Raw genomic sequence first — 144,179 nt, 5'->3', positions numbered from 1 at the left:
GAGGAGACGGGAATGGAGCGTTCAAATGTGACAAGAGCCCCAAGGAGATGTACTACAGCTATGAAGGAGCTTTCAGGTGACACACATTCATACTCACACACAGAGAAGTTACTGTCGATGTTCTGTCCTTTCCTTGGTTGCATCCTTTATTCTCAATGTCTTCTCTTTTGGTTCGGCCTCTGTAGATGTCTCGCTGATGGTGCAGGAGAGGTGGCCTTCATCAAACACACAACAGTGGAGGAGAACACTGATGGTAACATCTATGAAGGAGGAAACACCAGAAATAGAAACATCTTGTTATGATGAAATTAATTAAATAATGTTGAAATCCAATCTTACCACAAAAATGAACACTAACAAACATCAGATATAAGAACCCATGTCCCATTCCTAAACATGGAGCAGGTGGGGTTTATGACCTGTATTGCAGCCAGCCACCAGGGGGTGGTCAAGGCACTTTGGCGTCATCCTTCATCATGTCGTCCATCTTTATTTACACTCTATGCGTCTGTTCACTCATCAGTTGTTGTCTCACCAGGTCTTGGCCCAGAATGGGCAAAACTACTGAAGTCAGCAGACTATGAGCTGTTGTGTCGCGACGGCACCAGACTTCCCGTCTCTCAGTGGAAAACGTGTCATCTGGTCCGCATCCCATTCCGAGGCATCGTGGTCGGCAGTGATGTCACTCCCTCCGTGGTGTTCAACATGCTGAACGAGGGTCTGGTACGTCTTCACTCACAAACACCGTCACAGTAACCAGCCATGAAACTAGACCTCTGCTCGTTCATTAGGCCGGTCACGTGATTGGACATTTTCTAAAAAAGAAACTTGGGTACAAAAGTTCCATCTAAACCTTTAAATCTTAAAGCAAATATGCAACTTTCTAATCTTAAATATTAGCTTAAAAATGTGTTTGTCGGTTCGCTGACTGTGAACATGGAGAATGTTTCCTCTTTTATTCCCACTCCTCACCCTAATCGTCTGTTGAGAGTCGCAGCTTCACTCGTCAGACTCAGGTCCAGCAAGTTGACCTGAACTGGAGATCAGCTACAAAGATTTAGAAGTTATTAAAAACCAACGTTTATCTACAAAACTTAGCAGGAAACTTTTCAAATATGAAGAATTCTGAGCAGAGTTTGGTGGATTTGTTACAGAGGCAGCTCCCCTGGTTCAGGAAGCTGTGGATTATGGGTAATATCCATGTGGTGGAAAGAGATCGTAAAGCCAGCGTTGTCTTTAAAGGTCCAATGTGAACGATTTAGGTGAAGAAGTGCCTCGTGTTTTATGAATGCATGTTTTATAGTGGGTGGGAGTGAAATCAGGCCAAGGTCGACCAGTGAGAGGAAAGAGAGGTGAGATTACAGGGAGGTCGCTCTGTCCTCTCTGCAAACAGATAAGAAAATATTTGTGAGCTGAAACATTTGGTGATTATCAGACTTCAGGAGCAGGAGGTTCAGCTCTGTCACGATCCACCACTGTGTTTCAGTTCAGTGATGACAAGTCTTACTGATATGAATTTGCTTCTGTGTGGAGCGCTCAGCCGACCCACCGTTCTCAGTCATATCTCTCTAGTGCTAAAAGAGGGCGTCCATATGATGGCGTGTTACTTCTTGTTTCTAGGAAAAGTCGGACTTCAAAATGTTTTCATCTGCGGAGTACGGAGGAGGAACGGTGCTGTTCTCCGAGTCAACCGTCACATTACAGGAGGTGGCGTCAGACGACCCAAAGAGTTGGATGGGCCGGTACTATAACAACGCTCTCAGAGCCATGGACTGTAAACCAGAAGGTGAATCTATCTATCTATCCATCTATTTATCTATCTATCTATCTATCTATCTATCTATCTATCTATCTATCTATCTATCTATCTATCTATCTATCTATCATTTGAAGCAGTAAGTTTGAAACAAATCCACATTTGAGGGAATTGAAGGTGTTTGTTTAAAGATTATTAATATTTCATTCTCTGTATCTTTACTGTCACACAACATTCATGCATTCACACGTCACACAGTAAATATTTAATAGAGGCTTAGAGAAGTTATTGATTAAGTCATCGATGAAGAAAGAAAGATGTTGCTTTCTTTGTGCAGCAGCTATATTGATGTATTATTCTCTATGATTTATTTCTTTCTAAATATTCCCTTCTTTGCTGCTCACTCGTTTATTTATCTGTAATTATTCCAGATGTTCTGCGGTGGTGTGTGTTGACCAGCGCCGAACAGCAGAAGTGTGCTGACATGGCCAAAGCCTTCAGAGTTAAAGGTCTGACTCCAGACATCCAGTGCGTCTATGGAGACTCTGTGACAGACTGCATGAGCAGAATCAAGGTGACACACGTTTCCTGCTTTCCTTAAGAACAACTGCAGTGATATCCACTTCAAAATAAAAGATCTAGAGCCTGAAGAGTGTTGAGAGTGAGATACTGATGTTATCATTCAAGAGCTAATCCAAAAGAATCTGAAACTTGTTATATGAGCTGATATTTGTTGTTTAACATGAACACGTAAACCTCATTTGAATAAGTTTAGTGATGCACTGACCGCCAAACCTAGAATCACAAATCTTATTATCACATTCACATGTTTAGGAATGATATTTATCAGGGTCAGCATCTTGATTTAGCTTGTTAGCAGGTTTAATTACCACTAAAGTTTACGTGAGGCTAGTGTCATTTGTTTTAGCGTTTAGCTTTTGGATGTCTTGGCTTCACTTATGGGAGCTGTCATGTCGTCCATCTTTACAAATCGGTCTTTGGTTTGGACGCTAGAGCAATTGACCAACCATCCGCACGCATGTTAGCATGACTGAGGAAAACACTTCTGCTGTTTCAAACTCTTTTTATATTTCATCTTGGCGTACAGAACAAGGAGGCTGATGCCGTCACTCTGGATGGAGGTTACATTTACACAGCAGGCAAAGACTACGGCCTTGTCCCTGCTACTGGCGAGAGCTACACAGGTTAAAAACCCCGACACACAAACAAGACCACAGCAACACGTCCTGGATTCAAACACAGCTCATTAGAACACGTTGTTTTTCTCTCTCTGCAGAGGAAAGCGACGGCTCCATATACTACGCTGTTGCCGTGGTGAAAAAGAGCAGCCTTGGCATCCGTAGCCTTGACGACCTGCGCGGCCTTCGCTCCTGTCACACCGGATACGGTCGCTCGGCCGGCTGGAACATTCCCGTAGCAGCGCTGATGGAGAGAGGCCTGATCGCCCCTCAGCACTGTGAGATACCCCAAGGTCAGTGAGATGTGTGAGAGTTAACGAGTGTGGCAGAGGTGAGAGCTGGAGCGAGAGAAAAGCGTATAAAATATTAAAAAGTCCCATCATGCCCCTCTCTACTTATATTTGCTGTATATCTTTACAAACCCAGTGACTGTTGTAAATTCATTGTTAAAAGCTTCACAGTTATGTTTTCGAGGTGTATTTTGAAATGACTTCTCGTACTGCAGGTGTAAAACATGTTTGGTTAGTGTTTGACTTTTCTGTTTCCCGTCTCTCCCATGATGCTCAGCGGTGGGAGCTTTCTTCAAACAGAGCTGTGTACCAGGTGCCAATCAGCCTGGTTTCCCCAGCAACCTGTGTGGTTCGTGTGTGGGAGACGCCTCAGGACAGAACAAGTGTGAGAAGGGCAAAGACCTGTATGATGGATACAACGGTGCATTCAGGTACACGACACTGGAACATCACAAAACACCGACCCACTTCAAGTTTCCTCATTCTTAATTCCCCGTTTTTATTATATGATATCCTCAATATTAGTTTACATAGAAACTTGTGTCTTTCCAGTATAACAAGTGATCCTATGTGTTTATTTTATGACCAGCAGTTCTGATTATTTCACATTTGTTGCTGGCAAATCTGTTTTGTTTATCAGTTTTGCATGATGCACGGTTGGTAATACTACAATGCCCATGATCCTAGTTCCTGTTGCAGTGGGAAAGAGGCCAGCAGCACATTCACAACACTTACTTATTGAATTTGGGGGGAAACAAACATCGGCTTTCTCACATTCATCCAAGAAACCAAAAGTAAATCTCCAGATTTCATCATAACTTCAATCTTTCACCTGTTGCTTGAGACATGAATCAGGAATTTTAAGCTCAGCGATTGGATGTTTTCTTATTGTACAATTCCCTGCATCTTTATTTAAAAAAAACAAAAGAGCAATATGTAGAGGACTGGTTATTTGAACTCATGCCCCAAACTACACGTGTCTGTCTGTCTTCTTTCAGGTGTCTGGCAGACGGAAAAGGAGACGTGGCGTTCGTCAAGCATTCTACCGTCTTCCAAAACACAGATGGTGAGACAAGTGACTTCAAGATACAAAATGTTCCTCTCAGGTTTATGAGGAACACAAAGTGAACCACCTGCCTCTGTGTGTTTATTCAGGTAACTCTGGAGAATCGTGGGCAGCGGACCTCCACTCCGGAGATTTCCAGCTGCTCTGTGCTCATGGCACTAAAGCCGATGTCTTGCAGTACAAACACTGTAACCTGGCTAGAGTCCCCGCCCACGCCGTGATGGTACGGCCAGACACCAACATCCACGCCGTCTATGGACTCCTGGACCGCGGACAGGTAGGAGTGTTGGTTCTGTGGATAGAAGGGAGTGACACGTAACGCTTCAGAGTAAAGGACTTTAGTCTTTGTAAAAGTTGTGTCATCATCATAAAGTCATGAAGCTCCAGGATTTCTAAATAATTCTTCTCTAAATTAATCCTATTAATCATTTTTCATTGAAAGAATGAATAGCTGGCTGCCAGTGATATAGACTTTGCTGTTAGACAATCAAATCCAAAAGAGAGAGAAAAGCAATCACCTCATGTTGGTAAACAAAAGTGACGATAAAAATACAAATAAAATATAATATATAGTACGTAAATTAATAATAACAGGAGAATAATCAACTCATTTTACAATGCATGTATTATTTTAATTTGACAGTGAGATGAATGGTCATGAAGTCATAACTGATTCGTAGGAGACACATTCTGTTGGTCAGCTCCTGTGATTTCTCATCTGTCTTTGTCTCCCTCTCTCTCTCTCTCTCTCTCTTTCTCTGTAGACATTTTACAGCACAGACACAGGTGATAGTTTCAGGATGTTTGACTCGCAGGCCTATAAAGGCACAGATCTCATCTTCAAAGACTCCACTGTTCGCCTCATGGGTGTCGGTGACAGGAAGACCTACCAGGAGTGGCTGGGACAGGCCTACATGGACTCACTGGTTATGATGGAGTGTAATTCATCAGGTGCAGGTAAATAAAGATCACATTTCTCATCTTCTGACAAAGTGCAGATGCAATCAATAGATAAATAAAATTTCCTGTTTGTCACTTTGTTTTGACAAGTGAATAAAGATCTCGGTCTCTACTGCAATAAGACCTGGTATTAAAAAGGTGGCATGCTCCTTCTTAATGAAAATCCAGGCAGGACTGTCTAAGATATCACAGATGATATAATTTACCAAATATTGATGAGCAATAAGCGTCCTAAGAGGGGAGATGAAAAATTCTCATTCCGTTGCATATGAGACATGTAGTCTTGTGGATGGATGGAAGATAAATGGACAGAAGGATGAAGGAATACAGGAATAAAGAATAATGCTGCTTTCAGACACTGAACTATGTAATGAGTTTTTCCGACCAGCCAAGTTTTATGTTTGAAAACAACTTCAGATGTAGTTTAGGGAAACTGATACGAATTTCATTGCACAAAATAACCACAATCTCTCGAATTGTTTACAATATTATTAATATTTCCCAATTTCTCCTCCTCTCACAGTGATGTCGTCCATGTGGCTGCTGCTGATGACCCTGCTCAGCCTCCTCATGACCCACCTCTAGATATAAACACACAGAATGACACTCTGCCTCTAATCCCTTCCTCTTTTTATTCTTCCTCTTTTTCTCTTCATCTCTCTCTTCCTCACCCACCACAGTATATCTCAGCCCCTTGTGCTTTTCAGGAGGCACTCTCCCTCTCTCCTTCTATCCCTGAATGTGTTTTTAAATCGTGAAATAGCAGAACCTCGACCCGATTGTGTGATATTTTAATCTACGAGATGGGAGGCATGTTGGAGCTGCCTTTGGATTTAAATAGTTCTTTCAGCCGGTGTCAATCAGGCATCGCTGCCATGTTGTTTACGGAGGGTGAGCTGCCATATCAGTGTGTATGCTGCCACCTGTTACATTGCATTAGTGGGTACTAGTGCCTGTCTGTCCAAAGCTTGTTTTACAAAGTTCAGCCAGTTTGACCATTTGCAAAGGTTTTCATGTGGACGTAGAAATCAGATTGTTGCTGTTGGTTGTTCTGCTGCCACTTGATATGTCAGTACTGGAAAAGCCTTTTCTTAGTTCAGGCTGTGTTTCTCATAGAAGCTAATGCCATATCAGTGAATATGCACTAGTGTTGCCTCCACACAGAGCTGTGGTCGGGACGTTGTTATGATGTATTCTCCTCGAAAGCTTAAAAGTTAAAGATATAAATGATTAAATTCATCCAGTTTTATTCATAATGATAATAATAATCTTTATTTCATTTCCGTTGCACTTTTCTTATTGCTTTGCAAAAGGATTAAACAAGAAATGTTAATACAAATAATGAATTAATTAATAAATAAAAGGAAACATTCATTTGCTGCTTGCAGATGCTTTTGCTTTTGCTGCTTGAGCCATTTTCTTATTCTGTCACTCCGACCATTTCCCCCTCTAAAAGATTAGTTTACACATTGAGACACAAATGGACACAAACTCAGTGGTTTGGGGAGAACATGAAGAAAACATCTTGTACTTGGATGGTTTAAAAGTTCGATGTGTGGGATTTAGTGACATCTAGCAGTGAAGGTGCAGATTTCTAAGAGTGGCCAAAATGTCAGTTTAAGAAAAACAGGTTTTGGATACTGGTTTTACTCAAATTTCCTTGTGCAAAGGTTTTTAAATAAAGTTGTAGAACAAAATAAATCACATTTGAAAAGCAATAATCGCTACAAGACTTTTCTGATATCTAAAATGCTTCCTGCTGCTCGGTACTGTTTGTTTTATAATTGATGATTGGATGTGTATTTTCCTATATGTTGAGATTTCTATTTTTATATGAAGTTCAGGTGCCATATCAGTGTATATGTACTGACTCATGCTGTCAGCAACCATCGTCTCCTTTTCCCCTTGATATGGAATTATTTCTCTGTGAAATGATGTCACATGTGACTAATATTTAGTTGCCAGACCAGTGCGTCTGCATAAGTATTAATGCATAAAGATTTTTTCTCTGCTATCTACAAATGAAATAAAGTTTATGCTGCAAAATTCACTCTGTTGAACTTTTCTTTGTTTAATATTTATGGTGTAATGTCCCACTGTTTTAAGACTCAGATCATGATTTATGAGGATTTTCATCATGGTGCAGTTATTTGTCAGACGTTAAACTCATCCAACAGATGTAAAGAAAAATAAAATAGTTGTTTGACAAGAAATTTACTCATATTTTGATTTATTGATTTAGGAATGTGGCTTTATATTTTAGCTTTCTCTTTTTTTTAATGTGACACTTACCACTGCCTCTTTCAGTAAGAGTAAAGTATCTGGGTCTACAAACAACAACCAGCTGAATCTGCTGGTGCACAGTTATCTCTACTCATATACATGTTGTAACATACTATTGTCCTGTAAGAGTTGCTAAAGCAAAGGAACTGTGAGTTACATCTCGAGGGAGAGGAACTGTGTAGAGTGATGTGAATATTAGACCATGAATAGCTTCAAACTCAAAACGCTGCTCCAGAAAACACAGAAATCAACAGTTGTGGAAATAGGTCTTAGGGTCAAATCCTGCACGTCATTCTGCAAAATTAAGGTAAGATCCCAAAACACATTTTTGAGTGGAGGAGGACTTTAAAGTCTTGTCTTACAGATTCATCAGAACGACTTGGGAGATTCTGAAAACATACGATACCAACAGATACAAACAGCAGTCAAAGTGCTTCGTTATAAATAATCATCTTTATTTATACAACCAGAACTAAATGATGACTTCATTGTCAATGATAATTATATCCCTCTGAATACACATATACAGCTGATAAAAGATTCCCACTGACAACCCAATGTCAAATGAAGGAAATGAAGGTCCCGGGGAGGATTGGTGTCACAGATGATCGAGTGCTCGGCACATCGGTTAATGACTAAACTGTCACCAGGACGTTACTATGGGGTTATTCAGACAGTGCAGCTCCAGAGGTCTGGTCTATATGTTGAAATAACTTCCTGCACATAACTTTCTGAGTCAGCTCCTAGGTTCCCCACAGGATGTCTAAAACACCCAGTGCACGCAGCAGACGTCCGTGTGTTTTCAGAGGTGAATACAGTGAATGCCATAAACTGTTTGGACACAGATTTCATGTGACTGATCATTAGATTCACAGGTAGATTCTGGATTTCTCCAGCAGGGAGTTTCTCAGGAACACACTCAGGTTAAAGAAGTGACGTTTGCAGTCATTAAGTCTGTCACTTCCTCACCCAGGGTGTCCTCTTTACTTCTTGACCTGCCTGGAGCCGTCCTTCCATCCCTCCTTCACCTCGTTCACGAACGTCTCCCGGACCCTCCTCAGGCGGCTGCCCACCTCGCCCAGGTCCCCGGGGACCCTGCCGGCCTCCTCCCGGACCTGCCGCAGCGTCTGCGACCGCATGGCCCGCTCCGAGGCGTCCCGGCCGGCCATCTGAGCCTTGGTGATGGCGTAGGCGGTGATCTGCGCCGCCCTGCGGATCGGCCGAGACTCCGCCAACTTCTCCACGACGCGGAGGTTGTTGATGAGGGAGAACAACAAGCGGGACAGCATGGCGGCGGGCGTTAGCTTGGCTAGCTAAGCGTTAGCAGCCCGCGTCCACACTGCGGGGTTCTCGGCTCTGCGGGGAAAAAACGACGTGAACAGTCAGAGACACGCACATCGACCTGTGATGGTTGATTCTGTCGCGTGAGCTGCGGGAGAAGTTTGAAGACAGAGAGAAGTTGACTCACAAGCAGCTGATGAGGTCACAGCTGGAGATCTGTGAGGTCATCGCGCACTGACGGCAGCGTCACGTCCCAGTTCACGCGAGAGGACGGCAGATGTCACGTGACGTGAAATGAGCTCGTTCATTGGTTCACTCATTTGTCATGTTTCTGGATTTTTATTATATATTTATATATATATATATATATATATATAAAAATGTACAGTTTTACAAACATTATTTAATCATGAGGTGTTCTCAGAGGAACAGTTTCTTTATTTGTTCACTTCATATTTATTGTTTCTTATCTTCCTCTCTATTTTCTATAAATAACAATGCAAATCTGTTATTAGTTGATTTTGGGAATGTAGGTATAATTATAATTATATATGTGTATGTATATACACATATATAATTATTAACTAATGATTTATGGAGAAGGGCTGAGATTATATAAATGTGTACTCCTCACTCCTTTTTGAGATTAAATCATTAACTGTATTTTTTTTCTCCACTTGTCTTTATATTTCTCTTTTTTTCATTAAACTCCTGCGCTCTTATATTTTTTATCACTTTCCTTCTTTTCTGTTTTAACATTATATTTACTTTTAAGCATTTCTAGTATGACAGGTGCCGTACAAATAAAGAGCATTATTATTATTATTATAATTATTATCATCCATAAAATTCTTGAGTGTTAATTTAAATACAATCAAAATGTTGGTTTCTGGTGGGAACAAATCTCAAACGAGGTTCCCATTTTCCGGACGTTCTTATCCGGTAACACCAAATGTACTTCCGCTTCCGGCCTCAGATCTCCCTGTCACTTCCGCTCCTGCAGGTTTTCTTCCTCTCGCCGAGCTTCAGAGTTTAAAGAGACCCGGAGACTCGAGCGAAGAACCGGGCACAGCTTCGAGCGTCAGAGTGTCGAGTGACCCGGAGACCTTAGGGACGAACCGGGCTGCAGCCATGCGGGTGTTGGTGCTGTTCGCGGTGACGCTGCTCTCTCTGAGCCCGGCGGCGGTGAGCGGAGCCGAGAAGAAGAAGCTGCAGATCGGCATCAAGAAGCGGGTCGACCATTGCCCCATCAAGTCCCGCAAGGGAGACGTGCTCAACATGCACTACACCGGGAAGCTGGAGGACGGCACCGAGTTCGACAGCAGCATCCCCCGCGACAGACCCTTCACCTTCACCCTGGGCACCGGGCAGGTGATCAAGGGCTGGGACCAGGGGCTGCTGGGCATGTGCGAGGGCGAGAAGAGGAAGCTGGTCATCCCCTCGGAGCTCGGCTACGGAGACCGGGGAGCCCCGCCGAAGATCCCCGGGGGAGCGACGCTCATCTTCGAGGTGGAGCTGCTGAACATCGAGAGGAGATCCGACCTGTGATGAAGAGGAGGGAGAGGAAGAGGAGGAAGCTTCGACACGTACGTAAACACACGTTGGCGAGAGTAACCAAGTACTTTTACTCGAGTACTTTTACGTAACCACAAGTTGTAGAAATTAACTCAGTACTTTTAAGTACACGTACTTTACCACAAGTGATTGAGGATGCAGTACAGATTCCCTCAGCTCACACACTTCAGACAAATCTCCAACCAACGATTAAGTTAAATATCTGCTGTTTAAGAAAACATGGAACTTTGTTTACGAGAACAACTCAGTTATTTACCTTTTCCTCATTATTAGTATTAGTTTATATTCATGTTAAAATATGCAACAGTTCATGGCTCCAGGTATTTTTAATAAAATTTTGATGTTGGTTGAGCAGACGCTTTATTAAAGTGTCGCACACACAGACACAGTCTTTTTTCAGGATCTGAGCTCCGTCGATTCAGAAGTTTTGGTTGTGTCTTTCTGAGCATGTTATTGAAACACACTGTTCCCTGTCGAATCAAGAAACATCAGCGATAGACGAAGAGCTGCAGGTGACAGGATGTGAAGTTTACCAAATTAATATTAGTATTACTCTAAAAATACAAATGTATTCAGATGAGATACTCTGTGTGCTGTTGAATAAATAAATGTTATTTTCTTCCAGGTTCCAGGAGGTGCTGCAACATAAAGTGAAGATCATCCGACCACTGATGAAGACGACACGTCAAATCTGAGAGAAGAGTCGACACCTTTCAGTGGCTTTACTAATTATGCTCTGATTTATTGGTATGAAGTTATTAAATAGCAGAACAACCGCCTGTTCTTGGAAAACGTGTGTGGAACTGTCAGGTAGCAGCTCAGCCCAGTATTAGGCCGGAGGCGAATGTTAACGCCATGCCCTGCTGTTTCATCCTTTTTGTAGTTGCTAATTTTATGTTACTAATGAATGGATTCATTCACATCCAAGTGTTAGTTTTACAAAATTGTTTAGGTGGTAGATTTCGTCAGACGTCAGGCCGGGGAAAAATCAGGATAACAAGTTTTTGTTCTCAGTATTTGAATTCTAATAATAAAATGTTGACCTTTCGGGAATCTACTGTCTGAAGTGTGTTTATGTTTTTTTAAACAAGAAAACAAGTTTTTAAGTTTTCATTGATCTCATTAATATTATGTGTATGTTATATTTATGGGTATTTTTTTGGATCACAGCCCTTTGGATGGGAAATGTAGTTTTATAAATCATAAACATCAACTTCGATTTATACACTGAAATATTCTTAAATATACTGTGTTTGTTTATAGATATAACATTGAAAATGTGAAGTCAATCAGATGCAGTACTCCAAAACAAAACACAAATTTTGCTAAATAAATAAAAAATGGTGGGTCTCCTGTCAGGTTTAAGGTAAGCCCGATAGATCTGTCCCCGGAAGTTCCTGCAGGGCAACGTTACAGCAGGGGCCGGAATTTGTATTTAGTTTTTAATTGTTGGGGGGGTGTACGATGAAAGATGAAAATTAACCTGTGTCTAAAATTCTGTGGGTTTTTGATCATGTGGAGGCCGTCGAACAAGTAAGATGGAGAAAGGTAAATATATGACACATGCTTTTTACATAACACGTAACAAATGTGTATTTATCAGCTAATTATCTTTTATTTCTGTTTATTTGACCTCCTCAATCTTGATCTTGTTTTCCTTCACCGACCTTGGTTTGTTTGTTGACCTGTGCTTTTTGACTCGTGCCACATTAGAAGCTGTTTGTGTGAATGTGAACGGGGTGACTCGCGAGTAAATTCTCCTCCTTGGGATCAGTAAAATTGTCCGAATCTGAATGTGAACGTCACAGTTCAACTTACAAACAAATCTAAAGAGAAGCTCGACTCGGCTCTATTCTGGAAAGTCGAAGGGAAACAACAAATTCTACAACATCTTAATATTTATGTATACAAATGTTTATTTGAAAACTCTGAAGTGCTGTTGTTTTTCCATCAAAGGTTGTTAAATGTCACATGTTCATATAAAACGTAGCCAAAGAATTAGACATTAACAAATCTGCCACTTTATAAATAACTTCCATCACAAACTGATGAGAGTAGAACTCTTAAATAGGGCTGTTGTTATGATGCATGTGAAGAAAGTTGTTTAAATCATGTATTTGTATTTGACGTGTATGTTCTGTGTAGTATTTTATACTCGATGTACTTTGAGCCACAGTCAGGAACATAAAGTGGCACCTACAGGGGACGCTATTGTCTCCTGGTCAAATATTTCCTACCGGAGTTCTTTACGGGACGGACAAACGAACCGGAAACCTGTCCTCGTCCACATTCCGCTCAGCTAGCATCGGATTATCCGCAGATCGTGAAACAACAACAACAACTTCATCATGTCTGCGATTCTGAACGCGTTGAACAGCGACTCTTACATCGACGTCAGTCAATACAGGGACCAGCACTTCAAGGTAAAATCACCCAGCGAGGCTTCCAGCGGCGCATCACGCTAGCTAACAGTTAGCAACCGTTAGCAAACACGGGTCCAACGTGTGAGGTCGTCGCTCATTAGCTCGACTTCTTGTCTCTGTGAAACAATATTAATGTAGTTTAATGTCCCGGGTTGGATCCATTCAACAGACAAGTTTAAAAACGTCAACTAAAGCAGAAAAGTTTCATCCGGAGCTTCGGTGTTTGTAGAAATCTGTCCCCCGCACCGACTCTTATTGTCGGTTCAGGATCCCTCGTTTCCGCTCGTAACCATTTGCAGCCAGATTATAATTAAATAATCTATAAAGAATAAGATGCAGCGTTTAAATAAGAAGTTTTATTTGTTAATTACGCTGATAAACGTTCAGAGGTCGCAGTTTACTGATGATGAAATGAAGCTGAAACTGGCAGATGATTCTTTTCTTTGTCCTTCACCTCTTTTATGTTTGACATGAGATCATCATGAGAACATCTAGGGTTTCATTTCTATCATCTTGGTTTTAATGGATTTAATCAAGTTATCAATTATTTATCAATAAAAGTGTTTGAGCATTCAAATAAAGTACTTATAATTTCCCCTCCAGTCGGTTTTAATCGTGTGGTTGTGTTTCAAAATGATTGTATTCCTTTAAAATGTAATAAATTGCACAAACACTTCTTCTCAAATGATTATCGGGTATTTTTCCTAAAACGAGACAGAGAAATATCTGACTCTACTTTTGTTGAGTCAGACTCTAACCTGTTTTAACATAATAAACTCAGAACTCTAATAATAGCTTCTGTAATAATAGAGATAAGCCATCTGTTGTTTTCTGCTTGGTTCTGTTCTGTTTTTGACAGGATATTATTTTGGGTTTTTTCAGGGTAATCGTTATGACCAGGAGAAGCTGCTGAAGCAGAGCCACACTTTGTATGTGGGGAACCTCTCCTTCTACACCACAGAGGAGCAGGTACGACAGGCGACCATTTTTACTGAGTTCATCAGCTTCTTTGTTGTTAAAATACCTGATGTTTGCTAGTTTGGCACATTACATTACACACGTGCATTTAAATGTGGTTAAATTAATATTCTGTATTTAACAACAGACCTTGCTCCAATGTTGCAGGTACATGAGTTGTTTTCTAAAAGTGGAGACGTGAAGCGGATCATCATCGGCCTGGATAAAGTCAAGAAGACGGCCTGCGGATTCTGTTTTGTCGAGTATCCTTTGAAATGGAACACCCAATTAAACAATGGTGTGTTTGAAAATAGAAGACCTTGTATTCACAGACACAAAAATAACACACACGCATCTCCATCAAACGCCTGTGACAGACCTTAACCCTCCGGCTGCACCAGATACTACACACGTGCAGACGCAGAACACGCCATGCGCTTCATTAATGGCACACGACTCGACGACCGCATCATCAGGACAGACTGGGACGCCGGCTTCAAAGAGGGACGACAGCACGGCCGCGGCAAATCTGGAGGACAGGTGAGGATTCCAGACACTTGTATGAACATGTTAACATCACAGCGTGGATGCTGACATGTTTTTATATTCAGAAGTGAACATGCAAAGCACTGATTCGTTAGTTTTTTTAATAAAATATAATTCCAACAGCCTGTATGTCAGCACCCTCAGTCCCAAAACACTGTAGTTTATATTAAATACAACACAGAGCAGTTCACGTTGTAGAGAATGAAATACAGACTTATTCCCAGCATAGATCCATGATAAGATTCTCCTCCATAGTGGGGAACAGCTGATTGGAGTTTCACTGTCTCACCCCGAGCTGCCCATAGGGGAAAAGTTTGGACTTGTCTTTTTTTTTTTGCAGTGCAGCAGTTTGAAAAACAATGAAAAACACAGAATAATATGACATTTGAAAAATGACACATACTGAAATTGCATTGAAAAAAAACCTCATGACATTTTAATACATCAGTATGATATTTAGAAAGTGGTATAACTTTCAAAATGAATTATGCATGATTAACTGTGGCCTTTGAAGAGATAACTTCACTGTAGTATGGCATTTGAAAAATGAATGTGTTTATTATACTGTTAACGAATACAACATATATAAACACGTCCAGTTGTCGTGTAGTTGTATTCAACAAGATTTCTGCTCGTGTTAATAAGAAAACACAAACATTTTCTCTGCTTTTAAGAATACCCCGAGGATATCATAGGATAGGAACCTCCCTATAAAACTATAATTAATAACTGTAAATATAAAGAAAATAGTTTTTCACTTTCTAATAATGTGAATGTCTAAAGAAATGAGCATCATTATCACTTTTGGAGTCACAAAAGTCAATAGTTAGGGTTAAATCTGAATTTAATTAATCACGTGGGAATGTTAACGGGGTGGGAAAATATTTATAACCATCAAATGCATCACTCGTGGAAAATGGTGCATTTGATTGCTCTTGTAACGGTTGTTTGGTGATGGAACATTCTGTCATATATCTGTGTCTTCTGATTGTGTTTCTCCTGCAGGTGAGAGATGAGTACCGGCAGGACTACGACCCAGCCAGAGGCGGCTATGGTAAACTGGCTCAGCAGCATCCGGCCACAGAGCAGCGCAACACGTTTTAGACTGAACCCTCCTGGTCCACACAGAGCTCCAGCGTCAGCGCTGGGCCGGATTCATCCCCTAACGATGCCAACACAGATTGTTTGTTCCAGTGTTGCCATGAGACACTCGACAGCAGGTCAGCATGAACCAGTGGACTCTGGAAATCAGCAGCTGTTATTTATTTCTTCTGCAGACTTGTTTCCTCTTCTAATTGGCTTCCATACCTGTTATCAGTCTGTATTGGCCCCAAAGTTAAACTGTGATATTTAGTGATCTTTTCATTATCCTGCAAACAGAAACACGTTGTACGTTCCAACAACCTGGACGACTGACAGGATGCAGCGACTGGGTTAACAAATATATCAAATGGACAAAATGATCTTCATGTCAGGAATTAATCGTAGTCTGCTGAAGTACTGATTTCTATGAATGAAACTTTCTGTCCCAAACAGTGTTTACTTTTTTTAAATAAAGATATTTTTTGGTTCATTTGAGTGAAATTTCTGTCCTGATCAAAATCTGGAGTCAGGTGTAGTTGTTGGTGTTTTTAGAAAATCAAAGGCAAACTTAGCTCCTTTTTTCATTATGTCACTAATAACATATTATACTATAACTCATATTTAATATTATTTAAAAACATCCTTGAGATGTGACACAGATATTTCACCTCACTGTTCATGGTGACTCCCGCTGTCTGCGTGTCAGGGTTCAGAGGATTTTACTGAATAAATCTTTAAAAGATTTTCATCACGGCACTCATAAACGCTTATGTGAAATATTATAGAATAAAATCCTTGAGAGGTGACAGATATTTCACATCACTCTTGTCGTGGTGACCTTCACTGTCTGCGCGTCAAGTTTTATTTAAGTTTATTGTAGAATGTCTGAGAAAATTAAAAGCAAAGTTGGTTAACTCTTCATTATGGCACATTCTAACCCACACATATAATTTCTTTTAACAATGTGGCTCTAATACTCCTTTATACTTCATAATAACTTTATTCGTATAGCACTTGTGAAACAATTTGACAAAGTGCTCCACACAAAAGAATCCATGGCAACACGAAGAATGAATTATGATAAAAGGTTTTCAGTTCAATTCTAATTTCTGAATCATAACATAATAAGATCAAGACCTTAAATGTAAAGAGACTCAACAGTTTCCATGATGAGACTTTGGAGATGATGATGTCAGACAGACGAACTACACGTTCAATTCACGCCCCGCCCCCACACCTGGTTATCTTCAACCAATCAGATTGTGCCTGAGGAGCGAACAACAAGGACGCAAGTATTTTACATAAAGCATAATATCACTGTGATGCACCAACTTCTCTGGATTTAGACCTTAAAGATTCGTTTTTATGAAATGGAGTAAGACAGGAATTCACTTTTGGAGGGAAACTGCAAAAGCCTAACCTGTAAGCCTGTGTAAAGAACATTTCAAGTTGTGTATTCGTTAGATCATATTAACCTGAATGAACAAGTCAGTGTTCATTCAGGCTGATATGATGATAATCTAATGTTTACTAAGTGATGAATAGGACACCTTGTCACCCTGTTCTCATTCTGCAGGAGTCTGACTCCAGAGCTGTGCGATCCAGAGCCAGATCTTCAGCTCTGCCACTCTTTTATTATTCATTCATATTGTCGTGACTTTGTAGGATTGAACCTCGGCAAGAAGTCGGAGTGACTGGTTGTTACTCGCTCCTTGGTGAAAATGCAGCGGAGCAGAGATCAGGCCTTTTTGAGCTGTAAACTTTATATGGTTGTTGAATACTAAACAGTGGAAACCGGCCCAGACGCACATTTTAATTGTGTTACCAACACTTATCCACTATTACACTTTACTCCTAATCACATCCTCTCAAAGCAGATTTTGAAAATGAACACAAGATGGCAGGAGAGGCGGTTAAGTTCCTCAGAATAATTGGGGACAGGCGGATGTGGTAGTAACGTTAATGTGAGAGAATAGCACCTACTTCAATTTTACTACTAAGACCTGCGTCAACAATCATTTCCCTGGACCATCAATCATTTATCAATCTTTCTGATCCGATCGAATGGTAAATGGTTTAGTTTCTGCCACGTCAAGTTGTGAAGGCCGACATGAAAACTCATCCAAACTGCTGTAAAATCGACATTTATTCATATAAAAATATTCCGATATTTTTTAAATTTAGTATTATTTAGCATCCTCTGTCAAATTCATTCAAAATGAACCAATTTGACAGGCTGGGTCAATAAAGGAATATATATGAGGTGTTGCATTTACAGACTGAGCTGGATATCACCACTGTTTCATCTCTGTTTATTTTAAGATGCAGTGAGAATTTCATCTTGTCCTAAATATTGCAAAGAATCTGTTTTTGATCCATAACACCTGCGTCTGGGGGATTCATCCATTTCTGTTTGCTGCAGCAAAAGAAGTGAAGCTCACCGATGCCCTGAATGTGTCCCACACGATAAGGTCCCTGGAGATTTACAGCATTAGCCGTTATCATAGTCGGGTTCAAACGGGGTCAAGAGACAATCAGACGGCACCGAGACCAGACCCTGAATTAATGAGACATTATGCTAACGAGAGGGCTGTTTGGAAATACCTCGCTAAAGAAACTCATTGGCCGGTTGTAGATGATGGAGTCAGATAATGATCCACCATTACAATGAAGAACAACGAGCGCTCAACACCAGCGCAAAGCGCGGGAGATACGCCCCGGCTTGCTCGTTAGTTCATGATAAGAGGTTCGTCATGGATCAGCCGACGAACACACCAGCATGTCAAGTTGTTCAATCTCCTCTCACTCGTATCTACACTCAGGCAGTTTGGTTTCATTTCATTCAAATCTTAATGCTGACAAAAGTATTTTAGAGAATAAGATAAAGAAACATTCTTTATTTTGTTTGTTTGGTTTAGATGAACTTTTGAGACCTTTTTAACACCACTTGAAATTAAATGTAAGACCAAACGTCCAGCTGTAATACACACAGAAGTGAAAATATACCTGTTCCACATTTATGTCCGTTAGAATCCAGTGTCCTGAGCCTCATTTTGAGCGACTTTCAACACTGGAATTCTCGCTTTGTCCACTTATCTTCTATTAAATCTGAATAGAAGTAAATGCAATACTTTTTAAGGCCTTTTATTTTTTTATATTTCAAAGCCTGTGATTATGCAGAGCCCTGAACTCAACCCCAATCCAACACATTCCTGAAGAACTGGATGGCTGAATGTGAGCCGGGTCTTATCAGCCAATGCCTGACCTCAGCAATGTGCTTGTGGCTGAGATCTCATCTCTGCATCCAGGTTTTTTAAATCTTGTGCAAAGCCCTCACAGAGGTGCAGTTGTAACAGCATCTGCACATCTGTGATTAGGTCAAACATCACAAATTGGTGTAATGTTTTTGGGACTGTGCAGTGTTTGTAGTGATTCAATAAAGCTTATTTAAAGCCCTGGATTAAATGAAAGTGTCTACATTTCTAAGTTGAATGTCGTTTAACAATAAAGAAAGAACTTAGTCCATCATACATTTCATCCGAGCGTCACTCCAAGGCAAATACTTCCATCACCATTTTGCAGTGTCAGGAGAAACATTAACCTCCTACATATTTTATTTGCTGCAGGAGAATATCAGCTGCAGGCATTTCAAATGGTCCAGAGAGTAAACATGTAGATTTCCGGTTATTGAGGGGGATCTCATTACAGCAGAGTAATTCACTCCTCCATGGCTAGTTTGGAAACACATCTACCCTGATGAGCTGCAGGAAGCCCATAAAGAAGCTAAATTAGCAAATGTTAGCTTGACATTTTGCGGCCCGAGGGGAAGAATTTGTGGGGAAAAGTGTTTTTTATCTCGTGGCGTGCTTTCAATTCAGCCTGAACGTGAGTACACTGTAAGTGTCGAGATTGAGAGTGAGTAGTGGGGTGTGATGCGGCTAAAGAGGAAGCACTGAAAAGGATTTGACAGGTAGGAGCTCACCAGACTGGAAAAGCCCTTTGTCTGTCCACCCTGACTCTGTTAATCATCTGTTCTCTGATACTCTGTGAATGGATGATGCAGGAAACACAAAGAACACAACTTTCATATTACTCAGAGAGCACATATCTCCACCAAGAGTCCACTAGTTGCACCAAATTTCACACACTCTTAAAAATTAAAGTAAAAAAAACAATTATTGAATCCACCCACTGATTCGGAGCTGCACCATAATACATTGGGTTCCTCCCTGACCCATATGTCATCGTTCCACCCAGTTTCGTGAATGTTTGTTGGTGACGTTGGTCATGGGTGAGAATTTACGCCATTTTGTGAAAACTTGAGCAAAAGCAGCAGCAGCAGCTGCGCAGAGCTTTGTGAATACCTTCAAATCAAAGATTTAACGATGACATGCCATCATTTCTTTTTCTGTAGCAAATAGGATGGAAATTGGGGCATTGCAGTCACACAAAAGGAGCAGTTTGTGAACGGCGCGGCCATCGTCCTGGTGGAAAAGAGGTTTAAACTGTAGCAGACAATTGCTGTGTGAAGAAAATGGGGCAGTGAGTAAGAGGAGAAAGGGCAGCCATGGAAAAATAAAGTTTACGAGGGTAACGTTGACTTTATTTAACGCATTAGGAGCAAGCTGTTCTGTCATTATTTATTAGTTAATGACGCTTCTAACACGCCACAAATGCGCAAATGAAAAGCAATATCTTCGGTGCAACACATGTAGAACCCACCGACAAAGCTGTCAAGAGAGTTTGTGCTGATCAGAGCTGACGATGTGTTGTAAACAACATCGCATGATCGCTGCTGAGTTAAAACGTCACTTCCTGTCTCCGCCTGCTGCTCCACCCCTCACCTGAATGATGCAGAGGATTTGTTGCTGTTGCGAAAGCGTCTGAGCAGAGAACTTTCCACAGGTCACGTTTGAAAACAGCTTTAGTGACTTTGTGCTGTTGCTGTCTGTCAAGTTTTCTGTGCCTGCACGTGTGCAGTTTACAGTGATTGTTGGATTTGATGATTTTGACCTTTTACCCATAGCAGGGACAAAAAGCTGGAAAGTCACCGACAGTTCGGATCCATTTTCAACTTGAGTCTGTTTCTATATATCAAGGTTCATTAGTGCCCTCACGAGAGGACACCTGCACATTGTCTAACGTCTAAAAGACCCAAAGGAGGCAGATAAAACCTGGTTGGAGGTGGATGTTAAACTGAGCCATATGTTAAATATGAGTGTCTGTTCAGGCAGAAGCTTTAACTCACCTCTGCTCATTCCCTGGTGTTGTTCCAGCTCAGGGGTCTTGTCTGTCATAGTCACTGGTCTGATGGTGCCTCTCAGTGGGAAGCTTTGGCCTTAATATCACGCTCCACAACACTCTCAATACCCCGCAGCTTTCCAGAGAGCTTCTCCTCTTCCTCAGTGCTCAAACACTACTGCAATACATATGTTCCTCTCACGCACTCACTAAAGATCAATGTCAGCTGAGTGAAACACCTACCGGGTGAAATCCGAACAGGTTCATACCCCTCAAGCTTTAAGCAACTACACGTCCAAGTTTTTGCTCTGACGGACTCAAGGTTGAAGATTTCTGTCCCGACGTTCCTCCTCTGATAGTGATGTTCTCAGACTAATCTGCAGGAACGACTGTCCCACTTTAGCTCTTCTTGCCTGAACTACAAATAACCTTTCAGCAATCATGTTAAGGCCAATTGAGCACAGTGATAATTACAGGAGAACTTTTCAGTCTGTTTTAATTTAGCACAGTCCATTTCCCACCCCGGATTGATTCGCTTTCTTCCTCCTGACAGTGCTGATGATTGTCTTGCATAGACAGTAGCTTTCAGTTAAATAAAAAAAAAAAAACAGGTTTCACGACCCCACACCGTCTCTCTCTCTCTCTGTCTCTGTCTCTCACTCTCTCTTTCTGTCCTCTGGGTAAACACCAGAAAACCATCTATCACCTCAACTGAGAGATCTCCTGGAATAGAGAGATCTTTTCTTTTGGCAGAAATTGTATTTTACAGTATATCTCAACTGGAATCCAGGAGAGGGGAGAGGATGGTGTGGTAATATAAAGTAGCACATTGAAATCTGATTGGATTGGGGACAAAAAAAAAAGTATATTTAATGAAAATTATTCACAGCTACATTATGAAACAAACCTGATTAAACCCCTTGTGCAATATCACTAAAATGTTTAATGATCTAAAATTACATCATCTCACAAACTGTGATACAACATGGCTCCACATGTCTGGAAAAGTAATAAACTAGACCATGACACTTACAAGAGCAGGTTAGGAGGCTCTGAAGTCAATAATGGAAGCACAGTTGCTGTCTCCAAAAAAATGATGCCTCATGATTCACTCTTTGTGTAACCTTGATTTGAAAAGCGGATGGGTAATTGCTTCAGACTTGGCACAAGGACTGTCTGGTTATCAGTGACGGATCAGACATCGCATGGCATCAAACTCTGTGGTCGAAGAAACGGCAAAAAAGTGCATGATTACTTTTCAACAACAAACAGGAAAAGAGGCCTGATGAATCTTGGAAGCTCATTCTTTTGTCAGAAGGAATCAAATAAAATTAGTTTGGATCCTGCACGCTCGATGTTGAGCTGGTCAGGACTGCTATGGTGACTGCACCTGTCGTGATACATGGAGGTGAGGGGGAGCTGATACGAGGCTGCAGGAGAGATTGATGGCACAATGAATGCAAATTTGCATTCCCACACACTGTGAAAATGTGGCTCTCAGGTTCAAGAAGCTTGTTACGCAGGAGAGGAATTTTCCAACATTAGAACGATCCCAAACACACTGAAGGAAAGAGTTTGTCAAAAGACAACAACAACTCTGACCTGGCCAAGTCTCCTGAATCCATTAGAAGGTAAAACAGTAAAACCCCTCCAGCAAAGATCCATTTGTAATTTAAAAAATATATATTTTAGCTATACTTCCTTTAACTTAATTAATTTATTACAAACCTCCCTTCCTTAACGTTGTACTTTCAGCTCAAGGGTCCCTGAGTATCTCTGGTGTCATACAGACCTTGAATAAAGCTTTAACTCGAGGAGATAGCAGATTATTTAAATAGTCTATAAAAGACGGCTATTGCACTAGCTCTATAAAATCCTTTTTCCAGATATTCGAAGTAACCACACATATATATATATATTTTTTTTTGTTTATCCAAATTAAATTCAGGTTCTGGGCATTTTCAGTGCTGGGAAGCTTTTGTGGTACACAGGAGGTGGCAAATTGAAAGTAAACACTCCATTCAGAGAAAATATAGCTTGCCACCAAAAACAGGACCTCTTCATCACCTCCGCCTGGAAACACATTTATTTGTTCAGTCTTCTGCTCGTCTGTGTGGACGATTAGATAAGACAGTAGCTGTTGGTGGGATGCTAACCATGCAGCTGTAGCCGCCGCTCTGCAGGCTGGCGTCCTCCTGATGGTGAACTCAGGTGAGCTGCTGATGTCCAGGCCAGGCTGCAGCTGACAAATGAGCAGAATCCTGCAGAGCTGATGTCATGTACGGGTTCATGTCAAAACCTGTCAGCCTCCATCTGCTCGGGATGTGGGAACTATTTTTATCATCAGCGACATGTCTGAGAGGGCAGCTGTCTCTCTCTCAGTTTGTATATAAAAAATGTTTGTAATGAGATTTAAGAGCCAATTAGCAAATTCTAGCATTATAAAAACCTCACAGACAGAAGAGCACGATGTTGCACATTTGTTTTAACTAAATGAATCAATCCTAATAACTCCAGTGTTTGATTTAGAAATTAAGTTTACAAGACCAAATCTGGGGGCTTGATATAAGAAGTAATAAAGATGCATCCTTGATACACAGCCTATTGTATTTTAAAATTATGGTTCATTCAATATTGAGGTTTTATTTGCATGTGTTCAAAGATTGTGACAGAAATGGTTGTGAGGGAGTTGAAGAGAGACACGGTTAAATTAGACATCTGTAATAACAGCTGGACAGAGAGGAATGAATGGATGTTTTTATACAATAGAAATTGAGTTTAAAAAAAAATACATTAAAGAGTTAATTTGTGATATGAATTTCAATCTGTGGCGTTTTCATTTCTACAACAGCTGCTTTTGTTGATTTGTCGTTTTTAATTTAGTTCAGTGCTCATCAAGCTGACTCTTACTCAGTCTGACACTAATGTGTTGCTTTTTACACATCGTCCTCCTGTGGACTCTTTATATTTGAGCTTACGCTAACGTAATGTCATGTTTTTCCTATGTACAGTATAATCCCTATGTATGTGTAACATGTAGAATTTCCTCCATTTTGACCAGAGCAGAGCTGTAACTTTCCAGCTACATGCTGAATTCTTTTCAACAATCTTTTAATTTAGTAAGTGAAATTAAATTCTATATTGTTCTTTCTGTTCTTTTTAATTAACTCAAGTTAAATCAGGAAACTGTGCCTGGTGGAGGAGTAAAAGATTCAGATTTAACCATCCAGCTGATTCACAGCTTCATTCACTTCACATCAAAGTCGATCAAAGAGCTGCAGTACTGCGTGTTATCTGGGATTTCTGACAAGCAGATGTTTTGGGGAGCGTTTGTGATGATATTACTCAGACACGATGATGTCCGGCATGCAGAGTCGTACCGACACCCTGCGAATCTCAACAATGCTCCTGTCAGTCAGCTGCAGGAGGCTTGTTGCCTGATTCAAAACTGTGACTTTTACTTTAAAGTAATTAATCCAAAATAAATAATTCATTAATCAATAATAAATGCAGAAGAGGTGAAGTGCGGGACGAAGCGAGTGTCTTCCTGGACATTGAAAAATGGAGTTAAGAAAAAGTGTTGTTTGTGAACCGACCCAAGGATGAGCCAAAGGAAAACATGAATACTGATATCACTTTTCAGACTGTTGTTTTCTCTTCCCTTGTCTGACCTTGCCGTGTAAATCTAGTCTCATAAGTAACACCTTGGGGCTGTGTTTGTTTTCATTACAAGGGTGACTGGGCACAGACGTGAAGCTGCTCTCCAGCCGATACTGACAAAACCTTCACAGGCCAGAATATTTTACAATTGCCCAGCGCCGACTTACAGGAAGATTACTGAACATCAATAAAAACAATAATAATACCTGATTTCCCAAAGGTTTGGAACTAAACTGTCAGATTCATCCCTGATTCAACCCTCCGGTCAGCTGGTGGAGGAATTTGATCTCGGAGCTTGGGCCCCATGTTCAACTCAATGATTGTGTATAAAGATAGACGACGCGTCTCCGCTCTCTCTCATTGTAAATGAAGACAAAATATTTTGGATATGGGAGCTGCCATCTAGTGCTTTTTTTAATGCCACTTGGATCAAGAGTCGACAGACGCACTTGACCGATTACGTCAGTCTCATTTGTCAATCACGATGGTAAGCCACTATTTTTATTCTGCCTAAAATAACCAATTCAAAACAAATGTATTAGAAAAATGGAACAGCCATACCTGAAATGAAGAAAAACATCTTTAATTTATTTGATGTGTACTTTGACTTTTTAATTTGGCCCATGTCCCATCTGCCAACATGGAGGAGGCCCTCTAGAGGCAGCCAGTGATTGGGGGGCGATCCAGATGATATGGCTTCAATAAATTACAATAATGATTTGAGTACTTTTACAGCTAATTGAAGACAACAGCAAGCAGACAACTGTCAAAGAACAATTAATGTTATAACAAGTTTGTTGCACCATCTCCATAATGTTTATATCTGCTTCCCCCTGAGAGAGGTCATAACGGTGCATTGCTCCCTCTGGTGTTAAAATGTGTCAGATGCATCCTATTTTTTTAAATCTTGCAAAGATTGGCACGTTTGAGATGAGAGAAAAAAGCATCTTTGAAGTTTCTACTTATGTCGCAACCTGATTTAAAATCGGTTTTAAAACTTCAGTAGTCTGAGTCTGGCTTGAGCCTCAGCGTTCGAATGGTCACCAGCTGTTTACCTTCTCCTTTCACCCGGTGTCTGCTGGGACTGGCCTCCTGACTCCATGTGACCCCGAGCAGGAAAATGAATGAATAATGCAACTAAGGCATTTTGAGGTTCTTCAGGGAGATCACGGCAATGGAGCTGGAGTTTTTCTATTTTTTTTTTAACCAAATGACCTGCCAAAAGTGCAGCAGATGTTGTGAATAAAAAGCTAGAAGAAGAGTGTAGTGATAACTTGGCCGACTCCGTTTGGTTTGCAGAATAAATGGGAGCATGTGGAAAACATGACCACAGTAGATTGGAGAGTGGAACAGCTGCAAAGCAAAAATGATCCATTTTGTTTAGCAGCAAATGAAAGCATCATATTTGGATAAGTGGCTTGATAGGCTGCACTGTCCAGTAAACCTCGAATTACTCCCTTATCAACTGGAGCTGCCAAATCATTTACTGGTGGAATATGAGCCGAGTGGGAAAAATGTAAAAATTATTTGATATTATCTTCACATTAAGATAATTTAATTTCTGCAGTCAAGCTGTGACCGCACAGGCTTTTTAGCAGTAGAGTCACATGTACTTATACCAGGGAGCAGTCCAGCTCAACCACACTTTCACTATTTCATGAGCAAGTCCAATACAATCATTGGTTCGGACGAGTTCCAGTATGAAATTTCATCATCTCATATCAGCTGAGCTCAACCGTTAAGGACGCTGAGGTGAAATAACCTTTTTCTACCAATATTCAGTCAGTGAATGAGCTGACACACGAGTGCCGAGAACTCCTGCGTTAAATGTACTGTGCTCAAATGTTCAGCCATGAATAATCCATTCTCTCTAATTCCATATCAGGAAATGCTCCAACATTCACAGAGTGTAAAGACCTGTGTGAAATGTAAATGAGGCAGCTGAAGCCATTCACACTCTCAAACTGGAGATAAGAGCGATCATTGAAGTTGATGGGAACTGTGCAAGGAACTGTGTGCATCAGCGATAAGTTTTGGGCGTATCAGGACTCTGAGAACCAAACTTACACGATTGTGATGTCTCCCACCCCAAACCCACCCATCCTGAACTTTTTATAATGCTTAGGAAACTTTCCTTCCTCTATTTTCCACCATATGTACTACTGTAGTCCCATCTGCTCGAGCTCAGTCTGTCTCAGACATGACAGTTGCTCCCTTTTCAGTTCTGGAAAACCAATCATTGCCGGTTGATGCCTCTCTACAAGGCAACAATACAGGCATCAGCATTGTGTATCGTTGTTTGGCTGGAATGTAACAGACTCCAGTTTTAAATTTGATGGCCGACGTAGTGATCGTATATTTTTCCATATATAAACAACATTTTTAATTATTAAGTTGGTGTGTAAGTTTGCAATAAATCAATCAACAACAATTGGAGTGAAACAATAGTTGTATTGCAGCTTATGCGACTCTGAATAGGATTTTCCTGTTTTAACCATTTATTCATATATTTTTAAACCATTGATACATTTAAATTTAAAACCATATATTTTCTAATCCAACATTTGAACAACATGACAGCTCAGTAGAGTGAAGCCAAAGCATCTTGAGCTTCAACAATTTTACTTATTTTTAGCTTAATCTGTTTCAGCCATTTAAACATTACTAGAAGATAGCTCTGTCAGTTATTAATTCATTGTATTTCAAACATTTATCCATTAATTTTCTATTATTAGGCTCCTTTGACTATCGATCTATTTATCTTTAACACTTTATTGACAATTTCTAGCTTGTTAAATCAGCCCATTTCTTGTAGCTATCCATTTCAACCATGGATCTCTTAGACAATTTCACACGCTTTTTTCCCCAAATGAGTTGAGGTACATGTTGCCGCCGGCAACTGTGGAAGTACCCCTTGGTGTACAAGTATCGGTGGTTGGGAACAAGCCATGCACAGATATGTCGAGCTGAAATACATTCCAGAGCCATTAAAAATCCACCTCTTGTTGCTCATCTTCACTAGAAGAGCCTCTCTCCATCTCATCGTTTGAAAGGATGTTGCCAGGGAAGGTGAAGAAATGTGAAAATAATGTGAAGTAGCACAAATGAAGAGCTGCATGCCCAGAGGCGAGCTGACATTACTGGATTCACTGGTCTGAAACTGAACGCTGGCTTTTCACGGGATTATTCCTGAGAAGCAAAAAAGAGAAAGACGTATTGTTGAGGGAGGAATTCTGTGTGTGTGTGTGTGTGCATGTTTACATATTAATGTGCAAAACTATTTCAATATCAAAGTGACGTGGAAGTCTGGATAAATGAGGCAATTATTTTCTCAGGCTCGCGAGACTCATTAGCACAATATGCTAAGTAGGGTTGACAGCAGGTAAGAAAGGAATGAAAACCAACAGTTGATGCTTTCTGACACAGCAGCTTCATGATCTGCCCAAAATAGATTTGAGGTGGAAAATTATATTCAATCTTTGTCAGGATTTTCTCTTGGAATTGATATTATTCCTATAGAGAAATCAAAGCTTTATGATGTTATATTATTTTTATATCAGTAGGGGGTCAAATGGTCGTTCTGTATGTTATGTATATATTTCTCCTGGAGCTGTGATCACATAATTTACTCTAACTTGATTCCCTGCTTTAATTTAGCATCGTTCAGCTCGTTTTTGTTTTTATGGCCGGTTCACTCTCATCAGCGCCATCTTCAGGTGCAACTTTTAACTTTATTTATTCGCAGTAAACACACTGTGGACGTCCTGAAAGTTGATGATGAAGTTAATGTGTGTAAATAAGTGGTTCGTGTTTCCACTGGTTGTGCTGCCGCCAAGTGACAGAAACAATAAGTTAAAGTATTTTTAAGAACAAAAGTTCCCTTGAAATAAGATTCACAAAATATTTTACTTTCAAATTTTCCCATTGTGTGTTTTCCTCTTCTTGTGACATTGACACTTTCATCTTGTTTTATGATTTCATTGTTTTCCTGCTCTGGTGTTTTCTTTCCTACAGAGCAATGTGTAACTTTGTGATGAGAAGTGATTCATGAATACAGTTTTATTTATTATTTATTACCAAGTTCAGAATAATGCTTGTTCTTGAATCTCTTTTCAGTTCCTACGTCTCCGTGGCCGGCCTCTTTGTAGAAGCAGAGAGTTGCTTCCTTCACAGTCAGTTACTGAAAACTAATTATAAAACCTTTTTTGTAATTAAAAGCTTCAAATGAAATCTAATCGAGATCACTTCAAAATCAACCATCAGAATTAATAATAATTACCATTAGAAAAAAAGGACATAGCCATCAAATTCTGAATTTCACAATTGTTAACAAGATTTTAATTTGTAATTTGATGCATTTTGTATATTCTGCAATTCTACATTCGTTAATGATCCAGCACCACACACACACACACACACACACACACACACACACACACACACACACACACACACAGATTTCCAAAATAAACTGGGCTGATTGTTGGGGCAGATGTGGATCAGAAGAGGCAGAGAGGGTCGTCCACTATCCTGAAGATCCATAGTTCGATCCCTGGCTCCTCTAGATTGCATTACAAAGTGTCCTTGAGCAAGACACTGAACCTCTACAAAAGTGTGTGTGTGTGTGTGTGAATATGACTTGTGCTGTAAGGCCAGAAGTTGTAATATAAATACAGTTCATTTAACATATTGTCTCTTATTTTTGTAATCTCTTACATGATATTAGCAGCTACCTCTCCTCTTCTTTACATTTCTACTGGGGCTCATTACGAAGCCGTGGATTCTCTTCACCTCTTTGTCTTTCTTCGTTGAGGATTAGCTCTCCTTCTGAGGCAGCTGAGTGTTGGCCTAACTAAAGCTAGAATCTGCAGAACAGAAACCCGAACAAATGAGCAGATGTAGACAGACAGATCTGATATGAAGTCAGCATTAGCCTCCTGGCTGTCTCTGCACCTTCAGATCAAACAGCAGCTTCCTCCCGTCACTGGGACTAAGCTCCGCACTCGTTCTATAAGAGAAGGAAATCAAGCATCTCAACAAGTCAGCCTGTCGATGGATTTTCACAATGTGGGAGAAATGACTTTCCTCGCACCTCCGCTGCAGAAGAGTTCCTGTCTGATTGTAAAGGCCATTTCTTCACATCTCTCACATACGGAAACAAATAATCAAGAGGACAAATAGCATCAATCCAATTTTCAATTTGGCTTTTCACAGGAGGAGAGGTTGGTTATGGCGGCATTATGTTCCCAATCTACGCCACTGTCATGTCGAGAGAGGGAGTGTGTTTTACACAAAGGGAAGGGGGAACATCAAGGACGACTTAGCTTTGAATGTCCAGGTTTTTTTTCTATAAAGGATTTATTGTTTAAAAGTCTTCTTAACATATAGTCTTGTCCAGGTTTCCATCTTTTATTATCTCATTAATATGCTGCAGTGCCAATCTCTATTATGTGGTGGTTGATGATATGTTAATGGAAACAAGGAAGATAAATATAAAGTTTCTGAGTCACTCTCCTCCTAACTCTACTTTTTTAATGTACATAATGAGTCAAATAATAATTTTTGGGAGCCATTAAATTCAGTTTGTGTGGCGTATGTCTGCTGTGGATGTGCACACCTCTCTCCTTTTCTGGATATTAGACAGCAGATACCATTACACAGTCCACTGACTCCTGCTGTGTGTGTGTGTGTGTGTGTGTGTGTGTAATCCCCTGTCACTCCCACTCTCAGTCCCACTGGCATGATATTACCTGCTGTCTCTTACCGCAGTGCTTCCTCTCGTGTATCACTCCACAGTCATTGTTCTTCTCCGTCCCTCCTTCGTCGCGTATGAACATGTGCCTCCTTTCATTTCTGCTGCCAGCTTTCATTCCTTACCGTGCATGCTTTGTTGGATATGATCGTGCAGCGGCTTCATCAGTGTTGGCAGTGCACTGTATCAGTGGGGAAATGAACCGGGTGCTGTGCAGCTCACTCCGAGCTGAGGTCTTGTAAATGTTTCAGAGGTACAGTAGAGCAGTGAAATCTCAGCTAAATAAGTTTCTTTGCACCAGAACAATAATGCAGCATTTTAATTAAATTTCTTTGACCTCATTAAATATACAGTCAGTTGTTCAAATGTTTGCAGTCAAAGATCAACGTTTACACATTTTCCCAGATATCTCTACAAATAATGGGATGAGAGAGAAAAAGATGAAGATTATATTCATTGGAAAATTATTGCCCGTCACTGATATAGGTAAAATCGAGTCAAAATGTCTACATGACCATAGACACAATGTAAATCTTCAGATCATATGTTAGAAATGAAAGTTCAGACCAAGGGGTTCATGTCTTCTGATATTCTGACTCAAAATGTCCGACTTCCTAGCGTTCCAATGCACAGTGACAAAGATGGCTGAGCGTGAGAAGCTGATGTTTATTAGACTTGTCATGAGACAATTCAGCTGTGACCAGTGCAGCCTCCGTTCACACAGAAACAAAGCAGAGCAGGGACAACGACGCACGTTTTGGAAACACACTCCAGTTCATAAGAGGTGTGACGTCAGACAACTGCTCGTCTGTGAAGAGTACATTCAAGTCAGACCTCTGACTTTGATTTTCCAGGGATGTCGGAGGATTTGACATCCGAGTTGTCTGGAACGCGGCAACTGTCCCATTGTTTCCATTTGATCCAGTTAGTTTTGTTTCCACATTGCAACTGTGTCTGTGAATACTTGACCTTGATTGGTTTGTAGTCAGGTGTTCGTCTGACGTTAGCGAGTTGTTTTTGAATAAAGTAGTATTTCTGTTTGTATGGGCAAAATGAAAGAAGCAATCCCCTTGTTAATTGTCTTGCCTCTGACATATCATTATGATTTTAGCACCAGAAAAATGAATGTCCTCGCTATTCAAACACCAGAGGAAAAGACTCCAAGCACCCTGTGAGCCGCTTCCGCTTCTTTTTCTTCATCTGTTTAAAGCTTTCCCTACTACTTTTTGAAAAGTTCAGTTCAGTTTGATCTGGAACCCGTTGTTTCGGGTCTGAGGCTCCTCTCACACTTGTTATATTTTCTTTGGGCTTGAGCAGTGAACCACGTGGAATTGGAATCGTTTACTGCTCCACACACCACATCTCAATCCTCACATAAAGTGGAAGGCGAATCTCTTTTGTAAGCTGCCCTCCACCGAGGAGACCTTCATCAGAGAGGGACTGTTGCAGCAGCCGGCGACACACGACCTTGATACCAAACAGCGTGCGGCTGAGAGCGGGGATCAAAGGTTGCGTGGGTGCACACCAGCGAGGCTAAGCTACTGCTGATCCCATTCATGACCTTCACAGGCAACAACAGAAGCTCCACTGCTGTTTCCTCCTGGTTTGAAGGTCAGTTTTATATTTGGCGTTGTGTTTCCGGAGATATTTGTGGATGACTGACATTTGTGGGCGTTTGTCTAACGTGTAAAATGTCTTTATGCAGGCCTACGATCAATGTAGATGTGGTTGATTGAGTGATGGACATCATATTTTGAAATCCAAGTGTCCTCTTGATGAATATACAGTAGAGTAGAAAACAATCAAATATTTATGTAGGTAGGTTCAACCCTCCTCGTCGGCATTTCACCTCTGTCCTGAGCATCAAAATGACTGATGAGGTGTGTCAGAGTGGAACAGTCATTAAACTCTGCCTGAATATTCAGATGCTGTGTTGTGCACTTTAAAGGTGACAGTTTTCCTCAGCTAGCAAAAGGTGTCTTTACTTGGCTGAGGTGCCGCTGGGAGGTCGCTGAGTCAAATCCAGCATTCGCTCTCTGTGTCCTCCACTCCCACTTTCTCTCCTCACTTCACTCAGAGTTTGTCTGGAAATGAGTTAATGAGTAATAATATTTAAAGGAGCAATTCCCAGAAGATGACAACGTCCCTATGGGATTTATCTGGATGAATATATCTACTTGCAGATTTTGGGGCATGCAGGAAAGATCCAGGTCAGAGCTGAAGCTGCGAGGACTCAAGCCTCCACATGGGGCGTCCAGATTTTGAACATTGTCGATTTAATTCAGTTAATGTATTTTGTTGAATTAACATATTTGGAAAGTTACTAAAGTGTGATTATGAACATTATCAGTAAAATGTTCAGACATTCTGTTTTGTTTGGCAGTAAATATCCATTTGCAGTAGCTGGAGTATAATTATACTTTAAAATGTGGTGTTTAAACTCTCACAGCGCTCGGTTAAAGTCAGGTGGTCTAGAAATGAACTTTTCACTCCGGTCACGTCTTGGTCCACTGCCGTTGATAAACGTAGGGTTTTTTCATTTAAAAAACAATACGATACAAATATAATTGAATGTTGTCCTGCAGTGATGTTGCCACCACAGTGAAGAAAAGCACTTTAGTTATATATAAATGTAATTTTAGGAGACAGGGCTGGAAAGTGAGGACACTTAAACGTGTCCTTATTATTATTATTAAAACTGCCTCTCAAACAGTGATGAAGTGATAAATCTAAAGCTCCGGCCACGTTAAAATGTGAACTGTTGTTACTTCACTTGATATTTGTCCTTCACTGTCAAAGTCCCGTGGACATGAGTATGTGACGTCACAAGTGAGTTAACAGAAACAGTTATGGAGTATCTACTGAGCAAACACAATGGGAAGAAGATGTGGACAGTATCTGATCCTTTGCTGATCCATGTCATGTCACAGAATCATGTTACTTGTGAAGATAGACTAGTGGGTTAATGGGTTACTAAATGAACGGAGCAGGTTCCGGTGGTCAGGGGGCTTCACCTGCAAAATGTTATCCCAGATGCAAAACGACTAAAAATAACACACAAAGAGTTAAAAAATAATACAAAGACATAAAACCAACTGAAGTAGACAATAAAGGGACAGAAGTGACTGCCATTGTTTCCATCTGGTAGCTATGGGTTCTGTAGGAGACCTTCTGCAAAGCTTTTTGTCTCAGAATCCGTTTATCCTCTGTAGCTCTGTCCCTGGACGCGTGCACAGAAATGTGACAAGTACTTTGAGAAGACTGAGACGTGAAGTGTGCAGCTGCATTAAGTGAACACACGCTGTCAGTGCTGTGAGACCAGAGGTGGGACTCCCTCCAGGAACTCTGCGCGCTCTGTGGACGCATGACTCGGACCTGCGACACTAACTCTCATCGAAAGCCCCCCCCTCCTCTCTCTCCTAGTCTTCCTCCCATCGCTTCACAGAGGGCTGGTGCTGTGGCAGCATCCTCCTCATCCTCCTCTGGGTACCGGCCCCACCACCAGCACACCGTGCCAGCGGGGCGACTGACTGCAGCGCAGCGCAGCGCAGCCGGAGCGGAGCTGGAGGAGAGCAGAGGGAAAAAGAGAGCAGCAGCAGAAGAGGAGCAGAGAAAAGGAGGAGGAAGGACTGTCTCTCCCTCAACAGGCGGGATTATACTGTGCGGTATCCCGTCGCTTCACCATGCCTGTGGGGAGTAAAGGAGTCGCTGGGATTACTGCGTTTATAGGCTCCTTGCTGCTGCTGCTGCTCGGCTCCTGTGGGACAGGTGCGCAAGGTGAGCGGCTCCGTGCGCGTCCTGGAGAGAGTGTGTGGTTTCATTAAGTGGGACCCCCACGGTTTATTATTACTCTGTGAGGGTATGGACTAATACCTGGGGGCTGTGTGTGGCACAGGGCTGCTGCTGCTGCTGCTGCTGACTTTTTACTGTCCACAAATTAAAAGAGGAAAAATAGACTTTAAAATTAAACTTTACCTTCCGTATTTTATAATAAAAAAAGATGTAAAACACATTAGGAACTTTATTTCACTACTAGAATACATTTAAAACAAGTGGGAAATACGTTTAAATGTCTAAGACTCAAATATTCTATATATATTGAGAGCTGCAATAATAGATATTTTCACTATGAATACATTTGCTGATTATTTTATAAGTTGAATAATAACAATAGACACAAAGATAATGATCAATTTTCTCAAATATGTAATAAAAACCAAATATATTTAGTTTACTATGATTTCAACTAGAGAAACCTAACAAATCTGCAACTTTGGTAGTTTTGCATAAAAAGATACTTCAATATCTTTAATTTTCTTGAACTTAATATAATAATGATAAGCTGAAGTCTTCAAAAGATCATGAGCTTAATTTTTTTCATTATTTGTTTGTTATTTGTTGTCTATAAGACAGGATCTGCATCTTGACTTGTTTCTCCATTTTTGGGGAAACGGTGCCGCAGCTCATTCAGTTTATTCTGTGAATCTGGTGAATGAAACAGGCTGCATGTGGCTGCACTGACCCGTCCACCATGGGGTCTCGTTGCTAAAAGGGGGGCACACGTCCTCTTGGGGGTATTTTCTGCCGTCAAGTTATTTCTGAGATAGCGAATCCCACAAGTTGCTCGTTCCCATTTTGGCTTTTCCAGCATTTGATGTTTCCTCATGAGAGAAGAGAGGAGAGACTGTGGTCTGTCTGTGAAAAATGTGGGCAAAGCCGCACAGGATGCTGCTGCAGCTCCTTCCTCAGCTCCAGGATTATCTTCAGAAAATATCCTAAAAAAGTGGGTCCTTGTGCAAGAGGGAGATTCAGGGAGAAATCACAAAAATGCTTCTTTGATTGCTGCGCGAGAGAAAATAGATAATTTACCCTGCAACAAGTGGGATAGATCGATAGATAGATGCCCCTGTTTGCAGATGAGGCATTCTCCTCCAGGGAGGCTTCAACAAATAGTTCCAGTAGCTGCACAACTGTATGTGTCTCAGTAAAATGTGGTTCTTCCCCCATTGTAATTACTGCGCTCCCTCGGACTGATGCTGTAAATAAGAGCCGTCTATCACGTGACATCCCTGTGGGCAGATCGACTAAAGAAACACAAAAAAATCAGTACTGGTCCTAATGGATCAGACGTTTTCACACACATTGTTAATCAGCTATAAAAGAAAGTTGTACAATCCAAGACTGAATGGATGAACGGCTCCTGGTGGACAGAGAATAAGGACGAATGCATTATGGACATTGTTGGTTCCCAGTTGTGTTGATGGATTGTAAAGACAACATTTGCTTAATAAAATGGGACATATTGGTAATTTTGAACCAAAATTGACCGATACCCAGATAAAGTCGTCGGTGCCTCGGTGGGTTGAGCCAAAGACAAAATCTTTGCTGTGTTTCCCATAGTGTGTTTTGCTCTGCAGCATATACTGTATATTATGTGTATACCGTATATACTGCATCTGTATCTGTCTTTCATACAGATTTTAATTCTTGAGCAGTGAAACGGGATCAGGTCAGTGTAAACATTATCAAACTGCTCCTGTATTATACCAAACAGGACCACTAGATGTCACACCTTAACGAGAGCGAGCGAGCAAAGAGCGAGAGAGCACCCATGAATGAGAGAGTAGCGACTCCAGTCCACTTGATGGCGGTAATGCACCTCTAAGCTGGTTTTCACAATCGCCAATAAACATGTGAAGAAACAGAGAGTAAAGCGGCACCATGATGACACAGTGACACACTTTTAATTTTTTAAATCCTCACGTTCAGCTGCCTCGTCTTCTCTCAAGAAAAAGCCGATAAACGTTCTAGACTAAACGTGCACACCCATCAAGATCTTCGTCAGTCTTTGTTTGTAGCGGCTCAGTTTTTTTGAACAACATCACATTATGTTAATCACATCATGTCGTTTATTACTAACACAATAGGCTACGAGTTGCTGTCGGCAGAGGTTTCTGATGAAGGTCGCTTTCCAAATTGCCAGAACCCATTGGCTGGTTTCAGATCAGGCACTGGACCAGACCCGGGCCAAACTGGAAATCGACCGAATCTAGAATGAGAAGGCTTCAGCTCAGTAAACAACTGACACGTCGTTCATCAAGAGTTGTTCAGGGAGGGCAGGAGCTTTCTGCATTGTCACAGTCATCTTACGTTACGGTTCACCACAAATGGGCGGCTGAACATCTGGAAGCAGATGTCTGATAATCATTCTCTTGTTTAAACTGAGAATCCAACTTTCACTTCATCCAGTAACAGGGCTGAGGTGAGAGACTACATGCAGAGTTTGAACTTCCTCTCATTAAGCTCTTCATCCTCACCGACACACGGACAAACTCAGGCCCAACAACTCATATCAAAACAAGGGCAAATGATGGAATTTCAGTGTTTAGCTAAAGTTTTTAGTGTTAGGGGAAAAAATAAAGCAACAGAGCTACGAAGACTTTATACATAAATGTCATATTCAGCAGTCTGTCTAAAACACTAAACATTCAAGTTTCGATGTGAGGTTAAGTTTGAGCAACTAAAACTCACCAGCGACCTGTCCAGGATGTTCCCCGCCTCCAGCTCACCCCAGCACCCTCATATAAGCATAAGTAAGACAGATAATGGATGCATGGCCTTGATTCAAATAAATGAATGTTTGTTGGAGGTCAGCCTCTGGTGTTGAAGTCTCTACACGACCTCTGACCTCTTGTTCATCAAACTGTTGCTGTGATTGATCACGAGGCTACTTGTCAGGTTTAAGAATCTAAACAAATGATTTAATTGTGTCTCCTGCTCTTCCCTCTCTCTCAGACCTCTGAGACTGTGAGCTGGTTAGAAGTGTTTGATTGTTGAACCAGCTCAGACTGATGGGGGGTGGGTGTCTATGTGGTGCCATTATTTTCTCCAAACGCTGGAAATTCATCTCCTCCAGTTCAGAGGCAGACAGAAAGCATTTGGTAAAAAATATATATTCAGGGAGAGAAGTTGATTTGAATTTACGCCGAGCCCCCTGGTTCATATGCAAGCTCTTGTCTCATCAGAATTTATTACTTTTCTATGAGCTGGTGGTTTGCACTGAGAGTACATAAACCTCTGAATAAAATCAATTTAGTGTGAATGTGTGAGGCATTTTTTTTTTGCTGCAAAGCCTGCTGTCCTTTATGCTTCGCGAGACGATGGAGTCTTTGAGAACCAGCATGAGAAAAAGAGCAAAGTAGTTGAGGATAAATCAGCCATACTTTTCTTTTTTTTACAGTCATTTATGAAAAGGCGTTAAGTGGAAGTGGAGTCATGAAGAGGTTGCGATTAAGTCAAGGTTACATAAAGGTGGCACCGGCTGCTTCTGTGCGCCTGGAGCTGCCAGTCTTGACTCTAGATTTATTAATCCAGGGGCGAGTAGTTAAGCGATAAAAGTGACAGAGAACTGCAGTCAATCCATCTGCCTTTGTGACCTGTGGGATTTTGTGTTTGCCCAAGGCTGATTCCCCAGTGGATGTGTGCCTCCCTAAAAACAGACCCATTCATCAAATGGCCCTGTCATTATATCAGCGGACTTGTTATCGGTCCAAGAATCGGCCACGTTGTGCTGAGGTCACTGTTCACTGTCACTCTCTGATGCAGCAGGACAGTGGAAACTGTGGACGTCAGCTACTAACACGGCGTCGATTGATGTGCAATGATGACTTTATATTTTGTGAATAATATCCCCCTGACTACTCAGTGCCTCAGTCTGTAGAGCACATTTGTCTAGTACATTTAGAGATGGAGTACGTGGGTAGTGCAGAAGCGCTGATGACCTTGAGGACCTGAAATGGACCTTGATGTGATATTGTCTCGACCTCTCAAAGAACAATGTCAAAAAGGAACTTCCATTAACTCATTATCTTACGCTTATTTGGGCTTGGGTTGTGGAGGTAGTGCATTCCAGACGTCCCTATCCCTGGCCATGCTTTCCAGGGATGATGGAACGTGAGTTGGACAGGCGGGTCAGTGCAGTGACTGTGAGACATCCACAGGGAGCTTGGAGTAGAGTCCCTGCTCCTTCATGTTGACTGGGGACAGTCTCAGTGTTTTGGGCGTCTAGTTAGGATGTCTCCTGGGAGCCTTCCTCTTGAGGTTTACTGGGCACACCCAAAAATGCAATTATAATAATAATACACTAGATTTGTGTGAGTGACATTACATGTGAAAGAAAAGAATAGAGTAGGTAGAGGAGACACAGAGCTGTGTACAGAACACAAGAGTGGAGGTGTGTACTGCGGTGCTCTGTGTGGACATTCATTCTGGTTGTCCACCATCTTTAAGTCAAGCTGTGTCCCTCCCAGCTCCTTCTCTCCTCTCATTTCACCCATCGCTGGGTTTTCTTTTGTGTGTGTCTGCGCTTCTGTGCATGTGTCTGTGCATTTTTTTTGTTCTTGTCTTTGGGGCATTTTCCAGTACAAACACCAACCTTGCTGGGACTAGTCGCCCTTATGAGGACCAAAGCTTGGTCCCAATGAGGCAAAACGTCATTTCAGAGCTCTCGGTTTGGGTCAGGGGTGAGGTGCAGAGGCTCGCTAAACGTTTAGGCGTGAAAACAAGGCAGTGTCCTGATAAAATAGATGCAAATCTAGGGGAAAAAAGGCATTAGAGCTTTCTTTTGAAGTTATAGATATCGCCTTTCTCTGTGAGCAAAACTAAATTCACATGAAATGTGTCAGATCAATGTCAGGTGTGTCATACTACTGCAAATATTTTTTACTCAGATTAAAGTATAAAACAAGTAATGTAAAATGCACTAGACATTATTGTGCTTTTAATGTTATGTGGTCATTAATAAATTATTAAACTATTGATTTAAAGCCTGTCTTTAGGCGACCACTGGTATTGGCATTTTAACATCTATATGCCACGAGGTGAAAGGTGAGAACTTCACAGAAAACAACCGATAAATTCCACTCAGGCACTTTATAGCCTGCGCATACTACTGATAATCGATGATTGATAATTACAAGTCTTTATTGAGCCACACAAATCAAACAGCCAGCCTAAATATCACTCAATGAGTCTTGTGCACCGTTAAGTCCTCCACAATAATCTGTAAATCCGACTTCACTGCTCTTCATTCTCGATGTAAAATATAAGCAGCCCACTCAGCCGCTCTGGGCTCGCTGCCCAGTTTCCAAACCCTGAGGTGGAGGAGCTCCACAGTCGGAGATGATCACAAACTGTAGAAAGGTGGAGCTCACCTCACTGACAATAGAAGTGATCCTTTATTCAGGTGTGTTTGATCAAGGACACTTACAGTTGTCGCCAGCTGGTGCATTCAATCAGCAGCCTGTTGCGTTCTCAAGTGGTAATTTATAACTTCATCATCAGGCGCAATTCCTGACGACTTCGATGTTACGTACCTACGCCAAGAAGGTTATGTTTTCACGTGTCTGTGTTTGTAAGCAAGATTGCTCAAGAATTATCAGATGGATTGCCAGGAAACTTGGTGGAAAGATGCATTGCGGGTCGAGAAAACCCAGAAAATGTTGGTGTGGGTGTGAATCAGGGGGAGGATTCACCACGAGGATTCGAGGAATTTTTATTTTTAAGCATTGTGAGATTTGTGCATGTTTTGACACTTTCATGGATCCTGATGAAAAACAAATCTGGCACATTTAGAGGACTAATCATTCTTGTTACATAAAATAGCATTGTACTCAAAATGTCAATAGTTTAATCCTTGTGAATATTTTTACTCTTTTTGACATTTTGCAAAATACAATATTGTGGCTTCACTCTGTGTTGAAATGGAGGCTAAACAAGCACAACATGAAAATCAAACTGGAGGACCAATGTTTACTCGTTTAGTTTTTGGGATCGAAAACCCATTACAGAAGAAGATTTGGTGTCTTTGTTACAGCACAAGTCAAGACACCTAATTCTCTGTGGTTATACTTCACCATTCAGAAGTCATGAAGTGGAGTGAGCTATGTGGTGCAGTCTAAAACGTTTGAAGCACAAAGTTGCTATACTTACTGCTAACAAAGTTATCTAAAATAACACCCTTTTGTCCTCTGCTTAAGAAACTCCTAAGCTTCCTCCCTATTTATAACAGTTTTTCACTTGAGCTCTTTTAAAGATGCTTCAACTATGAGTAAACTTTATAAATATGCCCCTGGATCTTTTCTATAACATGGGCCAAAACACTGCTTGTTTCCCTTTTACTACCGGCAGTCAAACATCAGTTTATTCCTTTTAGGACCCTGATCATTATTGTGTCATTCTTTTAATTGTACTTTTGTCACTTAATTTAGAGCACCATTTGTCTTGCAACTCTTAAACTCCATCGTCCTGAACAAAGCTTTGGTCATTTTCACTTCTTCTCCACCCTTTGGGGAAGCCAACCCTAAAAATGATCCAGGCAAAACATAAAGAAGGAAGAACATTATATTTTCATACACAGTATGACTTAATATCCTCCCAGTGTGTCTGCAATGAAAAGTGTCTTTCAATCTCTTGTCCCTATTTTGAATTGCTAATATGAACCTTTAACGATGTGCTTATCAGACTCCACATGTTCCCTCATGGGTCCATTAGTAGAAGTGATGTAACATGCAGCAATTGTCACACATCTGTGTAAGAGTGACATATAACACTGTGAAAGATTTTTCTTTTCATCACTGATGTTTGTATTCTTTTATCATTTTTACTGTTGCTTGTTTGATTAAGCTCTCAGTGTGTGTGCTGACATCACAAGGGTTAAACCTCACACAATTCAGATAAACGCTGCACTTGCTGCTTTGTTGCATTGCGTTTTTTTTTGTGTTAATTTTGTTAATCAGGTGCATTAAGCTTAGGTACTGCAGTTATTTCAGTGGAATCTAGAGCATTATACTCTCAGAGAAAATGTAGCTGATTATGTTGCAGAAAACAGTTTATGTACCACGGTGCTCTAAACGTTGGTGAGAGTCAGCAGAATTACTGGCCTGCCTGGTGCGTCACCAACACACAGATGAGAACAAACAACCAGCAGCGGATGAATTATCTCAATGACTTTGGGGATTGCAGACAGACATTTGCTTTGGTGGCACCATAACATTGATCTTTGCAGATTTAGGGAAAATAGTTTTCATAGAATTGCTAAGAAATTACACATTTCAGGAGGAAGAGTTATGTCTTTGTTGATTCTCTGACTTTTGATCAGACACCAAAATAAGGTCACCACTTTTTGTAATTTATGCGATACCTTAATATTTCACCAACGCACTTTTGTATGTTTGTACAAAGGCAAACTGATTTACCATAGTACAACCCTACAGAGCTGCTAGTATAATTATGTACAAAACATAATACTATGCCAGAGGCTGGTGTCTTAGGAAAGCTAAATCAGAACAGTTTATCATGTTGTGTGTCAAGAGATGTGTCGTAGTAATTGTACGAAGCAGCCAGGTCAACCTGTTGGAACATTGGCTGGAGAGATTCAAGAAGTGAAAAATGAATAACTATTTTTGATTACATAAAATCTGCCCTGAATATATGATGAGAATAATGAATTGTGAAAACAATAAAATCTCAGGGTTTACCGAAGCTATTCCAACAACCTTTTCAGCCAAGTAGTTATTCCTCTTGTTGCCTCTGGACTCCTTTACATTGACATTGAACCTCATCTCACTTGACACTGTGACTGTACCAGCTGACGTCTTCAGGGTTCACAAGTCAAGATCTCAAGGTGTTAAATGGTTTCTTGTAATGTGATAATATTGACTTACCACCCAGAATGAATTATAATACGATTTACATATAGCTCTCGGTGCTGTGTTGAGCGCTTGTGCTTGTACCACATCAAATAACACTATAGTTCACCCATCCAGAAACGTTAGATTTAAAAGAGGTAACACAGAAAGGTGTCAGAAGAGGTTTTTGCCGCTATGTCAATGCCACTTGGTTTTTAGTTCCCTTCTGCTGCCGATCTCATGAGCTGTCACAGATTTACCAAAGGATTTGTGGATTCTTTGTAGCTTTGTTTAAAAACTGCCTTGTAGTTCCACGTCTGCCCCGGTCAGTACAGCAACCTTTAACCTTCACTTTCCTCTAAGATTTCTGTGCTTGTGCTTCACCTCTTTGTCACAGTCACATTTTAAACATCCAAGGAAAACTCAACCTCACCTGTTCAAATACCTGCTTCTTCTATCGAGCTTTATTTGCCAAGGTCGTGCTCTTATAACACATTATCCTCTGAGATGTTATCCTCTCTAATCTAATTCAACTCCCTTTTTCCAGATGTTATCCACCTCTTGCTCTGTGTCTCTGGCAGCCTCAGGCCTCCATGGCTGGATGGAGATGAAGAAACAGCAGCATTATGAATTCCATTAGCATCAACTTACATCTTCACAGGTTGCTCTAGGTGCAGTGGTAAATGTTCAGATTTGACGCATTCTTGTATTTTATGCTCTGAGATCCCAAATAGCTCATTAAAAGAAGTCACACTGAAGTAGCTTGTTGGACAAAATGTCATCCTGTAAGAATAGAAGACATCTGAGCAGCCATAGATTGGCACAGCACACCTCTCCACGTCTTCAAATGATGTGAATGGAGCTTTTCTGACAGATATTTTACATTTAAAGGGTTTAAAAGTTGATTTATTTTTAGCTGCTCCAAAAGCAAAGACATAAAAGCAAAAGTAAAAAGAATGGATTGAACATTGTCGATCTGCTCCCAAGATTAGTTTGCTGGTGACGCAAAATAAGATACACAACTGTTATGTTACTTCAAAAAATACTTTTGAAAATGGTTAAATCAGTGCATGGATGTGAAAAGCAAAGAGTTACCGTCTGATTCAGTTTGAAGATGCAGTATAATAAACTGAGTTTGAATAGAAATACACAAACTCTGAGGTGTCTGCAGAGAGGAGAGACTGGGTTAGCTCGAGGTGGATATGACAGCCTATTCAATACTGTGACAGACTGCGGTTTATAGTCTCAGGTAATGAAAATCCCTCTGTGCTGGGAATGAAGTACAATAATGTTGACAAAGTAATCTCAGTTGAAGCCTTGTCAGAGCAGAAGACAGGACTGGGAACCTCTGAATGAGCTGAGAATAATCTGAACTGGCTCCAGAAGAAAAACAACATCCATTATGAAAGAGGTTTTATTCAACACTTACAGAGTCAGGAAACATTTGCAATGAGTTAACAACGATGATTTATTACAATAAAACCACTGCCCCATATATGCATGAGCTGCATTTAAATAGAGTTTGTCCAGTACTGTTTACCATTTAAAGCACTTTATGTGAATTCAGGTAAAGCCTTAAATTTCAAGATTGAACAAATCATCTTATAAATTGTACAAAATCAACAAATTATCAAAGCATTATATCACAATTACGACCTTGTACTGCTTTTATAAATACAAACCACAACCATTCCTTAACCTGTTGATTTTGTGGCTAAACAAAATTATGCCTTTATCATCACATTGTCAAGTGTTATTTATATTATTAGACTTAATCACCGACTGTATATGGTATTGTAGTTTAGAGGGTTTGTCGATACTAGCAGTAAATATATGATCCAATGCTGTATGACATTTTCACATGTTTTTAATAGTTTTGAGATAAACAAATATCTGGTATATCTGGTAAAACGTAACTGAAAAATTGCCAAAAAGTATGATAAAGTAATTCACGAGTCGCTAGTCCACATTTCATGAAAAGGTCTCTGCTGACGTGTCTGTTTCCTTTTCCTCTTCTGGAACAAAATCAACTGCTCTGGTCACCTGCCTCTATCTGCATTCACCTCAAGACAGCTTCAAGTTTAACATTTTGTTCGGAGGAAAACATCTGGATGGTTACCAACATTGCAGCAGGATACTATGACAGGTTTCGTAAGATTCTTAACCTCGATCGTTGTCTTTTCTCCTTTGTGACTGGTCAACAGAAGCATGTGACGGCCCACTGGTGTCCAGTTTGCCTCCATCGTCCTTCAGAAGCTCCTCCCAGTTGTCCAGCAGCCATGGACCAGTGTTTGCTAAAGTCAACAGGAGAGAAGGTGAGAAGCGATCATTGCTTTTGTCCATTGTCCAACTTAAATATTTTACTCCTTCCAGTGCTGACACATTTCAAGTAAGATTCATTCCCACATAGTCATGAATAATCTGCTCATTTACTTGACACAGCAGTTTGCACACAGGGACACCCGAGTGTTTTAACTTTATGATTTGCCTGACTTTATTACCCAGGATTCATTGCCCAGACTGCAATCAAACATTAGTCATAAAATCCTTTCACATAATTTCTTCTTGGCCTGAGGTGGAGGTGGAGGCAGTGATGCAATCCAGTCATGCTTGATGAGTCCAGGTTTTCAAAAGGCTCACTCAATGCAGTTTGAATTATTTTGTTTGGATGACCACAGGGCAGTTTACCCGCGATATATTCATATGGATAAACACAACAACTTTAGCATGTTAATTTACAGGGATGAGACACATCAATGTTTTCAGATTCTTAGAGTTTTATTACACGCGACAGCCAGTAGCTGGAGGCATTTTGCTTTCGGGTTGTCCATCCGTCCCATTCTTGATGTCTCAAGAACACTTTGAGGAACTTTCTTCAAATTTGGTAGAAACTTTCCGTTATACTCAAGATGAGCTGATTGGATTTTGCTGGTCAAGGGTCAATGTCACTGTGACTTCACAAAGCAAATTTTATTCCTTGTGAACAAAACATCTTTCAAACACTTTCCAAATGGAACTTCATCAGCTCAAGCGCTGTATTAGTGATCAGTAGCAGTTTGTCTGTGAAGATTCTCAGTCATCCAGGTCACAGGATTTATGATATTCAATTCCTTGGATGCCTACGTACAGTTGTAGGTCGAGACATAAATCTGGCTAATCTCTATTAACAGCTACCTGCTCATTAAGGCAGATAAATTAAAAAGCTGATGCATTCCTATCCATGTATTCTACCTGGTTTTACTTGTCTCCCGTCCATACAGTATCCCCTCTGTCTTTACTCAGACTCTTCTCTTCTGTTCTATGGGCTGCAGTGGTGCTTTTTCTTCTTATGGTGCAGGAGCAAGTCTTTGGCTCTCTAAAGGAAACTGAGAACAACAAAATCAAAGACAAACCTCAGCTGACTTCACACAGTCTGAGAGATTCCTCTGTGGTCACCGGAGATAAGAGAAAGAGAGAGACATCGCTGAAGACAAAAAAAAAAGATAGGTAGGAGGATTGATACATAGGACAGCAGCTGGGGCCAACTCTCTATTTTATATAGAAATGCACTGGAATCATATTAGACTACTATATCATAAACTCCACAGGGCCACTTCTCCTCAGTTGGGGTATAAATCTGAGTTGTGATTCACTAACCACAATAACTATTCAGGAGGGAGCTCCCTACTGGAAGCTGATGCAGGGCTTTATGAGGGGCTATCACGGCATGTTTCGGAGGTTTGCAGATTTCTCCATTTTACAGAGCTCAGTTGCTGACTGTGGTGCCAGAGTGGAGAATCATCAGGGCGTCTGGGATTTCATTCTCTTTTACTCCCACTGTTAGAATAAATTGACCAACTGAGGCAAATTGAAGATAAGCCAGTGCTGTGTTGTTTTCTGAGTGAGTTTGATTGTGAGTTTCTTTCTCCTCTTAACACTTTCCACCACATTGTAGTGAATTAATATGATGGTGAAATTGTTCCTTATTTCTTGTCTCTGTAATTGGTGCTGATATAAAGCCAATCACCAGCTGGACCAGTTTCTGCAGAACACAGTGTAGTCTCAGCATATAACATGTTTAATTAATTCAGTCAATAGACTATATTATATATATATGTTTGTATAAAGATGGACAAAGGGCCACTACTTTCTCCCTCTTTAGATAATGTAAATTAATCTAAAAATCCTAAATACAGGTGCTGCCTTCTTACGCATTCAATGTTATTTTGAACCAAAGTCGAGTTATTGTAGAGTCTCAGTATCGAGGTCACACGCTTGGCCAATAGCAAGTTAGTCTCAGCTGTCAATAATGACGTTTCACATGTTTATAGCCTCAAATATCTAATTTAAACCAAACTTACCAGAAAAATTAACACAGTGATAAGAACCACCTAAATGTCCCATTCATTAACATGGAGGAGGTAGCATTTGTGGAGCCAGCCAGCAGGGGGCGATCACGATTATTTGTCATTACTTTTGGGGAGCTATCGTCCATCTTTTTGTACAGCCTGATGATTCAGGTTCAGGGTCCATCTTAAATTTTCTTTGGAAACCAGAAACCTGTGCAAGCTGAAGTATCAAAAGATTCTTCTGTTCAGAGGCCAAGGTGCCAGCAGAGATCACAAGGTTATATAACTCCCATGCGCCTCCTCGGACCTGGCTACTGCCTGTTGGTCCCATCTTGGTTAGCCAGCCCATATGGTTCCCACATGGTGGGATCATATTTAGCCATCAAGTCGCTGCCTGCTCTTTGAATTGTGCCTTTATACGCTACTGCATGACTGTACACTGAATGGGGCCAACACCAGCAGGAAGGAGCAGTGGCCCTGTAGATGTGCAGAGTGGACAATTAATTAAATCAGGAAATACCTTGGCACTGAGAGTTGGTCCTGTCTTCACCGTTTTGAAAATTGATCAGGGACCAGCCAGACACAGGGGCCTTGACTCTGGAGTGAGCAGGGGCCTCCGGTAAAATCTCACGTTCTATTTGGAAGTAGAACAACAAACCTGTCATTCGACCCTCTGAGCAGATAAATAAGCTTTGGTGCGGAAAAAGTTAATTTACGTAAAGGAGTGTTTGGACGGCTCTGTCTCGTTATCGTCATTGTTTAAATCATTTTATCAAGAATTGTCAATATTACATTAAAGCTGACCTGTTATGCTTTGTCCTTATTTTCTGTCATATACTCACACACAGGTAAAATTTACTTACGTCCATGATGAGCTGAAATCGACTTGTCATGGATTTTGTAAAATTCTAAAATCTTTCTTTCATTGAAATAAAATTACTGCAATTTCATTGAACTGCTATGCACTCTGTCTGGCACATGAGAATTAGATATGAAAGTCTCTGAGCACAGATGCTACAATTTACCTCTGTAGTTTGCCCTTCACCAATAACCTGGCCTTGGGTAAGGAGAGAAGGGATTATGTGTCCATGAGATGGGCTCTGTTCTCATAATGGTTTAACAAATAGCAAATGTGCTGTATTTGGATTCTCAAAAGTTCCTTCACTGAAATGACGTACAAGTAAATGTAGAGATCGTAAAATGAAATCTGGTGCGAACGGACGAACGTACAACTGTTGATACCAGGTCTGAGCAGCACCTGGTGGCAGGTAGTTAACGCCGAAGCGTTAAGTTTCGTCATTGTACTCATCAGTTCGCCTTATATCTCATATGTCCAAAACCTTTTAACGTTCTTTTCTTAACATTTGCTCTCTTTTCCCCTGAGAGTGACCTTTACTCTTTCCTTCTCATCATTAATCACCTCTTGGTCGTACCCCGCTGCCTCTCTCGCACTTCATGTAACAGCGCGGTCTATTGTAATAGTGAATTTTACTCGGCCCGTTTTTTGACCTGCAAAGGAAACATGGAGATTAATTAACTCCATCCATATAGCTAAATGTTAATGAGAGTATTTAACATTTATAGCCAAATGTTAATGGAAGTCTTTAACGTCTAAACGGTCTGTGTTTTTCAGTGGGCCACACTGATAATCGCTCATTAGAAGCACTGTAATTATGCTGAAATAGGCTTGGAACACTTCATCAGTTCCAAGTAATCATTTTCTGGGAGTAGTAATTTAGACATTAGCAAGGGCTGTAGGTTGAAATGAACTATGGTGGGGGGACAAAATCAGGTATTGATCATTGTGTGATGTTTATGTGCCACCCCTGCGTCTCCACGAGCACATTTACTGCTCTTAAACTCTTTATCTGGCTCAATTCCACCAATCCACCACTCAAATCCATTTAATCTGAGGAAAACACTCCCTCCATAAATCTAATTATATGGGTAAATATCGTCTGATTCCTGGACTAAATGCAGCTAAAAGCTTCTCATCTCAGCTTTCGTTCTATATTGCTTCTACATCCCTCACCCCGTTCACTGAAAAAAGCTGGAGTCGTTAATCCGTGACAGCTCCTTAGAAAGACTTTTACGCGGTGACTAAACTGTCTGTGCTCCAGATATTGACTTTAACTATATGTTCAGTCCTGTTAATGAAATATATGGTTAGAACTTTTAAATGGTACTTTTTAAGTACAAACAAGGAGGTAAAAGTAAAATAACAGAAAGAGCAGAAGATGTTTTAAAGTTTTAAAGTGAATTAGGGAAGTTGAAAGAATAAAATCTAATAAGTGAACAGATGAATAAGTGGAGATATCTCTGAACCACATGAAAAAGTAAGAACACTGCAAACAAAATGTATTGTTTAGCATTATATATCTTCATTGTTAGGATTTGTATTCCCTTTTATACCATTGTAAGTATTGGTTGTGTTTTATTTGCTTGATTTTATCAAGTTATTTTGTTTTTATCGTTTCAAAGTTGCGGAGCACTTTGTTACTTTGTTTTGAAAAGTGCTACACAAAAAAAAGTTTATTGTTATTATTATATTGTCATTATAATATATTTAGGGATTGTTCAGACATTCGTTCATTCAGCAAAATAAAAACAGAAAATTATTGTTCTATCAGTGTTTTGTGTCATGTGAATACAATACGCTTCCATGATAACATGAATGTGAACAAGGAAGACACAGCACCGTACTGATAAAGCTTGTCGGTGTCTGTGATTGATTTAAATTTTTCTGTTCCATTTAACTTAATGGAAACTCTCAGTGCAGCTTTCAAATCGGCTCCTTCGTCCATGTAACATTTGAGCCAGAAACCGACGAGTTCTTATTTGTGTCTAATTTACCAGCAGCTGTAACAAGGAATCTTACAATGTTGCTTCACATCTTCAAGTTTTAACACAGTTTTCTCCTGCGTTGTTGTCAAACTGTGACTTGTGGCTTCAGTTCTCCGTCATTAAGTCCCTGATATTCTATTTTCATTAATTAGCAATCATTGACAAAAATTCTAAATGTCACGTTATTATTATTATAGTTCGAAGCCTGATTTTTGCTCCTGAGTGAATGTTGTTCTTTTAAACTTAATACACAGCTAAAATAATTCATGAACAGAATATGGATACATACTTGACCTTGTGATATTGCTGTTAATGAAAATTATATTGCAATAATGTTGGTCATCATTGTCTTATTGCTCAGCCCTAAGTTATCATGTTACCTCATCCACCACATTTGTTTCCTGTTTGGATTTGTTTCCTCCCATTGAGAATGAAGCTGTTGGTTTGCTTTGTCGCTGAGTCATTTTTTTAAAGCTATATATTATTTCACAGGTTTTTATTAAAGCACCGTAGAACTCCACCTCAAATAAACTGCGACTTTATTACTCTCCAGCTCAAATACACTTACAGTCCCTGTTGACGTGGTGATACCGTCTGCGTCTTGCTGCCACTCTCACTTCCTCACTTTTACTCTTGCAGTGGCTTTTGTCCTTTCCACTTCTGCCCTGTTTTTGTCTCCTTCTCCCCTTTTTATTTTCACCTGGCTCTGGTTGCAACATTACAGCGTCACTGCTAACCAAACTTTGCATTTATTTGTGGCCTCACAGGCGCTGGCCGACAACTTTAAATGTCATTGTTGTCCAGCCTGTTTTTTCTAACAGCCTAATGTTTATAGAGGACTCCAGGATTTAAATGCTGCATCTATTTGTGTGTAAAGTCCCGTCTAAGTTGTAAGTAACTACAGTTCCAAACCAGGGATTTAATAAAAGCTGTTGCACCATTAAACTGTGAGAAACATCTGAGCTAGTAAAGTTTTTATAGCAATGTTGTTGGGAAATTTATTGCCCTCCAACTAAAAGCAATCTGCTTTGTAAACAGAAAGTCACTGCAGTGTAATCCAAAGTGTAATATAACTTACAATATAAAAGTTTTTTGGGGCGTAAATCATATATTAAACTTAACTGCCATCCGTTGTAAATGTAAGTATGACTTGAGAAATCTGGTGCATCTGTAAGAGAGAGATCTTTGAAGAGGAGGAGGTGACAAAAATAAAATTCTCCCAAAGAAAACATCGCAAAATACAGTAAAAGTAGTTTTTCATGTCTCTAGTCGAGGGTTGAGGGCAGAGGATGTAGCATCTTGTTAAATCCAAGGAGGAAAATTGTGATTTGTGTATATTGGCTATATAAATTGGAGGGTATATCAAAATGTAATGAATTGTCCACTCTGCACAAGTACAGGGCCTCTGCTTCCTCCCGTGTGCCTGTCTATAAATATATATAAATATATATAGACAGGCACAACTCAAAGTGGAGGCAGCACCTTGATGGCTAAATGGGATTAATTGGGAACCATATGCCACAGGCCAACCAAGATGAGACCAACTGGCAGTAGCGAAGTCTGAGGAGGCGCATGGGAGTTTTATAACCTCGAGATTCCAGCTGGCACCTTAACCTCTGATAAAAAGATATTTTGGAGACTTCAATTATCACTGTTCTTCAGTTTCTTCACTTTTATATTTTCTTTCATGTTTCAACCAGACAAACTTTCCCAGGACATGTTAGATCGATTAAAAGGGTCCAAATAGGACTCAACAAAAACCTTCTCTCCTTCAAACTAATCTCAGGGGCGTTTGAGGATGTGTCCCAGTTGGCTCCAGCAGGTTCTTTTATTGATTTGAAATGCTGTTAGGCTCTAAGATGCTATTCTTGTTCAGAGTGAATCAGGGACACATGTAAAAAAATGTTTTCTGTTGTGCGTGAACTGGGATCTGATCTGAGTTTCTGTTCTTACACCCCTGCCACCATCCAAAAACAAAGTCAGAATCTAGCCTTGACACCACACGTCCCTGGCCTGTGTTCGAGCACTGAGCCTGGAGGAAGCATCCAGATAATTTTATTTATTTAATATAGCACTTATCTAAATGAGGCTACAAATAAAATTTCCTCTGATGCTTCCACACTAACCCAAATAAATCCCAGGATGATCAACAACACACAGTCTTCTGGGAGATTTGCTGGAAAACTGCAGTAAAGGATCTCATGGACACTGAACTTGTTTGTATCCATTGTAGGTCAGCACTGATTTATTAATTTTTTTTAGCAGAAGGGAAATAGTTTGCTTCTCCCTCAGCACTAGACTTCAGGCCCCTGGTAAGTAGAAAGCTTAAAGTGATGGCAAACTGAGCAAACTTCCTCATTGTCAATCTTAATTCTGTCTGAGCTGAAGGTTTTGCTTCATAATCTGAAATGGTCAGACCGGTTTTATTGTAAATTTGTGAATATTCCATGTTGAGTATTTAACGAGAAACTCCGCGCAGTTCTTCTGGAGCTTGTGTGTTCACAGCTTGGTGGAGGGAGGAGCCCTGGCCCTGGGAACAACCCATTCAATTCTGAGGTGGTTGACTTCAAAAGTCACGGTCTCCTGATCAGTTGATTTGAAAGTCTGGTCTGTCAATGCTCCCGATGGACAGGCTCTAGACTCAGTTACCCTCCTGAGTGGACAGGCAGAGCTTCAGTGTCCGTACAGACAGTCAGGGAGAGAAATACTGGATCACAACTGACACCCATGTCAAGTAATCCATGACTAGCATGTTGGATTTAGTGTATATACGTTTTTGTAGAGATTGTTTAAACTTTCATCTTCTCTACTTACTTCTGTCCTTCTTCATGGACAATCAACCTCTCTCATCTCTCTCTCTCTCCGTTCCTCTCCTTCTCCCTCTCTTTCTAATTCCTCCTCCGCTGTACAGGAGGTGTCAGCTTATCAAACTCTCTCCGTCACTCTCCTCCCTCTCTCCTTTGTCTGCGTTCATCACTTCTCTCCTCCACAGTCCTGCCATAATGAGTAAAGGTCAGCGTGTCTGCTCGCTGCTGTTGTGCTGTCGGTGTTCATGTCTGTTACTGCTGAACCTGCGAGTGCTGGCCTTTAGCTGCCGCCCTAATGAGCAGGAGGTGCGACGCTGCAACAGCTGGAGGAGGAAGAACACCGGAGCAGGAGGGAAGAAGATTCAGTTAATTTAACCCAAGGGAAGCAGCATCTATTTTACAATCATAAATATCATTTTAATAGGGAGAAAGAAAATCATGTTGGATTTGGAATATTTACATATGTTGTTTACAACACAAAACTTTAGGTAGATAGATAGAATTGGAGAATATGCTCCATTTTTAATTAATCAATAATGAAGACGGTTGCGATCGAGTCCCTGTTACTGGGACACGTGATGATACGGAGTCACATTGACTAACGATTCCAACTTCCGTGCTTCACCGCTACATCTGTCCACAGCTACTTTCAAACATGAACTTAAATGTCCAATTGCTCCGGAACGTTTCTTGCCGGCCCCCTAATAAAATGTCAGTGAGCTGAAAATATCCGGAAAACACGATTTAAACATGCGACAGACGCAGAACTGAGGCGCCACACATAAGACAATTCAATTCAAGATCTTCCGGCGATGAGATCCAGTCCAGTCGATGTGCTGTGAACAAAAACATGTGATTTCTGCTGCAAAATGTTTTGTTAATTCCACTTGAAACAGTGTAGACAGGGAGGATCGCTGTCGTTCATCCTGCTATAACAACATTCTTTAAATTAGTCGTGATGAGGAAACGTGGCAAATTTGACTCAGTGTGTTTAAAGGGTTGTAACAGCATGACGTCTCCTTGGCAACGCAACCAAAAGTGCTTAGGCTGGTGTGTGTGTGGGTGCACGCACACGTGTGTGTGTGTGTGTGTGTGTGTGTGTGTGTGTGTGTGTGTGTGTGTGTGTGCTCTGTTGGGTAGAAATCCCATCTGCTGTTGAGGCACCATGGATTTGCTTTGGCCTGACTCAGCACTTTATCTTAACCACAAGAACACACACACACACACACACACACACTGCTCAGTATTCAAAGTGTCATTATCTCGTCACAGCCTTTTCCATCACCCCTAATATTTTTTCATAATCATGCTCTGTCATAGCTCTCCCTGCTCTCTCTCTTTCTCTTTCTCTCTCTCTCTCTCACACACACACACACACACACACACACACACATATGCCAGCAGCATCCAACGAAGAAGTGAAATTGCAGCTGTATGAGTCTTGCTTGTGTCTTTGCAGATGTTATTGTCTGTCAGTCTCTCCTTCCCTCTGTTCTTTCTCCTCCTGTTCAATGACGCAAACACAGTCGTCTTTTCTTGATCTTCACTTCCGTAAAAAACAGTAAAACCAAATGTTAGGAGACACAAACACCCATCAATAAAACATTTGTCACACGAGAATAGTTCAAAGTAAAGTTGAAATAAAATAGCCATAATAATTGGGATTGTAAATTCACATTCACTGTTATTTATCTACTTTCTGACTTTCATACGTGATAGCCCCACTGACAAATACTGTCCTTGATCATGAGTTTTTTCAGTTTTAATCAGGAGCTGTACAGTTAAATCTGTCGCCCTGAAGTGTTTTAACCCGAGTGTAACTCACTTAACATCTCTGATAATGAGGCTTTTATTATTTATCATCTTGAAACCCGGGGAAGTGCTTGACATTTTGCGGGGTTTTAAATCTTGGAGCATAAAAATGGACTTAAATCAAATCCAGAAAGTGGATAAACTACATTTATATTTACTCTGTATTTCGTAACATTACAACTTGAAGCTGTGTTTCCTCTCAATGTGCTGACTTCTCCCCCCCCCCCCAACCACCACCACCGATCAATCTGGGCACATCACTCAAACATATGAACAAGCACTTCGTGTATCTAGCTCAGTTTTCATTGGACGGCACAGACTTGAAATTCACAGGCTCATTTCAGGAAGATTGAAATGAAATGAATCACATTTCACTCCTGTGATTTTTCTCTTGATCCTCGCTCGCTCTTCAGTCACCTCTGCCAGCCTCTGCATTCCCCCTCCTCTCACACTCTCAGACACACACATTATTGCATTAAAGATATATATGCAGTTTTTTTGGTGTCTGTCCTCCCTGCAGGAGCCGGAGGTTGGTCTCCTCTCGTCTCCGACAGATACCAGTGGCTGGAGGTGGACTTGGAGAGGCGGACCCAAATCACAGCTGTCGCCACGCAGGGTCGGTACGGCAGCTCTGATTGGCTGACGGCATACCTGTTGATGTTCAGCGACACGGGACACAACTGGAGACAACACCGACAGGAAGACAGCTTAGGGGTGACTGTCCTGCAATGATCAGTAACAAAACCGATAATTCAAAATGTGATGTATGAAGGAATATGATTTCATATAAACCAGATTACAAACCAGAACTTTTGATTCAATCTAATGAAACTACAGTCGGGGTTTTAAATTCTGCTTTAGGCATTAGAAGGCAGAATTTAATAGAGGACCACATAAGTGAAAACCTATAGGAATTAGGCAGGTTTGTTAGTTTGACACAGTAAATGTCCTCACTATGGTTCGACGATCAGCTTTAGTTTTTCCTTTTCTATTTTCATGTTGGTTAGATAATTCTTGGATAATTGTGCTGCAGTTGCACCATATCAGCTATCAGAGAGTCTTTGAATGCAACACAAGAGCCGAATGCGAACGCGAAGCAGATATCGTGCGTCAGCGTTCACCGAAGCTGAACCCCACGTGAAGCCACACTGATGTTTGCTTTGCCACAAGAAACATGTGTTCTATTCAGCTCCTCTCTCGCACAGATTGGAGGAGAACGGGAGGTTAAGGTTTGTCACTGATGAGTTCAAGTATGTGTGACCGGGGCCTCGAGGACAGTTTTCAAAATGGTCCCATTGAATGAAATTTGGTACAAAATACAAACTAAAGTGACACAGAAATAAAGCTCAAGCTGCACAGAGCTGTTTGGATGTGTTCTAAAATGACACAATAAAAATATGAAATATTTGCAGGTTAGTTTTTCATGTTCTTTCATCTCACTGCGTTTTAATGCCCTTGTACATTAGAAAACCTCCAGTTATACAACATGTATCACTAATGGGATGAAGACACGCTCCTGAACATCAGTGTCAAACAACATTGAATATATTTAAAGCTATGAATAGCTTAAAGCTTCGGGTGGAGTGCAGCTCAATACTGAGGTTCATTGAAGTTAAAACATTTGGCCTCACTGTCATAGATATAATTTACATTATCTGCGGGGACCGTTCTGCCTGCTCACCAGGAGCCTTTCACTCTTTATTAAAAATGGATGGAACAATGAAAGGAACCTGGGCCGGGCTGTGTCGACTGCATGGAGCTGCTGTCAAACAATTTAACCTCTGCTGACAGGAGGCTGGTGCTGTTGCTGCACAGACTGCCTGCTGTACAAAAAGAATCACAGCTTTGATTCCTGCGGCGTCGAAGGTGTCCATCAACCGTCTCCGAGCAAGTGGCTCGTTCGCTGTGAGCCAGTCTCGATTAGTGTCAGCTCAGTGCCTAAAATGTAAATGTGAAGGAGGAACCTGCGAGACGTGCATACGGTGATTTAAATATTCTGTTGAGCAGAAGTCCTCAAAACGGGAACTTGGGAGAAACTCTCCACTGAGGCTGTATCCTCATTATTTTCCAGCATTTTACATGATTTCTTTAAAACAATTGCATGTCTCATTTTCCTGTGAAGGAGAAGAATGACTGATCACCAGCTGGCAAACGACTGCATGTCAGACTGACAGGACGCCACACAGGCCTCCGCAGATTGAACAACATTAGACATGATCCAGAAGCAGTCGAGCATCTCCTCCCTCCGTCATGGAAGACAGTGCACTCCTCTTGTTACAGGATCAGCCTGGAGAGCAGCGTGTGATTCAGATTTGACAGGATACGATTTTCTCTCAGCGAAGGGTGCGAACGCTGCCGAGCCGAGCCCGCCAGTCATCACAAAAAAAGAGAAAGCAGCCTCAAAACTTGTTGATTTTACTCTCAGCATGAAAGGTGATAAACCCAGATCAGCTCCCAAAGTGTTTTTAAAGCTCCATATATTAGTCAGGCCGGCTTAGTGTGTCTGTTAGGGAGGAGATTTGCAAAAATAGCTGTATCACACACACACACAGCCTGTCACTGACTCCTGAGCTTACATGCTCCGTCTTACTCCTTCTGCTGTCTAGTGGTGGAAAGTAACTGAGTACATTTACTATACAGTGAGATTTGAAGGTATTTTAGCTGAGTAATTCAGTACAGTACAGTTCAGTGCAGTCCAAAGACAAATATAAATGTTATGTATTTATTAGATAACTATAGTTCACAGTTAAATACCTCACTTATAAAATATTGGAGTATTATTTTATATTTTTGCATTACTGCTTCCATGACTTCTACTCCAATACATTGTACTTTTTACGAAAAGGCAGATTGTAAAAATGTGTTCAAGACTCATGCTTTTGGAAATTGTGGAAATTAAAGACCCACTTACTTCCACCTGTGAGGAGTCACCATGTTGCTCGTGCCCTCGTCCTCCTCTCTACCCTCCTCAGTTCAGCTCCTTTCAATTCCCTGTGCTTTATTGGCATGAATGTCAGGTGAGCAATATTGCCAAAACGTCAAGGATAATACTGTTCAATAATGAGATGAGGGGAGAAAAAAAAGAAAAGAAAAGCTTGTCAGAGGCTACTCATATTTCAAAAGATGCTCAGGCGAGTAAATGAGATGCCGCTCTCCTCAACCTCCTTGGCAGGAAACAGCCATTTGTTGAGCTGAACGCTCCGCTGCCCCGCCAGCTCAGCCCTTCACAGCTCTGAAGACGCAGCTAAGATCCCAATCATGCAGCACCAGGAGAGACAAGTTCAGCTGCACAGCCACATCAGTACACATTCTGCAGACACACACATAAACACGTTCACGACTTCTCCACGACATCTCCACGACTCCAGAGGACGTAACTGACTTTCATTCACCTCCAAGAGACTTAACTCTTATCTGTTACTTTGACTTTAAAATGTAATGATTTACATGGACACACACACAAACACCTCTGCGTCTCCACGACTTCAGAGGATATGTGTTAATAGAGATCAGCCAAAAAGTCATCTGGCCCTAAAACACAGACAAAAGGTATCACTGGTTGTGTTTGTGTCAGAGAACGAAGAGCACGGAGAACGGACACAGAGTCTGGGCCTGGACATCCGCTGTCTTCACATTGGCCCTTACCCCAAGAGGTTAATTCCTCATCAGACAATAACCAATGGGCTCTTAGCTCCTCTGCCAACCTTAACTTAACCATACCTCAACCCTTAAAACATGTCTTTGCCTTCAAATGTAATGATGCACATATGCTGAGCTGCAGATTTTAAGTGTTGCTCTTGGTGTGAAAATTTCCCATCAACCAAACAAAATCCTGCTGGATTCCCACGAGCAGCTGATTGGGAAAATAGGAGCCATTAGTCTTTTAAGAGAGGCTGTGTACGGAGACTGAATAGGTCGCAGAGTTATTGATCAATGAGGAGAGGGAGGGAGAGAGAGAGAGGAGGAGAGAGAGGGAGAGAGAGGGAGGGAGAGACAGTATTTGCAGGATCAATGGCCTCTGGGAGCTCGATGTCTGAAAAATGCAAAAAGACTCTCTCAGGATCACAGAATTTTTTTCTCCACTCGTCTGCAGTAAATTTCAACATGAGCTCTCACTTCTAATGGATCTAATGGTTTATCCACCTGATGAACTGTTTACGAAGCAAAAAGAAAACTTTAGTTTCTTGGAACATCAGAAGAGAAAGAGAAATAAAAAAGACCAATGACAGAAGTCGACGAGTTAATCATGTGTGATTATCAGTTACAACAAGCAGACCTGTTCTCTGCAGCAGGAACCAGTCAAATGTTTTGATGTAAAAATTCTGCAAATGAACTTATAGTTCTGTTGTTCCAGGCTTTCCCTGGTAACAGCAATGCAGACACGGTGGTTCAGTACAAACTGGATCAGCCCGTCATCGCTCGATACCTCCGCCTGGTGCCACTTGACTGGAACCCCACCGGACGAATTGGACTCAGACTGGAAACATATGGATGTCGATATAGTAAGTCCCAGTATATGTCTTAGTCTAGTATTCTTTTGTCAGGTTTGGCTCATGGGATTTCTCTGGACAAACATTTCTGTCCATTATATTATTAGTGTTCAAATATACGTTCAAATATCTCAAATGTAAATGGATAAAAAGATCTTCCTCCTGCTGCTGCGTGTCGTCCTGCAGCTTCTGATGTGGCAAACTTCGACGGCAGCAGCAGTCTGGTCTTCAGGCTGAGTGTTCGGCCGAGCCGGACGGCGACGGAGACGATCTCTCTGAAGTTTAAAACCATGAGGAATTCTGGGACGCTGCTCCACGCTGAGGGTCAGAGAGATCACAGCCTCACTCTGGTGTTGGATAAAGGACGACTGCTGCTTTATCACCAACAAGGTACGACATGAATCTTTCATTATGTTGCCACAGTAAAACCTGCTGAATTCATGTGTTCCAGTAGAACCAGGACCCACTGTGGTTTTATTCAGGTGTGATTGTGTCAAGACATTCCTGACATTTTCTGTTTGCAGGATATTAAAGTCAATCTGACCTCACAAAACCTTTTTGGCCTTGTGAACGTGTTGTCTTGGGAGGATAACTTTCAAATGTTCCATAAATGTTCATACAAAAAACGCAAGTAGTCTACTTCCTGAACTTAGTTTGTTTCTTTTTTTAATCATTCAATATATTTTTGACGTTCTCTCTGAGGACTTTGCTGGCCAGCTCTTACATTCATTGTGCATTTACTGTTCATTACTGTGAGCAAATGTCAGCTAAAGGCCTAAACTCAACTGTGCAGTGTAATTATGCGCTCATTCAGGCTCCAGTGCCTCCACCGCTCTAAACAGGGATTTTAATATTCAGTACATCTTCATCCCCACAATGAAACAGGTGGATCTTCAGGCCGGTTTTGTCCATCTGCTAGTTTACTTATACATGTTTTTCAGAAGTGATTTTGACATTATGCTTCTTGATGAGCTCACCATGATGTTTTCTTGTTTATGCAAATGACTCAAACAATAAATCTTGGATAAAAAAAGATGCATTTCACCATTGCAGCGCTGCAGATGCAGGCCTCTACATGTTGAGTGATTGTGAATGAGGATGGTATCATTTGTTGGGGGACAGATGTTTTCTCCTTTCATTTTTTTCACAGACTCCTTTTCCCCACTTTCCTTCAATCAACTGGATCTCCCTCTCTTTCTCCCTCTGGTTCTCTCGCAGCTTGACTTCCTCTCTCATATTCTCTCTCTTTTAATCTGTGATGGATGTGAGCAACATGTGTTAACAATGAACTCTGCGGAGCACGTGGGATCAGCACAGCACAACATGATCAATGGCCTGCACAGAATGGAGCAGTGTGGAGGCATTGGGAAACGTGTGTGTGTGTGTGTGTGTGTGTTTAAACCTGAGTTGTTGTTGGGCTGCAGGCGGTCGTAGTAGCGCCATATGGCAAACCTCTCATCGGTGGTGCCATCTGGCTGCTGAAGTACTCTGCTCAATAACCGTCCCTTCATTTAGAGCTGAGGGCTTTTCTATAATTTTAAAATCATTCGACATCTAAATATTTTCTCAGGGATTTATTCTCTAAATGAAGTTATATCTCAAATGTGGATGAACTGTTGATAATAATTCATCCTAAAAGTTCATTCTGCAGTCATGTAGGAATATTTGTGCTAAATCAACAATTCCTACTAAAACTTTTTTCAGAACATCCTTTTATTATAATTTTGAGACTCCAGGAGGTAGAACGGGATGTCCATTACAGTAACAAGAGGGTTTATGGTTTGATCCCCAGCTCCTCTAGACTCTGACACTGAACCTCAGATTACCTTTGATGGCTCTTCTGTCAGACACAGACACTGAATGAATGTGGCTTAGACTGGATAAGCTGTTTTTAAATGCTGTACATTTACCTGTGGGTGGAAGTTTCTATTTATCAGCTATTTGCATTAGAGTCGTACAACTAGATAAACATTGGCTGCGGCAGAAACATCTTTCTTTCAGCACATATTGCAGTCATGGACTTGTGACCACACAGGTGCACACAGACACACGATTGCAAACATTAGTGCTGGACTGTGAGAATGCTCACTCAGTTCTTGGCACATTTCATTATGTGGAAATGTGGAGAGGTGAGAGTGTGCGACCATCATTACGGAGCTGACCTGAGTTATAATCGTGTGCAGTGGCAGGGAATGGAAATCTGCCACATGCAGACGTGTTGGCATTTTGTTTAGGTCGTTTGAGGAACGAGAGTATTACATTGTTTTTTGGACAGTTGTAATATTGCAGCTGTATATTCACATATCATGTTGAACGCACTGATGTGGAGATGAAGGTCTGAGTGAGACTCTTATTAAAAAAGTCTGAACCGCTCCCTTTTATAGATGCACACTTATTGTCAGAAATATTATGCCACATAATTTAAATGTATGCCAGTATTTTTTATTATTCTATTGCAGCAGCATTGTTGATCCATTTGACTGTGTCGTTGTTTAAATCTGTCAGATTCTGGTTCAAGATTTATGACTTTAGTCTATAATACTATACTATACTATTCTATTAGACATTTAAAAGTTTTTGGGAAATTAAGCAGATTCTAAACCCTACGCTTTCTCTCTCTGCTGTCTTCCATCCTTCACACTTGTCGTGACCTCCCTCTGTCACTCCCCCACTACAAATAAAAACAGAATAATGTCCCTTATATTCCCCTTACTTTGGGAAACGGTGGAGGAATATTAATTCCCTGGTGGTATTGTCTAGTGTCTGGCAGCCACAGAGCAGTGGCATCTGCAGGAGCAGTCAGTCTGACATCAGCTCCCTGAGTGACGCCTGTCACGTCTCCCCACCAGACCCGAGCTGATAGTCAACAAAGAGCTCGAGAAACTCTGGGTAGCAAAAGTAAACAGGCCTAATGGAGCAGAGACGAGGCTGAGCAGTGATGATCCAGCAATACGGCCGGTACTGATGCTGTGCCTCGATCACACTGCTGTCACTGCACACGTCTGTCTGTGGCTCACTTTCTCTGGCTGCCCTCTATCTTTCCATTCCTGCCTTTTCTATTTTCTCCTCTTTCCATTGTTATTTATCACAGCCTCTCCCAAATGTCGCCCCAATTCTGGCCCTGCTACTTTTCCTTTTTTGCTGGGGCGATTATTTGCCTTTTTCAATTGCACGCTCTTTATCTTTCTCTCTTCTCTCTCTCCCTGTTTTTGCACACAGCCTCTTTACTCTCCCAGGAGCTCGCAGTCTGTAGACAGGGTAATTTAGATCAATAGCTCAGAGCATCCAGCCTGAGCCACAGCATGCTCCTCCACAGTCAGAGGAGAGGAGAGGACACGAGAGGGCAGGAAACAAAAGGAGAGGAGGAGAAGAAGAGAGGGCACAAGAGGACAGGAAAGGAGTAGAGAGAAGAAGAGGAGAGGACACGAGAGGAAAGGAAATGAGTAGAGAGAAGAGCAAAGGAGGAGTAGAGAGGAAGAAGTGGACAGAAGAGGAGAGGAAACAAGTAGAGAGGAAACGAGAGGAGAAGAGATGCAAGGAAACTAAAGGAGAGGAGAGGAAGAGGTAGCAAGTGGAGAGGAAACGAGTGGAGAGGAAATGAGTGGAGAGGAGAGGACAGAAGGGATTAAAAAGCTGTAGATGTATTATCTCCATCGCAGAGTGTGAGAGACGCTCTGAGACGCTTCATAATTATCTCTCAGCCTGATCCTGTCACAGTACAACACGTTTCCTTGTGAGGCGTACACTTAATGAAGGTTAACACTGAGCATCAGGGACATGTGTAACTTAAACATAATGATTTCAAACAGCAAATGTGTTTTAAGTTGGCGAGTAACGCTCATTAGCATAATAATAAATGGCTGAATGAAAGCAGAGAGACAGAAGGACAAATTCAACAGTGAGATCGTCTCTATCCATCTGTGTCCAAGCTGAAGTAAATTGGCTGGTTCATTAAGATTTATGTCCACTGTCCAAAACCGTCTCATTTCCTTTCTGCTTTACATTTATCAAAACGTCAGTTTTCTGTAACGAAGCCCACTGCTTCATAATTCAGCTCAGAGGCTGCAGCACGCAGCAGTAAATACACAGAGGGCTGCTGCTCTGGACGAATGGCGTTAAGAGTTGCCGACTAAATTAGGATGGCATCAAAGAGGCATGCTGGGTAAGCTGCATGGCGAGCAAAAGCCTGTCTTTTCTCTGTATTCTCAATAATGAGGACGTGCTATTGGTCGGTTCTCTGGTGACTGGTTGTGATTTTCAAAAAAAAACTGATGATTTGAGATTTTACAGTAACAAAACATCAGCGTGATCACAAAGGTTTGTCACTAATCGCTCAGAGCAACAACACATCCTCCTCCAGCGCAAAAAAAAGAAAAAAGAAAAGAGACGGCTCTCTCTGGACAAAGTCTGCCAGTTGGCACAGAAGACACCAGACTATGAAATGCGGTGATTACTGTTGCGTTCGCTCACTCTGTCTCACTTAGTCTGCTGATGATGTTCAGTGAGGCTCCAGGAGCTCCTGCTGCAAACGGCCTCAGAAGAGTTTTCGGTCGGCAGCCTGGCTGTTTTTAGAGGAGCCTGGGACACAGAGAGCGAAGGGACTCTGCCCTGCTGTGTAATAGGTTTTTTTTTTCTTACTGCTGACTCCGTCTGTGCAGCAGCGACAGTTTTCATCACAATAAAAAATGAGTTCACAGTTGCAGAGTCAAAAGGCAAATGTAAATGAGTGTCTAATTTATCATCCTCGGAATACAGAGAGAGAGAGAGAGAGAGAGACCCCAACCTGAAATAGGTTAAAGCTCTATGTGGCAGTTTACCCTTTGGAGTGTCTCCTCCATGTTAGTGGATGGGACAAACTGAAAAGTCAAGGTACATGTCAAATGTTTTTTCAAAGATGCTATCTGTAATTTTAGGAAATTCTAATCACACTGAGGTTTCATTTTCCTGTTGTGTATCCCTACTTTTAATGTGGTAACTCCACACTTTTTTGGTTTTATGTAAACTTGTCTATTAATTAATTTGTATATAATTGTCGACTTGTCAACATGTTTTTTGATGAATCGAATTAAAGAAAGAGAGAGAGACAGCGAGATGTGAAACAGCGTGATCATCTCTGTTCTTCTTTTTTTTACAGTTTGTTTCATGTTAATAATCTCAACTCCCCGCTGTGATTAAAGATGTGACTTGGTTCAGAAAGGACATTATTTTTACAGCATGTGACGTTGACGTCATGAAACAATTATCGTAGTCTGTCTCCTCCTCCTGTCACTGTCGTCCTCCATAAACAGATTCAGCCTTTATCTCAAACCGAATATAGTTAAGCTGTCGGGATAGGCAGACTCCTGGAAAGTGGACATCTCTGTTCAGCTCCTCACTTTAAAGACACAGACGTTCCGTGTGAGTCAGCTCACAGTGGACAGCTAAATCAAGACGTTAATACCAGGAAACACAGCTGCGGTCCTTCCAGATGGACAATAAAAACGACGGGATGTTTAGTTTCCTGCTCGCAGGTTTAGTAGTCAATGAGATGAGGGATGAGAGAGACGAAGAGAAAGAAAGAGGGAGGATGTTTTCATGAATGAAAGTGAAGTGTTTCTGTAATTGTTTGCCCTCAGACTTTGATTTCAGCATTGATCTCACACATTCTCTCCCAGGTCCACTTGTTCCGAATGTAAACGGCTATTGCTCGTGTAAAGATTGAATGAAAGAAATGTAATACAGCAGTTAGTTAGCGGTGGTGCAGTGCTGACCACTGTCATCTCACAGTAAGAGGGTTCCTGGCTCGAATCCTGTCTTTCTGTGTGGACTGTCCATCCATCCGTCCATCTGTCTAGCAGCGAAGCCACGTCCTACAATGATTTTGCAGCATCATCACTTATCTCATGCTCCCTCCGGCTAACAGATGATACAGATTTCTCTAATGAGAGCGGTTGACCTCAGTGACCTGCTCCTCGTTGGGAACAAAGATAAAAATATTCCTGCGACATTTCTGTTACTCGTTTTTGATCTGATAAATCCAGCGTGAATCTTTGCCAAAAGTAAAACACATTTTAGAACAATGTCTTATGAAGGACATGTGACCTTAAAGTGCTGTCGTGAGGTCGTACAGATGCACCCTGATGACGACACAACTGATGCTCTTCTTCTCCTCCCCTCCCCTGCAGATGTGAGTTCATCCTCCGGCGGTCAGCTCCTTGTTTCTCTGGGAAGTCTCCTGGACGACCAGCACTGGCACCGTGTAAAGCTGGAGCGGCTCAGCACGCACATCAACCTCACTGTGGATAAAAACACGCAGCAGGTTCACATACCAGCCGAGCTCAGCCACTGGGATATTCGCCAGGTGAACACCACAGAAACACATCATTCATCTGTTTGAACTGGAACATTTACTCCTGAGAAAGTTGCCACGAAATGTTTTTTTTTACAGCCACCTGTAGAGTTTTCATTGGGCGACACACATCACATGTGATGTTTCCCTGTGTGTGCAGCTGAGTGTTGGAGCGGTGCAGAGCCACGGGCTGCAGAAACCCATCTTGTCCAACAGGAACTTCCATGGCTGCCTGGAAAACCTGCTGTACAATGAGCTCAACCTTATAGACCTGACAAAACACAACAACCAGCAGGTCACCACACTGGTACGTTATCATGATCTATTATTACAGTTCATGCACATGTATTGAATTAATCTGGGGACGGCCTCTTCTAGATTATGTTATTGCCTCTAATAAATAAAATGCAATTTCGAGAGTTTAATCTTTGTGCTATCTTTACGTTGTGGCCACTGTTTGAACAACTATGAATATTTATTTTTCAGTGCGTGGAGCCTATAATAGATTATATTTACCAATGTAATCAAACCAATTTCATAGAAATTAAATTCCCTTATATTTTAAACATAGACCATTAAGCTTAGAGATGATATATGTGAAACCTATTTGTATGTGGGGATGCATGGCTTCAAGCTTATTTCAACTTCTACCATGTAGTGTAGTATTTAGTGGTTCAGTTTAGTGTTTCGGATAAAGTTATCCAAAACAAAATTACACAATTTTCAGTTTGACATAAATATTTCACATCTGTTTGAATTACAGTGTAATTATTATCTGATTGAGCCAATTACACCATAATGATTCCCACGAGCAGATGACATCAACACTTGTCAAACAGCAAATCAAGTTGAAGCTGAAAGTGAGACTCTTTCCACATCGTCTCCAGACAAGAGTAATTTAAAACAACATTATTTAACTGTTCTATCCAGCCACTGACCTTGAATTTTAGAATTACAATAAATAACAGAAACCCAAATTAATTATTCCTAAACAACACTTTCTTTGCCCCACACCTGATGACCTGTTTCATCTTGTCTAAAGAGGAATGTACTGTTAAACTCTGGAAATATATCCTTATTAAGTTTTTATTATTATAATTTCTCCTGCACACACACACACACACACACAACCATATATAGTTTATTTAATTGCTGCCATGGCGACAAAGTGAAGAACAAGTTGATCACATTTTTTCACTTCAGACTTTTTTAGTTTTTCCTCCCACTCGTTCCTTATTTTCTCCCTTTTCTGTATCGATGTCATTATAATGTTAGTGGTCATTGTGATGATCATCATCATTATTTTTATCATGTACATCATCATCAACTTTATTTTTACTCCCACATCATCATCATTGTCATTAGCATATCCATAATCTCCTTCATTATCATCACCAATGTCATCACATTCACATTTTGGCATCACAAAGCCCAAAGCAAAAAAACAAGCGGAGAAAAGATTCAGTGAAGAAAGGAGGAAGAAACTGAAAATGAGAACTAAGTAAAGAAGGAGAGGAGGAGGAGGAGGAGGAGGAGGAGGAGGTGATACAGAAAAATCATCTTCTGTTGTGAATTAATCTCCAAAGAAAAGTTTTCATTGTCACAGCCCAGCTCAAGGACCGGGAGACAAGAGGGGTTGACAGTTAAAGAAAAGTTATTTATTTGCAGTAAGAAAATATGGAAATATATTTAAAAGATAAATCAATGTAAGAAAAGGGAAGAGACGACGAGAGAAATAACAAGGGAGGTTTTACGGAGCAGAGCATCAGACTCTGGTGCTGCTTCATTCATCAGCTGCAAAACCAAAAACAGAGAGAGCTCATTCTGACGTCATCCTTCCATCCATTATCTTCACTTTGTGTGTGGTTTTGTTTTGCGGGTGTCTTTATTTTGCCACTTAGTCAAAGTTTATAATGTGTTTCTGAAATCTAACAACAATTATTCCACCAGTAAATCATTTCTTAGATTAGGAGATGGAGAAATATTGAATGTGTTTGCAAATGTGACCTTTGTGACCCAAACGCTTGAAGTTGTTCAGCTTATTTTCTCTGCTCAGCAAATATCAATATGTTAATACAGATGTCCTTTCTCCAGGGGCTGCTGATGAGAACTCTGTGACATCGAGTTACACCGAGTCAGCCTCTGCAACTAATGAATATTCATGTTTTATTATCTCTTTTATAATCATTCTGCTCCCTCTCTCTTTCTCGTCCTCCTTCTTTTACTCAGGGCAATGTGACCTTTTCTTGTGCTGAGCCGGTTTCAGTCGCTGTGACGTTCACCGACTCCCAAAGCTTCCTACAGTTGCCCGGACTTCCATCGTGGTCATCGGGTGTTGTCGCTGTGGCGCTGCAGTTCAGGACATGGAACAAAGCGGGGCTGCTCCTGACCTTTGACCTCCCGCAGCTGGAGAGCACAGTCTGGTTGTACCTGAGCGAGACCAGACTCCGCCTACAGATCAGTAAAGCAGGCAGGGCCACACTGGAGCTCAGTGCAGGTGGGTCCCACTGTGTCTTTGCATAGCCTCTGCATCTGCTGACCGTGTTGTTCAGGTCAGTGACAGAGATTTAAGAGTGTGTTCCAAAAAAACTAATTATCAGAGTTTCTGTCCAAATGTGAAAGATTGACGATGAGAAAGGATTTTAAAATAAATTTCTACCAGCGGTTGAAATATTACTTAGTAGGTTATCTCCAGATGATGAATTGTGAGGGATGACAGCCCTGCAGTAGAGAACTATCTGCGAACTTGTTGTGTGAACTTGCTGCCAATGACAGTAAAAACTACACTGACGTGTAGGATTTCTCCTGGTGCTGCTGCCTGTTAAACTTATTTTGTCTGTTCTGAGTTCACTTGTTGCAGGACTCCTCACATGGTTCACTTCACCACCTCGAGCCTCAATGCAAAGAAAACGATTCATCTGTGGCTTTATTTTTATCTTCCATTAATCAGCAGTTAATATACTGTATGTTTGTGTGTTCAGGTTCAGGTCTGAATGATGGTCAGTGGCACTCGGTGGAGATGATCTCCAGAGAAGATTGTCTGAGCATCACTGTGGACAAAGACGAAGGAGCCACGGCTCACACCAGCATCCCACTTCCTCTAACCACGGCTAATCAACTCTTCTTCGGGGGTAAGACGATGTTATTACCTCCACGGTGTGTGCTGTTACAAAATCTTTTCCTGGATAGTGTCCAAGACGTGTGTTTAATAACTAGAAGCATCTCATTAAAAATATTCAAAATATCTTCATGTTGTACTTGACGTGTTTTGCTGTGCAGATGGGAAAACTGCTTACATGGACATTTAGGACTGGTTAAAATTCTCAGATGTACTCAGGTAATAATCATCATCTCCAGATCTCCATTGGATGTTAAGTGTCCCGCAGAGAGGGATGAAGTCGTAAAGCTGCTTCAGTTTCTCCCTCCCGCCTCCTTTCTCGTCTCTTTTCGAGTCAATTTCCGTCCCCTCCCCTCTGTTTCTTTGATGTTTCCTCCCTGAGAATGATCTTTCTCCTCTTCCTTCTATTCGCCTCCTTTTTGAAAGCATTTTTCTCGCTCCAATCACCTTTCGATTTAACTTTTCTTCAGCTCTCCTACTCTGTCTCTTCTCTTTCATTGCCAGGCGAAACATTATGTAGATGCCTGTAGTTTCTTACCCTTAAAGTCTCTCCTTAAAAAGTTCCAACACTGTGAAAATGTCTTCCTCATGTCCTACGATCGTCTCTACTCTACTGACTCTACTTCACATTTTGCCAAACTTAAAGGACTAATGTCCTGGTGCCAGACGCCACAGAGCGTCTTCAGTCGAGTCCATGCGTCGGTGGGTTGAAGCTGTTGAGGGACAACCAGCAGCATTTTGCAGCAGGGACGGTCGTAACGTTTTGCCTCATCAGTGTCATTTCATTCATTGTCTGGTTCTACAGTGTCGTCTGCTCATGAGTGAACCATTTAACAAATGTTAACTCACGGCTCATTAATGCTTCACTGTGGAGCTTAGACTGTTGCCAGCTTACCAAAGACATAACGCAGTCGTGTGATGAAAGAGTTACAGAGACAAATTGGATGCTACACGGTGAAGTGTATACATTTTTTCAAAGGTCCTTACATCTCCATCCGTCAAAATCGTTTTTTTCAGCTCCTGAATTCAAAGTGACATTAAACGGTGAGTCATCATTTCCCCTCCGCTGCTGAGAGGTGTGGAGCTGAGCGTGTGATGGGCGGACAGTAATTAGAGCAATGCAGAGCCCGGAGCTGGAGTTGCTGCTGTATTTGAAAGCAGAACGCCTCCGTCCAGGATCAACCCTGAGCATCATGAGTCACTGATGGATAAGACACGGAGCTCTGGTGTGACTGACTGAAGGGTCTCGTATATAACACGACTTTTCAGCTTTGAGTTCACTCGACTGTGTTTGTGGGAAAAATGCAAAGCGTGGCACCTGTTATGGATATAAAGATGGATGAAACACATCCACTTCCTGGTTTTGTATAGTAAAGCCTAAATTCAAAAAAGTGTAAAAGTACAGGTGCATGTTATAGTGATCCTACGAATGGCTGAACTGCCTCATACGATCAATATGTTTGTGCTATTGATTGATTGAAAGAATATATGAATTAAACCGAAAGTTGTGTTTGACTCCATTTTACTAAATGATACAAAGAAATCATCGTACAAACAAACACAGAGTTGAGTCTGACCGTGACGGAGTGTCCCGTGTTTCCCTCCGCAGGTTGTCCTGCTCAGCTGAACAGTCGGGAGTGTACGAACCCGTTCACCACGTTTCAGGGCTGCATGCGTCTCGTGACTCTGGACGACCAAACTGTGGACCTGATTAAAGTGCAGCAAAGACTGCTGGGAAACTACAGCCACTTGCAGATCGATATGTGCGGCATCATCGACAGGTCAGTCTCTAAAAATACCCTCAGAATTGAAACCTTGAGTATGATCCCTTATATATACACTTAAGGTTAAAGCAAGAAAGTATTTTTCTCTTTGGCTGTGATCGACTCTGTGGATGTTCCTCTGCTTTGTGGGTCCTGTGGGATTTGTGAGAACACTTGTAGGAAGAAGTTTGTGATTTATTTTGCATTTCACTCTCGGTTTGGAGCTGATATTTTACATGCAGTGTTTTATTTTTACCAAATTCAATAAAACACTGACAAAAATGTAATGTCATTAGTTTTTTTTACAGTTTAACGTCAGAAGAAAAGTGCAGATAGATAATCAACCACTAGTTATGTCAATTATCTGAATGCTTAGCTTGTCTCTTTTAATTGCCAAATAAGTAAATTAATAAAACACATGCATCCTTGGCTCCTGTACAGCTGCATCTCTCTGGAGGCTTAAAATGAATTGTCTGACTAGTGTCCCAACTGCAGCATTATCAGATTGGTTAAAAGAAAAAGACATCACTAAGTGTTTTTTTTAAAAGGTTAAAGGTGTTAAGGGAATTCCATCAGTGGAGGCTGGAGACAGAAAATACATCCCCTCATCATCCTGCTCTGGAACAAATGTGTTTAAAGTGAAGTAGATCACGATGCGTCTCACAGGAGAGCAAGCTGCTCAGTCTGGTGCTCATGAGGGTTTTAATTTCATTTGTACTGGTTTTATAAATTGTTTATGTTCTATTTTGTTTTACAGCAAAAGCCCTTTGAGGAGCCGTTTGGTTAATTGTTAATTCTCTTCAGTTATTAAAAAACGGAGCTCCCTGTCTGCCACTTCGATGTTGAAATGCTCAGTTTTCCAGAATTGAATTAAACATGTGTGAAGGCATTTTAAATAGATGTTGTGTTAGACTTTGTGTCCCTGAAAAGACACATGTGTAGAACCCCTCACATATCTGCTTGTTTGTGTTTTAGTGGGTGCACTGAGTGTCATTTGCACAGCATCAAGTGTAATGTGGGTAAATAAGCTGAACCTCGCACAATGATTAAAAATACAAGCCAATCCTGATGTTGACATTACAAGATTTAAAAAAGTTAAACATTTTTGGCTCATGCCTGATTCTTCCAAAAACTTTTGTGGAAATTCGTTCAGTAGTTTTTGTGTAATTCTGCTGACAAACAGACCACAGGTCAGCTCAGGGTAAGAAAATACATATTCACAAACAGATCAACATAATTACTGAGGAGATCGAAAGGTGTGGATGAAATATTGCATTACTAGACTTTGACCTTCCATTAAGATTAAAGGGATGCATGGAAAATGTCACATGAGACGATACAGTCTGACAACCTGCTGACGGAGGAGATTTACTTCAGGACGAGCTCTGGAGGAGGATGCTTTCAAATTTCTTAATAATTCACACTCTTCCTTCCCCACACGGTTATGTAAGTTTTAAAACCTGAGCCATCTCTCAGGGGCGGCTAAAGCACTTGTTTATGACGAGGAATAAAAAAGATCAAGTTGGAAAAATCTCTCCCTGAGGCACAAGAGCCAGCCTTTGAAATCAAGGATTGAAAATAGAACAGTCACCAGCTAATAATCTAAAACTCTCATTCTTACCCACTTCACACCACAGCCACACCATATCTGCATAATGAGGAGTGCATGAAACTCTTGATGAGTGGATTCATTATCAACGAGAAGGAAACGTATTAGATGAAGTGATTATCAAAGCTAAAAAAATATAGGAAATAGGTTCTTATCAGGTTAAATAGACTGTTAGACGACCACCAGCTGCTGTGACGCTGCAGACCTGCACTCGACTTGAGTTACCAGGAGGGACTGTATGTGATGTTCTTCATATGTGAACGTGTCCTATTTTTAAACATTCAGAAATCCTGACGTCAACAGATCATGATTGAGGATGAGACTCATGTTTCTGGCTGCGTCCACTGTCTCACAAGCAGTGAGTGTTTCTTTGCTCATCACCGGGACGCTTCGGGCGTTCTGATTGTTTATTGTAGTTTCTTGGTTTTGCATATTGCTGGTAACCTTCGTTCTTTTTTCTCACCACTTTTTTGGGAATCTGTTGGCTGTTTACTTTTCTGACTTCTGACGGCACGTTTCTCTGCTGCTGCACGCAAATAAAATCTGAGCTAAACCACAATAAAAAGTCGGAAAAATAAGCACAATCGATCTCTTGTTCACTTCCTCGATGAACTGTTACGTGTGCATGCACCAAGAATAACGTTAAAAGTGCAGCACACTCTGAAGTATAAGGATTAAACAAAAGTTTGATGCTTGTACTTTGTTTCGAGGAGTTAAATAAGAAGGTTCAAAGGTTTTATTTGTCATCTGCACAACAGATACAGCGTACATGTTGGCAATGAAAATCTTAAATCCCAGGCACCTCAAGCAACTCAACATGTAATAGTGTCAGAAAAATAATAAAATAAGAGTAACTAAAAATACAAATACCAATACACTAGTGCAAATAAACAAGAAAGTACAAATGTCATTACAGTAACTAGTGCAAAAAAGAACATAAAACACACAAGAAGCTATCGCTCTGAGATATTACCTGTCAGTTATATGAAATATACAATAAATGTTGGACACAGACCCAAAGTCTGACGTTGGAAAAGTGTTCAGGAAGTCTCTAAACTCACCACCTTCCTCACACTGACCTGTGTGTGTGTGTGTGTGTGTGTGTTGAAGTGAGATAGATGAAGCTGTCAAAAGGCTGTAATTCTGACCTCTTTGCTCCTGTCAGGTTTCTGACAACCTAATAATAACAACCTGTCAACGCTCACGCAACCGCCCACAAATAAGATGAAACACAGGTCACAGAGAGGTCCACGTCTTCTTGTTGTGTTTGACCGTCTGTGTGTAACTGTCCGTCCGTCAGACGCTGATTTTACCAACACGTCTGGTTCTCTCCATGTGACCAAACTCACAAACGCAAACAAACACAAACACACAACTTCACACACTCAATTCAGGGGCCGCACCCTTGCACCCCCACACCCCCACACCCCTGCGCCCTCATTTGAAGACTGATTGCGTCACAGCAGCACTTCGGTGAAAGACGGTTTTTCAAAGAGGTAATGGCGGCAGCAAGCGAGGTGAAAACTCTGGAAGAATACATTTTTAAATCGTGGTTACTCAACTGAATGATGCACTTACAGTATTTTCAGCGTTGTTAATCACCTGAAGAACTTTCTCGTCCTCAACTCTGTTGCTAGGCAATGATGTATGGGTGGGACTAGCCGGTGACGCAATAAGAAGGCCAACGTGTTCTACGCAGCCGATGATAGAGACACAGCTTGTGTGTGTGTGTGTGTGTGTGTGTGTTTGTTATCTAGGATCAGAGCAGGCCGAAAGCATTAAAAAACCCACCTTCCTCTCTCGCTCTCTCTCTCTGCAGGACATCCTGCTCTACCTGTCCAGTAATAGAGTGCAGACGGGAGGTGCAGCGCTGTGTTGGTTTAGCCAGAGGCGGTAATAGAAACCAGGAGATTGGATGCGAGCCCTGTGATCCACGTTACATTATAGGACAGTGTCACACAGCACTCGAAACTTTTAGATAAGCTGCAAAGTCTCTTTTCTCAGTTAATCCTGGAGTCCTGTGATCCGAGCTCTGCTGCAGCACACTGTCACATTGCATTGCAAATCGTTAGTCAAGCTCGGAGCCCTCCGGAGATTTATAGAGGACAAAGTGTTTCGAAACTGGGAACTTTTAAGGCCCTGGAAAGATTTATAGTAGATGAAGTGATAAGAGCCACAGTTCAACTCGCAGTTTGACCCGGGCTTATGTTTCTGATTCCTTTTGTAATTTTCCGCTCCCTGTGCTCCTGGATGAGGCTGCGTGTGGCAGCCGGCTGCCGACAGCAAACTGGCTGCTAAGAAAATGATAGAGAACTCCTCCAATGCTGCTGGAAACAGTTTCCTACTGCGGCTGCAGACGATTCTTGCCAAGAAAAGTTTCACCAAACTTTAGCAGACTACAGCGAGAGGAAGAACAAAGTGGATTTTGGGGGAAAACAAAACTCCTGCAAAGAGGGTGCATGCACAGACATTTGTCCGCTGCTCCTCTCTTCTGCTCGAACAATGAAGATAAAGGAGTGAATAAACAAGGCTATCAAGACTTTTCATTCTAAAGTCTGGTGGGAGAAAAGTAAACTGTTTGACCTGCTGAGGAAATTAAGGTTGGATTATTTTTATTCAAATTTAAATAATCAATAGATTTCAATCATATTTTATTTGTGTAGCGTATATTCCCAAACACAGTTTGCTTCATAGGGCTTAATAATCTGTACAAGGTGCGACATCCTCCCCTCGATCGAACTGTCCCGTCAATAAATGCAAAAAGCCCCAAAATATGTTTAGTGGTAGAAGTTAAAATAAATCTGTGTGTGGGAAAAAAATATTTGTATCCAGGCTTCAGTAGATCTGCAGTGTGAAGAAATAAATAATAATAAAATACGTGTTTGGACTGAAAGTACATTGGGAGTAAATATAACAGGATGTTTGGATTGAGTGGAAATGAAGAAGTAAAGAAGGAGGAGTATCCATCATGTCACCATCTGATAATCAAACATCGTGTTTATCAATATCATCTTAGCAATAAGAACTAAAGTCTCTGTTTATAAGAACAGTCTCATTTCTATCTACACTGAGTGATGCTGCAGATTCACTCCTCTGACCTCAGTTAAACTGGTTCACTGTCCAAATCTTGCTGCTGCTCTCCTCCTCTCCTCTCATCCATCCTTCCCTCCGTCCCCTTCAGCCCTCTATTTCACCTCCTTGTCACCACCTCTCCCCCATCCTGCACCATCCTAATTCCTCATTCCTTCTTTACCTCCTTTTCCTCATTCCTTTGGATATCTTGATTTGTAATTGTTTCTCTCTCAAAGCACTTTACACACAATTCACACATTCATGCAGTGAATCTATATGCAGCACTCTCTATCACTCAGCATACATTTGAAATGCAGACTGTAGGAGCTGGGGATTGAACCACCGACCTTCTGGTGGTTGGACGCCCCACTAATTCAAAACTTCATCAAACATTCATCTTGCACCAACCTATCACTGTTTTACACAATCATATTCTGAATGGGTCCAAGTTGATTTCTTATAGCAGAAATATGTATAATTATATTTGTGCTTGCTAAAGTAGAAGATCACAGAATGAACCCAATCTGTGTCTGACCTAAACTATTTTGGCAAAAGTCAAAAGTAAAAACAAAATCTTTTGTTCCCTCACCCATTGTTCTCTTGTTCTGTTCAGTTCTGTGTGGAAACACTTTTAAACCGTGACTTTAAATTGACTGATTCAATAAGTTTGAATTGTGCATTTATGTGTAACTTCATAGATTTGTGGAAAAATGTTTCTCTTATTGGATTTCCGATGTTAGAGTCGGTTTTAATGCATCGCTCCTGTGTGTTGAACATTCTGACCGTGCTACTGCAAATACAAAATATCTTACAGTTGATTTAACTGCACTCGGTCCCAGTTTAATATCCACTAAATTAACTGTTTTGCAGCGGACTCTTAAGCATTTTAGATTTCCAGCCACAAATGTCTCACCTCTAATTGCACCACAAATAAAGCAGCAGGTTTTTATTCAGCTCCTTGCTACTTATTGCAAGAGATTCATTAGAGGGATATGCAAAACAAAAATGTAGTTCTGAAAACTGCTCCAGCTCCAATTACTTATTTTATTCTCTCATTTATTATGGAATCGATCTGTGAAAAGTTTCCTCATCATATCACATGTAGTTCTTTCATCAGGAAAACTGAGGTTTGTCTTTGTGGCAGGTTATGAACTGATGACTTTGGTTGTGTCGTATCTTATTTAAATATCTCCACACAATAGAGGGATATTTCAAACCTAGAAACAAAGATTTAAAATTGTCTGAACTGAAACTTTTTCAGCTTTTATTGTGATGCCTCCTACACGCCTGCTCCTCAGAGGAGTCAGGGCTTTTTCAAGTTCCTTTCATAACACGTCTGTCTCTGTCTCTCAGGTGTTCTCCCAGTCACTGCGAACATGGAGGTAGATGCATTCAGTCCTGGAGCACCTTCCACTGCAACTGCTCCACCAGCGGCTACACAGGAGCCACCTGCCACAGCTGTAAGCAACTAGAGCTACGATACAATACAATGACAAAGTAAGAAGCTGCTTCAGTGTTGAAGTGGTCAAGGCTTTTTAATAGTAGGGAGGCAGTGAAACCAAAACAATGAGCTGAAAGGTGCTTAATGCTCCATATATCCGAGAGGAGCTACAGTCAGGTGATGATGAATTTATGTTTGGGAGGAGACTGATTGAAGCCATCAGGTTACTAATCCAATAGTATAATAATAATAATATGAAAATGGCCTATGTGAAGATGTACTGGTAAATGCTGTGAATTTAAATAGCAAATGTCTGATGACCCGTCTATTCACACATTCTTACAGTGCATCTTTGTGCAGCACTTTCTCTATCACACACACACACGCACACACAATTTGTTGTCTACTGTCTTGCCCGCCACCTTGGCATGCAGAGTGGAGGAGACGGGCATCAAACCTCCAACCTACTGGTTAGTGGACAAGCTGTTGAGCACAACAAACACATGTTGTGCGTTTCTCAAAAACCGTGAAATGAAAATTAATTAAATTTGCTGAACGACTGTTTCCAGACACATCTCTGTTTTTCTTTTAAAATTTAACGACACATCAAATATTTTTCCTTTGAACTGCAAATCAAGTCAAACACGTCTTAAGTACAAACTGAGCTTTAAAAAGACGGTAATTAACTCAAAGTTCCACATGACCTGCTGGCATGTGGAGACTTGCGGGTGAGTTTGCACCACATTTGGAAACACTGCTTCTCAATGAAAAATTGCCTGGTTGGTATAACACATGATGCAGTAAATAAAGTGTCGCCCTCCCTCCGCTGAGAGGACGCTGAGGAGAGAACAAAGCAGTGGCATCCTGCTGCAGATGAAAGCTGCAATTTCCTCCCACTTCTCACTTCAAACGGCTCACATCAACCACGGTGTCAGAGGAAACTCTGCCAGCGTCTCTCTCCACTTGTTTAGTATTTAGATTGTAGAGGTTTGAGGTTTTCCTCATGGTTCATGAGAAGAATCGTGATAAGAAGCAATTAAGGATTGACACAGAAGGATCAGTGCAGTATAGAGTCGTCCATTTTACTTGGTTCCTTATAAAGAACCCTGGGCTTCATCAATGCCTCTTTATAATGACCCAGTTCAAACAATTACAGGCAACTAGATTAATTATGTCAGTTAATTTTGAATAAACATGTTCTCATCAGTTGTAAAGTTTGCCATAAAGGTCATTCTACCATCTTATTATGCTCAGAATAAACTGTAAAATCACTCAGCTCCCTCCCCTGGTGAAGATGAACACAAGAGAAGGATAAAGAGATAAAGATGAAATAGAAAGAAGAGAAGATACAGAGAGACGGAAGTAAAAGTCATGACAGAAGGAGAGTGAGTCTTGAGGCAGATTCTCTCCACATAAAAAGATTTCAGCTCAGAGACGGCCGGAAGTGTTTTAGGTGAATCAAATTAAAGAGATTGTGGCTGTGATTACACGGCCAAGCATTGATTGAATCTTTCTCTGTGATGGGACGATGAGCTCCAGACAGGACCAGGGCAAACTCACACTCTCACGCAGATACACACACAAACACACACACTCAGGATTTATTGTTGTATTGTAAAAAAATGGGGGAGGCCTTTTTGGGAAACTTTGTGTTTGGGTATTCTAAACAGCACAAAGGGTTTTATATAATCTGTTTGCACCTAGTTTAGTTTTTGATCGATGCCTGTTTATTTATTTACCTCTTGACATCGCTGCTCTTCTTTCCTCGCCATGATATTTTTCTACATATATTTTGATTAATGATGTTTTTTCCTTTTGGGGATATTCACAATATTTTAAACACGTTTTAGAGACAAGTGGCGATCATTGGGGTCGATGATAACTGATGAAATCTTCTAATTAGAAGACATTTTCAAAGAAGACATTCTGTTCTATGAAATCTTTTCTGCACTTAATTGTTTGAAGTCAACACTGTGACGCTGGAAACACAATAGTCTCAAAGTCTAATGAAATGATAATCATGCTTTGTTTATTACAAGTCTGTAAAGTTCTTACTTGATCCAAAGCTGCTGTTGATTCAGGAGAAAGTTATTTAGTTATTTTTGTTATTCGTTCATTGTGTTTTCCTCCCCAGCAACTTATGAGCAGTCGTGTGAGGCGTACAAACACAGAGGCAACACATCAGGGCATTATTACATAGATGTTGACGGCAGCGGACCAATCAAACCCCAGCTCATCTACTGCAACATGACAGGTAACAAACAAACACACACACACACACAGTACCAGTACATATCTCAGCTCAACCCAGTAAAAAGTCCCAGATTTACATACTTAGCCTTTATTCAATGTATTTCCCTCCATGTCTCCATTTTCCTTCCCACCAGAGGACAGGGCGTGGATGGTGATCCAGCACAACAACACTGAGCTCAACAGAGTCCACTGGTCTCCTGAACGAATCCAATACTCAGCCCACTTTGATTACTACGATTCTGAGGAGGAGCAGTTACTCGCCATCATCAGCCAATCAGAGCACTGCGAGCAGTCACTGTCGTACCACTGCAGGAAGTCCCGCCTCCTCAACACACCAGGTTAAGCCGCGTGAAAACACTCCTTCATCTTCTCTGTTGAATTTAACACAACACAACACAACACAACACAACACAACAGCGGAGGCGTCATGTTTTTGTGTGACCTTGATCTTTCGAACGCAAAATCTCAGAAACAACTTGAGTGAATTTCTTAATTTTTGGTTTTAACATTCACTTGGACTGAAAATCGAAGTGATTCAAAGACACAATGATCTCATGTGACCCTTTCATTCATTCAATCATTTCAAATTAGGCACAAATATTCACTTATACTCACAGATTCACTGATTAGATTTAGGTGGTCAGAGGTCGCTGTGAGCTCACAAAACATGATATTTCAATTCTTTTTTTTTTTAACAACTTTTCTCTTTTGATGCTCCTCATTTTCCCAAAAATAGAATGTAAACTTATTGAGCATGTTTCTTTCTTCTTCCTACCAGAAAATAAAGCTCTTAGGTTTCAAAGTGCACTGAAGAATGTCACCTGCCACCAGTTTGTAAACCTACTTATCAGGATCCTTTTGAGGGAGAGTGGTCTAGAGAGAGCTGCTGCCCATTATCTGTCCAGTTTTATCAGGGAAACGGCAGAGATGCATGATCAAGGCCGGGCAGCGAGGCTGCTGGGAGCCACTGAAGGGCTGGCACAGCAAATCCAATGGGGCCTTTTAGATGGATGGAGGGTGAAGAGAGCATCGTTCTATATATCTTCTTTTCTATATCAGCCAAGCATGCACTTAAACAAACACATCTACAAATATGCGTGCGATGAAAACAACACTTTTAGAGACATTCACTCATCAGTCACTGTATCCTCATAGGATTTATTGTCGTAACTCTGTTGTATCATTCATGTGGAATGATTAATGTGTTTGTTTGTCTGTGTGTGTGTTTCAGAGGGGGCTCCATTCAGCTGGTGGGTGGGAGGTCCGGGCTCAGGTCAGATCCAGACATATTGGGCTGGAGCTCAGCCGGGCAGTCGCCAGTGTGCCTGCGGTCTGCAGGACGACTGCCTGGATTCACATCACGACTGCAACTGTGACGCCGACTACGACCAGTGGTACTTTACTTCATGTCCTTTACATCAACCCTGTGTTGATGGAAGAGTTAGGAAGTCTATTAGGAGTACCATCCAAAATAGCAAAATTGTTTTAGCCCAGATTTGCCCCCACATCTGACTCACATACCGCGGGAAATGAATGCACTTGGGCGGTCCGCTCCTGTCTGTCAGATCGAGATCACAAGTCGGCCAAATCAGTCGTCAATCAGAGACTTCTTTTGTGCTACTTGGGCCATATTCACCATTTACCACATGGGCCACTTCAGGTTCACATCCAGATTACATCTTGCCACATTTGATTTTGGGATATTTGTTATTTTACAAGTGGCCACTTTGGGTTAAGATTCATTTTGTGTGGCATCGTTGCCTTAAGTGGCCCACATCTGTATGCTATGAGCAGTTCATCGGGTGCAACGGCTTTAAAAGATAGATTTTTGAATGTGTCTTGGAGCTGAAACTGAAAAGGTAGCATGTTGTTTCAGAGGCTGTAATCATGAGTCATTAAAAAGATTCAGCGTTTCCCCATCACATCCTGGTTTACTGGACTGAAAGGAGCCACAAGACGTCCAGGACAAATCCCAAGATATTTACAGATCCTTCTCCCTTCGTGTTTTATCCTCTCCTGTATTCAAATCCTTTCATCCACGCTGTGAGCAATTCTCTATTTAGGTCGCCTTCCCCAATCCTGTGACCAATTATACCGTTAAAGCCATTTCTCCCGTACTGTAACCAATCCTGCCTCCGTCTGCACCGCCAAAGGTCTGTCTTTCTATTATCTCCCTTCCTAAATCTGACTCTATTTTTACAAACTGTCTCCTGGTGTCGTTTTCACAGATTCACTGCGTCTTTCTGCGCCGACAGGCCCAGATTTATTTCTTGTTAAAAATTTGCAGAAACAAAAGCTGCTGGAAGGTGAAACACCGCGGAGCTGAGCGTGTTTGCAGATCAGTCGTTCAGCCGACGTTTCTTCATAAAAACGCTTCCACAAAACATCGTCGCAGACACGTTGAGTCAGCCCAGACTCTTTGTAGTGTGGGTTCAGCTGTTTCACCCGTTCTGACTACTCAGCTCGCTAAAGTTGATGCCCTCTTCTTCACCTTTGTCTTCGCCTTCACCTTGTTTTACAGCTTCCTCTCTCCTCCTTCTTTTTCTCTACCTTGTCTTCCTCCAAATCCTTCATCATCAGCTAATCCCTTGATACCTAATCTCTCTTGTTTTTTCTCCTCATCTTCCTCTGGTCTTCCTCATTCTCCTCTTGCTCTGCTCATCCTTCCCCTTTTCTTTCTCCTTCACCTCTTTCTACTTCATGTCATTCTCCTTTTCCTGCTCTTGTCTCTTCTCGCTATATTTTCCCCCCTTCTGCCTCCTTTTTTTCTCTTCTCTTTGATCTCCTCCTTCTTCGTCGGCTAATTCTTTCCTCCTCCTCCTCCTCTGCTTCCAGGACCAACGACTCAGGCGTCCTCACCCATAAGGAGTCTCTTCCGGTGAGGTCTCTGGTGCTCGGTGACGTCCAGCGGCCCGGGTCGGAGGCAGCCTACAGGGTGGGACCGCTCCGTTGTCATGGAGACAGTGAGTTCATTTCAGTCAGGGGTCATTTCTTTACTTCTTTGAAATATTTGAAAGCCATTTTTTTAAGTTCTTTTGAATAGGTTGACAGTAAAAAGGAAACTTTTCAGTAATTTAAGTAATTAATCCTTAAAATGATACAATGGTACAAATACTCAATTAGTCCTAGTTAATGTCTCTGTGATCTGTAAATGACAATTTATTCGGGATTTAATAGAGATATTAAAAACCAAGCAGAAATACGGCAAAACAAACAAATGTAGGTTAATGACTGCAAATATATTTGCTAATTGGGAAATCAATAGCTAAAGTATGACTCCATTTATGCTCTTTAACAACAACTTATGATGAAAAGATATATAATTAACTCAGCCTAGTGATAATTGCCTCTGATTTCAGTCTTCTGTTCAACAAGTAAAAAATAAATATATAAATATAAACTTCCTACAAAGTAAATCAACATAAATGAGACGACACAGCTGGAGTTATGCTTTTGTTCTTTTCTAATTAACTGAACAGTTGGTTAATTTGTTTATAACACGATTTTCATTATCCAGTATCAAAATGAGCTGTATTTTAATAAGCTTTGTTCCTAAGCGATATATCACAAAACACAAAATAAAGAGGGACATTAGTTGTTTGTTTGCTTTTTTTTTTTTTTTTGTCTGGCAGAGAACTTCTGGAATGCTGCATTTTTCAATAAGGAGACGTCTTACCTGCACTTCCCCACCTTCCACGGCGAGCTGAATGCAGACATCTCCTTTCTGTTTAAAACCACGTCCTCCTCTGGGGTCTTCCTGGAAAATCTGGGCATCAAGGACTTCATCCGCATCGAACTCCGCTGTAAGTGTGAATATAGGATTATTGTCATCACCAGGTTCCTTGATTTGTTCTAAACACCAGTTAGTGGGAGGATGTCGTACCAAGAAAAACAACCAAATCACCAAATACACTTTCCTGTTAAATAGGCAACAACGTTCTCCTGAAGTTAAACTTTTGCATCAAAAACTGTCGAGGTTATTGAATTTTTTTGAAAACACAAATTACCTGGTGAAGTTCTTAACCCTCAGGGGTTGAAGGACACCTCCGCATTTCCAAATCAATATTTCCTGATCTTTCCATTATTATCTTAGCAATAATACAACCTGCAGACATGGTTCGGACATTGCTGGATACCTGTTGTTTGTGTCAGGGTGGATGCTTATTGGGTCAGTCAAATATTAGTCTCTGAGCCGCTCGGCTATCGTCTGATGTTGATTTCCCCTCTGGGGGCAACAGCCAATATTTTGTGGCGTCCGGTGTAGACAGTGGATATCAGGCCCAAGACTCTGTCTTCTGTTCGCTATCCACTGTTTAAAGTCTGACTAGTTTCTTTTGTCACGAGTCAGACGTTTCTCCACAGGAGCAGAAAACATTTGGCTAATCTTTCAAGCTCTTTCCTGTTGATTGTTTGGTGCAGATAGAAGAAAGATTACTGGCCCCACTCTTTGACAGATGATTTGTGGGGACTAAGGTGTTATGTCTTTCTAATGTCTCCCTGTCTCTCTCTCACACGATCATGTTCAGACATCAGGATTCAAGGTGTCCCTTCTAGTTGGCTTTGTTATCTCTGCTGGTATTATGACAGCTGGTGTTGAGGTGACGCTATCATTAATAGTGCTGCTTGACTTGACTGGAGGCCAGAGAGCAGCTGCTTTATTAACTTATTCCTCTGGGTCTTTCTCTCTCAGAGCACCACAGTCCCATGTGGGTGCAGCTTTCCCTCCACTGACGGCTTTGTCCGTGAGGGATTGTGTTTTCTTCACACACATATGTCCCTGACTTCATCTCTAAAGGTGGAGCGTAGGCACACTGGCAGTGTTGTGAAGGATGAACAAACTCTGTGTGGCCTTCAGCTCACCTCTCTCCATTTACCAGTGTAATCGTTGTGACTGAAAATCTAGATTAGGTTTGGAGTTTTTGTCCATCTAGGGCATTTTACTTTTACAATCTGTCCAGTAGATTGTCTCGGCCAGACGCTGTGACACGGCAGCAGTGGCTACCATGTAATCTTATGGGGCAACTGCGACGGTCCACTAAATATCTACTAAAAGTGTTTAAGGGCTCAAATCGTTATTCTGGGTCTTTGCTAAATATCTGGCAACAAAGAAGAATGTCAGAGATCTTTACACGTCTCCTTCATGGGTTGTTGCAGGAAGATGGAGGTGGAAACATGAATGAAGGAGAGGGTTGGAGACAGGAGCTGGGATTTTACTGAGAGAAATGATCGTGGGTGAAAATGTTCTGATGTGGACAACGTCGATGAAGCGTTTGACCAAGACTCCTTCAAACTGCAGAGGAGTCAATCTGTTGCTCCATGGTTGCAAAGCTCTGGACATTGCTGTTGTTCCTGTCGGTTCTGTGAGCCTCTGCCCACAATGGAAGAAATACTGTGCTGTAAAGGGGGGGCCCCGTTTGATGGTCTTAAATTGTCCACACGCACTAAACAACTCTGTTTGAGCACGTCCGAGGTTTTCCCCCGTCTGATCAACAGGGTTGTGCTGGAGACATTCTTGTTACATTGCCAGCAAATTAACAGTTTGAGCCTTTATTGGGCAAAAAAAAGCAGTTTTAGTGGAAATTTCATGGACTGTCACATATGCCCCATAAGACATGTAAGTACCATTCATTTTCACGTCCAAATTTACAATCATAGGGCCCAGGTTGAAAAATATCAGAAATACTCCATGTCTTTAAATACTGAGCTGCAAAAAGAGTTGAGTGTTTTCTTTTTATGTGATGAATCGAAAAGGTGGAGAAAGTATACAAACGTTAAAATTTTACTCTTTGGCCACTAAATGTTGTATTTTCCTGCACAACTGCATCCAAATGAGAAACTCAAACATTAGTTAGACCTGAAGTTAACAGCGACTGAAATAAAGTTGCTTGTGTGTCGGCGATGTGAATGAAGAATGTAACAACGACACAGCTGGTACCGCACAATTGTCTAATCTAAGAACACACACACACACACACATGTTGCAGTCTTTCTTTCCTGCCCTGCACTGGTCTCTGAATCATCTCAGATCTTGGTCCATCTGTCTGTCCGTCCTGCCAACAGATGGACGGGTGGGAGTGAGACTCTTCACACTTCTCACAACATATGATGATGATGAAAGGACACAATGGGTTTATTGAAATATGGCTTCACTCTGGAGCCAAACTGAAGAAATTCGTTTTTTCTCTGAATTTTCTCACATTTAAATTTTTTTAATTAAAAATCAGTCACGTACTTACAACTAGGATATTCTTTAACATTTCACAAAGTGAGATAATGTCATTCCCCTGAGTCTTCACACCTCTGTTTTCTCACACATCACTGGAAACATCAGAAAACATGATGGAGTGTGACTGAATGATTACACACGGCCTCGCGACGGTTTGTTTAAAGTCTCTTTGTCTCAGTGTAGAGACGGAGCTGTGGCACCTTTAGAAGTTTAGTGTCTTCCTCATCAGAGGACACAATTATCTCAGTGTCACGTCAGGTTTGTTAATCAGTCAGTTAGAATTCAACAGAACAAGTCAAACTCTTTCTGCTGCTGTGACAGTCACCCAGTCATCCAAACCGCCGCACAGCCTGTGTCTAACCACCCCTTTAGTGTTTCCGCCCTTTATCTCATTATCTCCATCGTCTGCCTCCCCAGCCTCCTCCGAGGTCGTCTTCTCCTTCGACGTTGGCAACGGTCCACTGGAGGTGCGAGTGAAGACGAGCGTCCCGCTGAACGACGATCGGTGGCACAGCGTGAGAGCCGAGCGAAATGTGAAGGAGGCGTCACTTCGGGTCGATGAGTTCCCGGCCGCCACGCAGGAGGCTCCTGCTGACGGGCACATTCATCTGCAGCTGAACAGTCAGTTATTCATAGGTGAGGAGCAACAGTGTGAAATTGTTAGAGAGTGTGTGTTTCCAAGTGCCTCAAAATGTACAGTAGTCAGGGTTTGTTTGAGGTTATGGTGAAAATAAAGATTAATCATGCTGTTGAGAGAGTAATGATGGACTCCATCTCCACTTCCTCTCGTTGTACGAAAGTGAAGCTGACATATCCCAGATACGGGCGTCGCCATGTTGCGCTTTATTGTCATTTGGAGTCTGTGCATAGTATTGAGGTTCTGCACATGCACATGCTAGACCAATTGCAAGTCAGTCTCAGCTCACAATCATTACGTCTCACCCCATATCATCAATTTACTAATTTAAAAAAATACATTTAAACCTACATCACTTCCTAAAATGACAGAAACCATCTTTGAGAAAGTTTTATTCGACGTGTGCTTTTTTAAATGTTTGATCCCATCAACCTCTTCACTAACATGGAGGACATCTCCCTGTCAATTCAGACTCATTTACTTCATCTCTTCCTCAGATTTTCATGATTCTGTTTAGCTGCTTTGCTCCTTATCCGTCAAACACACATTTTTGAAGAGCAAAAAACAAACATCGACAGACAAATAGTCACGGCCGTGGAGAGATGGAGGAGGCCGTTGATTGGCCAGTTGTGTCCGGCTAATAATCGTCCTCCTGAACGGCTTTAAGGAAGTGTTCTCCTAATATGGGCAGGACTCTGGCAAAGCAGAGGGATTTAAACGTTGGATTGAAATTATGATGGGATTTCGAAATAGAGAAGAGGATGTTTGTGTTTTACACCAAAGCCATATGCACATGGATTCCTTTACACTTGTTTTGGAGAATGGAATCATATGCTCCTGAAAATCTGTTAATAAACCATAATATTGCCTTGGGTGAATCTTTATGACACGATTCTGGCTCATATTAATTTATGGCTAAGGGAAGGCATTGGTTTTACGTGCACACTGTGACACATCTCTGTACAAGCTAATAATACATTTAATTCACTGCACTGCTAAATTGCTGCCATTAGCTCCTGGCAACTTTTAACCTGGGCTTTTTTCTTGCTTGTTATTAAATGCATTCATTGACTTTGTGAATCAATCAATACAACAACTTTTTAGCTGGTGATGATGTATTATGAGTGGATTTTAACCACATTTTGCAAATATTTATTTCCCTCACTTGGAGGACACATCACTCTAATGATCTGGTGTCACTACACCCACGCTCATAATGTTTCTTTAGCGTTTTGTAACTGTTGCTGCAGAAGGAGACAACAGAGTCTCACAGAAGTTTGTGATTTCGTTGCATGATAAGCTCTTTTCCAGACTCAAACTGTGAGAGTAATACCCGGACAATTCCAGTCTGCCAGAACAATAAAAACTGCAGTGCATGGATACAAAATAAGATGTGGTGAGCTCGCAGCGTAATGAAAAATGAAATTTAGTTGAGTTTAGACCCTGTGAGCAGAGTGAGGCTAGAGTGTTAAATGTCAGGTGAATGGAGGAAGAGATTCTCGCTCTGGTCTGGATGAACATCAGACACACAGTTAGTCTGTGAGCAGCCTGCAGAGTAACAGGCAGTGTCTCAGCTCTGAAGCAGAGTCGTGGCCTTGTTGTGCTGCACTGACAAATCATACTTTACAGCAGAGTAGACAAACAATTACAGATTTACAGTCGTACAGAGACACAATGGGAATTTATTTATAGGCAGCTAAACAAGCTACTCCTTCTCCTTCAGTATAAACTCATCATCACATCATTTAGATCAGTGCAATAGGCTTAGGATTGATTTGGTTTTATTACAACATAACTGAAATTTTATTTACCTTTTCAAATTAAAATTCACTCAGCTCTGTGAGAAACGTCTTGTAAATGGGACTAAAAGAGACTGATGTGAAAGCAAAGTCTTGAAAAAGCCACACATAAAAAGTTGAAGGCAACATTCATAAAACTGAGGCAGAGTTCAAGATCAGAATCGATCAGACGGGCAAAGAAGAAAGAACATAAAATCTGACGATCCTGCAGAGATCAAGTGGAAACTTAATGGTACATGGTGTACACAGTATAAATACTACGGAGCAGGATTGCTGTCTGTTCTCTGGCAACACTGAATACAATAAGAACATATGAGCCAGCGTTCTGTGTTTCGTGTGTTGACAGGAGGCACCGCGTCCAGACAGAAAGGTTTCCGCGGCTGCATCCGCTCTCTGCAGCTGAACGGCGTCACTCTGGACCTGGAGGAGAGGGCGAAGATCACCCCCGGGGTCCGACCCGGCTGCCCGGGTCACTGCAGCAGCTACGGCTCTCTCTGCCAGAACCAGGGTCGCTGTGTGGAGAAAACTAACGGCTTCTCTTGTGACTGTGGTCCGTCCGCCTTCACTGGAGCCTTCTGTCATAAAGGTGCCGCAGCCTCTTCTGCTGTTTAATGCATTTCACTGTCTGTTCCATCCAGAGTTTCTCCAGATTAATGTGAGAAACCAAATGTCTGGGTATTTTATCCAGGACAGTTTCCAGAAGATGTCTGAGCGAGCCAATGTGAGAATACAGTAATTTGGGAGAAATACAGTTTCACGTTGCAGCTTTAACGTGACGTATTTAGACAATGGGCAGATTTTATGCGAGTTAAACCTAATTCAGAAGGAGAGTTTGTTAAAACTGCTGCACTGGACAATTTAAACATTCTCCTATGTGTCTGTTTGTCTTGAAGAACTGTTGCAAAGTGGATAAGTGATATTGTACAAGCAAGATAAGGAAAGTGCAGCTGCAGAGGGGGTAGAACTGTGTGTTTTCTCGCTGTGCTGCTATCTGGTGAGCTTCTGGTGCGTTTGGAAAACTGCAGGCGGTTGGTGAGAGGTTCCAGGACATGAATAGAAAATAAAAAGCAGCTGGACATATTTGGTTCACTGTTTATTGTGGAACCAGCTGCTGTGTCTGACATCCTTCAATGTAAAATCGATGAGCTGCAGAGCGACAACAAGCTCAGTGCAACAACCTCCCTCTGCTCCAGTTCTGTTTGTCCTGAAGATTTTCCCACTCTGAGGAGACATGCACTGGACTTTTCATCCGTTCAGGACGTTTCTGTCCGTGATGTTTCTTTTTTTTGTTTTGTTTTTGGCAACAACCTGAGTGAACTACTGTTGAGCATGAAAAATCCCAGAGGATCAACTGTTTTAGAAACACTCACCTGTCAAACTCACTGACTTCCCATTTGTCTGCACTCACTGCACACTAGACTATACTTAGTTTAAAATGAGCGTTAACTGCAGCTCCTGGTCTGTACCTACGATGACTGCAAGACAGGTTAGTCAAAAGACAAGGGGAGTACTTTCATGTAGGTCTACCAGATTTAACTAATCTCTTTTGTTGTCCAGTTTTAAGACATTGCTGAGTTAAAGAGACACGAGACAATGAGACAAATACTAACGATAACAGCTGTTTCCCGAGTCGTCCTCTGTCTCCTAAACAATATTTGTACACAACTAATCAGCAGAAGCAAATTGCAAAAAAATGTGATGTCACCCAGTTTTTTTTTCAAACCTGTCAAATCACATAATGTGAAATCTGACATCCACGAGTGTCCTCAACTCTGCACATCATCCACCTCCATATGACACGCAGGATACAAGCTGTCCACTTTCTTCTCTAGAAATTACACGACCAGTTTGGACGTATTTTATCGGAGACGACTGACTGTCAAACCTTTTAACTTTCAGAGGTCTCTGCCAGCTTCAAGTCCACAATGTCCATCGCCTTCGTCCTCAAGGAGCCGTACGAGCTGAGCGGCAACAGCAGCGCTCCGTCTCCGTCCATCTTCTCTGACATGACGCTGAGAGGGGAAAACATCTCTCTGAGCTTCAGGACGCTACAGAGTCCGGCTCTGCTGCTCTACGTCCACTCTTTCTACAAGGAATACCTGGCGCTGCTGATCAACGAACACGGTGAGAACACGCAATTAGATTTGCGGCAACTCTTGTTGTTTTCTTCCCTCCAATTACTTTCCTCGTCCCTCTGGAATCCCTGTGTCACGCTTCGTTGACTCCCCCGGTTCTTCAGCCCAGTGTGGCTTCATAGAAAACATTTGTTTCAGTCGTTATAAAGTGATAATTCTTTTCAGCATTTTCCGCCGTGTTCTTGCCATTGTGACTATTAATTGTGTTCACATTTTAATCACTCATTTCACTGTAGAGCTTCACATAGCTCCGGTCGGCAGGGAGCGATTCCAGCTCTCTGTTGTTGCAGAACAGGATTAGCAGTTATCCAGTGTCTGGAACTTGTAAATATACTCGAGCTGAATAACCGGTTATTTATAACAAGAGCTTTGTTTTGTAGTTTAACAAATTCTTTCATCATGAAGGCGCAAACTAGCAAAAACCTATTTAGAGGTTTTCTAAAGGCCAGTAGGAGAAATGTGCTTTTTATTGAATTAATGATGGGCTGTTTGCTTGTCCTGTGTTGATGCTCTGGAATCCACTTCAGAATTATTCCCTGTCATTAGTGAGTCGTCCTGAAACACTTTTTTTACTGTCTGCAGAGCTTTTTAGTTGACGAAGTGAAGTTCGAAAACTTCTTGTTTATCCTACCTGGTTCAATGTGGAACCGTTATCAACTGAATTCCGTGACTTTCTAGTCGTGATATTTGTGCAATGAGTAGATTCAAATCTTGAATTTCGAAAGCTAAGGGATTGCAGGTTTTGAGTAACAGATGATTTCATCATCAGGTATCTGCACTTTAGCTGAAGTATCTAATGAAATCCCAGTGAGAGGTTTCACACGGTCGCTTCAACAAGGTTTTTCTCATGTTTCTCTCTTTTAGCTGCTGCAGTAACAAAAGCCTCTGCTGCTGCACACAGAGTCATTTCAGTATCTCAGTATCTCGCTGAGCCTGAAAAAACCCTCTGCCCTCTCCACCACTGCTTTAATTTTCATCAAGATCTGCTCTTTTGAGTCAGTTATTAATTACAAAAGGGGATTATTTTACTATTTTTTATTCCCAATCATTTCTGCTCATCTGTAAAATCTGCAGGTTCAAGCTATCTCATCTGTGACATTTATGAAGTTTAACACAGGGAAAGATTGGGAATTTAATTTTATACAATGAAGTGTTATTCATGGAGATAAAATATTCTTCCAAGCGATATTAAATGGTTTTTAGCTTTTTAATTTGGCAGCTGGTATCTCGGAACACTCGCGCATCTGCATGAAATTTGATTTTTTTTCTGTAAAGGAGTGAATAAATGTCTTGAATGGATTAGATCAGATTGATATTTAACTTTTTTTTACTGTCTACTATCGAGGCCGAGACGTCTTATACAAGTTCATTCATGGAAAATTGGAATGTAGAACTTTTGTGGTGGTTGTAGTTGTGCTGTCACTTTTGTGTTTTATTAATGCACTTGTGTGAGAAGTCTCACTCACCATAGTTTATAGCATTTTACATTTAAAAGTTATTTGTAAAACTTTAAATCCACAGGGATAAATAAAGCTCGATCTCCTCAACCTTACAGTAAATCTTCGTGCGATAGATGTAAAATAATAGAATGGCCCCTCACGTCTATACTTCAGGTTTAAGTATAAACCATGACAGTGGATATTTTTAAATGAAGCTCTTGAGTAAGAGTGTTTTTTGTTGTCTTGTGAAGATGAGCTGGAGCTGAGGTACAAGCTGCACAGCAGCAGAGATGTGGAGGTGTTGGGCAGCAGAGTTATGAACTTGGCTGATGGACGTCTGCACACAGTGACCGTCAGGAGACTGGCAGACGCTGTGTCCGTGCAGGTGAACGCACACAACAGATAATTCACACTGTGTCACACGAATCACCACAAGCAGACATTCTCAGAAACTATGAAATAAATAATCAGATTCTATTATGATACACTTTTCACTGTTCACGTAACACAGGTTACATTTGTGTAACGTTGAAGACAAGATTCTGAACATAAAGCTCTCTACAGTTTGTGTCTGTCGGTGTTTGCTGTCTCACCTCTACACTTACACATATGAAATACATTCTTCTTTCAGATTGACCAGAATGCCAGGGAGGACTTCAACCTGTCGTCCGATGTGGAATTCAGCAGCATGAAGTCGCTCATTCTGGGCAGAGTCCAGGGTAAGAGAAGCTCTCGGTGCCAACTCCAGCACTTAGACAGACTCATTTAAAACCAGGTGTTTGGCCTCATGGTACAAAACACAGCTTCTGGAGCGTTCCTGCTGTTTCATGCTCATCACGATGAGTGGACCAGAGGGAGCGGTGCAGCCAGTGCAACAGCTGTGCTGCCTTTTAAAACAAGTTGATATGCATATTCAGGTTTTCATGCTACTTTACAGTGGAGATGTGAAATATGAACAACACTAGAACAGACTAAAGGTGAAGGCACCCACTTAAGTCGCAGTTATGAGGCATTAGGTACATTTACAGACGTATGAGTGGCTGTGTTGTTTTGTTTTTTTACATTAACGCAGGAGTTCAGACTGAAGTAAATGCCAGTGAACTTTTATCTGTGTTATGGAAGCGTGGAGTAATACAGTCTCTATATAAGTCTGTGTGGCGGAGCGCGGCTCCAGGCAGCTGTATTGGTAATAACTGGAGAAAAGCTCCTTCACTTTGTATGGTAATGAGGAGAGATTGAAAAGAACAAATTACTCAGAAAATTGAAGTCAGCACCCTGCGATTCAGCATAACAACCAATGAGTCTCCGCTGCAGAGCGCGGGGTCAGACTTAACCAGGAAGTCAGGCGGTACAGTTCAACCTTTGTCTGCATGACGGAATCCCCCTTCACTCAAGTGATGCTCACAACTTCTTTAAAAGAGAGAGGAATGTGTGGGGGCTGCGTTTTTCTGTCAGGACGTTTTCCTCAGAGACAAAACGAGAATAAAACTCCCACTTGGTTTAAATTCTCTATTACAAAGCCGTCACTTTCATTTAAACATCGTTCAGAAATATAAACTGTTGAATTCCTTCTGCATCCATGTTTCCTCAGCTTCACTTTGGTGGCAGTAACAGGTTTGTTATCACACAACAGCGAAACAATCCTATCACATCCTAAACCACGTTTAAACTCACCGGATTCAGATTTTTGTTTGGATCTGCACCAAATTGCAAATCCTCACAGATGTGAGGCTCCTTACTGTGCATGAGTATTTACATCTAAACCCATGCATTCATGAAATCGGTGAACATTTTAAATATTCAACTTAAATATTTCACAATCAGCTCCTCCATCTTTATCTGCTCCACAATTTATTCATTCATTCAGTGTTTTTTTTTTTTGCGCAGTCAAACAAACCAACAATAAATGGTCAGAGGTTAATATGTGGGGCTGAGATGGGGTCGGGTGTCAAATGAGGTTCTTCATTAAAAACTACTCGAAATTTGAGAAGGGAGCAGGGATGTGACGATAATAAATCTCACTGAGTTAGTTACTGTATCATTTATCAGCTGTTCTCACTGAACTGAACTAACAGTGAGTATCAGATTTCACCAACTGAGATCAGTGATGCTGGACACTTTAATTATGTCCCCGCAGTAACTGGAACTAACATTGTTTTTGTGCAACACCAAATGCCAACATACATCATCTGAAGGTTCTCAACATGATGTGGTAAGGTCAAGTTATTATAGAGAAACCCAACCGTTCCCACAACGAGCAGCACTGTGGCGACTGTGGAGAGAAAAACTTTAAAGAGGAGGAAACGTGGAGCAGAACCAGAGCGGGCGGCCGTCTGCCTCTGGTGTTCTTTCATTTAGTTTCATTCAATAGAGCAGCAGCGGACTTCAGATGGACGAGTACGACTGGAGTCCACTCAGGGAACCGGCTGTAACCCGTTGAGACGATTGCTCCTTTTATATTCTTTCACTCACTTGTTTCAGGTTTCAGGATTTAGGAACCAGAAAACATTCAGCTTTATGTAAAGTAAAAAAGTACTAATACTAATAGTTCCTCCCTCCTGGTGAAGAAGAGAAATAAACCTCTCTGCTTCTTCTTCCACTAAAATCAAGGATTGCATCTTTCTTACTTTCTGACCTCTGCACTGCGTCAGTGGATTTTGAGTTCTGGCGTGCACGAGAAACCATTTATGTCTTTATTGATTTTGTTGACTCAACACTGTACGTGTAGCCCCGCCCACTCGTAGCTCCATAGTTTGGCACTAAAGTTTTGACCCCAAAAAAAGTTGAAATGTCTCCTGCTCTCCGTCGTGCACATGTGAGAATCGGATATAAATTGCTGCTGGTGCTGTTTGCTCTGGTGAGGCCCCTCGCTGCTCTTTTATTGATGACCCGGGTCGTGTTCGTGTGTGACCCAGCCTTCCCTCGGAGCCACAGGATCCAGGCAGTCGTATCAGTATCCGAATCAGAGAGGCAGCAAGATAGTTGATATACTGTCACTCCCTGGCAGCCCTGTCATCCATCAGCCTAACTAATGGACCAGGAAAGAACGGAGAGACTAAGACACTGACAGGGAGAGAGGGAGGAGAGGAGGGATGGTGGTGCACAGAGGTGGATGTTAGGGGCAGCAGCTGGGAGAAGCTGGACAATTCTTCAGTTCAGAGATTCAAGGCCGGTGGTGTCAGCGTTTGACTGTTCACACAAACACTCACATACTTCGTGGTAAAATCACAGAGCTCTTTTAAGGAGGTTTAACTCCCAGTTATCGTTCATAACAATGACAGACCATGTTTTATTTTCAAACTCGGCTTTCTGGGATCTTATGTCCCATCTTCTAGATGTTTTGTCAATATTCTTACATATTTATATATCAGCAAGAGCACAAGGAAGGAAAGTAAATACATTTACTCAAATACTGTACTTAGGTCCAGTTTTGAGCTACTTGTAGGTAACTTTACTTGAGTACTTTGGAGTATTTTAGATTTCCTTTCTCAATGTTTTTGTTTATTTGTTTAGGTGATATAATTTCTTGTCCACACTACTTCTGATATTTTTTTTGTTCAGATTAACCACGTCAACGATTCGTCAAACACCAAAGAACAACGCTGTTGTCCAAGTATTTATAATTCAATTTGATCTTATAGGCTTCATTATACTGAAACAGACCATTCTGCTTTACAAAGTACTTTCACTTCGAGTACCTTGGGTTTATTTTGATGTTTATACCTTTGTACTTTTACTTGGATACTTGGATATATAATAGTAATTAACTCTAAGCACCGTTGACATGCATGATGGGAGAAGCACATTTGTTTTTCATTCAAATTAAAAACTCTCTGCATGTGTTTTGATTTAATATAAAAGTGAAACATGGAGGTAAAAAAAAAAAAAGAAATCCCACCACAGCTCTAACCTCTGTCCTGTCTCCCGTCTCAATCTTATAGGTTATATACGTACACGTGTATGAGATGTTTAATTCAAAGTGAAGTTATTTCCTGCTGCCCAGAGAATCACATTCAATCTAAAACTCAATCTCAGCTGCTCCACACAGCTGATAAACTGTCTCCGTGCTGTGTCTCTGTGGTGATAACGCAGATGACTGACAATGATGGGATCTGTTATCCGACTGTTCTTGAGGAATAATTGTACTTCACACTGACATTTACTGAGGATTTTATTCATGCACCTGATGCACACAAACTTTTAACCTTATGTTTCAGTGCAGGATCAAATATCCGTGTACAGCCAAACTACTTCATCAACTAACTCCATCGCTACTTTGTTCGCAGAGTCCGATGAGCTGGATGCGGAGCTGGCCGAGCTGGCCGCCCTCGGCTTCACCGGCTGTCTGTCGGCTGTTCGCTTCAACTCCATCAGTCCTCTGAAAGCCGCTCTGCTGCATCCTGACGGGGACGCCGTCGTCACCGGTCCACTGGTCCAGTCGAGCTGTGGCTCCTCCTCTCCAGCCAAGTCCTATACGGCAGAAACCACTCACTCCTTGTCAGGTACCAGGAGCCGACTCACATCACATACTGTTTTACAGTCACCCCCGCTCCTCTCAGCGTGTGGGAAACTGTGAGAATGTCTTTAATATTATTCTTAGCGACGTTCACTTCACTTTTTTATCGGCTCGTTAAACATCCTCCTCAATAAGCAGGGAGACTGATGGTACGACCAAAGATGAGAGAAGTCAGACAACTGCTTTCAACAAGTCTGTGCTGACTAATGGTTCCTACACTCACTCCACCTTTCTCCTCGTCTGTCCTTTCACTGCTCCACCTCATCTTTCTTCTCTTTCATGCCTCAGCGCTGGTGAAAAGCTGTAACCAGAGGCATCATGTCTCTGTTCTGTATGTCCCACTCTGACCCAACATCTCCGAGACACTGCGGGGGAATTTCTTTCAAATTTGGCACGAATGTTCTCTGGGAGATTAACCGATTCGATTTTGGTCAAAGGTTAAAGTCTCTGTGGTCCCACAAAAACAGGTTTTTGGTTTGGCGACTCTCAGAAACACTTGCACTCAAAGAACAACAGTTAGAAAGGTCAAAATAAAAAATACCTTCTTTCTCCTTCTCCCGGTTACACGTGTTTTTGGCCGTAACTCAAGAATTCATAATGACTCAATCATTTGGGTTTTTAAGTCCTCACAACAGATCCAGACAAACATACTTGATTTCTCTTTCCCTTATCTTTATTTATTTTAATGTGACTTCCTGCTTCTCTCTCTGTTTTCCTTTACAGATCAACCTGGTTCGGTGGATCCAGGTCAACCTTTAGTCAACGCTATCAGGAGTGACTCGGCTCTAATTGGAGGTAATGCAGTGCAACTCAGTGGAGAGAATAAAAACAATATATTGATATAATTAAATATATGGGAAAAAGGGCTAGAGAGGAGATGTGGGTGGGAAAGAGGGGAGAGAGAGGGAGAGAGAGAGAGGGAGGGAGAGACCACAAACTGTCATAATTAATTATTCATCATTCATTAACATAGGGATTCAGTCCCACGACTAATGAAACATATGATGGAAAATGCACACACACACACACACACACACACACACACACAGTGAGGAACTTTAACACAAACTTGTTTGAAAAACATATTTTGACATTTATCGTTGTGATTATCGATATCGACTGATGTGAACATTTTCATTACGATAACATATTTGTCCAGAACCTACATTTGTGACACAGTCAACAAAGGCTGCGTGCGTCCGCAACCTTTCATGACTTTTGCTCAGTGAATAGTTTGGAGGCTAAAGGGAAAAAAAAAAAGGTGGTGGCTTGTTTACAAGACCTGAGATCTGAATTCACACACATCACAAGAAAACCTTGGTTTTTCCATTTTAAAAGTGCATTAGTTAACTCGGGCTTGCAGTATTTTGTCTCGTACATTTACTTTGGTTTTATAATTAAAACCGAATGCACCGAAGTGCGTGAGTTTGTTTAAAGCTGGAACAAAACTTTGCAAAGACGTTTTCTAACTTTTCCAGACAAATGGGACTGTTTGTCGTGAGCTATTTCAGATTCAGATGGAAAATGTCAGGAGAGACAAAACCCACATCGTCTGAGAACAATACACAAAGAGACGTCAATGCCGAGCTGCAACGTTTAGACTGTGTCAGTGGATTCAATAATTAGCGCACAATAAAAGAAACGAAATAGTCTGATTCAATCTTAAGGTGTTGCCTTTTACATGTGAATTACTTTTTAAATCAAGAATCAAGCCACAGAAATAAAAGGAAATGCACATGTGGACGTGTATGTTTGTTTTTTTTCCGACCAGCAAACACAAGTTTAGGCTTCAGGGGATTTCTGAGCCAAACCAACAAATTAAAATGTCCAATACTTTGATCCAAAGTGGACGGACCAGATTACATACATGGGATGTTAAATCAGAACTCTATACATCAAACATGACCTGTGGAGGAACTGCAGAGAATTTGGCCCACAATGCAGCGGGAGATTCTCTGCTCAGACGTGTTCAGCAGAGGCAGAACCTGACGTAGAATTTCTGCTGTGGAGATCACATGTTTTTGCACATCGACACCAGCGTTGGCTCTTATCACCAGAATCTCTCTTGAGCCAGGCGGAGACGGTCTGTAGAAACTCCGGAGTTTCTCACTCGGACATTTGCGTCCATGCACTTCCTCTGGAGAAACTCTGCAAGCAGCTCATGTCTGTGTTTCTGTGTTTTTACAGGGGTGATAGCCGTCGTGATATTTGTCACCGTGTCTGCGTTGGCAATCATGGCCAGATTCATCTGCAGCAGAAAAGAGACATACCGAAACCAAGAAGTCAAAGCGGCGCAGCCCGATGATGGCCAGGAGTTTCCCTTCAGCAGCCCGGCGGACTCTCAGGGCGCTGCCAGTGAAAACCAGAAGGAGTATTTCATTTAGAAGCAGCCCTGAACCCCCACTGACCTCAGGGGACGGAGCGCTCAGTGCGTTACGAGACCCCACAGAGCCCCTCAGTCACTGGTACCAGTGCATGAAGACGATGGGAAGTCAGAAACAGAACAATCCATGACATTATTCATTCCCCTTCCGTTTGTACATATTGTACACAAACTGGAAAAAGTGTTCAAAGTGGATTTTGAGTCATCGGTGCTGTGTATTTTGAGGATGTAAATATCTACCAATATTAAAAAATGTAAATGTTGAGTTGTCTGGATTGCCAAGCTGTAATGTTATAAAATTATTTATTAAAAAGGAAAAAAACGCAGAATCGATAGTAAGATTTAAAAAAAACAACTTTGTTCCAGTCGAACTTGACTTTTTGGACTTGATTTATAAGCAGAACTTTTTCTACGAGGATGATATGAAACTTCTGTGAAATCTGAGCTGTCGGAGCCATATGTGTGAAATCGTGAGGAGACGGATTCGGCTGAGTGGACGGTTGACGTGTGTCAAAGCACAGACCCAGAATCAGCTGAAATCCATCATTTCAACACCTGCTGTATATATGAATACGAAATAAAAGTCACTCTTAAAACTTTACTTCCACACTTTGTCTTTGAGTTGGTCGGAGCTTTTTAAGTGACTCACTTTGCTCTTGTGTATGTGAGCTCGAGTAAAGCTTTTCCAATGAGCTTACACAGATTGTTCTCTCTTTCTTCTTCTCTGCACCTCCTGCCGTGAGAAACAGAGACCAGGACTCTGACAGTAGCTCCCACCAGTGAAGCTTTCAGCAGCTCGGGCTATAAAGCATCGACTGTCACCCTTTCCGCTCTGCAGACGTTTAATGTGTTTCCGCTGAAGCACTAATCTGTGTTTGTCTGACAGGTAGAATAAGAGATAATCACAACAGGAAATAGGAAGAATTGAAAAGGAGCTGACGCCGAGATATAAACGGTGCAATGAAAACCAGCCATCCAAATATTTATGTCAGGTATTTGTTCTTCACTGTCTCCGCAGTGCGTTGCATCGTGGGTGGGATTTACAGGCAGGAGCAGGAGAAAAGTAGAAAATGTAGTTTTCCATCTCGGTATGGTGTCATGCATCATGATTTTACCTCATTACAGCAGAATTTAAGTATTTGTTCTTTGTGTTTCTCGACTATTTAAGGGAATAATCCAACACGATGAGGATTTACGGTTCAGGAGAGAATTAACAGTTGCTCTGTATATCTGTTAAATTCTCATGGTGCACATAAAGAAATGCATTTTTATTTCCCTGCATAGTTAACAGCTTAAAACTTCACTTCATCAACTTCTGGCGCAGTACTACCGATACTTTGAATGCATCAAATGAACGTCATGGTTCAAACATTATATTGTTTTAATGATTTCTCAACTTCCTGCATCCAAAAAACAAACCATGGTTCAGTTTGATCTGGACAGAAACCACCTCTGTCAGACTGAACTTTGGTTTCTTGGTCTGAGGAACTTTTTGATCCTGGTATTTTGGATTTACCTGAAAGATCTGAAGATTACGGAAGGTGTGAAAGTTCCCTCTTCCTCCCAGTATTACCTCCTCACCACTTAAATGCAACCTGTCTGTACGGTGACTCATCCGTAACTGCTTGCATTATAATGAACTTGCATGTACAGTGTGAAAACTCAAATCCTCTCACAGAGAAAAAGAAGGATTATTAGTGCTGCAGAAAATCCGTTAAAAACTGAGCTGAGGTCTTTTGTTTCCATGTTAAATGAAGCTGAAACTCAGCAACGCTTTTTCCTCTCAGGAGCAAATTCAATTAACATAAATTTACATCACAGATTGTTGTTCCTCCAAAAAGTTTTCTGGGGAGCTTCTCTTTTTTTTTTTCTCCACATGACATTATTGATGTGTATTAATATGCTCCTGTCTGCAGAGTGACTCAGTAAAAGACTGAAACTGAAACATCCAGGAGATGGAAATGTCAAAGTCATTTTTTATGATGATGAAATTCGCTGCCACTTTCCAAAGCTGGAAGTTAAAGACTTCCTGGTTCCTAAAACAGCACTGATATAAATGCAGATTTGATTTTGTAAACGAGCTGAGTTCAACAACTGTGCTAAAACTTTTCTTGCACCCCCCCCCCCACCCCCCCCCCAGAAATACATTTATCTCATCTCAGTAAGAATAAATCTCATCAGCAATAAAACTTTACTACTGTAATTTATTAACTACAATAACTTGTAAGCAGAAGCAAACCCACTGCAGCTTTTGTTAATTCATCATCAAAGCACTTTTATACCCCAGGAAATTTAAAACTCTGCAGCTCTGCAATGAAAAAGGGACGAACACAGCAGAGCATGTAAACCAATGTCACTTAAACACGGCCACGTTATATTATATAGTTTAGTGAAGTCTAGGAAACGAACTTGATTTGAATGAAGGAAAAATTATATAAAAATAAAATATAAAAGGCAAAAATGTAACCACAGAGTCATAGAGTTGTGCTAGAAATAAAACAAGACATCAAACTCCTCTTTGGATATTTAACACGTCTTCATCGCAAAAGTCTATTTGAGTCATGGCAAATATACAAATATAACTAGAAAAGTGGATTCAATGTTCACGACGCAGAGAGTCTGATGATTCCTGAGGGTTTTGGCTTTTTCATTCCACGTTACAGATCATTTTACAATCCCGTCAGATCCTCCGTCACAACCATAGTCATTTATGAATAATCGTTTTGGATAAGTAGCACTACACGCACGCACGACTCAAAATTACCCAGACACCATCAGGATTTCATGCTCATCTTCAATGTAACATGTGAGCTCAGGCTTTGCACGGCTCACTGCGACGGTAATTTGATTTAACTGGCTGCTCACTCAAGGTTTGTGTCAAGTGTTACGAGTAAACGTGCACCGGGCCGAACAGAGAGAGTTGATTAATGCGCAGATGAAACAGCAGCGGTGGGAGAAGGTGGAGCGAGCACAGACTCCGCTGCTGTTTCCCGCTGCTTCCTGGAGGTGGGCTGGATAATTACCAGCGGCCTGGTCTCTGATTAGTGAACTGATGAGGCTGCAGTGCTGCGAGCAGAACCAGCATCCCCACCCACCTGATTATAAACGACATCGCAGACCTCTGTTGTCAGTTTGCATTCATCATAAGCAAAACACTGAGTCAAATTCAGAGCCGGACAAGTAAGTTTAATACAACATTTGCTGCTGATGCATCATTTGTGGTCACATATGAGGTTAGAGTTTTTAGATTTTGTTGGATTTATGTTTCATTAAGATCCATGAATTAGTCCCTGGAAATGTCAAGAAAAAAAAACCACCTCATTTTTTAACAGAGTGAAAAAAGCTGGATTCACCCCCTTTATCTGGTTTCGAGCCAAACATGTAATTGGTTCTTTCTTGGCCTTCGTCTCATCCATTCAATAGATTTCCTGGAAATCCGCAAAAATGTAAATCATCAACTTTTCTCTGAAGTAAATTTTTTTTTAAAGAAAGACCCAATTTGGTAAACTGGCTGAACAAGATTTAGTTTTATAATACAAGCACAGTTTGATTATGTTAACTTCCTGTGGCAGAAAGTTCTGTTTGAAATCCACCACAAAAGTTAAAAAAAAACTTCTTAACCTACAAATTGTATGTTAAAAAATTCCGGAGGGGGAAGTTTCTCTACACATCAGAGATCCTGGAAAAGTGATGTGAGGTGATGTTGCCTGTGAGCAGGACAAGTTCTGTTCAGAGCCCAGGCACAGAAACATGGCACCGAAATTACCGACTGTAGAAACCGGATTTCAGAACCCAACTCTAGTTGCCATAGGAATAAGTCCACTTCCACCTGACTGGCATACAGACACAGAGCTGCGGTAACGTTTTATCAGGATCAACCTTGTGTTGTCTGGCTATGGCGGAAATGTGTGTGAAGGGCTGAGGTGAGAAGTAGTTGTTGTCTTACACCACAACATCCACATCGTGGACTATTAATTAGGGACGTTTGCTTCATCTCGTCCCCGCCGGCGTTCGACCCTTCTCTGTTCTGATAAGAGCAGCGACACAGATCACTGGGCTTTGCTGCTCCGCTGATTACGTCTTCAGCAGGATTATTCAGAGGAGGCTCCATAAATAAAGGCGACCTGGCAGAGTCTCTAAACACCTGGTGTTTTATTGATATTCTACAGGAGAACAGTCAGAGTTTGTCTCTCTGATCACTCACTGCTTCACGTCTTCTCTCAGGATGTCAACAGGACCTCAGGTCTCACCTCTCTGACCTCCACGTGTCTCCACAGATGAAGCTACGTGTTTTATAACAATGAACGCAGGTTGTTTTTCAGCCCAGAGTTGAGAGAGTTTCACCTCAGCACATTTTCCATTTTCAATATAAAGTCTGAAGGATGTAAACAGCTCATCACAAACTTCAGCAGCCAAGGACACGTTCAGTGGACAAGACGTGACCAACAATCTTCTAACAGTCGACAACATGTTTGTTTGTTGGCAGGAAACTTCAACAAACACTTTGAACACTGAAAAGGGACATTTTGTCCAATCTTTGGGTGAACATGTATATATTTATATATATATATATTCTTTATTTCTTCAAACACAACTTGATTAAAATGTCTCACCAGCTCACAATTTCTATTTTTTACACAATAAATAAATCAGGATCATTTGAAAATGCTGCAATCAATACAAATGTCACACTCACTTGCTGTAAAAGGAATCTGAGGTGTTTAGTCTTTGCAGAAGGACACTGAACTCACGCTGACCGTGTACAAACCGTGAGGTGACAGTGTTTCATGAGTTACGCCTGCCTGCGCTCTCTCTCCCCTGTGGATCTTTGGCCTTGCTGTTGTGTGATTTGTTCTTTTCAGCTCCAGTCTCCAGGTTTTTAAACAGTTTGTTGAAGTAACTCAGTTCTCCTCAAGGCTTCCACGAGTCCAAGGACAGTGTAATGTGAACATTCACTCCAGGAGAAAGGTTGGATCGTTTCCAGAACGTTCTTATAGATTAAAGGTTTATTCGCTGAGGCTGATTGGAATTTCTTCAGTTTGCTCTTTAAACTTTTAGGATAAAATCACATTTGACTCAGTGTTGAGGTGTGTGAGGTTTATCATATTCATCTTGGCTTACTGTGTTTATTTCACGATTATTTCTGCCTCCTCTTTTCTATCTAACATTGTGGAGACACACGGGAGCAGATGTCGGACCGAGGGGCCCAGACTGTAACTATATATAAATATATAACTCAAGTTTGATGCCACATGGAGTCACAGCTGGAGAGGCAGCTCGGCCCAGGTGGAGGCTGAAGAAAACACTTTCATTTTTACCATCAGGCAGATTGAACATGTCGTCACAATGGATTCTGGGTATAAGGTCACATCAGTTCGTATGAAGAATTGTTCCAGTTGATATTTTCCTGATGAGCAGCACATCCACATCGTGTCATTATTGTGTTATTAGTTGCACAAAGCCACGACAAATGATTGTAATTAATCAGACATCAAAAACAACCTCTTCTTTGTAACCTGACCATGTTTTTTTTATTATTATTTCTCATTCATATTAAAAGTCAAATTGGAATTTAAACCTTTTTAATTAAAGACATGTCTCTGTCTCATGAGAAGGAATTTAAATGAATTAGCTTCTCCATGGGTGAGGAATTCTGAGTGGCAGTAATTGTCACTGGTGTTTCATCTGTGTGTGCAGGCGTTCAAAGAAAGTTTAGGAGCTCACATAATCTCACTTATGTTAAATTATATCCCTGACTTTTTTCAGTATCCAGTTGATTCAACAAATGTGATGTGAGTAAGAAACTATTTAACTATTTAGCTATAATCTGAATTTAGAAAAAAAACAAGTTGACAAATTAAGTTATTACAACTTAGTGTTAAGTGAAATTAACCAGTAGGAACTGTAACTGGACATCGATTTCCTCGATTTTTACCTTCACCAAAGACACATTACCACAAAACCTGGTGGAAGGAAGCAGCATGTTTAAAGGACTGATATTTATCAGAGTGTCTACTTTGGTGCAGGCCCAAATAAAATATCATATCTAGTGAATTTATGAGTGAATAAGTTGTTGCATTAATATTGTCCAATCACAGCATATTGGTTTCGATTGAGGGTTTTCTCCTTTGCAGTATCTGCAGTCATCTAGTTTGGTTTCTGCGCTACACCCACCACCCACTCTGTGACCCACACAGAATCAGATTTGTAGGCGTATCTGGATTCAAATGACATATACAGTGTTTGTACTGATCTGCGCTGGCAGCATCCTGCCTGTCGTGCTGAGCGTCAAATTCCCTCAACTCCTCCGTGTAATTATTCAGACTCTGCTCCTGTAATACATCAGTAATGCTGCATATGGCCCAGGGTCAGAGCAGAGAGGCCAGGCAGCCAGAGCCTGTTTCCAAGGCTTTGAACTCTCGGAGACACTGACACATTTCAGCAAATCTAAAAAGAGCCTGCTTTCTGTGACACTTTGGAGAAACGAGGTGAAAACTTGTCAACCACTAAACAAGAGGCCCAATCACATACATCACTGATGCACAGAGACAGGGTGGGAGATGAATTTCAAAAACTCTGGATTTCTTTTACTTTTTCACCTCAGTTTCCTTAAAGTTAATTATCATGAATGTTGTAACAGGTGTCACGCGCTGATAAGAGAATTTGGAAGACTCGTAATCCCCTTTCATTCACATTTTATTGTTGTGCTTATTGGGGGCTTAGTGCCTTGATGCGATTCACCCATGAGTTATTCTGCTTTGCACTTCTTTTCATTTGCAACTAAATACCCAATCATTCAGCCTCTTTCCATCTCCAAATCCAGATTGATTCTTGTTTGTGTTACTCTCCGCTCACCACTAAATTATCTACCTCGCCCTTTGCCTGCAAAGACGTTCAGAAAGCCACCAGAGATCTCTATTGCACCCACCTTGAACTTGAAAGGAAAGTTGTTTTCGCTCTCGGCTCCATGTTCAGCTACGGTTCAGTCGAATGCACAGACAAAATAGCGGAGCTTGTTACCGCCGCCTCCAACACCTCCCTCTGCGGATTCGGGGCTTCGCCGCAGTTTGGATTTGTTATTTTGCAGCTGCAGCCTCCAGGGCTTTAACCTGAGTGGGCACAGCTGAGTGCTCCTCTGGGCGTTGATAGCTCTATGAACATCTTGATGAGGGTGTCAGTGTTGTTGTGTGAAAGTTCTGAATGTATTCTTTTCATTGTTAATCGTATCAGTCAAGCACTGTCTGCAAGAAGGTTCCCGGTTTGAATCCCAGTTTGGCCAAGGGTCGTTCTGAAAGGAGTTTGCATCTTTTCTCAGTGTCTGCGTGGGTTTTCTCCAGGTAGTCCGGCTTCCTCACACATGCATGAGGTCAGGTTATTTGGAGACTTTGAATTGACCGTAGGTGTGAATGTGAGTCCATTGTGTACCCCACCTCTCGCCCATTTTCAGCTGGGATTGGCTCATGTCCCACTCACCTTCCTGGAAACGGATGTAAGGTGTCAACCATCGTCCAGGCACCTGCCCGCATCCCACCCCCTGCTCCCAAAGATGAGGAGGTTCATTATCTTCTCGTGGACATTTGTTAACTTTGCTTCTCATCTTGCTCCTTTTAGTTTCTCTCACTCTGTCTCGTTGGCCCAGAGACGAACTACACTTCCACTGAGTGTCCCCAGTCAGGACGTACAGTCAAAACTGTTGTGATAATTATTTCTCTATTCGACCCACACACTTATCAAAGTTTGAAAGTCAAACAAACAACAAATGTATTGACAGTTACAGGTTCAAATCCTGTTGAGATGAACAGAGGGAGATTTTACCAAGCAGGTTTCACAAAACTGAGGAAATCTGTTTCAGCTAGTTTTTATTATGTTCAATCACGAACTTGAAAAACATCATTACACAGCTCCCGGTATTTCAATAACCATAAACTCATCTTTCTGCCATTTGTTCTTCCTCTTGAACCTGTTTGTTCAGGAGATGTTGAAAAATGTCTCTGAAGAGTTTATTTGGGATTTTCTTCAAAGCATTTTGATGAGCAATCAACATGGATCCTCAGATATTGAATAATACTCAGCCACAGAGGCTGTGTACCAACTTTGATGAGATCCGTGTGCAAGGTTGTGCCACATTGTCAGTATTTTGGTACTTTTATATTTGAAAAACTTAGTCAAAATGTTGATTTACAAAAATGTTTTAGATCATTCAGAACAATTTCTTTCAAAAAATTCTAAATAGCTTGGCTTGGCCTCCGTCCATGTTCTCCCAGTCTCTGTCGACATGTCCTGACACCGCTGTCTAATCGAATACAAGTACTAGACTAATCATAAAAAGTTCCAGTTACTCATGATGCACTGAGTTTTATTGTCTGCACATCAATCATCATGCACACGAGGACAGACTGATAAATGAGGCAATGTTCGATCTCTATAAACTGACCAGTTACACTTGCAAACATCAGACTTCACATAATCAGCCCATAAACTCCACATTAGCTGTTAGGGATGAAAATGATGTTTAACTGAGATTTAAAGATGGAGATTTAAAAGAGGAATGAGGTTTTATGGTTTTTTTCCATTTCCTAGAATGCTTAACCATTTGTCTGTCACTCTCAGTTTATGACCACATCAATCACACGTTTTTATCCACATCCTCTTTCTACAGACTGGGATGGAAGAAAGGGAGAGTCCACGCTGAGCAAGGGACATCAACTGATTCCAGGTTAACTTTCATTCATAAAACTTGGATTTTATACATAGACATTCATCAGGGTTGGAACAGTGAAGTCAGTCTCGGCATCTCGCCAATCACCTACTGTATCTACGTCCTGAACGACTGCCAGCTGTGATTGGTCGGAGTCCAACATAGTCCAACATCGATTCTCGGCCAAGTCTAGGCAAGAATTTATGACTTCATTATTTAATCTGACACAGCGGCCATCTGAGAAGACAAAGGTTCTGTGTTGTACGAGCATCAGACAACGGAGGAGAGAGAGCTGGGGACAGAAAATGGGATTTGAGTCAAACGGCAGTGGGTTAAAGACAATTACACAACAACACTGTGCACCATGAAATATGAAGCAATATTTCTAAATTTAAAGGCCGAACAGTGACGCAGCTACACAGTATTGCACATCTCATCGTGTCAATGCACAGTTCATGGTCAACGGATCTATGAAGCTGAGCTCACAGGTTTAAAAACAGCAGATTTCATGTTTTGCAGATAATGCTTCACCATCTGTTTCATGGGATATTTATGTCCATATTTCTGAGCAGCGACACTCAAATCAACATTCTGCAGTCGTCCAAGCTTGCCAGAGCCAGACAGAGGAAATGGAGAGTTTAGTTTTAGTTAAATTCAAGCTCATTCGATGGACTCACCATGTTTAACCAAGCAGCACCTCCTGTGAGCAGATTGCGGACCACTTGAGATTCTTTCGATGAGGACGAAATCAAAACTGAACTGAACAACCTCAGCTCCTGTAAGAAAGGGGTTGGCTCCACATATTAAACAGGATGTTTCAACCTGGGGCATCCCCTGGGAAATAAGGCCTGTCATTGCCTATAATAACTGCACATTTCAGGCACTTTAAGTTTTGTGGGTTAAACATTTGGGATTCCGCTGGACCCTGGGGTCGATGCACAACCTGCTATCAGAAATCATTTTTAAACAATAAGGGGCAATAATCTCCCTATTGCTTCTGGAGACTTGTTGGTAAATGTATTTTTCTTAGTATATCTTCTTTTGACCAGTCAGCTCCAATTAATTGTGTTTAATAATCATTTAAACACAGTGTGTTTTGTTGAGTTAGGCCTCTTGGTCATAACGATAATTTGACAAATTTAGAAAATTGAAATGTGCAGCTGCTAAAGACTTTTCACGAGAGGAATACACTGTGATGAAATGAAATATGGACCTTCATCCCAGATCAAAAGCATAATGAGGGACCATTAGTCCTTTGTGGACGTAATGTGAATATATCCATTGTCTTGATTGTTGTATTTCATGTTGCGAGTGGAGTTGCAGCTGATACAAGACGTGTGTGATGATTAAGTATCATCAGTCGATCAATCAATGTCAAGGCAGGTCTGGACCAATCTGGTTTTCTAGTTCTCTTAAATAATTTGTACATAACACATCAGTGCTTCTTGCATGAGCTCCATTTGGTCCCACGATGAAAATCATCTTTCATCCTGAGACCCGTTTAATTTCCCTCTGCCCCCTCATCTCTATTCTTCCATCATCTATATTCTCTTTCCCGCCGCCTACTATGCCTTCCACATAAAGCTGAAACGTGGAAATATGTGCAGATGTTCAAGCAATGCAATTGTTAGTAATGTGTTGCTCAATACCCTGTGAATTGACTGTCAGTACTGAGACAGTAAGAAACAACAGACCCCCCCCCACACTCTGCTCAGGAATCCCATGTAATTACAACATGGAACAATCATAGTCAGTACTAATTATGTAAAAGCATGTAAATGATTGTAGTGCTCTAATGGTTACATATTCATATATTCATCATGCAGTGAACCAAATAAGAAAATCTTAATGTGAAACGTTTCATTGGATAAATTATTTGCGGCGCTGTCAGAACGATCAAACTTGATCAAGCTCTCAGCTTTCGCCTCATGCTGCCGTGTCCCTGAAGGAAACACCAACTGGCATCAGCACAGCTCCAATCCAGCGAATCCTCTTCAGCTAAACAGCCGAGTTCAATCTACTGCTGATTGTACTTTTCGCCGTTTAAAGGACAAATGCGGGTGCTGCTGTGAACTGTGCCAGATGCAACGTCAAAAGAAAAAAATGCTGCCAATTAGTTAGGAAGCGGGAGAGTTGGGTTGATTGAATTCTCGTCACGTTTTCACTTCGCACAAAGAATGAAAAAGTAGAAAATCCAATTTTTCAAACAATGCAAACTAAACAGCAGCTGTCTCACTCTTAAGGAAGTCAAATCACAAAAAGGAGAAAATATGCATAATAAGTGAACGCTCTGAGACAGAACGCCAGCTCCTCCTCCCTCGTGGGTTTCAGGAGGCGAGGGACCGGGGACGGGAAGCCGCAGCAGACGAGGTGACGAGAAGACATTTCCTCCTCACAGGCTCTTTGAGACCTTGCCTCATCTCGATCCCTCTTTCTTTGCAATGTCAAAGAGAATCTGTATCGATCAGGTTTAAGCAGTTGCATGAATCTGGTGCAGTAGTTACTGTTGGCAAGGTATCATACCATCGACTTATATCTCAACGAGAGCTCGGTTCGAAGTTTAGAGTTTGGAGAGGGAAGGAGCTTGAGGTCTTTACTGAACAAACAGTCTGACATTAAAAAAACATGACTGATATGAAATGTTGGGCCAGTTTCTGAACTTTGTGACCTACAACCAGCTGATAACTTCTCAGTTCTGTTTGATATTCACACACAGTGGGCTACTGTTCCCTCCTAAGAGATCGTGCTGCATTATGATTCATTTCACCCACTGGTTTGGAAACAAGTGTGTATGTTAACGTGGCTGCAGTGAGTGGACGCATCAGTCGGCTCAGACTTGAGTTGTTAGCTATCATGGTGAGAATGATAAATGGCTTGTTACTTTTCATAGATAGGCGAGGTGGCCAGTGTGAATTTTACATACAGATGGACAGCTCACCAAAAATGAAGCCCAATCCTCTTGATCGCCCCCTGGTGGCTGGCTGCAGTATAGTTTGTCAAAGGCGCAATTTTGGGGCAATGGGATCTGGAATATTTTAGCTCCATTTTTGTACAAATGGAGAGCAGGACTAATATCTTCTGACCATGTTAAAGAAAATAAAATAAAACGTTTTATTTAATCAAGATTCACTCATAATTATCTGAGAAGGTGGATTTGGATGAAATGAAACTGACGGAAACATAACCTCCTTGGTGAAGCTAATATCCCAACATTATCAACACTTATCCTTCATTCTTGTGGACCAGTGTCTTATAAACTCATGCATGTTTGTATGGAAGGTTAATGCACCTGAATCTTCTCCCACTGTCTTTTAACTTCCTCACCCACGTGTCGTGTCTCCATGAACCTGGACACACCTGCTCCCACTTTTGCAGTCACCTGACCCAACATCTACTTTGTTCCCAAAACTCTGCTGAGGCTTGATTTTGAACAGATGCCAAGTTGCCATCTGCAAGTTTGTGTGGTGACTCAAAGACTATTAAATCTGCATTTTCCCTGCTGAGACTCTGCTCTATGACTTAAACGCATGTGTGACACTAAGCTGTTGTTGTTTTTGCTGGTGCTCTGATTACACCTTCTGGCTTCAGGCAAAGTTGACCCTGATTTGCATGTAAACAAACTGTGACCAACAGAGACATGTATTTGTATTTAAGAGAAAACAAAGTGTGATCAAATCTGAATTTAACTGAAAAGTGGTCACTTAAATGGAGCCTTAGATTAAAATATTGTTATGCACGTCACAGACTTCTGCATTCTTTGTTTCTCCAAACACTTACTTAGGTTTTCTGCGTGACAAACGTGGACTTGAGATGTCAGTGCAATGAATAAAGGATGCAGCAAAAAAACAGCTGCACCAAAAAATAAAACAACCAAAAACAGACTTCCCCAAACCTGCATGATGCTACTCTGGGATTAAAAATATAAATACAATCCCCTCTCAGACTTGCCGACACACCCGTCCATCACAGCAAACCAGAATCTTTAGCGTGACCTTACCATGAACCTGTCATCAGACCACACAGCCCGTCTGGTATCATTTCTTATGTCCGTCAGAGTCTGAATCACCTTCACTTGTCCTTATCTTCTGATTCATGAGGGATCGTCTGTCATCTTCTCAAGCAGCTTCTTCTTCTGTCGTAAAGAGAGTTTGGTGGGATTAAATAAAAAATTGCTCAATCATCTCTCGTCACCCTTTTTGTCATTAATTCAATAATTATAGCTGGATAACTTCAGGCTCTAGTGTCAGAGGCAAACCCTCGCTGTCTCGCACATTTCAACTTTATTGGATATGCACTGACAGATTTACAAGCTCCACTTGAACAGCTCAGTTTAGGACTCTGCTTCCAGAGTGACATCAGATGAACTTAAGATACATGCAGCTTTCGTTACCTACTATAAGTCAAACCCAGAAAAAAAACAGGCACGTAAACAGGAATGTGCAAATATATACATTTTTATTTATAGTTGCGTGCGTGTATGTGTGTGATTGTGGATCTCTGCTGTTGATACAGCTTTTGGACCCAAGGCCTTTAAGAATGATGATCGGGCTGAGGCAGTTTTTCTGGAATCCAAAGATACCTCCACACCGAGCTCCTCTCCTCTTCTTCATACTCTGTCTCTTTTCCCTGCTGAAGATTTCAGGATGATTTTCTCCACACGGTGTAATAATGTCATCCCAGAGAAGACGGATGAGCTGCCTCCTCTGTTTGAGTGCGACTTTGTTCTTTTTATGCCTCGATGCTGGCGACAGTCATGGCCAGAGGCTTCTTTTTTTTTTTGGGCCGTCCGTCCCATTTTTGATTTTGTGTATCTCAGAAACACAATTTTTCTTCAGATGTTTACTTGGATGAACTAAACAGAATTTGGTGGCAAATTCCAAGCTAACTTTTAACCTTGGAAAGCACCAGACAGGGTTATTAGACCCGGCATTGTCTGTCCGTCTGTGCGCTACATTCTTGTAAATGCAATGTCTCAGAAACACATTGAGAGAAGTTCATTACATCTGGTACAAATAGCACTTGGACTGACTGGTGGACTGAGTGCAAGGTTAAAGATCATTGCATTGGGTTCTCAAGCTGTTTTTTAGAGCTTAAACAGAAGCATTTTTCAAACAAAGTTACAACTATGCCGAATTGATAATAAGCCGATGTCAGATCTATGAGATGTAGAGTACGAAGGACACATGTCGCGTTGTGTAAAATTCTTCGATGCGCTCTCTTAATAACAAAGGGAAATCAAAACTCACCGGATCAAATGAAAACAATGCAACAAACACATGAACCTTGGTCCCAACTTTCAGATGTGAAAACGCCCTCACAGAGATCTTTGGTCAGAACCATGCTGCCACGTGCACTAAAAGTATATTAAGACTGATAATTGGGGCAGAGTTGAACATTGGAAAGTGAACCTGGAACTGCAGCTTTAGAGCGTGTGGCACATGGCACACAGCGGAAACTCTGCTTCCTCCGCAATAGCAGCTTTAATGACAGCAGGAGTCGCAGTCTGGGGCATGAAATGAAACACTGGGATGGGCCTCAGCAGGTATCCACTGGCAGCGCCCCCTGTTGTGATATCAGTCAACTCTTCAATTGTGAAATGTGCTTAAGTCCACAGGTGAGCAATGATCAAAACAATAGTCCTGCTGTGAAGCGCTGCTGCGAGCTTTGTTTGAAGAAAAGACAAAGAGCAGAGAATCAAGACCAGAAAGTTTTACTGGTTTGATTATTGGGAAGGAGAAATAGATTTGCATGAGACATGAAAAAGAACCAGTAAAACTTTTATATGTGATTACTTTAGAATCCATTAATTCAAATGCTATTAAGTTAGACAGTGGATGTCTCAGTCCAACCAAAACGTCCCTGAAACTGTGTCCAATCAATTTTATTCAAATATAAAAATGTCTTTCTCTCAAATCAGCATTTACTCTCCTGCATGTGATGGAGGAGGAAATGGTACAGACACAAGTGTGACTTGCTTTTTTGCAGTTTTACCCTGAATATGAAAGGAGTTGAATTGAAAATATTATTTGAATTTACGTTTTTTATGATGTTGATTTGTAGGCTACACAGTTTTGTGAAGATTTTTAACAGTGATTACTGCAAAGCTGTTTATGAGGGGGGTAATTATTAATGGAACGCAATAAGCTGTGACAGTAACAAGGCTATCTGGCAGGACTGCGGGGCTTGTACCGGGTGAATCCTGGGAGCACAGGGTGTCAGGGAGGTGGCAGCTCTTGGCACGAAGCCTCTGAGACGTCAGGTGCTAGTGGTCCTGTCTCCCAGGAGAAGGGTTTTTCAAACAGGTGTTTGCCCTTTTGGAAAAGTCTAGTGACAGTCCTTCACCTTTCCTCCCTCCAGGGGCAATAGACCCTTCAGTGATCATCGACTGACAGTTTATGACCCGCTCTGCTGTGCATGCAGCCCTCTGCAGCTCGGCACCGGGGCCAGAGGTGGTCTGCTGATTGATAAGCCTGGAGGGCATCTGAGCATCGCAGCTAATTATGATTAATGGCTCTGTGTCTGCTGGATCACAAACTGCAGATGCGTGAAATTAACTTTAATTACTCAGTTTGTACAGTTCAGTTGTTTTTGTTTTGTTTTGCTCTGATGGAAAAGTGACGAGCTAAATCCATCAACTGTGCAAAATGGCTCAGGTTGTGAATGTAAATGTACTGTGTAAATTATACTTAGATCAGTAGTTTGTTCGATCAAGATAAATAATTCATTTCATATCAGCACTGAGTATTTGATGTAACCTGAGTGTTGAAGGATTCAAGAGTCTGCCTCTCTTTAAAGTGGATCTATACCATGTTCATATCTTTCTGTTTGACACAGATATTTAATGGAACCGTACCAAAAGGTTCAAACCCCATTTGTGTTACTCGTGAAAATCATTTTCTTGTTATCATGTTGTGATCTTGTGAAGATGTTGTGGTTTTCCTCTAAATAACCCACCTGACAGATGGCTTCCCTGATGCCAACATGATAAATACTCTTTTAAAGCTGCATTAAACTGCATCATTTCATGCTGACTGGCTCAAAGATGCATATATCACCCTTAATGGAGTCATAGGATCTCATGCATTATTCATGAGCTCTTCACAGATTCAGGCGGCGCTATCAAAATAAACTGGGAAATTTTTCAACTTTTCAAACACCTGCTCTCTTCCTGTCTCACTGCCGGTTCCTGTTGCATGTTCAGCAACTCATGATGATTGAACGTGACGACCCCATGACAGTGAGCGAGGATACAGTTGTTGAGAAAGATAAATAGGACGGCAACTACAGGAGTTATTCAGAGCACACACCTCAGCCAAGGCCACACAATCAACTAAAATTCAATCAAGCTGCACCAAATCGACACATTTCATAGATATCAGTCTTCTCAGTATCTCTGATTGTTTCCATCAAAATCTCAGAATTATTTCTTGAGAAATCAACAAAAAATCGAATCCTCTGCCCCAGATTACGTAATCCTGCTCAAACACAGACAAACAACCGACGGCAACATCTTGAGATAAGATACATAAGATGAGAAAATGTTTTCTTTCTTCAGGCTGCAATGTAAATCAATAAAGAAAGCTTGGATTGGTATTTTGCATGTCATACTAAAGAGGCTTGTGTAGCTACTCAGCATAAATACACATTACGTTTCTGTGCGGGCATAATCACTGTGGAAGGTTTAATTCCTAAATCACGTTAAGTTCCCAACTTCTGCATTAATGGTCCCTTTTGTGAATTTACACTCGATTTAAATACAATGGTTAAAAAGCCCAAATATAAATTCACTTGTATAAGGTGCATGTGGTGTCAGGCATAAAATGGAGTTTCTTCGCCAACTGGTACAACGGATTATAACGCTGAGTGTGACCACTGTTTATCATCCCCCTGCTCATAATTTCCCACAAGGGTTTTTTTTGCATAGCTCTGCATTCTCTCAACTTTGCCTCCATGATGCATTTCAGCCTCCAGGATTGATGCTTTCCACTGCCTGAGTTTATATAAACATATTTCAGGATGTTATGGTGCACGCTTTATGAGTGGAGAGGTGCATTGTGGGGAGACGTGAGCATTGTTTACTATGGTGTTCGATGCGTTGGAAGCAGAGACCCTTGGAAAAAAAGGCAGCAGTAACAAAAGTAATTTCCAGTGTGAAGAACGCTTCTCTTGGTTAATGTTTTGGAATAAATGCTTCAAGGCAACAGTGTGGACCATTTGTGAAGATAATCTGTGGATTTATGGTCTGTTACTGGAGTTGAAGGCCTTCTCCTCAATGGTTATTGTTGTTCTACATCAGGTGAAGTTAGTGTCAGCCATCTGGGCTTTGGAGTTTATTCAAATAGAGAACTATACTTAGAAAGCAGAGCAGCTATACTATGTTTTGCATTGGCTGTCGGATTATAATGTATGAGTCTGAATAAATCGATGTCAAGTGTAGACATGTGAACTCACCCAGGGGCCAGGAGTTTTTTGACTTTATTCACATCAAAACCACATTTTAACTTTATCGAGAACATTTAAGAATATTGTTGTGCCTGTAAATTTTGTTATTCCTTCAAATGAGCAGTTTCATAGATAAAATGGTTTCATGGAACATTATTTCTGCAAAACCCAAGATTTTTGGCTGAGAAAATAAAGAAAGAGGCAACTAAAACCTTTTGTGGTTTTGGTTAAATCTGTATAAATCATTGTTAACAATTTAGGTTTTGAACCAGACCATGATTTCCTAAGAAACATATTTTTGCAGTTTATGTGAATAGAAACTTACAGACTACAGGTTTGAATTTGCACATTATTCGATGTTTCATAAGGGAAGCATCATTAAACCAATGTTCCCTCACAGGAACATGATAAAGAACTTAACTACATGATTCAATATTTCTCACTCATTTAGTTTGACTGACCGACAGTTGTTGCACAAAGTCACACTGTGACATTTTCTTGACCTTAACATTTTCTTGACCTTTATATTTTCTAAAAGTGAAAGCAAAGCCTGCTTCAAAGATCTGCATGTGTCGAAAGAAAAACAGTTTCCACTGAAACCTTAGCTTTAATTATATTAATCCAGATTTTGAAAGGAATGATAATACCATCAAACACACTCTCTCCATGTTAAAATGTGGAAAAGTTCCAAACAGAAGGAAGTTGTATTCAGATCTTGAACCTGGTCCCTGTGTTTTTAAGTGGACATGACTTATTGTAGCGTTCACTTGTCCTCAGTTCGCCCTCGTGGTTCAGAGCACCATTATAACAGATAACTGATGACCCCTGAACGCACAGATAAACTGTCAGTGTGGGCAGGCTGATTAAACAGTGCTTTCTCCACAAGCCTCTGATAAGCCTGAAACCAGGAGAGTTCATGAGCAGACGGACTGTGGACACTAAGGAGCTCAAACAATATCATAAATGGTCAACAAATCCTTTGACTTCCCTTCATGGATTTGTCTGATTCTTTGTCGATTTATATTCGATTTAAATAAGTCCCACTGAGTTCAAACAAGTTCAGTTTACAGAAGATAAGACGGCGGCAGCAGCGAGATGAAATGTGCTCAGTTGTGATTATAATCCGGGTCTTTCAAATGTATGAATTCCAGTATTATGTTTCATATCCTTAGGTCTGTGTTCAACAGAGCACCTAACTTTCATTACCAAAGGGATGTAGAGCTCATGTCATTTTTAAAAGATTAGTACAAGTCAGGGTCATATATGCAGCAGCACCAAGATGATACAGGGGTTATCAATATTGGCATTACATCATGCCTATATTTGCATCTGCAGTAATCCAGCAGAGAACAGTGTCTGTACAGTGGGACATCCGCCTGTTTTGGAAAGTGAGAAAATCTTATTGCATGCTGGGAGAAAGAGAACATCTGGCTCCCGACTCTCCAGGCTCTCAATTAATCCAGCACAGCCGCACACACAGAGGAGCTTGGTTTTACCTCCCAGGGAGTAATTAGAGGTTGGACCTGTTCAGCTCGGAGCCCTCCTCACCACTCACCATCACACAGCCACTGTCAAAGCACTGCGCTGCACTGCATTGTTGCAGAATGAGTCGCCAAAAATAATTTAAAGGGAACTTTGGGGCATGAGATCCAAACAGGGGCGCTGGGGATATAAGGTCATATGCCCCGAGACAGCCACATTTTTTCCCAGTCCTCAGATAAATGTCAAGTTCTCTCCTCGGCAGGGCAGAGCTCAGGAGGTGAAGCAAGGGACAGTGCATGGTGAGGAAAAACCCTGAGAAGACTAGTTAAGGTTCAGTTCTGATACAGGTTCCTCTGGAGGTCATTAAAGCTGCTCTGCAGGGACTTGTACTTGAACTTTATTTTAAGGTTAGTGATTATATTAAAAAATCCAGTCTTTTTGGTTCCTATGGGAGGAAGATATGACCCAACCTTGTTAGCGATGACCCAGCCTGAGCTGTACATGACAGCCTGGGTTTCAAGAGACGACCAGTACACTACATGTATCTGAGTCCCTGATATTAGATGTGTCTCAATTCAAAGGCTGCGTCCTTCGGAGGCTGCATTTGAAGAACGAATGCGTCAATGGAGAGCGACTAGACTGTCCCACTTCGAAGGGTGCTTCAAATGTGTCCTTTCATCCCAGAGAAATTAAGGCTCCAACAGATGGATCCTATCCCAGGATTCATTTCACCTCAGAGGCAATGGTGCAAGCAAGCGGCTAGATATCTGATGCTTTAGTATCACGCCTCCAATTAACCCAACAGCCTATGGTACACATTTAAAAAGGGTTATTAAATGGGTGCAGGTCACAGATGGGCGTGTATTGTTCTCAGGCAGACTCACCACAAACTCCTCCAAATATGGTTTCTTCTGGTTTGTAAAGAACCAAGATGGCGCAAACTCAAGACTTCAAAACCAATGGGTTGAGTCACAGTGGTGATGTTAATAAATGCACATTATAATGATATAATACATAATGTTCAACACCTGTCTGTTGGTATTTTAAGAATAATAATGAGTGTACTGCAATTTACTTTTCTTGGGTCCTCGGGACAATTTATACAGTATACACACCCTCAGCAAACGTACATGTATTTAATGCATGAACTAGACACATACAAAAACAAAATGGAAATACCTCAAGTATCTCTACAGAATCAATACAACCCACAGCTTTCAGCTCACATGTCGATACTCTGAGCAGAACTTAGCGTAAATTTATGCTTCTTTAACAACCCTGCTTGTTTTTCTTGCTGAAGCAGGAAACCAAACTAATTATCACTCCATTGTAATAACACGTCCAATTAAAGCGTATATCTCCAATCAGCAAATGTTCTTTCTGAAACAGTTTGACCTTCTGACAAGGCTCTGATGGATTTTAACATAGTGGCAGCTTAACACCTTGGATTCTCTTTGAGCGTCCAAACAGGAAGTCCTCTTTAAAATGTCCAGTTGCATGTTTACTTCCACGACACAATATCAAATAGTATCTAACTCCATGATACAGAGAATTAACAATTTAATGATTCAGTTTTGCTAAAGTTTCATATCTGCTCGTTAAAAGGATCTTATTCTGCAGGAAGAGTTCGAAACTAATGCCAGAATTCTCTTTCTGACTAAAGACTGCATAGATCGAGAACCCGTCATCCGATTGCTTTCACACTTTGGGGATTGTATGGACATGTTACACAATAAATATGGATATTTGACAATGAAACTTTGAATAAACTCTGTGGCAGCGGTGGCTGTGACTCATCAACATAAGTGATGGGCTCACTCGTAACAATTGATTCTCCAGTTCGTTGAACACTGTACTTTCCTGAACTTTAAATAAACAGGTAAACAGCTCTTTGTGCAGTGGTGCAGCCTCAAGGTTCTGTGGACTGAGTCAAGCAGTAGGTATTTCTTTGCCGCAGCTAAAATACAGCAGGTCACGTTTACAGTTTCAGAAAGAAAGCAGCAAACAACAGGCCAAACAAACAGCCCATTCCAAAAAGGCTGCACTGGTCTTTGTAGAAAACTCATATGATGATATTTGTTTAAATATTGAGATGGAAACTGATTTTACTTCTCCTATAATCTACTGTCGAGCTTTGGACTGCAACTTCGGTCTGCAAGCCCCACACTAATGGTTTGTATATTAAGATCAAGTTAAACTGATGGTCCAATAGAGGTGATAGAAGATAACTTGTAGAGTCCCATTATCCAGATACAGATCACATGTTTAATCAAGGTCTAAATGGGACCAAACAGCAGCGGCTATATCTTCTTAAAGAGATTCGTCATCCAATAATTACTTCCCATCCTTCAGATAACTCCCCTGAACCCATCTAATGGTGTGGAAGAGACTGAAATTAAATATGTGCTCCTTGTGAACCTGCGTCTGTAGGTTTGTCTTTGTTTCCTTTGTCTGTGTGTTGCACGGAGCAGCTGGGACCAAGGAGAAAGAGGAAGTACAAGCTTTTCTCTCTGACAGCTTTTACTCACAGCTCCAGTCGGAGCTCCCCGATCTCGCCTGCAGCAGTTGCTTTTGAACACAATGCCAACTCCTGTTCTCTGACAGGAGCCTTCTTTACCATGCTATATGGGGACTGGTCTAAGTGGGAGAGGATAAAAATAGGGTTTGTTTGTAGAACATGAGGACAATGGGCTCAGATACAAGTGGAGGTATGCCTTGGTCCACAAAGAAAAAAAAGAAATCGGCTGACAAACAACTTTGGGACTTTCACAGCAATTTATATTCACATTTATACAGGCATTTCCTGCCTGAAATATATATATATATATATATATATATATATATATATATACAGTACATCTAGTATAATGTATGGTACAACAAATATGAAGTTGTATAATGTGGTGGAAGCTTCCAATAATTATGGAAATTGATGTTGGGATTATTCATGTTCAAACAAGCACATTTCTTATTCATTCCTATTCATATTAATTTATAATATGAATTATTATTATAAATACTCCAGTGAATTAATAGAAAATAAATCTAGAATAATACAGGTTGAATACAACCTGTTGGTCATGCTATCATTTAAGATATAATTAAAGTACATTAAATATATAATAAATACAATATAAGGCCTGCAGTATGTGGGTGTAACAGAAAGGTCACACAGAGAATTGACTGAATGGGAACAGAATACTCTTTTAAAAAATGTATTAATATATAGATATAAAAAAAAGATATAAAAAATTCTGTGAACACAAAAAACATCTTCACATATAAAAACTTGAATTTGACGTGATTTCTATAAAGTCTACACTGAACCCATGTTCATGAGACAACATGGCCACTAATCAGCTTCCAGTGACATACATGGAGAAATATTCATGTGTTATTTCTGAGGATCTATCAACGTGTAAAATTGCAGAGCCTTCAAACCCGAGGCCACTCACATCCTCTTCCTCTCCGCATAATTCCTGTTGCATTTTCTAACACGAGCCTGTTGAATGCTGAATGTATACATGCACATTTTATTTAATCATATTTTATCCAGGGTAGCCAGGAAACGTGCAGAGATGAAGACACCCTCAGCAATTAGGCTGTGCTGAGTTGCTTCAGGGCATGGAAGTTTAATTTCTCCCGCCGTGTTCTCTTACACCGTGTGTGGACGGACCAGATCGCCGGGCGACACATGCACAAGAATAAATGTGTACTAGACACTGTTTTTGAGGCATCAGTATTCCTGGAGCTAACTTAATGTTTGGTTCCTCCAAACAGCACAGCACCGTCGTCTCTCTGGCGTATCATAGAGACCAAATTACTGTGTTTGACTCCTTCTGTGGAAAGATGTTGAATTCATAAGCTGTGAAACCGTCGAGCAAAAGTTTTCCACCTGAAACATTTCCAATGAATGTTAATGAGAGAGTGCCATGAGGGGGGAGCTGTGAGAGCGCTCACGGCTTCAGAGGACAGCGGCGCCATGGCAGGCTGTGTGCTTTTTCCCAATGTACGATACATCAGTCAACTACAGAATGACCGACACAGCATCACAGTCCTGTGAGCTCTGTCTCTCTGGCTCATTCAGCCCTCAGTTCATTTTAATGCATCAGAATATCTGACTGTGGTCAGCGATATCGAGAATGTCTTCGGACACGACTAAAATATGGATTTAGCATGACGGCTATTTCCGCTCTTTTTGTGTTGTCTTGTGTCGTTCTAATGAGGAAGCGAGACGAGCAGGGAGCCGGAGACGCCAGACAGATTGACAGGTTTTCATTAGATTGTTTTGTTACGGATTCTATAATTAATCCTTCTGAGACCACCGCTGACTTTCACTCTGACCAGTGAAGAAATGAGTTAGTATCTGGACTGAATGCAAATACAATATATATGCTGCCCTCCCTCAGAGAGATGGTGGAGACACTCTGATGTGACGCTGTGCTTGTGAGTAATCATTTCCTGATTTGTAAATATATTTTCAATTTCCAAGTTTCTCGAGCTAATACAACAGGAACTTAGTTTGAGGTTTACTTTTTATTAAGAGCCTGCAGCGAGAAAATCACAGAAGAGTTGTGAAGGACAAGATTTCAGGATCTGCAGGAGACCAATCAACACATAACATGACTTTCACAGTCTCTTGTCAGCTTTTAGTTTTGGTTTCTTTTCACTATATGAACAAAACTTTAATCAACTTCAGTAGCCTGAGCGTAACCAAACCTTAACCAAGAGGTGACAGGTCTATGCTGCAGCAAGCCACCTATGATCAAGACACATATTTACAATATTAAGGTTACTTGCAAAAGTTGTGGAACTTTCCAGGAAATAAAAATACTGGATGTGTCCAGTGTTTTAATTTCTTTCTTCTTTCTTTTTTCAGTGTCGGCCCATTAGTCTACTCTTGGTGAAAGATATTTGATGTGTCCCATTCTTCTCTCTCATTTATTTTTAGAAACACTTCAAGGGGAAAACAGAAAAGTTTTGAGGTTGACAGCAGTTCTGAGGGGACGAGCGATACCTTCTATTAGAGCTCGCAGAGTGCGGGAGATGCTCAGATCAAATTAATCCATGCAGGGTGCCCTCAGCAGGAACCTGCAAGGTTAGTTTTTTTTTTTTTGTGAGAGCCGTCAATGAAGAACCACAGATGTTATACTTACACTCTGAGGTCAACTTTATCCTGTCCTCGATTTTTGTCAAATCCTCCAAAAACCTATTTTGCGACAGAAACAGCTCTTTTCTCCAGTGTCTGTGTTTCCACTGTCTCCTTCAATTCTTCTGACACAAGACACTACAGGCTGTGTGGTGAAAATGCTGTTCAGAGACAATAAGTGCTGAAACTGGTTGGCAATAAGGAGGAAGAGACGGAACGTCGTTAGGAGCATTTCTCAGCCATCTGCCCGTCAAAGTGATTTCCTCTGACGCTGCATGTGATGCTTTTGGAAACCAAGAGAGGCTGAAGAGCAGATCCACAAACAGAGCAAAATATAAAAGACACAGGCGAGCAGGAGCAGGAGACAGACAGCGAGTCAGTGTGACACGGAGAGTTTTCTGAGACATACATGTAAACGCACAAACAAACAGAAGCCAGAGAGAAAGTGATCGACACAAGCAGCAGCCATCAAATGGGCTCATTTGTCAAAAAGACAGTGAAACTCAAAATGGTTCTAGGATGACAATGACAGTATTCTCTTCCATCTGTGCCGCAGTGCAGAAGGAAACAGATTATGATGAATGGAGCATAAGTTTGAGGACTGAGAAGCCTCAGAAAAATACTGAAAAACACTGACAGATTTCTTTTTTTTCACTATTTTGATGGAGTGTCTCGTAAGACGAGGACAAACTTCTGATTCTCACAGAGGGGAAGAGACAGTCCTCCCTATCCAACCCCCAGCAGAAACCATCCCCAACAAGTCGAACCATGTCTGATTTTCATCATCAAGATCCATTCACATTTTGAAAAATGGGAGAATAAAATCCTGGATCAGCTCTTTTTTTATTTGTACTGCAAAACCTAATAGGTTCTTTCCTGACCCACATCCCAGCATTCAGATGGCAGGACACTCATGTTTTTTTTAATACTTCATCGACATCAGTGTCCTGAATTTTGTCGTCTTTTCAATTTGACTTCTTTCTTGATGTGTTCTTCTTGTACGACTCACCAACCCACCTGGCTGACAAGGGACATTCCACAGACAGTCCACAGCCTCGGACTTGGACATTTGTGTTCTCACGTTCAGCTCCTGCGGAGACTGTCAGGAGATCATCCAGAGTTCAGAGCATGTCTGAAAACAGCTCCATGGATCCTGGCAGTAGCTTTTGTGTAAACTTGCAAAGAACAAAACATAATAATACATAGTTATGAATAATATAAAATGACATAAAACTATTCAAAAGAGTTCTTGAAACTTTTAGTCCTGCATTTTGGCGGTGAGTCAGTGTCATTCTAGTTTCTCACTGGTTTTAAATTGTAGTGTAGCCATCACGTGTCACATGTTTCCTGGTGTAAATACTACACAACAAATAACCTCTCAGAAATAATAAAACTAAAAGAAAAGATATCCTTCATCCTTGATCACTGACCATCTTTGTGTCTCCTCTTCTTTCTCCTAAATATTCTGTGAGTGAATCATCACGACTCGCTCCCCTCCTCACCTCACAGCTCTTTGTGCCTCTTACTGATAAGTGTCGAATAATATGAGCTAAACCCACTGTCTGCATGAGAGATAATATGCGCACATCATTCTTCTCCTCTGCTCTGTTGCTGCATCGGAAAGTGGATCCTATAGCCACGGGTCCATTGTTATTCTGAAAATGAAACCTATTGAAGGTGAGGCTGTGTAATAGCAGAGTAATGCAGAAGCGGTGTGATCTATGAGCTACCTTGTATGGAAGGGAGGAAGAATGAACAAAATAATACACGAGACCTTGGGAGAAAATCACTTCTGTCTGATGCCTCGCTCGGCCATTCTTCTTACTGTAATTTCACTGATCCTTGGAATCTCAGTTTATCTGGAATCTGACCAGACATGAAGTACAGAGATCCTACAGGAGTCTCCATCAGGGGAGAAAATGAATGATTCACATCTTAATATCTCCAGCTGAAGAGGCTTGTGGAGATCTCTGACAGATATTGTGTTATATTAGTAATAAGTTATTACCGCCCATTCAGCTGCAGCGGCCTGGCCCTCAAACCATCCGGATTCACTGTCGGAGATAAAGTCAGGGAGGCATGCTATTGTAATTCCACAGCTTCTATTTATGTTTCATTAAACAGCTTCATGATATACGGTCCAGACCAACGATGGATGGAGGGAAATAAGGAGCATCAATAATGAAGGAGCATTTCAATGTGGTGTGTGTGTGGTGTGTGTGTGTGTGTGTGTGTGGTCTGTAGTCAACCCAGGACAGCCTCACACACTCACACTATATTCACAGTTGAACGCTGCCTCCCCTCTGACTCTGGCGATCAGCTTTGCATGAAGATTATATCCCCTACACTGATTCACAATATGTGGTGTTCACCGGCACCACACTGCTCTTAACCCGGTGGGAACCCCAAAGCCAGATGGGCTAAAATTTGTTGACATGCGGTTAAGTCCACCAGGGGGTTCATTACCCCGAGAAGACGAGCAGAGAAGAGACAGTTCACAACATCTGAGGCTTAACTTCGTACATTACAGGGCCTCTGGCCAATGTCAGCCCGGCTACTTTTAGATGTGCAGCACAGTTTCAGGTGTGTTTACTTTTTCAAACGCTTTTCTTGTCATAATAAAGAAGATTTATTTTTTTTCTGGCCTGACTAGCATCTGGCTCACAATTCCCTTCACACCTTATTTAAGAAGTTGCTTATTTTTGCAGTGAAGCAGCAGCACAGTGCGAGTCTGGGTGAGCCAGATGATCAATAGGTTTCCTTTAAAGACACAAAAATCAAAATAAAGGGGATTTCATACCTGTCTGATTTGATAAAATGAGACTTTATTAATCCTGAAGGGAATTCTTGCGCAAGCTTGCTCTGAGATTACAGTACAGAACAATATAAAGTAGGGTAGAATATATTTAATTTAAAATAGATACATAAAAAATAAAGAAGGAAGTCTCAAATGCAAGTGAAGATAAAAATAAAAGCACAAGTGATTGTAAATAAAATAAATTAGGTGTATACCAAGTAACGCATTGTAGAAATTGATATATAAATATTACTTTTACTTTGTATGCACCAAATCCTGAGAAGAAGCCGAATCCAGCAACTTGAGTGAAAACACTTGAAAACATAGCTTAGATGAAATGTTTAATTACCAAACATTATAACTGATGTGAGTTTAAAACACATCATTGTACAAAAAAGAAGCCAGACTTGACGTATCACGAGTCAGTTTCAGGTGTTTCACCTCATTTTTTATTGCATCAAATAATTAATTAAAAAGAGAAAAGACCAAAAAAAACCCGACAGAAACCATTTTTTTGTTTGGACCACGTCCAATCTGCTAACGTGGAGGAGGTGGGGGTTTTGACCTACACTGCAGCCAGCGAGCAGTTGGTGATTTCGATTATTTGAATTTAATATAGTCTATGGTGCTCGGAGGCTGCCATCTTGCTTGATTTGTTTACAGTAATTGTTCTCGGACATCACTTCTACTTTGAAATTGATCTTCTGATGCATCACATTCTACACCTCGAGACTTTAACTGGAAAATATGATGTGATTCAAAACCTCAGCTTCTCCTGAGTTGGTCGAGAGAGTCGCAGCCTCAGGGACGGAGCCAGGTTGAGACAAACATGCAGTGAATAGCAAAGCCCGGCTTCACATTACAATGTACAAAAGGTGTCTGCTCTCTAAATGTTTGATCAGCTCGTTTGCATTCTCTCTGCGTCGAGGCCAAAGGGGCCAGTTTCCTCTGATATTCTGGCTCGCTGAGTGACAGCAGATGGGAGCGTAGCTGAGTTAATGAGAGTGAAGCAGAAAGGCCATTCTGCTGATCGACAATGAAACCGCTGACAGTTTTCCATGTTTGGCTCCAGTGATATGACATTAGAACTACATGTAAACAATGTTTTCTTGTGTGTATTCATGTGTCATCTGGGGCGTTTCTATGTTGTTAGAAGGATAGACAGTAATTAATGACAATATTAGATACAGTTTATTCAGCAAAACGTTAGAGGTCTTAATTATCAAAATAAATTCTATCAGGGGGAATATTACAGGTTTTATTCATAATATATATATAGATATACTCAAGTCTTTATGGGGGAAGATGTAAGAACACAGTTACTAAATTAAACTTCCGGTGCAGGCATAATATCAAAAAAAGCTGTTTTCAGACATGAACTCTGGAGGATGTCCGCAGAATTGGGTCCTGACTTTCTCCAGAGTTTGTCTTTCACACACAAACAACATCATGAACATGCCTACTCGCTGGTGGTGAATCTCTCAGAGGATCTCCTGTGTTCATGGGCTCATTCGGACATTCTCTGGAGTTCTTAATAGGGGATTAACTCTGCAGAAAGTCCGGAGCCTCTCACTACATACAATATTTGAATGTTGATGAAGCTGAAGAGAGCAGTAAACCTGATCCCCCTCGTGGCTGGCTGAAGTTTAGTTCTTTAACCCCGCCTCCTTCACGTTATTAGACGAGATATTGAACAGCATTTTGCTTACATTTTCTAAAATGGATAACAGGATGGGTTTTCTTTAAAAAAAAAACATCTTTGGCTTTTTGCTTGTCAACAGGATCCAAACCTTTTAAATTTGAATGGGAACATCTATAATTTCCAAAGTCATTTGTGTTGAAACACCATCAGGGTCTGTGATGCAGCAGGGATTTCCTGCCTGGCTTGAACCTCTTCAAATGAGGTGGTTGACATGTAATCTATGGGTGAAAGCTATTACGAGACAGTCTCTCCAACCAACAGGTCAAGCTGCCACTCAGACAATCTCTCCAGCAGTTGCAGCTGTCGTATATCGGGGTTGCGATGATGTGAAGATGATGAAGGAATCTCCGATGACACCGTCTTGATTGTATATAAAAGTTTAATACAAAAAGTTCAGCATCAATACAAGCAAAGCAATCTGCCTGGAGAGAGATTCGGGGCCAATGTGAATCTTCTGCTGAGGCAACTTCATCTCCTCGTTTATATAGGAGGGTTGTTTGCGTAAACCTAAAGAAAATGCATCTGGCTTTCCTCCAGATTGTCCGGTGCCAGGAAGGGAATAGCACCAGCTCTTCACGTTTATACCGTCACAGGAAGGGAGACGACACTAGCCCAAATTTAATGTTGCACTTAGAGCTGTGACCTATCACCCTACCATTTCTTCAGGCTTTCTCCACATTCCTCAAGACCTGTGGACCTCAAACCTAAAGATAAATTTCTTTTATGGGGAAAACTACACATAGCATTTCAGACACCACATATTTCCCCCCTTCGAGACTACGCAGAGTCTCGAAAAACAAAAATAATAACATATATGTTTAAATTTGTGATTTAGCAACATTAAGTAACTTTATGGAGTGCGAGAGTGAAAAACCTGTCAGGCAGCTATCTTTCCTGAAACATCCCTCAATCAATCAAGACAGGAAAATTCTCTCACGGCCCCTCTGCCTTAGGCGGCCACACGTAGTACTCCAAACCAATCAAAAAAATGAAGAATTTAATAATCTGTATATGAATATTACTTAAACAAATATATATGGAAACCTCAGAAAAATAAAATCAAAAAATGTCCAAATTCAGGCTGGTCGACCCATCGCACCTTCCAATGGACCTGTCCTTGCCTAGCCCCAATATCCCTAAACATCAAAACAATCAAAAAATCTGAGGTCCCAATATATTCACCCAGTAACAACATCATTCTTCAAAAATTATCGTAAAAGAAAATGTTATAAAAGTTAAATATTGCTCATACAATAATAAAAGGAAAAACTAAAAGCTAAGTCAAACATTTATGTTTTACTAAGATTATCATAAGCATTATCAAAGATTACAACAAAAAAATATATAAGAAAAGACAAGAATATATCACACTGCAGCTCCTTCGCAGCGTCGACTCTCAGTGCAGTGTCGATGGTGTGGTGACTTCTAGACATGTTATCACAGTGTCCTTGCTCAGAGTCCTTCAGTCCATTCTTATTGTCCATGTTTGAGTGTCTTAATCCCTTCAGCATATTCCCCAATATTGTTCTAGGAGGAAAGAAAAGAAAACACCAAACAGTATCTTTTGCAGAAACAATCAAATGCATAGAAATGTATAATTCATGACATCACATTATTTCCAATTATGAGTCACTATTTCCATTTCCCCCCTTTTATAATAACATTCTATATATATAAAAAATAACAAAAACATAGGGCGGGTACAACATTCAGAATGGATATGTATCCACCAATTCTCCTCCTACTGTCACTTCCTCATCAATGTCCACATCAGTTTCATGCAATAATGGCATCTGAGTTTTGTCCCCAGGCATCACAACTCCTACCCATCTCATTATCATAACCTTCGCAAAGGTCAGCAACAGCGTGCAAAAACAAAACATCACACTTAATGACAAAAGAAGTGCTGCCAAAACCTGAACCAATATGGCTCCAAAAGGTCCTAGTTTTTCCTGCAGCCAACTGTTTGCAGACCATCCAGCTCCTTCAGATGCACCAAATGCATCTCTTATAAGCTTCAATGCATCTACAACACTAGTCATATTGTCAAAACTGTCAGGAATCAGAGTGTAACAAGCGTCACCAGTCAAATTTAAAGCCACACACAGGCCACCTTGTTTGGCCAAAATGTAGTCAAGTGCCATGTCATGTTTCAACAATGTCAATCTGTGGCTCCTTTCAGTATTTGACAAAAAGTCGAAACCTCTTATGGTTTCATTCGCAAATCCTTGTAGGGTGTAAGTGATGTTATCAATATGATCTGCCAAAAATGTCACACCATACCATGGAAAGAATCCTATACCCCATTTCTCTGCTAGGCTTATCCTCCAATGGTAGGACTCCAAATTATGAAACTGTGCCAGGGCTCGTCTCTTCCTACTACTGGAAACAGTATTAGATTGGATTTCATCAGGTACCTGTCCCTTCTGCACAGTAAAGACCTCATATGGAAGTTTCAATGTTGCCATGTAACAACATCCCGTCCATCCATATGGTAAAAATATATAAGCCTTATTATCACAAACCCACCAAATGTCCTTGAAATTGCCTATAGTCACATTTCCAGGCAAAATTTGGTGTCGCACCATCAATGTTCTATGCCGTTTGTGATGCGGCATATAGAAAGTCACTTCATGCAAAGCATCAATAGAGTCACGGTCATGCATATCCAGGTTCATCATATACCCGTCACAGTCTGATATTCCCATAAACATCCCTGGTCCATCATAAGTATTATTCGAACAAAAGCAGCTGTCTGCTCTCACGGGTAATACATCCATTGATTCAGGAACTGCTGTTATCATGTTTTCCTGTTGACCAAGTAAATTCATGTATGGTAATTCTCCTAGCCAAGAACAATTGAGTCTAGGTCTAAACAGATGAACTGACCAAGCCATCACTATATCTATTGCGGATCGCTGCTGATACAGCAACCATGAAAGTGCATAAGATTGGCACACACTGGTTAGTGGTTCTGGAACCGTCTCTAAAATTGAAGGCCATGTGCCTGGTGATGGAACTTTTACTATACATGGACAATTCAATTTTCTAACCGATCTTACGGAATGAGTTAACTGTTGGAACCATAAGTTCCTACTCGCCCATGGGTCTGCAATGTGTAACACAGAAGAATCAAATCCAAAGGCTTTCCACTCAGTGTCTCTCTTCTGCAATGTATGGTATTGATCAGTTATATCTTCTGGTATCCAGTCAGAGGCGACAAACTTATTATCCACATCTGAAATTTTGTTCAGATTTGGAACAGATGATTTTACATCAACCTCCTTCAAAGTCGTAGCTATAGTAATAGTCTCAATTTGTGTATTAACACTAGTTGATTCCCCAACAACTTGGAGTTCTAAACTCTTCTTTCTATCTATGACCACTAGAGTCACTAGTTTAACTCTAAATGTCAACTCTGACCCTTTACTCAGAGACTGTGGATCATAAAAAGAGCATTTATAGTCACCTTGATCTTCCTGCTGAGGTTTTATCACATAGAGACTACAATCTCCTGCAATCTTCAGTCTCCTCTTATCATTAATTAACACAAACTTTCTTAATGGTGATGTATTTGACAGGTTTAAAATTCTGCCATGACCGTCTTCCCACTGAACTCTAAGCTTTCCCTCGCCACTATTTTCTCCTGTGCATTGGCATGGGAGCTGAACCGATTTCCCTAAGGTTACTTCAACCCTAACTCTCGTATCGTTTAGGTGTAACCCTTTTCCGAATCGGTCTCGGACTCCTTCGTCTAATGGAATATCTGAATCCTTTCGCAGCGGAATCACCCCCCTTTGAAACCTTTGGCGTTTTGTGCTTCGCAGAAATGGACTCTGTTGTTTCTGGGACATGTCGAAGATCGATGTCATCGAACCTTCTTTCCTGTCCATTAACTGCAGAGTCATTACCGGCATCATCAAAAATGTACACAGAATCATCAGGGTTGTCCACAACATGGACAATCTTCTCTTCCGGATTTTGACTCTGAAGAGTGTCATGCATCTCTCCTTCTGTTGCATGTTCTTGCACATTTTCCTCCGGCTCTCTTGAGTCCCTAACATCACGGCCTTGTAGGCGTGGCGCCTGGTCTTTTGGCGCTTTAACACAATGAGACAAATGATACCACGTTGGAGACCCTTTAACCTGGACCGCAGTTCCAGTGCTGCGAACCACTACAAATGGACCTTCACGGCGTTCGTTATACCACTTTCTTCTAAATACCTTCACAAACACCTTGTCTCCAGGCTGCACTGTGTACCTCTTTTGCTCATCAAGCTTCTCTTGTACCTCCTCCTTTCTTTGCCTGTCAGAAACATAAGTGGATATTCTTTTATGCAGATTAGCCACATATGTAACATAAGCTCGCATTTCATCTTCCAAAAGGGCTAAGCTTGGACCCTTTCCACTCGTACGCAAACAAGGAGTTGGCATTTGTCTTCCTGTGATTAACTCATGAGGTGTCATATGCAAATCACGCAGCTCACTTGAGCGACACACCATTAGTGCTAGTGGAAGTGCCGCTATCCAATTCAGACCTGTGTGCTGGCAGATTTTAACAATGCGATTTTTTAAGACACCATTCATCTTTTCACACATTCCTTGACTTTGCGGATGATAGACTGCACCAAGACGTTGTTTAATTCCTAGTTTTTGCAGTATTAGTTTTATCGTCTTATCCACGAACTCTTTGCCATTGTCTGAAGAAATTCGATCTGGAAGTCCCCATCTACTGATGACTTCTCTACACAAAAATTTAGCTACAGACTGAGCATCCTTCCGCTTGGTTGGACAAGCTTCAGGCCATCGTGAAAATCTGTCCACAACAACCAGCATGTATCTTTTTCCTTCAACTGGTTTTATCATGTCAACATAGTCCACTACTAACTCACGCATTGGACCTCTCGGAGTTGGAATGTAACCAGGAGGTACTGGTACACCCCTCCGAATATTATTTTTCAAACAGATGGTACATCTGCCAATAACATAGTCAATTTGTTCAAGCAAGTATGGTGCCCAAAAACCATACTCCTTTGTGATCTTTCTCCTAACTTCCCCCCTTGCAACATGAGCTAACCCATGAGCTTCCTGAATCATCAGACCTAACAGGTCTGAAGGTGCTACTATCAGCCCCTCATGATTTCTCCAAAGTCCAGTAGAATCTTGGGTTGCACCTCGATCTAGCCAAAGCTGTTTATCAGCTGCAACAGCAGTTTCTTGCATTAAGATCACATCTCTGAGTGTAATTTTTTCTTCTAAGTCCACTTCATGAGTGACTAGAAAGATTTTTCCCAATTTATCTGCACATGTGACTGCCTTTGCAGCTTCGTCAGCCGCTTTATTTCCTTGTGTGACTTTGGACACATCAGTTTTATGTGCTGCACATTTAGCTATCGCTATCTCTTTAGGTTTCATCATGGCATGCAACAGTTTCATTATTTGATCGTGATGTTGTATTGGAGAACCATCTGTTTTCTTAAACCCTCGGTTCTTCCACACTGATCCAAACAAATGACACACATTATGTGCATACGCAGAATCTGTAAATATTGTCACTCGCTTACCTTCCGCCAACAAACATGCTTCAGTTAGCCCCACTAGTTCAGCAAGTTGCGCTGATGCAGGCTGTGGCACTACTTCAGCCTTCTCAACAACAAATCCCGTTCCTTGGGCTTTTACCACTGCATAGCCAGCACTCAATTTATCACCCACACGATAACAAGATCCATCAGTCCAATACTCAAGATCCGCCTCACGCAAAGGGAGGGCTTGCAAATCTGATCTAAGTCTAGAGTATTTTTCTGCTTCATGCAAACAGTCATGCGGTTCACCATCCTCTGGGGTTGGCAAACTCTCAGCTGGATTCACCGTGACACACCTGGCTAGGGTGACATCCTCCTGCTCTAAAAGCCTATGATAGTCTCTTAACCTAGACATAGTCAATGTGTATTTACCATAGTTCAAGAGATTTCTGAGACTATGATGTGTAAGAATTGTTACCGGATAACCCATTGTGACAGATGACGCCTTATCATACATTAAAGAAACTCCCACCATTGCTCTGTAGCACAGTGGTAGTCCCAGTTCAACTTCTGAATAAGCAGTGGAATAGTAAGAAATAGGTTGTGGACTTGTCCCCGTTCCTGTTGGTTGACAAAGAACTGCACACGCATATTTACCCCCAGAAGAAGTGGACACATACAACAAGAAGTTCTTAGTGTAATCTGGAAGTGCTAATGCTGGAGCCTCCTGTAATCTCTGTTTGATAGTCTCAAATGCCAAAAGGCCTTCCTGTGTCCAGGAAAGATTACCATGAAGTTGATTATTGCCAGTATCTTTAATCATAGCTCTCAACGGCCCCGTTAAACTAGCATAATCCTCTATCCATGCTGAGGAATAGCCAGCAATACCAAGAAATGTCATCATTTCTCTAACTGTTCTAGGCTTTGGAGCCTTTCGAATAGCTTCTAACTGACTATCAGAAATGCTTCTATGTCCCTTTGTTATCGTCTGACCCAAATAAACCACTTTCTCCTGACAGTACTGCAGCTTCTTCTGAGAGGCCTTGTGCCCCTTCTCTGCCAGTATCTGTAGTAGTTTAATCGAATCCTTATGACATGTCTCTTTATCTGGTGAACAGATGATAATATCATCCACATATTGAACAACAGTGCTTTTTAGTTCCTGATTTATCCCTGCCAAATCATCTTTCAATACTTTATTGAAAATATGTGGACTATGTTTGAACCCTTGTGGCAATCTCTTATACTCATAAAATTGTCCTTTGTATGTGAACCCAAATAGACCCTGGCTTTCTAAACTAAGTGGAACACTGAAAAAGGCACCACATAGATCTAATACTGTGAAATGTGTTGAATCCGGAGGAATTTGAGTTAGCAAAGTATGCGGATCCGGCACTTCTGCTGGAGAATCAGCTACTACTTCATTTACTGCTCTCAAATCATGTACCAGGCGATAAGAATCATCTGGCTTCTTCACAGGTAACAAAGGCGTGTTACTTTGAGGATTCTGTGTTATCTTAAGAACATCTGCTTTCAGAAGTCCTTCAATTTGTGGTTCAATCCCTTGGATTGCCTCTTCTTTTAGTGGATACTGGTTCTTCCAAGGAGGTCTGACTCCTGGTCGGAGTTCAACTTTCGTCGGTTGGGCTGACTTTACAAGTCCAATATCAGTACTATGTCGTGACCATAAGCATTCTGGAACTTGTTGCAGCATTTCCTCTTTCATAGTGTCTAAGCTCTCCTTAACACTGTAGATTGACTCATGTGTCATCCGCACTATTTGTGGCTGTCCCTGTCCTTGAGCAGAGATCATAATCTTAATGAATCGTTGATCTTCACTTTTCCAGATGGCAAGGTTCTCTTTCACCGGTTGAAAAACAGCTTCCTCTGCTTCTGTCATCATTCCTCCTATATGCTTCTGCTCATAGTCATCAGACACCAATAAGGTCACATGTGGTGCACTCTTCTTGATAGCAAACTCTTTGTCCAAATAGTCATCTTTATTTATCTTCATAGCTGCTCCTTGTGGTCCCAAGATTATACAGCTCGAGCTGAGTTGAACTTGCTTTGGTTGTCGACTCAACCATTCTTCTGAGTTTGATTTGGTATCATCCTTGAAATACTTAAGCGTACAGTGTAATGGATACTCTGGAGGCTTCGCATCAGGCATGTTTGCTATGATAAACTTCTTCCACAATTTAGCTGGTTCCAAAAAATCTGGACTGAGATTTCCAATCCAAAAGACTGAAGAGCCATCAGTCTCCGTTGTCATTGGTAATTGGTGAATTGCATCATCTGGTACTTCCACCCGACAACCGTCCAGTGTACAGTTTATTACACAGTTCAGTCTACATAGAGCATCTCTTCCCAAAAGTGCAATTGGTGTATGTTCTGATACCAGTATGGGTATTGTAGTTTTCAAATTTTTGTAGCAGAGCTCAATTGGTTCTGTAAGAGGAATCAGCTGTTTCACTCCCTCAAATCCGATTGTCCTAATCAATTGACCAGACATGGGAAGATGTGTAGCATCTTTAGGCCGAATACAGGTGAAAGCAGCTCCGCTATCCACCATCATTTCCAATGGTCGATCATTTACTTTCACCACTATTGTTGGATCTTTCTCCGGTCCTGACACTACCAGCTGACAACCCCCCTTCGGATCTTCTGGGCACCTCTAAAATCCTGGTTCCGGGCCCCTGTATGGGTGCACCGGTCCCCTGAATGACCTTGATTGGCCCCTGTATACTCCTCTGAAGTTTCCTCTAAAGTTTCCTCCTCTGAAGTTTCCTCCTGATCTGTTGCACTCCCGGGCAAAGTGACCAACCTGTCCACAATTATAACATACTTCTGGAAGCTGTTGGAAATCCTGAGTGAATCGTCCTCCTCTTCCTCTGAAGTTTCCTTGATCTCTTCCTCTCCAGGTCTGCGCTTGACCAGAAACTGACTGTGGGAAGGAAACAACTGGAACTACTGGTTGTGGTTGAAGTGATTGGGGCTGAACCTGCTCCAGCTGTGGTCGTGGTGATGGTTGATTCAGCGGAGGCTGACTGTGCATAACCAAAGCTTGCTTCTTCTCCTTCTTCTTGTTGTCTACCAGTTGGATTTGATTAAGTTTTCTGAGAGTCTCTTGGTCCTGTTCCTTCTGATCATGTTCCTTTTTCCTATATAGCTCCACTTGATGGGCTATGTGATCTGTATACACACCCTTTGCCATGCTTCCAAGTCCAACCACCTCTGCTAGTTTGCTCCTCACTGATATGGGCAGCCCCTTCTGTAACTTGGCTCGCAAAATTGACTGCTCCATCTGATTTAGATCTGGATCGTTTCCTGTAACATTTCTCCACACTTGATGGGCTCTTGACACATAGGCCCTCGGGTTCTCTTCCTGTCCCAATGGCTCAATTAGAATATTGTCCGGATGTACATTTGTTGGAAATGTGTCTTTTAATGCTCTCCACACTTGACCTCTCCTTGCAGCAAACAATTCTGGATCATTCACAGCAGTTCCCACATGTCGAGTCAATCCTGCTTTCTGCAGAATCTCTTCCATAGCTGGGACACCAAGGAGATTAGCCAAGAGTCTCTTAATGTCTCCTACAGCGGGTTGCGTTCCCACCATAATCTCTTCCAACTTCGAAATCCAAGGATGTGCTCCATCTTGAAGTGTAGGCAACTTCTCAAGTATAGCAGACATATCTGTACTCTGCCAAGGCTTATACTCTAAATTCTGTCCTCGGATTATCACCGGACACATCTTTTCAGGTACCTTCCCTTTCCTTGAGCGCAGTGAATATTTCTTTTGGGGTTCTTTTTTCTGCAAGTTTTTCTTCAGTATCTGCAGTTCCTCCAATTGGTTCTCCAATGTTTCTCTGCTCCCTGATCTGGTGGATTTATCCAACTTTGAAAGGCATTGATCTATGCTTCTTTCAACTTCATCCAGAACCCTTCTGTGGTCTTCTAATCTGGTGCTGGATGTCCCTGGAGAAAACCCTCTTGAAGATGAAGCACCTCTGGTTTCCCAATCTCCATCGCTGTCTTCATTCTCAGTCTCATTGGAGCTAGCATCTCCCAAGTCCTTTGTCCTCCATGTTCTATCTCCTCTCCTTTCCGCTCTAGCCAGCATCCGTCTGACTTCAGGATCATATCCACCTATCATCTGCTCCGAGTCACTCTGATCATCATCATCATCTCTGATTTCCATCCTCCTCATCCTTAGTCCACCTCTGGCTTCCAGAGTTGACGTTTTCCTCTTACTTTTGGAGCTTGGATACATCCTTATGGTTGTTTCCGCTTTTCCCATCTCTATCGTTCGGTCATCATCATCTCTGACACGATAGTTTCCTTCCTGACTGATCACTGGGAGCTGAGGATAGACATCCTTGAACTTCACCTCCTTCTCATAAGGTGGGGGTCTCTTCACTGGATCCGTATGTGAAAACGGTGCACTGATTTCTATCATCAGTTTTTCTGTTTCTTTAGCATTTTGTCCTATTTCTTCTGCTCCTCTGTCTCTGCTATCCTTTGCGACTTTTATCAGTTTCTGTCCCTCATTTTCAAACAACTGGAGAATGCCGAGCTCCACTTGTCTCTTTTCTTTACGTTTTGCCCCTTTTTTTCCTTTCTTTTGGTTTGCCTTATATGTAGACACAAGAACCTGCATTATTTTAATTACATCAGGGTTAAGAGTCCCCTGTACTGGCCATGGTTGGTCAATATCAGGCCAACGCTTATGCCATTTCTCTGATAACTTTACGATGCCTATGCCTTTAATTAAAGGGTTATTTTTCTGTACTATATCAACCGGAGTGAGTGCTTTTGAAGTTTTAATGTCCTTTTTAAACATTTTAATGGTGCCTTTATATCCCCTTATTGTATTTTAAACTAATTATTGAGACTAGGACAATTTAAAGCTAATTTGATCACTTTCCCCTTTTTTTTTTTTTTTTTTTAATTAATTAATTAATTAATTAATTTATTTTTAATTTAATTTTAATTTAATTTAATTAATCAATTGACCGAGCTAAGTGATTAATTAATTGATTGAACTAATTGATAAACTAACCGATTAAGCCAAGTGATTAATCAGTCAATTGCTCAATTGATCAACTGTTTTCAATAAACCACCACGTTAGGACAATCAATGAGAGAAAATCAAATTAATTTGCCAACTCTAAAAAAATCAAGCACTTATTGATATAATAGCAAGATCATCACAATAAGTCCACATAAAATGTTGACTCAGCACACAAACAATCTATCAAATTATAAACACAATTTTCTCAATGTCTTGCAAACAAAGAAAAGCCAATCAGAATTAAAGCTCAAAGAATCTAACGTTCCGACAAGGGACAAACTATCAGCAAATGTGCTCCCACTCACAGCCAGACAACCACCTAATTGTCATCAAACACACACATTCACCTTAAATCATCAAACAATCACAAAATTGAATTATCAATGAAGCTCAAATCAGAATGAACCATACACAGACAACAAATTCACTTTTGCAACTTTCAGCATTGAGTTTAAATCAAATCATCATACTCCATGAATTAATTAAATTCATCAACTGGTCAGTGCTTTGCCAAGCGTCTCTGTTAAAAAACTACAGCATGTGAGATGTCATATATAAGCAGACAGATGGATGTACTTATGCACTAAAAATAGAAATGTACAAGTACAAAAACTGATAGCTCAGGTTAGTCCAAGTATAGACAATGGTAGTTTTCTGCTAAAAAGGAAACAACTCAGAGTCTCAAGTTGCTTACTGGATATCAGGCAATACTGAAATGTTTATCTAAGTCAATTTAGTGTAAGAGAAACACATGATGTAGGAGAAGTGGCAGGAGTTCATAAACAAACCATACAAAACCAGATGTTCTACCACTAAGTGTTTTAAAAGGTCAAGCAAACACCAGAAGTGTCACACAAACATCAATCACAACCAACTCAGAGCTATAAAAGTAACACTTTAACGATCTCCCAACTCGCTCAATTTATCTTCTCACTTTACTGAGGTATTTCTCCAACACCCCCCAAATTGAGAAATATCTTTATAAAAGCCTTTAAGTCAAAGAAAACTAATATCTATCAATAATAATGACTATAAATGAGTGGACATACATATGTTTAAATGCAGATATAGGTTAAAGAGTTTGTGGATAAAACTGCACTGGCCTTAATCAGATTGGAATCAGGAGGCGCACACAGCAAGTATCGCTCCTTGGGACACACTGGTCAGCGTCTCCACTTATCGTCTGTGTCTCTCTTCTCTCCTCTCCCTTACACACCATAGGTGGATAAGGGAAAAAACAGACAGAAACTTAATATCCCACTAAGTCCTTATAAAAGCAAAATAACAATTCAATACAATTTACGCACATCTGCCAACACATTAGATCTGTTTTTATCTATGACAGAAGTCATCCACTTTTCAAACATCAGCGCACAGTCACATACCAGACATCATCAATATAAAATTTTATTCACCCTAATAGCATTTCAAATTTTAATAGTATTTTATTATCCCCAAGCAGTGTTTCCCAATACTCTCTTGTTTTATCCATGCTTATGCACACAAAACATCCTCACTGATTTCTTTATTTCTCTTAATAGTTATAAACGTCCTTTTTGGGGCTCATGTTTAACCAATCATTATGTCCTCCTTTCAGAGGCTCATTAGGTTTATTAAAATATTTGAAACGTCCCCAAAGAAGGCTCATATAATTAATCAAATCATAAAGTCCCTTTATCATCAATAGGGCTCATACATGTTCTTTAACAGATTAAAAACAAAATATCTTATATTATAAAATAGTAAGTCTCTTTATTACTCAACCACATGTATTCATTCAATTTAAACCAACACAGCAACACAAACCACTCAGATCAAGCGCTCTCAACTGATCTCACACACATACACACACAGAGCTCCAACAGCTGATCTTACGCACACACACAGAGAACTTCGGCAGCTGATTTTACACACACACACAGAGAACTTTGGCATCACTCCAAAGACACAGACAGCATCCAATCCTAAAGTTTCAAGTCGACTCATTCATACTTTTCCTATAGCATGCTTTCAGCCGCTCCTTCCTTATCCTTTTAAATCTAAATTTATGCTACCTTTTGAGGTGTAGTTATTCAATGAGAGGTTAATTCGAGCATCTGTTCGTCAACTATTACTGAAAACTTACAATTGAATTTTATTTCTACATCTCCAGTTCCTTGAACTGACCTGAAATTCACTTAGTGACTTTCTAGGATTTAGGCCGATTTAGAATCGCCTCCCTGAGGGCTTGGTCAAATCCGCGGCTTTTTCTTTTAATTCTTACCTTTATTCCTATTTGCTTTACAAGCATTTACTCTTATTTCATCCTTTTACTTTATTCCTTTATCTTTATCCTTTTACTTTATTCCTTATCTTTATCCTTTTACCTTATTCCTTATCTTTTATCCTTTTACCTTATCCGTTTTTACATCTTTTTACACATTACCAATTACTCCTGGGCCCAGGATTGTTACTTACTTTTTTTTAAACCAAATCCGACTATTCCTTAAAGTCTATTTTCACGCAGCGTCTAATCTACACATGTCTTACCGTTAAGAAGATGAGGGCCCTTTCTTCATTAATCTCGCATGGTGTTATTTAGCTCACCTTATCGTTACTAATCAGACTATTCTACACCTTTACTTTAACTCTGTACTATCTTCAGTACTTTCCATTTTCTTTTACTCATATTCCTTATATTCCTTATATTCCTTATATTCTCTATTGTACTCCCCCCTGTTGCGTTGTGCACTACGCAACAAAGTCAAATTTAGAACGGAGCTCCACTCAACAGCAACACATCATGACATGCCCACACAGATGAATCATTTACGGTGTGACCAAACAGCAGCACACAACAGCAGCAACGAACGTACCAGCGCCCAATAATGTGAGAAACGCTCACCCTTTTCTTTTGTCGACGTGGTGCGGGAGTAGGTCCGCTGAAGTTGTCGGCGACGCTGCAGGACACAGCACGTCCGAAGTTCGTGACGCCAAGTCTTGTCGTATATCGGGGTTGCGATGATGTGAAGATGATGAAGGAATCTCCGATGACACCGTCTTGATTGTATATAAAAGTTTAATACAAAAAGTTCAGCATCAATACAAGCAAAGCAATCTGCCTGGAGAGAGATTCGGGGCCAATGTGAATCTTCTGCTGAGGCAACTTCATCTCCTCGTTTATATAGGAGGGTTGTTTGCGTAAACCTAAAGAAAATGCATCTGGCTTTCCTCCAGATTGTCCGGTGCCAGGAAGGGAATAGCACCAGCTCTTCACGTTTATACCGTCACAGGAAGGGAGACGACACTAGCCCAAATTTAATGTTGCACTTAGAGCTGTGACCTATCACCCTACCATTTCTTCAGGCTTTCTCCACATTCCTCAAGACCTGTGGACCTCAAACCTAAAGATAAATTTCTTTTATGGGGAAAACTACACATAGCATTTCAGACACCACACAGCGAATCAGCTTCCTTCAGCTCATTGTTCATTCAATCCTTTTTAATACTCCGTGCTTTAATCACAGGATTTGACGAGGGACATGCTCCACGTTAAATAACTTCTATTAAGTTTGATCAGGCTTATAGCAGAGGACAGAAATGAAGGATGACTTTATGAGTTTAAGCCGATCACAACAGCAAATTCAAAAGACACGCACGGAACTCTGGACATTTTGTGAGAATTTAAAAGTCAGTTAGGTCGAACACCTTCCTGAAAACGTCGTGCTAGACCCAGAGTCAAATGTCTGAGTCAGCCCATACGAGAATACAACAAATATCCCAAAAAATTGCGTGTGGAAAAATATCTCAGGATGAAAAACAGGTGTCATACACATAGAGATTTGAGAGCTTTTGATGATAAGGGCCAACGCTGATCCTGATTCCTGGAGCAGATTATATACGTCATGTGCTGCGTCCTGCTGCCCCACCTAAACACCACCCACCCATGTTTTAAAGAAAACCTCTGGAGAAAGTGTGGACCTAATTATCCAAAGCTCCTCCAGAGGTCAATGTCTGAAAACAGCTTGCATCTGTTGTTGTTGGATGTTTGCTGAAAAACTTGAGTCTTAAGAATCAAAAGCTCCAGATTCACAAGCACATTGTTTCTGAGTTTGACAACAAAAAACAAACCAAGGTCGTTCAATCACTGCAACACACAAGAGGGGTTTTTTTCTCAGTCCTGTGCCACCAAGAGAGCTGACTACAGAGAATAGAAATGTCAGGGTGCATCGATGTCCTTGACTAAACTCCATTCGAACTGTCTTATTTCAGACAGGATGACCAGCTGCCATGAAAAACAAAAGACAGAAACAAGCTTTGAAATTCCAGCTGGATTTAAAAAGTCCCCAGAGAGACACTTTGTTTTATTTCCTTGTGATTCTGTGTTTTTAAATTAAATCCCAACAGGAAGAGTGCTTCAATCAATATGTGTGCACTTTTAAGACGTGGTCTCGTGTAATGATCTGTCACCAACGACCACTGCTCTTGTCTTTATCTGAAATTGAATCTTTTAATTATGCTGGTTCGAGTTTGGGCTTACACTTCCCAGGGTGAAGGAAATTAACATCCTTCTCTCATCTTATCCTTAATCATCTTCCAATTATCAAAGCAGGCCAAGTGAATCACTGCAGGGATCATACACTTACATGTACATGTATACAGAGAACGTGTATTCAACAAAAATATCCAGACACCTGAACATGACAGCAAAATCATAAAAAAAAATAAAGTTTATTAAGTTAAGAGAACATTTTTATTTCCTGGGTAAATATTAAGCTAACTCAGTTCAGATTCTGTCTTTGTGTGGTCACAGTGACACTGACCTCCAAAGTGTAACCAGTTCATTCTTGATTCTAAGTAAATGTTTGTACCAAATTTGAAGAAATTCCCTCATGGCCTTCTTGAAATATCGCATTCACAACAGGACAGACAACATTTCAAAACATAATGAAACGTAACAAGTCAACTCTGATATGAAGCATAAGAGAGGAGGAGTTTTCCATTTTTTATTATTCAACCAAAACCACCTGTTTCCAAAGTGTCCTGCTTTTTCTGCCTCTCACCATCTGCTGACAGTTCCTCGAGTTGAGATTATTGTGTTGAAACAGTAGAGAAATGCACAATGCACACAAAGAAAAGTTAAAACTCCAAACTGTACACACTCATAAGTATCAGTCCACTCAATATGCCAGATTTTTAGATTAAACCTGTAAAAATGTTATAAAAGAAAGGTCTGTAGGAAAAGACAGAAAAGACTTTGACTGGAGGATGAAGCCATTAAATATCATTTGTTCACTTTGTTTATAAAACAGTAAAATACAATAAAAAAAAAAGTATCTTGTAGCATGTGTCAAAAGTTCAGTCCGTCCATATCAACATGAGAATACACACACTACAGTGATCGAGAAACAAAGTCATCAAGTTCTGTCACATGGTTTTGTGACTGAGGCCACAGAGAACGCGCACTTCCCTCTACAACCAAAACAGGTTGGAGAAATAAAGATTGTTTCAGGTAGTTCTGCCGAGTTGTTCAAATCAGATTGAAGTTGTCTGGACTTTTCCTCAGCTGCATCCTCCAGCTTCTTCAGGGGGATCCTGATCCTTCCAGGCCAGAGATGAGATGTTCTTCCTCTAATGTGCTCTGGGTCTCCCCCTGAGGGTCTCCTGCCCTCTGGATGTATCTGGAATCACCTCGGCTGTTGAACCAGGCTTCCTACACATATCTGAGCTCCCGGTGCATAAGACTCATTTCAGCCTCTTTTATCAGCGTCGGTACCAAATGTCAGACAGGACCAAATGCTCACGACCGTAGGTGGAGGCTGGAGTGTAAATTAGAAGCTTTGCCTTCAGGCTTGGCTGCTTCTCCTTCATCAAAGTCCTGTAGCAGCCTGCATTAGTGCAGATACACCACAGCAACACACAGCTCCCACATCATCTTATACTCAACTGCAAACAACACTAGCCAGCAGGGGCTTTGCTACAGGGTAAGCAAGCCTCTCCCTGGGGCCCTGAGCTGAGAGGGGGAGAACAGTTTTGTGATACTCCCCCCCTCTTGAATTTTTTTAAGGCATTTGAACATTTGATTGGTCTAAAAATGACGTTTCCTCCAAGTCTGTGTGATTCTTCTTCATCAGAATAGACTCAGTTTTCTTGTAAAATCTTTTTTAAATCCTGTTACTGATGACAATGTGGTGCTGATGTAACAAAACATTGAGTATTTTATTATCTGGAAGTAGATGTTTCTCATTTTAACCCAGGCATCAGACTGATCTGATTGAAAATAACATGTCACCTAAAATGTGGACTTTATATTCATAATGTCATGATTTTAGTCTCATATTTTAACTTTACTGTCATAATATTACAATTTTACTCTCATAACATTATAATTTTATTTTCATAAGATTTTATTGCAATTTTATTGCAATTTTAAACTCATAATCTGATGATTTTGTTCTTATTTTATTATGACTTTATTTTCCTATTATTACAACTTTGTTCTTGTAATATTATGGTTATTCTCCAAATACTAAGTTGCACTGATACTCCATCTCTGTGGTCATACAAGTCACAAGTATGTGAACACTACCTTTGGCCAAACACTGTGAACATTATGTGTGAATTTAGTTGTTTTAATACTTGTTTTATTTTAATGTCGGACCTTAGAGCATCTTAATTTGTTGCAGAAAGTGACACTGAGGTGAAGACGGTGTTTTATGCTCAACAACAGATGGATCTCACACAAACTGCCAGTGTTGGGACAAATTCAGGTTGAAGTCTCCGGCCTCCAGACAGATTGTGCACATGTGAGATTATGGTGATTATGCCTCTGAGTGGTGGAGAGGTTTTATTGAGAGTTGGTGTTTGGTTGTTTCACTCGTGGGATGTGGTGCGGCAGACAGGTGGCTGTTTGGGGTTTTTCCTGTCATGGGAGAGTGAGTCATTAATGTGAAGTGCTTCATATGGTTTATATATTCAGCCAGAGAGTCACAGAGATCGAACAGGCTGTCCACTGAAGCACGACCTGCTCCGTTTCCATAGAAACTATTTAAGTGCTTAAGTATTTCCTACCAGCCTGGCCAGAGAATACGCCCTTTTCTTCTTCTGTGGTGCAAAACAGTTAAGTACCAGGAGAGCAGTTTGGAGGAAAATTATCATCATCATTATGGTTGTCACAGTTATGTCTCATGAGGTTGATGCAGGATTAAGAGACTACAACTTTTGTTAAATGTTGGGGAAAGCTCACAGTTGGACTTCGCACCAAATGTGAAGCAAATCTTTCCAAAGTCACTGCAAAAACGCTTCACTCACTCTGGTTGAATATTTGAAATTGAGCGAATAATTTGCCTTTGCACTGTTGTGAAAGCTGATCATCACTGAGATTGAAACTCACTGGACCAAAGTGTTTTCTCATTGTGGCAATTGTTGGGTTTCTCTGTAGTTGTTAAGGTCCCAACCTCACTATGTAAAAAGCCTTAATGATGATTTGGTGCTATACAAATAGAATTGAAGTGAATGTTTGACTATGCCCTCGCGTTGCTCAAGGGTTCACACAAAGGATCCTGTGCCCAAACTTGAGCAAGTAAAGTGTTTTCCATCACTGTGGTTGTTTTTTATCGCTTGGTGACCATTTGGCATCTTTTTTTATTTTTTCCTTCAACAACATTTTGCAGGTGAAACCCAGGGGGCCCCTCTGCCCCTCGGGGCCTCCGCTCTGCTGCCTGGTGCAATAATTAATCCATCATGTTTAGAACAAACACCACTGAGATCTATCAGCCCAGTTTTATTCATCCAAAATGACTCGCGTATATCTCACAGATGGTTGACTTTAAGAGCGACCAGCTTCAAGGTTCACAGCGCAGCTCAAAAGCAACGCAGCTTTCAATAAACATCTGCTTTGTTTCGCTCTTAAATATGCAACTTGTTTCTTACTCGCAGCATGTGGTGGAGCTCACACTGAGCTGATCTAAGAACGAGTGAGATACACAGAGAGAGAAAGGGAGAGCGTGTGGTGAAAAGCTGGTGCTAAGAAATCCCCTCACATCATATTACAAGCCAGTTTAGCTCTTGCATTTGGAATTCATGCCTGTCTCCATGCTCCTTTTAACGCCTCTGCAGTTATCAAATCATTAATTAAGCTTGTGTCAAATCTACCCAGTGAGCCCGGTGTGGGAGAGACACACAACTGGAAGCATCGCCAGCCATCTGCTGCCAATATGCTAATGTCGCAGGCGATCAATCCTGATAGGCCGTCTGTCCAGGCAAAGCCAAAACAAGTGTTTGTGTCAGCAGCTCGCAGACACGCCTGTTTCAAGGCTCAGATACTAAACAATCTGAAACATAGAGCCTCCTGATATCATGACCATGATAGACCTCCATAAAATGTGACTGAATTAGATTATAATCTGATCTATTTAAAATAATTAGATCTACTAAAGAAATTCACATGCACATATTTACACATTTACCATTGCACAAAAGGTGCACTCCTGACAGCATATCTCATAAACAGTTTTTAAACAGCAGTGGCTCATTCAGCCACGATTTCATAGCAGCTGCATTCACCTGCTCCTCA

General features: G+C 41.1%; 5 protein-coding genes across 5 annotated transcripts in view; 4 read left to right on the top strand and 1 right to left on the bottom strand.

Moving 5' to 3' along the window:
- Positions 1-7,321, top strand: part of meltf (melanotransferrin) — a 10,710-nt gene extending 3,389 nt beyond the window's left edge. Inside the window, exons 8-19 of the mRNA XM_069521554.1 lie at positions 1-76; positions 186-253; positions 539-723; positions 1,621-1,786; positions 2,188-2,330; positions 2,865-2,961; positions 3,054-3,248; positions 3,523-3,676; positions 4,244-4,311; positions 4,401-4,588; positions 5,076-5,268; positions 5,795-7,321. The exon at positions 1-76 is cut by the window's left edge and continues 81 nt beyond it. Coding sequence (XP_069377655.1) covers positions 1-76; positions 186-253; positions 539-723; positions 1,621-1,786; positions 2,188-2,330; positions 2,865-2,961; positions 3,054-3,248; positions 3,523-3,676; positions 4,244-4,311; positions 4,401-4,588; positions 5,076-5,268; positions 5,795-5,856 — 1,595 coding nt within the window. The 3' untranslated portion in view covers positions 5,857-7,321. The remainder of the gene's footprint in view (positions 77-185; positions 254-538; positions 724-1,620; positions 1,787-2,187; positions 2,331-2,864; positions 2,962-3,053; positions 3,249-3,522; positions 3,677-4,243; positions 4,312-4,400; positions 4,589-5,075; positions 5,269-5,794) is intronic.
- A 667-nt stretch (positions 7,322-7,988) lies between these two features.
- Positions 7,989-9,184, bottom strand: LOC109636688 (protein NCBP2AS2-like). Its single transcript, XM_020098576.2, has 2 exons — positions 9,023-9,184; positions 7,989-8,910 (listed from the first exon to the last, which is right to left on the bottom strand). The coding sequence occupies exon 2, from the start codon at positions 8,841-8,843 to the stop codon at positions 8,538-8,540; it is 306 nt and encodes a 101-aa protein (XP_019954135.1). The 5' UTR covers positions 8,844-8,910; positions 9,023-9,184; the 3' UTR covers positions 7,989-8,537.
- Positions 9,185-9,767: 583 nt separating this feature from the next.
- fkbp2 (FKBP prolyl isomerase 2) lies at positions 9,768-11,463 on the top strand. The gene is made up of 2 exons (XM_020098269.2): positions 9,768-10,421; positions 11,036-11,463. Exon 1 carries the CDS (start codon positions 9,967-9,969, stop codon positions 10,381-10,383), a length of 417 nt encoding a protein of 138 aa, XP_019953828.1. The 5' UTR covers positions 9,768-9,966; the 3' UTR covers positions 10,384-10,421; positions 11,036-11,463.
- Positions 11,464-12,620: 1,157 nt separating this feature from the next.
- ncbp2 (nuclear cap binding protein subunit 2) lies at positions 12,621-15,909 on the top strand. Its single transcript, XM_020098343.2, has 5 exons — positions 12,621-12,833; positions 13,716-13,802; positions 13,959-14,053; positions 14,192-14,330; positions 15,342-15,909. The coding sequence occupies exons 1-5, from the start codon at positions 12,759-12,761 to the stop codon at positions 15,438-15,440; spliced, it is 495 nt and encodes a 164-aa protein (XP_019953902.1). The 5' UTR covers positions 12,621-12,758; the 3' UTR covers positions 15,441-15,909.
- Positions 15,910-33,441: 17,532 nt separating this feature from the next.
- On the top strand, positions 33,442-97,360 carry LOC109636574 (contactin-associated protein-like 4). The gene is made up of 24 exons (XM_020098344.2): positions 33,442-33,849; positions 43,964-44,074; positions 54,071-54,264; positions 57,905-58,052; positions 58,227-58,430; positions 64,205-64,380; positions 64,529-64,675; positions 66,598-66,865; positions 67,350-67,499; positions 69,096-69,267; positions 75,284-75,390; positions 77,506-77,625; positions 77,759-77,962; positions 78,856-79,018; positions 80,460-80,587; positions 81,257-81,427; positions 84,268-84,486; positions 86,633-86,872; positions 88,186-88,410; positions 90,112-90,245; positions 90,492-90,579; positions 94,147-94,362; positions 95,100-95,171; positions 96,564-97,360. The coding sequence occupies exons 1-24, from the start codon at positions 33,756-33,758 to the stop codon at positions 96,758-96,760; spliced, it is 3,948 nt and encodes a 1,315-aa protein (XP_019953903.2). The 5' UTR covers positions 33,442-33,755; the 3' UTR covers positions 96,761-97,360.
- The last annotated feature ends 46,819 nt before the right edge of the window (positions 97,361-144,179 follow it).

The sequence above is a fragment of the Paralichthys olivaceus genome, chromosome 3, assembly GCF_024713975.1.
Source record: "Paralichthys olivaceus isolate ysfri-2021 chromosome 3, ASM2471397v2, whole genome shotgun sequence".
NCBI classification, from domain to species: Eukaryota; Metazoa; Chordata; class Actinopteri; order Pleuronectiformes; family Paralichthyidae; genus Paralichthys; species Paralichthys olivaceus.
The sequence above is the reverse complement of the archived record's forward strand: the minus strand, read 5'-3'. Positions and strand labels throughout refer to the sequence as shown.

Bases quoted from the DNA above. Each gene is read 5' to 3' on its own strand.
- LOC109636688 (XM_020098576.2), bottom strand. From the start codon at position 8,843: ATGCTGTCCCGCTTGTTGTTCTCCCTCATCAACAACCTCCGCGTCGTG.
- fkbp2 (XM_020098269.2), top strand. From the start codon at position 9,967: ATGCGGGTGTTGGTGCTGTTCGCGGTGACGCTGCTCTCTCTGAGCCCG.
- ncbp2 (XM_020098343.2), top strand. From the start codon at position 12,759: ATGTCTGCGATTCTGAACGCGTTGAACAGCGACTCTTACATCGACGTC. The intron at 12,834-13,715 runs GTAAAATCACCC...GGGTTTTTTCAG, and splicing joins ACAGGGACCAGCACTTCAAG to GGTAATCGTTATGACCAGGA. The intron at 14,054-14,191 runs GTATCCTTTGAA...CGGCTGCACCAG, and splicing joins TGCGGATTCTGTTTTGTCGA to ATACTACACACGTGCAGACG.
- LOC109636574 (XM_020098344.2), top strand. From the start codon at position 33,756: ATGCCTGTGGGGAGTAAAGGAGTCGCTGGGATTACTGCGTTTATAGGC. The intron at 64,381-64,528 runs GTGAACACCACA...CTGTGTGTGCAG, and splicing joins GCCACTGGGATATTCGCCAG to CTGAGTGTTGGAGCGGTGCA. The intron at 64,676-66,597 runs GTACGTTATCAT...TCTTTTACTCAG, and splicing joins ACCAGCAGGTCACCACACTG to GGCAATGTGACCTTTTCTTG.